Source organism: Loxodonta africana, unplaced genomic scaffold, assembly GCF_030014295.1.
Source record: "Loxodonta africana isolate mLoxAfr1 unplaced genomic scaffold, mLoxAfr1.hap2 scaffold_126, whole genome shotgun sequence".
Taxonomy (NCBI): domain Eukaryota; kingdom Metazoa; phylum Chordata; class Mammalia; order Proboscidea; family Elephantidae; genus Loxodonta; species Loxodonta africana.
Genome location: NW_026974887.1, coordinates 114101 through 220057, shown reverse-complemented (window position 1 = coordinate 220057; position 105957 = coordinate 114101). Strand labels below are relative to the sequence as shown.

The 105957-nt window shown below is 41.6% G+C and overlaps 1 long non-coding RNA gene across 1 annotated transcript; it reads right to left on the bottom strand.

Moving 5' to 3' along the window:
• Positions 1 to 20940: 20940 nt before the first annotated feature.
• On the bottom strand, positions 20941 to 92261 carry LOC135229186 (uncharacterized). The gene is made up of 2 exons (XR_010319960.1): positions 92155 to 92261; positions 20941 to 21922 (listed from the first exon to the last, which is right to left on the bottom strand). It is a non-coding gene; the product is annotated as an uncharacterized LOC135229186 (long non-coding RNA).
• Between the last annotated feature and the right edge of the window lie 13696 nt (positions 92262 to 105957).

Genomic DNA, 105957 nt, shown 5'->3' with positions numbered 1-105957 from the left:
TGTGTTAAAGATCTCCAAACCTTGGTCCTTCTTTAGACCCCGGGGTACCTAGAAAATAAACCAACACCAAATATACCCCTATAAAGAAGTAAGGTTAAAATTTTACCCCAATTTTGTAAGCCGAGAGCTCTGAGTCGGAATTCAGTTTATTTAAAGAAATATCAAGTTTTCTTGCACACATGAATTTGTGCTGATTCACTTACAATTCATATTATTCATTCATCCATGAAGTCAGCAAACATTTACACTATAACAGCTACATGTGAGACCCTATGGCAGTTGCTCTTGATGATGAAATGACTCAGAGAATTTCCCTCAATGCCTGGTGAGAGAAACAGCCAAGTTAACAGTTGTATCAGTCATGTATTGCTGTGTTACAAATGACCCCAAATTGTCGTGTCTTAAAAGAGCGACAATTTACCAGCTCACAATTTTTCAAGTTGTCAGTCTGGAGCTCTTCTGATCTGGGCCAGCCTCAGTGGCTCACAACACGGCTTCCTCATGTGTCTACAATTTGCTTCCAGGTAGCTGGGAGCCAGTTCATAACATCAAGTCAGTGAAACCGCTAGATCCTCCCTCCACTGGTCTTCCATCATCTAGCAGGCTGGCCTGAGGATGTTCCCATGAGTTCTCAGGGTTTAAGAGCAACAAAAGGGAAGTCTCAATGTAAAGTCTTCCAACTCTCTCATTTTATCAGGTTTTCTACCATCCCAATGTCCAAAACAATAATGTCAGCCCCAACTAAGGGATGGAGAAAGACTCCTACTGCTAATGAAAGGCGCTCCAGAGTCTCATAGAAGGCATGGGCACAGAGAGAGAATGAATGTGTAGACATTTCTTACATTAACCACAAAAAGTAAATGCAATTGTGTTTTATGCTGTGGTAAAGGGTTTTGCAGGTACAATGGAGTAGGGAGCAAGAAGTGAAGAAATCTACCAGGAGGATATTTAGGGAAGTGATGTCTGAACCAAGTTGAGAATATGATTGGATAGTTAAGGCGTGACAAAAGGCCCGGGTCCAGGAAGCCCCATGTCTTCTCCAGAGAGAAGTCTGAGGAGACAGGCTGAAGCCACTGAGGCATCTGAAACATTTGTGACCAGATGCAGATCATCTTTTGTTCTACTGTTTTCCAACCACTCGTCCCTATTTATAGTTTGGAGTCATACAAGAGTAGACCTTAGCATTTCCCTGTTGAAACTTTTATTTTCCTCTGAGAAGTCATCAGCACCCCAACGTTCTTAATTGCTTCCTCAAATGCTGTCTCCATTTACCAGCTCCTTTTCTAAATGGGCTCCAGAGTGAAAGCAGAGCCTGGAAGATGCAGAGGTCATGGACTTTCCCCAAGTCAACTCCTAAACCTCCCATTCTGGCTGACCACAAATTCCTGAGTCTTAGCATTTTATGGTGAGCTCATAAGCCCAATCTGTTCCAATGGGGTCAGTTCTCTTAACCACCATGCTTCACCAGAGAGTAGGCCATCAGATGGGATGGGAGAGAAAATCTAGTCACGGGGAAGAGCCTGTGTGAAGCCTCAGAGGCTAAGGAGACCTGAGAGGTGTTCAGAGCGGACATTGTATGACCAGGGCCGGAGAGACATGATTCCAAGAGAGTCAAATGAAAAGTTTTGGACAAATCAACTCCTGGTCACACTGTAACGATTCCCTGTACTCTCTCTCTCCCCACCAAGGGATAGTAACGAATGGAGTGCAGAGAAAAGTTGCAATTCCTTTTTTATATCTAAGCCCCCTTTTCCCAGTCTGGGACTGGCAGTATTCAAGCTCCTACTTGAACTGTTTCATATTTTTGTTTTTGCTGTGTTTCTATTTAAAGTGGGCTCATGGAACTGAGCAATGTCAGGAATGATGTCACACAGGGTTATGGAAGCCATGCCGTTCATGCTGATCTCACCTACTCTTTTGGAGAGGGTGTCGATCTGAGATCCTGTGGGAGAGCACCTGGAACTACTCTATCACAGAAATTCTGGACTAAACCGGGGTCCCCAAGTCATCAAACGGTCATGCATCATGAAGAACTGGGAAAAGGGATAAAGATCCTTCAGAACATCACTATGATTGGACATCTTCACCCAGAGAGGATGAAACAGTGATACACAAGGAAGAGGCCTTTCTCTAAGACTCTAGATAAGGGTGAGAGGAAAAATTGTCCCAGATTGATGTGTGTTACGGAACAAAGGGTCTGGTTTCCACCAGAAAAGAGAGCCGTGATAGGACAAGATGAAGGAATTGGGAATGGATAAGGTCATAAGGAGGAGCGCCCTGAGAAAGCATTTCCTGTCATTTGGTAGGCAATTAACCAAATTCTTATATCAATAAGAAATGTAGGAATAAGTGAGGGATCAAGCTACAGAATTCACTGGGAGTTCGAGAGCTTTCCAGGCACTCTGTTGTTTAGGCTCTGTACCTGGTGGAAAGGAAGGAAGCCAGTGGACAACTAGTGCAGAGAGTATACGATGGGGGAAAGGGTGGTTAGAGAGAAGCGTACTTATTATATTTTCTAATGACATGATATTAATGTACTATGTGAAGAATTAAGAAAATATTTCAGGAGGTTCTGGGAGTGAGAAGTTGAAGGAGCCCAGAGCCCACATCATTGAGGGCAGAAGATGGCTTGCAGACTCCTCCCCTAGATTCAGGAACTCCCCTTCTCCTCCTATGTCTTCTCCCCACATCTCCCGAAGGGCCTAAAAAACCCTCACAGCAAAGAGAGCTAAAGGATAGAATTTTTTTACATTCCTACTTTTCTTAACCTGAATTTTGTCTAGGATCTTTAATTTGCCACTCCTTTCAGGGCAGTTTTGTTGCCCTCTTCACTACCATTATTTTTGCTACCCCCCACCACTACTCTAGCGCTGCCCTCCACTGGCCCTATTTCCTTTTGCTTCCTAGGTTTCTAACTGGCCTCTAAAACCCTCTTGAGAGATCCCCTGCTGCAGCTTCTGTCACGGAGCTTGCACTCCACTCCCAAGATGCTTTCATATCTTTCTTCCTTAACTCGCCAATCCTACCTTCATACTCAGAAAAATACAGACCCTTATGTTGACATATACAACCCACCCACACACACAGTTGATGTGATTGTGTCTTGGCTACTGAGATTTGTACCATCGGACTTTCAAATATGGACATCTCTTTCTGCCTCACACTGAAAGAGTATTTCTCATAATGACATGGTGAGAGCTTTCTGTTCAGGGAAAGGCAATCTTAAAGGAGAAGCTTTAAATTATACATAAATATACAAATTTTGCTCTAAGTATAATTCCTTGAATAACAGGTCTTCCCTTAATGGCCACATAAACCAGAGACGCCATCAGCCTGAAACCAGAAGAACTAGGTGGTGCGCAGCTACAGTCAATAACTGCCCTGACAGAGGATACTTGCAAGTTATAAAAATGATGGTACCCTCAAATACAGCCCTTATACTGAAAGAAAAGACCAATATGAATGTCAGAGATACTCTGAAACTTGCTCTTGAACGTAAAGTAGCTAAAGGAAATGAAAGAAATGATGAAGTAGAAGAGCTGAAGAGAAGATTTACAAAGGGCGGCTCGAGAAGACAAAGTATGATAATGACATGCGCAAAGACTTGGCGTTAGAAAAACAAAAGGGAAGAACATGCTTGGCATCTCTCAAGCTAAAGGAACTGAAGAAAAAATCCAAGCCTCGAGATGCAATAGTGAAGGATTGTACGGGCAAAATATTGAACAACACAGGAAGCATCAAAATAAGATGGAAAGAATACACAGGGTCACTGCACAGACACACACACACAAACACACACACACACACAAAAGCATGGGTCAATGTTCAACCATTTCAGGAGGTAGCATGTCATCAAGAACTGATGGTATTGAAGGAAGAAGTCCAAGCTTCACTGAAGGCATTGGCAAAAAACAAGACTCCAAGAACTGACAGGTACCAGTTGAGATGTTTCAACAAACAGATGCAGCACTGGAGGTGCTCAATCGTCTATGCCGAATAATTTAGCCATCCGATTGGACGAGATCCATGTTTGTGCACATTCCAAAGAAAGTGATTCAACAAAATTCAGAAACTATCAAACAATATCATTAATATCAAAACCCAGTAATATTTTGCTGAAGATCATTAAAAAGAAGTTGCAGTCAATTGGCAAAATAATTCTATTATGAAATCATTCTGCATCCCACTTTGAAATGTGGCGTCTGGGGTCTTAAATGCTAACAAGCGGCCATCTAAGATGCATCAATTGGTCTCAACCCATCTGGAGCAAAGGAAAATGAAGAACACCAAGGCCACACGACAACTAAGAGCCCAAGAGACAGAAAGGGCCACATGAACCAGAGACCTACATCATCCTGAGACCAGAAGAACTAGTTGCTGCCCGGCCACAATCGATGACTGCCCTGACAGGGAGCACAGCAGAGGACCCCTGAGGGAGCAGGAGATCAGTGGGATACAGACCCCAAATTCTCATAAAAAGACCAAACTTAATGGTCTGACTGAGACTGGAGGAATCCCGGCGGCCATGCTCCCCAGACCTTCTGTTGACACAGGACAGGAACCATCCCTGAAGACAACTCATCAGAAATGAAAGGGACTGGTCAGTGGGTGGGAGAGAGACGCTGATGAAGAGTGAGCTAATTATATCAGGTGGACACTTGAGATTGTGTTGGCAACTCTTGTCTGGAGGGGGGATGGGAGGATAGAGAGAGAGGGAAGCAGGCAAAAATTGTCAAGAAAGGAGAGACTGAAAGGGCTGACTCAAGAGGGGGAGAGCAAGTGGGAGTAGGGAGTGAGATGTATGTAAACTTATATGTGACAGACTGATTGGATTTGTAAACGTTCACTTGAAGCTTAATAAAAGTTATTAAAAAAAAAAAAAAGAAGTTGCAACAGAAATTCAAGTCAGATTCAGAAGAGGGTATGGAATGAGGAATATCATTGCTGATGTCTGATGGATCTGGGCTCAAAGCAGAGAATACCAGAATACCAGAAAGATGTTTCCATGTGTTTTATTGACTATGAAATGGCATTATACTGTGTGAATCATAACAAATTATGGATAACTCTTCAAAGAATGGAAATTCTAGAACACTTAAGTTTGCTCATTTGAAACCTGTACATAGACCACGAGGCAGTTTTTCAGAGAGAACAAGGGGCACTATGTGGTTTAAGATCAGGAATAGTTTGTGTCAGGGTTCTATCCTTTCATTACATTTATTCAATCTGTATGCTGAGCAAATAATCCAAAAAGCTGCACTCTATGAAGAAGAACGTGGCATTAGGCTTAGAGGAAGATTCATTAACAACCTACGATATGCAGATAACACAAACTTGGTGAAAGTGAAGAGGACCTGAAGCACTTAGTGGTGAATATCAAAGACTACAACCTTCAGTATGGGTTGCACCTCAACATAAAGAAAACAAAAATCTTCACAACTGGACCAATAAGCAACATCATGATAAACAGAGAAAAGATTGAAGTTATCAAGGATCTCATTTTATTTGGTTCCCCAGTCCACGCTCATGGAAGCAGCAATCAAGGAATCAAATGATGTATTGCAAATCTGCTGCAAAAGAACTCTTTAAGCTGGTGACAAGCACAGATGTCACTCTGAAGGCTAAGGTGTGCCTGACACAAGCCATGACATTTTCAAACGCCTCATACGCATGTGAAAGCTGGACAATGAATAAGGGAAACCGAAGAAGAAATGCTGCCTTTGAATTATGGTGTTGGTGAACAATATTGAATATACCACAGACTGCCAGAAGAACAAACAAATCTGTCTTGGAGGAAGTACAGCCAGAATATTCCTTACAAGCACAGATGGTGAGTGTTTGTCTCACACGCTTTGGACATGTTATCAGCGGTGACCAGGCCCTGGAGAAGGACATTATGCTTGATAAAGTAGACAGTGAAAAAGAGGAAGACCCTCAGTGAGATGGATTGACACAGTGGCTGCAACAATGGGCTCTAGCATAATAACAAGTGTGAGAATGGCACAAGACTGGCCAGTGTTTTGTTCTGCTGTATATAGGGTCACTATAAATTAGAACTGACCTGATGACACCTAACAACAACAATACCCTGTTCGGCTTACTGCCTGTCTCTTAGTTTGCTGTACTGTGGTGGTTTGGATGTTGCTATGATGCTGGAAGCTAGGCCACCAGTATTTTAAACACCAACAGGGTTATCCATGGTGGACAGGTTTCAGTGGAGCTTCAAGACTAAGACACACTAGGAAGAAAGACCTGGAGATTTACTTCTGAAAATTAGCCAATTAAACCCTTACAGATCACAAGAGAATACTGTCCAATTCACTTGCTTTGGACATGTCATCAGGACAGATTAATCAGTCCTAGAGGAGAATATCATGGTTGGTGAAGAAGAAGGCCAACAAGGCCGTAGGAGACCCTTGGTGAGATGGACTGGCACATTAGCCATAATGATGGAATCTAAATTGCTGGCACTTGTGAGGATGACACAGGACCTGGCAAACTTTAGTTCTGTGTTACCTAAGTTCACCATTAGTCGGAGTCACCTCAATGGCAGCTAGCAAAAAATTACTGTTTGAGAGGAGAACTGAGATATGAACTTGATACAATATACCAAATATTAAAATGTTCAAAGATCTCATGTTTGCTATAAAAGAATAGGAATTGAAAATACAAGTTTCAAATCGCTAGAAGGAAAAAGAAAGTAAGAGAAATTTCACCATTCCAATAAAAAAAAAACAGGAAAGGCAGAATAATAATAATAAAAAAAAGAACAGTGAATATGAAGTATAATATTGGAATTATGTCTAAATGTATGAGTAATAGCAAGAAAAAGGGATTAATACCTAAGGAAAAAACATGTACACTCAGCTTAGACTTGCAAATCCAGCCATATCTTATTTATAAAAGTTAAAACATAATGATAGAAACTTTTAAATTATGTAAATGAAGAAATTTCTACTGTCTAATGACCACATGAACAACCCTCTGCCAGATACTGTTGATACAGAAATGATTAAGAAAAGATTCCTTGCAGTCTGGTGAGAGAAACAGCCCAGTTAACAAATCAGTTATCAATTGCTGTATAACAAATGACCCAAAAATGAAGTGCCTTAAAAGAACAAGCAGTTACTTCACTCACAGTTTTGCAGGTTGGCAGTTTGGGGTTCTTCTGGTCTGGGGCAGACTCAGCCGCTCTCGGCTGGGCGCCCTCATGTATCTGGAATCAGCCACCATGTGAGCTGGCGGGCAGAGGGCCTGAAATCTTCTCAGCTGGATTCTCTCTCTAATGGTCTCTTGTCATTTATTAGGGTGGCCTGGGCTGTTCCCATGGGTTCTCAGTGTTTGAAGAGCAGCAAGAGGGCAAGGAGGAGCCCTGGTGGTGCAGTGGTTAAGGGCTCAGTTGCTAAAGGAAAGGTAATCAGTTTGTACCCACCAGCTGCTCTGCAGAAGAAAGACATGGCACTCTCCTTCTGTAAAGATTACAGCCTTGGAAACCCTATGGGGCAGTTCTACTCTGTCCTTCAGGGTCACTATGAGTTAGAATATACTTGAGAGTGATGGGTTTCATTTTTGGTAAGAGAGCAAGTCACGATGTGTCTAATTATATTCGGTCTCAATACTATCTCGTCTTTACACTGTCCCAAAGGCCAAAGGAATCATAGATCAGTCCAAATTCAAGGACTGGAGGAGGAATCTTGCTCTTCAGAAAGGGAGCTGTAGGTCATATAATATGTATGGATACATACATATTAGAACATGTGGCCATTTTTGCTATCCATCACAACATGTAAATGCAATCAAGTTTGTCCCTAGTTGTGGCACAAGCGTTTCTTAAATACAATAGAGTGTGGAGCACGGTTGGGAAATTCTACCAGGTGTAGGGTCGGAAAGGCTCCACCAGGAAGTGATGCTTGACCTAAATTTTGAAATACGAGTGGATGGTTAGGAGATTTTCTTTTTTTATATATTTCCAACCACTTGCCCACATTCTACCATCTGTCGTCACACAAAGCGAGCCCTCTGCTCCCATGTTGACATCTTTCATTTTCCTTCAAATCCTCAGGCTCTCCTCTACCTACCAAGCACAACTTCCCAAACCCTGCCTTAAAATGTTTCAACAATTTGCTTGTTCCTTTTCTAATTGCCCCCTGGACAAAAAAGGAGATCAAGCAGAGGACAGTGGACCTTTCCCCGAGGGCTCTCCTAAGCCTCCCAGGCAGGTTGACCATAGACGTCTGGAGTCTCAGTGCTTTTCTGTGATGATGTAATCCTACCCTTTTTAGTGGCTCCAAGGGAGAAGTGTGTGGACAGGCCAAGAGGCTTCACAGGGTTTAGAGTCAGGAGGTCAAGAGAGAGTGGCCTAGACACCACCACTGAGTGATGGTACCTCCAGGCAACAGACCAAAAACTCCATTGTACATGGATGGCTACGAAGGGTGAGTCTTTTGGAAGAGTTTTCTTTTATTTAATCAATAGATATATATTGGGTATCTCCTATGGGTGGGGTTCTGTCTCACTTTCTGGGACTGCCAAATATGAGGCAGACCTCATCTTTGTCCCCAAGTTATTTACAACACATTTGGAAGACACAAATTGGAAATTGAGCATCTCCTATCACTCAGTGCTATGATGGAGGATTACTAAAAGATTACTAGGTCCTCTGAATACATAAACCAGAAGCACAGACTGGGTACCTTGGAGGAGGAACCAGTCAACAGGAAGGGAGAGAACGTCTACTAGTCAGAGGGAACAGCCTGTGTGAAGCCTAAGTGGCAAAGGGGGCCTGAGAGGTGTTCAGAGTGGACATTGTGTTTCTAGGGCTGGAGAGATTTGATTCAGGGCCAGAGAAGAGGTTTGGGAGAAACAGCGACTCATTATACTCTTCTATTTCCTCAACTCACAGTTTCCTTCCTCTTAGATGTTGACTTCTTTAAGTGAACATTTCAATTCATTTTTAAGATATAATTTCCCTCCTCCCAGCCTCCTAGCCTCTCCCACAACAGTTGCCATATTTTTTCCTAGTGCGCTGTTTAGATTCAAACTGGGCCCTTGGAACTGAGCGATGTCAGCGATGATGTCACACAAGAGTTACTGGAAACCTTGGTGCTCACTCAGATCCCAACTGCTCTTTGGAGAGGTTGTGGGTCCGAGGTCTCCTGTGGGAGAGCGACTTTGGATACCAAATTACAAACGGTTCTGCCTACATCAAGGTCCCCAACTTGTGAGAGTTTGGGACATCATCTCTACGTGGGAGGAGGAGAAACATCTTGCCGGTGACCATCCTTCGTGGTTCATCTTCACCCAGCCAGAATGGAGCGGCAATACGTGAGGAAGAGGCCTTTCTCTAAGGCCCGAGGTAAGGGTGGGAGGAAAATTCAGTCTGTGCGATGGGTGCTGGGCAGCAAGGGGTTTGATTCACCCCGGAAACAAGGACCACAAGGTATCACCGAGGCTTTCACCTGAAAAAACTTCCTGTCCATTAGTAAACAGTAAGAAATTATACTGTGAATAAATAAATGAAGGAATAAATATGTGAGTGAAGTATAGAATTCTACTGTCATCTGAGGGGCTTTCCGTAACAGTAGCAGACAAGTCAGATTTGTGAACTCTCCTGCTTTGTTAGTGGAAAGAACGCAGGTGGGCAACTGGGGCAGTGGGTATAGAACCAGGGAGAAGGGTGGTTACAGAGTCTTGTACTTAATTTTTTCATGAGAATGAATTAATATATCATGCGAATTAAAAAAATATATCAAATTTATCAGGAGGTTTTGGGAGTGGGTGGTGTGATGGAGCACAGTACGACACATTCATTCAAGGTTCCCAGTCAATGTAAGCTGCCACAGTCCTCAGCCTGGACTCAGGCAGAAGAAGGTCCAGGAAGGCCCTGCCCCTCTAGCTCTAGGGATTTCCCTTCTCCAAGGTCTCCTGACCATCTTTACCTAAGGGTTTAACATTTCTTCTAGGTAAAGACAGCTATAGTATAGATCGTTTTTTTTTCTCTTGTAATTGAAAAGTTTTATTTTTTTAAATTGTCTTGAAAATATACATAAAACATAACTGAATAATTTCTAATGTATGAGTCAGTGATACTTATTACATTCTTCAAGTCATATAACCATTCTCAATATCCTTCTCCAAACTTTTCTACAACCATTAACATAACCTCAATGCCCCAGTGGAAAAACTTCCCCTTCCCCCTGCCCACACCTGGCAACGACCAATAATCCTTGCTTTCTATATATTTGCTTATTTCATGTAAGTCAGATCGTACAGTATTTGCCCTATACTTAGGGCAAATACTAACTTATTCCATTTAGCATTATATTTTCAAAGTCTAGCAGGAAAGAATTTTAAAATTCCAACTATAGCTAACCTCAGTTTCTGCTATCATTCTTAGTTATCCATTCTTTCTCCGACTAGTCTGCCCCCCCTTTGTCTTCTTGGTTGCTGCCCCATTCTGCCCTTCAGTGGCTGAGCCCTGCTTTCTGCTCCCTCCTTGATCTCTGTATCCTTCTAACACACTGCTGGCATGTTCCATCTCTGAATCTTGTCTCTCTCTCAGGCTTTCCCTCCATCCAATGCACCCGACCTAGCTCCATCTCTTTCTGCATCCTGAACTCTGCAGTCCTTCCCACAGATTCAGAAACATACACAGACCTTTAGGTTGACACAGACAACCCACTGAGACATACACAGCGGAGGAGGCTGTGTGTTCTCCATCTGAAGTTCTCGCATCAAGGTTCTCAGATATGGCCATCTCTTTCTGCCTCACTTCATCTACTAAGGACTGGGCTTCTATTCTGAGAAAAACAATTTTCATCTTCTACTGTGGCTGGTTAAGAAGGGTGCAAGGAAGAGGTATACATGTAAGAATCATAACTAAATATACACATTCTTCTCTTTACGTATAACTCCTCTATAAAAAGCCTTTCAGTAAAAAGAGGATGAAAAGAGGTGACCATTGCTCTGGAGTGTTTACCCTCCAAATTTACTAAGAATATCACCCGCATACAAAACATCAAGTCACACATTTATTTTGAAGCTTCATGGGAATGAGGTCATTTCTAAGTTCCAAAGGAACAAATTCATTGGAATTCAATAAATGTGGAATTAAAGAAAAATAACTTCTTAAAAAATGAACTACCATAAACAGTGCCACTTTACAATGCAGACTTTGTCTTCCACAGCAGTGCCCCCAAGGGTGGTGGGTCTCTGGGGAAGAAGAAAGAAACCATGGGGTCTGTAGAGGTGGAGGAGGTGGTAATGGAAAGGCCTCCAGGGGTCCCTATGACCAAAGATTTGGGGTCACAGGTGAGAATAAGGACCCTGAAAGCTCAAGTAAATTAACTCTCTATTCTCAGAGGTCTCTATCCAAGAGGAAAATGTGCAACAGTCAACAACATGCCATGAAAAAAGTCGAAGCTCCAGGCCCAGGAAGATTCCAAAACAATCTGAGAACTCTTTTCTGTCATCTTTCACCGAGCAGACCTCTCACTCCTCCAGCTACGGGGCTGCCCCAGGAAAGCGATGGGTCAGGTGTGCATATTTCACCAAGGTGCGCACGGTCAAGGGGGTGGCGGTCTCCTGGCAGACCAAAACCTCCTTTGCCCCCGTGGGCAAGATGCCCCAGGTCTTTGAAGCCGAGCTCTCTGAGGAGAGCACCATCGGCTCTGCCCCCAGTCTGGCCAACACTGAGTCCCTGGTCAGCACCCTGGAGCCCTGGCAGGAGGGGCCCCAGACCTGTACCCAGGAGCCCACCGACCAAGGGGAGGAGCATGGGGAGAGCCCCCGCGCAACCACCCCGGAGTGGCTGGTGACCCGTGAGCGCGGCTTCCGCTGCATGGCCTGCTGCCGCGTGTTCGAGTCCGGGGAAGCCCTCGTGGCCCATGCGGAGCATGGTGTGACTCAGGGCTTCAGCTGCCGGGTCTTCTTTGAAGAGCTGCTGGAGAGGCGGCTGCCAGGCTCAGTGCAGCGCAGGCCCAGACGCTGCCACCAGCTGGCCAGGCGTTGCCTGATGGCGGCCAAGAAGAGGGAGGTGAGGGAGAAGAGAGCGGTCTGCAGACGCCTGGAGGAGCAGCTGGAGAAGCAGAGAGAAGAACTGAAGAGGCTGAGGCACCAGCCGGACAGGCTGAAGAGGCAGGAGACCAGGCTGCAGAAGGAGCAGGCACACCACCGAGGCCAGAGGGGGAAGCGCCTGAAGACGTTCTAGAACCCCAGGAATAGGAGGAGCAGGGCCTTTGGGCTGGAAACGTGGGCCCTTCAGGAGAGACCTCCATTCAGGTTCGTTTAACCCAGCCCCCCTGGAAGATCATACCCTCCTTCCACTGTGACCCCAACCCTCCCAACCTAAGTGCACAGAGAACTCCAGCCCTAAGGGGGATCTGGATGGAAGAAGCCCCAGATAGCTGACCACAGACACCAGGTCCCCTCAGAGGCTCCCCTGACCCAGGAGAGGACAGGACAGGCCTCATCTGGATGGTGAGATCTTGGGACCCTAAGGATGAGCGCAGCATAAATAGGGAAAGGGAAATGGGATTTCAGTGGGACTTGGGAGGATTGGGGGGGGCCCTGCTGAGGTGTGATGGTGAAGGGGGTGTCACTGAGTTCTTTGGAGGAGAAGGAATCAGAGAGATGTCAGGCTGGTGGGAAACATGTCTGCAGGTGAGCAGTGGACATAAAGCCCTAAACAAACAACTCTGGGTCCCTTCCCAGCAGTATAGAGGCAGAGAAAGAGGCAGGGCTTGGTAGGAGGAGAGGAGGGCAGGTTAAAGGAAAATGAACTCACCCCAGCCATGTCTTCTGGTCTCCTACGGTGAATTTGGGTTTATGATTGGGATGCATCCTTTTTGCCACATTAGGGGAATGTAAGTGGGAGGTGGTGTAGAAAAATCCCCCTGGGTGTTAACCGTTTCTGGATAAGAGTTGATCCAGGGCTTGCAGGATATTTCCTGTAGAGCATGTCCTAGGGGAAGGGGTAGAGCTTTGGAACTTTTTCTTCGCCTAAATCAAGCTGTACATTCCGGTTCTTGACATGTCAAACAAACTTGCTAATTTTCTTTTTGTTTTCCTGTGGTCAAATCTGACCTGTCGCGAGGTCAAAGAACTGGAAGAAAAAGGCCCTCTGAGGTGAAAGAACCAAAAGAGAGGACAGGCTTCAAACCCAGGGAGAACAGCGAGAACACAGGTGATCAGAGGTAATGGTGGGAAGGGGCAGATTCAGGGCCAGACTCAACAGTGGACAACAAAGCCCCAGTCTCAGTCGCGACATCAAATCCCAAGTCTGGGGAAGCCCTGGACATGACAGGGGTGTATCCATCTCTCTGGGAAATGAGACCACAAGTATCACAGGGAACCCCCCAGGGGCAGAGGAATGGAGGGCAGGGCCTCTAGGATGGGCACCTCCATCCACAGTCTGTCCTGTGTGTATTCCTCAGAGTGACAGAGACGGCTCCTGCGAGGCAGAGGGTCAGAGGCAGAGAAGAACCAAGGTGTTCAGACCAGGTAAATTCTGCAGTCTCCTAAGGATCCAAAACGAAAAATCAGAGATTCTCAGAGGTATCAGGGTGGGAGGGGTTGGTATTCCCAGGCTGGGGAGAGGATGGCTGGGGAGGTGCTGCTTTCTGAAATCTTTTCATCAACATCTTTCTTCTTAAAAGCTACCTTCCCAGTTGATGTCCTCTATGATCTAGGCTCAGACCTGAATGGGGCCTAGAATGCACAAAGGCGGGTTATCCAGTGGGGCTAGGCAGGGAGGAGGTGGAAGCAGCATATCCGGGAAAGAGAATCTTCTAGAGGTGCATGAGTTACCTAGTGAATTGCACATGGCATCCAGCCTTCTGAATTTAGCTGTAGACGTGTGCTTGCAAGACGTGTTTGAGGGGTAACTCTACTGACTTCCCAAAATTATTTTTGGTCATTTCCAGTTATAGAGACCAGAAGAACTCACTGCCTCCAAGAACAACAAGAAATCCACTGGATCTGATTATTACTCTCTGTGGTGTGCTGTCCTTCCAGTGATTCAAATCTTTTGTCTGTCATTCTGGAGAATTTTCACCTATTTTAAATATCTAACAAAACACGTTAAAATATACATATATCTATGATGTTTATGAATTTCCAAAGCTCTGAAATTGCTTTTTATCACATTTGCAAGATCACAGATTTGTATGACAAAAAAATTTATGTCAGGGTCCCACCCTCATATGTAATTTGGTCCCGCTCCCACAAGGTATCCGATGGTAATAGACACACGTGTATCCTTCCCTACACCTCTCTGCAGGGACGCATACACACAGTCACAGGTACACAAGTACATCTGCTGGGGTGTTTACTTTTATGAAAGCCTGGTCACACTCCACCCACAATGCTCTCGCCCCTTATTTCACTTAATATTCTACCTTGATTCTCTTTAAGTCATTAGATATGGCACTAACACTATATTTTTTGATCTTTTAACTTACATGAATAATTTAAATAGATGATATCAATTCAGTACACTTTATCTGGACTTCTACATGTTGTTGTCAGAAGCTATCAAGTCAGTTCTGACTCACAGTGGCCCTTTGCACCACAGAACAAAACACCACCCGGTCATGTGCAATCCTAATAATCTTTGCTCTATTTGAGCACACTGTTGCAGCCACTGTATCAATCTCATTGAGGGTCTTCCTCTTTTTCACTGGACCTCTGCTTTACCAAGCATGATGTCCTTTTCCAGGGACTGGTCCCTCCCTCTTGATAACATGGCCAAAGCCATCCTTGCTTCTAAGGAACATTCTGGCTTTCTCCCTTTAAGACAGATTTGTTCATCCATACATAACACTACTAAGATGGAAACATTATCATCCATGCTTTTTAAGTCCACTCTTCCTGCGTGTTCTACCTCTCCTCCCTCTGTTCTTTCCTGCAAGTGAATCCAAGATAATTCAGGTTAACAATGTGGTAAGTACTCTCTCTTATCCTTGCTTAAACAAGCACACGGACTTATACACACTCATAAACATAAACAGGTATTCAAGCATATTCAAACAATTGATATTGTTTAACCCAGATGTGATCATTTTATATACACTTCTCTGCATGCACCTTGATTTTTTCAGTAATACTTCAATAATACTTCACAGAGATTTTTCCCACTCAACTACTACAACTCATTTATTGATGATGTAGCTTTACCATAAGTTATCTATCATTCAACTATCAATGTACAGTCAATGTTTGGTCAACACTAATAATAACTATCAGTTGTATACTACAGGATCTGTTTCTGTGGAATAGACTCCATAGAGTGAGATTTCCAGCTCAAAGTATGTTTTTAAAGTACAGAGCCATGGCCATGTCTTTCCCCTAGAGGCTGTCCTAAAGCACCTTTCCAGCCATGTCTCAGGGTATCCTTCTCCCCACAGCCCAGCCAGCCATAGATGGTGTTGATTTTTAAATTGTGCCAGTTTCACTGGGACTTTGATATTTTCTTAACTACCAGTGTTTTTGAGCAACTTGGACTATGTTTATTGGGCATGTGGATTTGCTGTGAACGATCTGTTTGAATTCACTGCTCATTTTTCAAGTGCTTAACTTTTATCCTTCTGTGTAAAATGGAAATTGTTATTAAGTCTTGTCATCTCCATTTCACATGATTTTCCAAATCTATCATTTGTGTATCACATTTTTGCAAGCTTTGTCCCCCAGAACGATCACTTGAGTCAGCACTGTTTATTAAATAAATATAATTTTCTCAAAATACCACCTTTGTATCAATGGTTATTGTGACTTCTTAGCAGATTTTGTTTCATTGGTCGACTTGTCAGTTTCTGTGCTATGTAATATCAATTTGTTCTGTTACCTGAAGAGGTAGACACCTGTCAGTATCCTGCTTTTTCATGTTTTTCTTCTCTATACCTTTTAAAGCAGCCGTAGTGTTGTAGTGATTAAGTGCTCATCTGCTAATCCAAAGAAGGTTTGGCAGGTCGAACCCACCAGGGGGCACTGAGGGGAAAGACCTGTTGTTCTGCTCCCATAATGATCACAGCCTAGAAAACCCTATGGGGCAGTGAAATGGGATCACTATGAGTCAGAAATGGACTCCAAGTCTCCTAACACCAGCAACATCCTCTGCTATCTACTGTACTATTTGTAGCATATGATTACTGTATACAATTCAAAAACAACTATCTTAATATTCCAACTGGAAATACATTCCACTTATATATTAGTTTTAGGGACCTCCATTTGATTGACAAGACTTCTCATTTGAAAATATGGCATATTTTTTGCATATATTCAGGTTTCATTTTATGTATTTTAGTACATTAGTTTTCATCATAGAAGTCCTTTGCTGCTCTGGTCAAAACAATGTTTTCCTAAATATTTTACAGTTTTGAACACAGTTTGATCCAGTCAAGTAGTAGGGGAAAGAGAACGGTCTGCCCTTCTCACCCTTGCCAATTTGAGACCCTCATGTCTATACTGGAGAGAAATCATTGATTGTGATGTATTTGTCTTTTATTCAGGTATGCAATTATATCATCATTCTTTGAAAAATCTCTTATTATACTTATACTAGTTATTTAAATTTTCTAGTTTATTCCTTCACCTTAAAACTGTGTTGAGTGATACCAAAATTTTTGTCTAGTTCCAAATTTATCAGAATGAGTTGAATATTAATTTTCCATTTATCTCACACCTGCTAAGTTTGGGGAGAATCTATTATGCCCCAATAGATAACTACTACTCTGACCTGCTGACCATTATTGGAATCACACACAACTTGTTTCTGACAGTTAAGTACTTCCACCTGGCCTCTGTTGAGCTGGGATCCCATGATTTGCATTGCTACTAGGCAGCCCAGCTCCCACTAACAACCTGAGCCTATAGACGATTGTTGCTGTTAGTTGTCATCAAGTCATTTCTGACTCATGACCACCCCATGTGGGCATAGTAGAACTAACTGTTCAAGAGTGTTTTTAAGGCTTTCATCCTTTAGTAGCAGATGGCCAGGACTGTCTTCCAAGGACCCTCTGAGTACGTTCAAACTGCCAAACTTTCGGATAACAGTCAAGCACTTAACTGTTTGTGGCGTCCAGGGACTCCCTACAAAGTATACATATTGGTAAGCTCTATCTTGCTGGTGCTCCCCTCATCTCCGCATTCCTTATTCTTTTGATGAAATGGGTATCCTTCAGGACCTCCAAGAAATGGTCTTATAGAAGACTAACTCAGACATGCCCACATATTGGAGGCTTTTAATCCCTCTTCCAACATCTGACACAGCAGGTCTGGCATTTCGATTTCAGAGAATATGGGCCATTGCCTTTTCTAAGATTCCAAAAGCAATCCCACAGCATATTAAACCCATTTCCAGAACCCTTGCTACGGCAATAAATCCTTGTCAACAAACTCTCTTTGACCCAACTTTATATTAAACTCCCCTTGACTCAGCACCTTCAGCACCCACTCCTCAGCACACCCCCGTCCTGCTCACACAAGGCAGCCAGGTCTTGCAGCTCCTTCAGTGTACACTCCCTCCCCCGCAACCACAACAGCACTGCCCCCGATGGCTATGCTGGTATCTGACAACTAAGTATCTGGACAAATGCATGGGACACTATCTCAGGACTCTGCAAAGGAAAGTGTTGAAGGTGGATGGGGAAGGGGCGGAACCAGAACATAGAGTATGAACATTCCAGAGGCTGAAATTAAATGAGCCCAAATCTCAGAGCTGCACACCCGTTGTGGACAGAAATAGCTCCAAGAGAAGCCCTCTCTCATATAAATGGGATAGAAGGTCCGTAAAGGAGAGAGACAAGCAGCTGGGCAGGTGGGCAGACGCCTGAAACTCTGGCAGAGGAGAATCCTTTTCTCTGACCAGAGTATGGAAGAACCAAATATTGTAGAGAAAGCTCCATTACATTTTCTCTCTCTCTGCTGTTAACTGGCACCTAGTCAATTCTGCCTCAAAGGGTGAGACTTTTCAAAAGCAGATCACCGGGCTTGTCTTCTGAGGCGCTTCTTGACAGGTTCAAACTGCCAGCCTTTTGGCTGGTTGTCCAGTGCTTTGGCCCCATAGGTAGAACCAGTCACTTATGTGCACAACAGAATGAGGAGATTAAAGCCCCAGCATTTCCACCAGTGGGCCAGGAAAGCACTCCTTCAGAACTCAGAGAGCAGAAGAGAAAGAGAGAGAGGAGGCTGTGCAAGAAAGAGATTCTGCAGACTTGCTATGAACTCCTGATTCACCCCCCAGATGCATATGCATTGCCCTGACCCTAAGACGCATTATCAAATCCTTTAAGAGCCGTACTATGGGTTAGAACGCACTCCTTCAGAACTCAGAGAGGAGAAGAGAAAGACAGAGAGGAGGCTGTGCAAGAAAGAGATTCTGCAGACTTGCTATGAACTCCTGGTTCACCCCCGAGATGCATATGCATTGCCCTGACCCTAAGAAGCATTATAAAATCCTTTAAGAGCCGCACTATGGGTTAGAATGCCATCAAGGTTCCATACTGAGTGGCGCTCACATAGATTAGATCTGAATACAGCTGCAAAGCCTTCAAAAATTGAACTAACATTTGAACCACAGAATACAGAAGATGGGACAGAACTTGGAGCCTGAGCATAACTGGGTCAATTGACTGCTAAAAAAAAAAAATTCTGCATAAAATTTTTGAAGGACTTGTAGTCTCAAAATCATAAGACACAGATTTTAAAATGCTGTTCTAATCATTCTCCAAGAAATAACACAGACACTTTTTAAATAAATGGAAAGATAATAGGTGCTATTTGCAAATGAAAATTTTACATGTTAAAAGTACAATGGTAGAAATAAAAAATTCAGTTGATATTTTCACAATAGCAGAATGGCGATGACAGAGAAAAAACTAAATACTTGAAATAGATCAGTAGAAAATATCCATTCTGCAAACAGAGAGGAAAATATGGAAAAAAATGGACAGTGCCTCAATAACTAGACAAAAAGCTTATTTATTGGAACTCCAGAAGAAGTGGACAAAATGTGTGGTGAAGAAAATAGTATTTGAAAAAATACTGGCTGAACACTTTCCAAATGTGGTGAAAGACATAAACTTACAGATTCAAGAAGTTCAGCAAACCACAGCAAGTTAAAGAATTCTATGCCCCAATACCGTATTTGCACAAAAATATTCTGCGGGTTATGGGTTTTTTGCCAACCCAGTGGGCCTTACCCCACATCCCAAGTATATTTGTAAGTACATTACTCTAATTTTTTTTTTTTTTTAACAGCAGCGTGTAAAAAGAAAAAAACAGTGTACTGTACTTACAGACATACCCGGGAGGGGAAAAACAGTTGACACACATATATATATATAGAACATGGGTTACTTGCATAAAAATACCATACATCATAATCAACTGCAGAATAACAAAGGTCAAGAAAATACTCAGGAAGGAGGTAGAGAGAAAACAACACATTTCACCTGAGAAAAACAATTTGAATGACTCTGTATTCACTATCAGAAGCCATGGAAGCCAAAAAAAAAAAAGATTGTGAAACAACATTTTTTCAACCCTGAAAGATGGAAATACTAACCCAGAATTCTATGTATCATGTATCTATGTATCATTACCTTCAGGAGTAAAGCTCAAATAATGCCATTCTTAGGGGAAGGAAAACTGAGAGAATTCATCACCACCAGACTTCTAAGTGAAACACTAAAGGAAGTACTTCAGGTGGTAGACTTGGAATTTCAGTTGTTATTTAAGGAAAGCAGAAAACGTGGAAACTATGTGGTTAATATACTACGTCAACACTGTAGTTACTGCACAACATGGCGCTGGACAAGCCTCTTTGGAAAGTTTTTCCAGTCTCTTGGAAACGCTTGGAAATACGTCCTGGCAAATCATTATTAGAGAATGGAATTAATTTTGACAATACCTGAGAGATGTCTGCAGTCAAGTCTTATGAATAAACTGGAAAATAAATTTACTGACTGAAACTAAGGTGTGGTAACAAAACATGAGCCTCAGTTCCCGTGTGGCCATGAGCTGGCTCTGAAGGCCAACCTTCCCCAGAAAGGCATCTCAAGCACATTGGGGGCAATGGCTTCCTGTTGTTATTGCTAGGTGCCATCGAGTGGGTTTCTGAGTCATTGTGGCCCAGTGTAAAAGGAGAACTGCCCCGATAGGGTTTCCTGGTTTGTAATCTTAACGGAAGCAGTTCGCCAGGTCTTTACTCCTTAGAGCCTTTTGGTGGGTTCAAAAAACTAACCTTCGGTTAACAGCCGAGTGCTCAAACTTGGCACCACCTGGGATCCTTGGAGCAATGGCAGCACCACAGAATTTGGTAGAAACCTTCCCATAGGCCTTCTCTGAGAGGTAACCCCTTGCTTAAGGACCAAGTTTAGGTTTTATATATACTCATTCTACATAAAGTCTAGATAAGAACTACAGTGCTTCCTTGAGCGGACAATATGTATATGCCCTCCATAAACAAAATGTGTCAAGGGCAAAGTTTAATATTAAACCAAGGCATTTCCCGTCAGTCCTTACCTGAGAAGGTCTTCGTGAGAATTTCCTGAGACTCTTGGAAAAGGACTTAGTAGACACTGCTTTCTTTTTACCTCTTCGCTCCTGAACAGAAACCTCTGCTAAGAGGTCCTGCGTAAAGCTCCAAACGCCTCTTCTTATCCTGAATGTAGGCCGTGTAATAAGACCAGGAACTAGGCATTCAGCTGGGTGAAGAAACCCAGGAGTACTTCCTGTCTTCAACACCTTCCAGTTCCAGCGAAATCCTGTTACAAGTCACTAGATCAGCCCAGGAGCTGGAAGACTGAAATTCCTGGTCCTCTGACAACTGGGAAGGGCAGGGTGGGGTTAGGCAGAGCCTCCTTGACCATCACTTGCCCCAAGAGGCTCTGGAGGCTGCTTCATGTTCTAAGTCAAAGGCCCTTCCAGCCCAGGCACATAAGAGCAGGGGAAGACTTTGTCCATTGAAAGAAAAGATGGGCACAGGAGTGGCAGGTTTTAGGGCACTCAGCATTGGTCAGCTTTGCGACTTCCGGACATCCTGGCCCATGGTCGCCTTCACGACTGGGCCTTTATAGCCTCTTCACCTCTCCGTCCTTCCCAGTTTTCTCCCAGGACCATGAACTGTGGCTTCTGCTAGTTTCAGTGATTTCAGTATTTCAGTAGCTCCTCACCCCACTCAGGGGAGGCAGTTTTGCAGACTGCAGGACACAAATCCACAGTGCTGTTTACGTGTCCTTCAGCAGAAACACTTCCGAGGGTACAAGTTGGCCTCAGAGACTCTGAGACCCAGGCAGAGAGAAGCCCAGGGGGAGGGTCACTGGCTTCAGGAAGTGTCAGCACTCTCAAGGGTCATGTCCCTGGGGTCGTGCCCAACTGCAGGAAAAATGAAGTGGGCTCTGAGGCTCCCTGTGCTGACCGTCCAGTACACTGGCCCTGGAAGCCTTGGAAGGATTCTGTCTTAGTCTAACCCAGCACTGGGGAAATCCTCACAGGGTAACAGCAGTGATATGCCTGGGGATCTTTATTCTAAAAGTCTCAAAGCAGTTGATACAGTCTTGTGAGGTGGGAGATGAGAAAGCTTGGGACCACCGAGAGAGGGTGGCAAAAGAAGGAAAACTTTATCACTCCCTCTGTTCAAGTTTTTTTTTTTTTTAATTCCACCTGGGGCTCCAAACAGGTCTTTGTGTTAAAGTTGTATTTCTCTGTGTTAATTTATGATACTTAACTCAAATCTAGAGTTTCGAGCTCATTTTGATAATTCCTCTTTAGTCTGTGGAGACAGGAGTCTGCCTTCAGCCAGTGGTGAGAGTGGAAGAAATAAAGTCCCTAGTCCAGACTGGGGCAGGCTCTGCTGCTCCGCAAACTAGGGGTGCGGTCTCTGAAGAGCCCTTCTGAGGACAGCACAGGAGGGGCGTCTCGCCTGGAGAAAGAGCAGAGGGGGGTGGGGGATTGTTTGTGTGAGCAGTGTGGCCTCTGTGGCTTCGCCTTCTCCTCCTGGAAGTGCAACCTGTGGCCCTTCACGTGCGGAGCCAGAGTCCTAGGGTGACCACAACTCTCCCACCCTTTCTGGGTCACCCTCTGGACCCAAGTCCCCATACGCCTCCTCTGCCCTCCTATTCCAGCATAAGCACTGTGACTGGGCTCAAGGGTGTACCCTGGGACTTGACATCGGTAGCCTCAGGCTTCCCCTAGTTCTGGTGGGACCTGTGAGCCTAGAGGGTCTGAGTTCAGGGCAAGGCTGGGTGGGCTGGGACTCTCGCGAAAGGCTCCTGCAGCCAGCTCCTTCCTGATGCACGTGAGATTGTGGTGGGGCAGCCTCCGACCTGGCACCTCCCCTGGGCGCCCCTCTCCACACAGCCCTGCCCAGTTCCCTCCCCCACCCCCGCAACCGCCCAACCACCTCCTCCTGCCTCCTAGTTCTAGAGGAGTGCTCTTTTGATGCCCATTTGCAACTGGCACCCCATGGCCCTGCACAGAGTCAATCAAGCTAATGACCTCAACCTGAAGTGCACAACTTTGAAACTGCTAGATACGTGGGAAATGAACAAAAAAAAAAGAGGAGAAACACTTAACAACAGTTACAAAAAAAGTTATATGGGACTGTATTCTCACATCATGGACTCAAAGATGCTGGGTTGTATTTTTGTTTGCCAACAAGTCTTAGATAAGGGAATTGGTGCCAGGAATAGATGTAGAGTCTGACTTTGGAAAAATGAGGGAAAATCTGGGATTGATTAATTGATGTGGATGAGACTGAAAATAGTGATAACAACATAACATTTAAAGAGGAAATCCTAGCAGCCTAGAACATGCAGTGGAAATTTTTCTAAGTAGCACCAGAAAAGACCTTTAATCACTACACAAAATGGGTCAGTAGTTCAAGATCTCCCTAAGAAAACAGGAGGCCGAGACCACTCTCATTCAGGTTGCAGCAAACAGGCAAGAAAAAGAGCATTTTAATCTTGTGCAAAGTCAGAAAAGAAGAGAAAAAGATGAGATGCTCCTCTACTTCATCCCTAAGGCTACTTTAATATTGACACCAAATTAGACAAGGATGACAGAAGAAGAGTTACAAGGCAAGCACACCAAGTAACTGGGATGCAAAAACCTACATAAAATACTGGCAAAGGAAATCCAGCAAAGTATAAACCATGTAACACGCCATCATCAAGGGGGTTTATCGTCAGCATGCAAGCTTGAGTGAACATTAAAGATTTAATAATTTAATTCATCACATGCATAGATGGAAGAAGAAAAGACATGCTCATCTCAAGAGATGGGGACAAAGCAGTGGATAAAATCCAATCACACTGAGAGATAAGGATGCTGAGCAATCATGGACCAGAAAAGGAGTTCCTTAAGTTGGAAAAATACAACTGGCATGATAGTTCATGGTGAAATGCGGGACATTCTCTTTAAAATTAATTAGCATTAAAATAAGGATGCTTTCCCAATTTGAAGAATGGCGTCTGGCATCTTAAACATTAGCAAGCAGCCATCTAAGATGCAACCATTGGTCTCAACCCACCTGGATCAAAGGAGAATGAAGAATACCAAGGACACGAGGTGATTACGAGCCCAAGAGACAGAAAGGGCCACGTGAATCAGCGACTACATCATCCTGAGACCAGAAGGACTAGTCGGTGTCCGGCTATAACCAATGACTGCCCTGACAGGGAACACAATAGAGAAACCCTGAGGGAGCAGGAGAACAGTGGGATGCAGACCCCAAATTCTCAAAAGACCATACTTAATGGTCTTACTGAGCCTGGAAGGATCCCGGTGGTCATGGCTCCCAGACCTTCCGTTGCCCCAGGACAGGAACCATTCCCGAAGCCAACTCTTCAGACATGGATTGGACTGGGCAATGGGTTGGAGAGGGATGCTGGTGAGGATTGAGCTTCTTGGATCAGGTGGACACTTGAGACTGTGTTGGCATCTCCTGCCTGGAAGGGAGATGAGAGGGTGGAGGGGGTTTAGAAGCTGTGAAAAGGACACGAAAAGAGAGAGTGGAGGGAGAGAGCAGGCTGTCTCATTAGGGGGAGAGTAATTGGGAGTGTGTAGCAAGGTGTATACGGGTTTTTGTGTGAGAGACTGACTTGATTTGAAAATTTTCACTTAAAGCACACAAAAAAATCATTAAAAACAGAAGGATGCTTTCTATCATTATTTATATTAAATATTTAACACTGGAGGTCCAAACAAAACGACAACAAAAAGAAGGAAAAGCTGCAACTGCTATTATTCATAGATTACAGAAATGCCTCCACAGAAAAATTTCCAAACCATTGAAATTAATGCTAGTCAATCCTAAATATAAACTAAAAAATAAACTGCATTTCTATACATCGGCAACAAGCCGACTCTGTTGTAGCTCTTAGTGAAAGCAGAGGACACTGATAGGGAAATAGCAGGATTTGGGTGGGCTAGACAATGAGGGGAGAACACTATTTTACACCAGGCTTCATGTATAACCATGGGTATGTGTTAGTCATCTAGGGCTGCCATAAGAAAAAAATAACACAATTGGGTGGCTTTAAAGAACAGATATTTATTTTCTCACAGTTCAGGAGGCTAGAAGTAGGAATTCAGGGCATGGCTCATGTCTACTTCAGCTTCTAGCAGCTTCCAGCCACCCTTTGCGTTCCTGGCCTTGTAGATTATCTTCCCCTTTGTCTGTCTCCCTCTTCCCCTGTTTGTGTCTGTGTCTATTCTGCTATTTTTATAACTCCGAAGGGATTAGGGTTAGGACCCACCCTAAACTGGTATGGTCTCATAAAAATAATTTAAAAAATCCCCTATTTCCAAATCAGGTCACATTTATAGGTACAGTAGTTAGAATTTCAACATACCTTTGGGGTTACACAATTCAGTCCATATAGTACCCTCACAAGATATTCTGGACTGAGAGTACAAACATGAGCAGCTGAGAGTTCTATTTTTTCTATATTAGTTGGCTATAACTTGTCTGATTCCACCCATATAAACTTTGGAGCAACTTATTATGAAGGACCAGGCCAAGCTTTATTAGCCATGTCCATTATACAGAAAAACGCACACATTCCCATCACTGAAGCCCTGAGAAATTCATCGATAAGGGTGGAATGGGGTTGGGACCAAGAATTGTTTCATGGCGTTGATAACATGGCATAGCTGTTAGACATCTACGTAGAGATGTCAGGTAATAATACTGACAGCTAACACTTACTGGTGCCAGGACTCTTGTGAGGGCTTCTCCTCTCTTAAGATACTTTCTCTGCATGATACCCATGTGAGGAATGTATCATTATACGGCACATTTTACAGATGAAGAACTCAGTACAGAGAGTTAGGCTGACATTTGAATATAAGTAGCGAACCAGGAGGAGTTGAAATGGATGGAGGTGTAAACATCGCATCCTCAGATACAGACAGCCACTGATTCACTGAGGCATCCTAGAGAGAGGGTGTCAATAGAGAGAGAGAGGACTAAGCACTGAGCCTGAGGGCACTCTGACATCTACAAGCCAGACAGATGAACGGCAGCCAACAAAGCTCTCTGAAGTCCAGTGTGGTTCCTGGAGCATGGTCTGTCCTTTCTCTGGACTGCATTTTACCAGTCCCCCTCCCACCCACACTGGGTTTCCCCTTTACAATGGCAGGGACAGTGGGTACCTTTCACCACTGTGTCCACATGATGTAGACTATTCCTGGCACATGGAATCTCTCTAAATATTGACTGATTGAAAAAACGAAAGATGAAAATGATGAATGAAATCATAGTTTGCTACCCCCACGTGTCTGTCAGTTTGTCGTACTGTGGGGGCTTGTGTGTTGCTGTGATGCTGGAAGCTATGCCACCGGTATTCAGATACCAGCAGGGTAACCCATGGAGGACAGGTTTCAGTTGAGCTTCCAGTCTAAGAGAGCCCAGGAAGAAGGACCTGGCAGTCTACTTCTGGAGAGCATTAGCCAGTGAAAACCTTATGAATAGCAATGGAACACTGTCTGATATATGGCTGGAAGATGACCTCCCCAGGTTGGAAGGCACTCACAAGATGACTGGGGAAGAGCTGCCTCCTCAAAGGAGAGTCAACCTTAATGACATGGATGGAGTAAAGCTTTTGGGATCTTCATCTGCTAATATGGCACTTCTCAAAATGAGAAGAAACAGCTGCAAACATCGATTTAATAATCGGAACCTGGAATGTACGAAGTATGAATCTTGGAAAATTGGAAATCATTAAAAATGAAATGGAATGCACAAACATCGATATCCGAGGCATTAGTGAATTAGGCAATACCAGCCCATTTTGAATCAGACAATCATCTAGTCTTCTATGCTGGGAATGACAACTCGAGGAGGAATGATGTTCCATTCATCATCAAAAAGAACATTTCAAGATCTATCGTGAAATACAATGCTGTCAATGGTAGGATAATAACCATACTCCTACAAGGAAGACCAGTTAATACGACTATTATTCAAATTTACACACCAACCACCAGGGCCAAAGATGAAGAAATAGAAGATTTTTTTCAGCTGCTGCAGTCCGAAATTGATCGAACGTGCTATCAAGATGCATTGATAATTACTGGCTATTGGAATGCAAAAGTTGGAACCAAAGAAGGATCAGTAGTTGGAAAATACGGCCTTGGGGACAGAAATAATGCCGGAGATCAAATGATAGAATTTTGCAAGACCAATGACTTCTTCATTGCAAATACCTTCTTTCACCAACATAAACGGTGACTATACACATGGACCTCGCCAGACGGAACACACAGAAATCAAACTGACTACATCTGTGGAAAGAGACGATGGAAAAGCTCAATATCATCAGTCACAACACGGCCAGGGGCGGACTGTGGAACAGACCATCAATTGCTCATATTCAAGTGCAAGCTGAAATTGAAGAAAATGAGAGCAAGTCCACGAGAGCAAAAATATCCCACCTGAATTTAGAGACCATCTCAAGAATAAATTTGACACATTGAACACTAGTGACCGAAGACCAGACAAGTTTTCAAATGACATCAAGGACATCATCCATGAAGAAAGCAAGAGGTCACTGAAAAGACAGGAAAGAAAGAAAAAACCAAGGTGGGTGTCAGAGGAGACTCTGAAACTTGCTCTCGAACGTCGAGCAGCTAAAGCAAAAGGAAGAATTGATGAAGTAAAAGAACTGAAGATTTCAAAGGGCCTCTCAAGAAGACAAAGTAAAGTATTATAATGACATGTGCAAAGAGCTGGAGATGGAAAACCAAAAGGGAAGAACATGCTCGGTGTTTCTCAAGCTAAAAGAACTGAAGAAAAAAATCAAGCCTCGCATTGCGAAAGTGAAGGATTGCATGGGGAAAATATTAAACGATGCAGGAAGCATCAAAAGAAGATGGAAGGAATACACAGAATTATTATACCAAAAAGAATTGGTCAATATTCAACCATTTCAAGAGGTGGCCTATGATCAGGAACCAATGGTACTCAAGGAAGAAGTCCAAGCTGCTCTGAAGGCATTGGCGAAAAACAAGGCTCCAGGAATTGATGGAATATCAATTGAGATGTTTCAGCAAACAGATGCAGCGCTGGAGATGCTCACTCGTCTATGCCAGGAAATATGGAAGACAGCTTCCTGGCCAACTGACTGGAAGAGATCCATATTTATGCCTATTCCCAAGAAAGGTGATCCAAACGAATGTGGAAATTATAGAACAATATCATTAATATCACACGCAAGCAAAATTTTGCTGTAGATCTTTCAAAAACGGCTGCAGCAGTATATCGACAGGGTACTGCCAAAAATTCAGGCCGGTTTCAGAAGAGGACATGGAACCAGGGATATCCTTGCTGATGTCAGATGGATCCTGGCTGAAAGCAGAGAATACCAGAAGGATGTTTACCTGTGTTTTATTGACTATGCAAAGGCATTCGACTGTGTGGATCATAACAAACTATGGATAACACTGGGAAGAATGGGAATTCCAGGACACTTAATTGTGCTCATGAGGAACCTTTACATAGATTAAGAGGCAGTTGTTCAGACAGAACAAGGGGATACTGATTGGTTTAAAGTCAGGAAAGGTGTGCGTCAGGGTTGTATTCTTTCAGCATACCGATTTAATCTGTATGCTGAACAAATAATACGAGAATCTGGACTATATGAAGAAGAACGGGGCATCAGGATTGGAGGAAGGCTCATTAACAACCTTCATTATGCAGATGACACAACCCTGTTTGCTGAAAGTGAAGAGGACTTGAAGCACTTACTAATGAAGATCAAAGACCACAGCCTCCAGTATGGATTACACCTCAACACAAAGAAAACAAAAATCCTCACAACTGGACCAACGTGCAACATCATGAGAAATGGAGAAAAGACTGACGTTGTCAAGGATTTCATTTTACTTGGATCCACAATCAACAGCCATGGAAGCAGCAGTCAAGAAATCAAAAGACACATTGCATTGGGCAAATCTGCTGCAAAGGACTTCTTCAAAGCATTGAAGAGCAAAGATCTCACCCTGAAGACTAAGGTGCACCTGGCCCAAGCCATGCTATTTTCAATCACATCATATGCACGTGAAAGCTGGACAATGAATAAGGAAGACGGAAGAAGAGTTGACGCCTTTGAATTGTGGTGTTGACGAAGAATATTGAATATACCATGGACTACCAAAAGAACGAACAAATCTGTTTTGGAAAAAGTGCGGCCAGAAAGCTCCTTAGAGGCAAGGATGGCGAGACTGCGTCTTAACATACTTTGGATATGTTGTCAGGAGGGATCAGTCCCTGGAGAAGGACATCATGCTTGGCAGAGTACAGGGTCAGTGGAAAAGAGGGTGACCCTCAATGAGGTGGATTGACACAGTAGCTGCAACAATGAGCTCAAGCATAACAATGATTGTAAGGATGGCGCAGGATCATGCAGTGTTTCGTTCTGTTGTGCGTAGGGTCCCTATGAGTCAGAACTGACTCGACGGCACCTAACAACAACAAGAACAATCTCTGAATACTTTAAGGGCCTTCGTGTGTAAGAGGGAGAAAATATGATCTGAGTTGATCCTGAGACTATCTCTTAGTGTTAAAGAATGCTGAATAACAATTAGATAAAAAGGTTCAATAGCAAAGATCTTTGTTAAAAGATTTAAGTATAGGTTGAAGATTACTAGAAACATGCACGTTTAATATTTCAACTATAGTCAAATTGCTAAAATGATATACTCCTTGCACACAGCAGAATATAATAAAACAATTTGATGCTGTCTGTAAAATAAACAAAACATGATCATGGAAAAGGCTAATATTGAGTGAAAGGAGCAGGATATAATATTTATGTGAATATACATAAATGTGTGTGACACACATATAAAACCCATTGCCATGGAGTCTATTCTTACTCATGGTGTTCCCATGTGTGTTGGGGTAGTCTCCAAATTTTCAATGACTAGAATATACTCCTATAAGCAGGACAAAATTAAAGGAGTATATTTAAATAATAACTTAACAGATGTGAAAGAATTAAACCTGCAGAGAGGCTGCCCAGGAACCCAAGACTACAATAACATTGGTATGGAAAGCAGAATGATGGTGTCGGGAAGCCTGGTGGTCACATGCTTCCAGCTCTAAAGAGAAGAGCAAATAAACCAGGGGAGAAGACAGTGAGCCAGAAGAGTGGGAGAAATGAAGCATTTCTCGAGTGGCAACTAAGGCTGAGCCTCTGCTGATGGCATGTAGTCCCTCATTTAAACCTTACAAGGATGTAATGGGTGGGATAGACCTTGTTATCCACTTTCATCATGCAACATTTTATTAATTTGAACAGTAGCATATTATAAAAACAAATTAGAAAATAGAGAAAAGTATAATAAAAGAATACGCCTCATCCGTTGAGTACTATTATGCTGCCTCAGCAGCTGCTCATTGTTGTTGTTGTAAACATACCACACAACCTTTGGTGACTGAACAACTGACAGTAATTAGCATTAATTGGCTGTGCAACCCTGCCCTTCATCAATGTGACTTTTCCACCACTCTTAACCAGAACTCAGTCTCCATATGCAGGAACACCACTTTATTTCCTCCCTCCTGCCCCTGGTAACCCCTAATAAACTTTTATGTCTACACATTTGCTTGTTTTTGTAAAAGACGGGTTTTTGAATCTGAAAGTTCATGACAAGCCACAAGGGTAAATTCATGTGGTAGAAGTTATTTGCAATACATATATCCTACTACTGACTTGGTTCTGAAATACATAAAGAACAATCCAAAAAGGAAAAAGGAAAAAGAAAGCAGACAGTTTGATAGAAAAATGAGGAAATACTTGAACACTGTATAAAAGATTTCTATATGGCCAAGAAACATATGAAAAGTGACAAACCTTCACTGGTTATCAGAGAAATTCTAATTAAAAGCCACAATGTGATACTATCCCCTACACGCCAGATTGGCTAAAACGGAAAAGATGGAAAATACCAACTATTGGGTATAACGTGGAGTAACTGGAGCTCTAATCTACCGCTAGTGGAAGTGTAATTTGGTACAACCACTTTAAAAATGTTTTGTCCGTATCTACAAAAGCTGTGAACATACATATATCCTAGGACCCAGCAATTCTACTTCAAGATACATACCCGGTAGAAATGGGTACATATCTTCACCAAAACACATACACTTCTCAGCATCCACTAAGGAATAAACACCTTCCTTAGGAATGTCTAACTTTTAAAGCATTATTCTCTGTCTGTTGTAAGGTGATGTCCATATATGATGATAAGTTTACACAGAAAAGTCTAGAGCTTTATGTGAAATTCAGCAGCAAATCTCTAGAGGCTCATGTTCTCATAGCTTCTGTCGCCTCTGCAGCCCCTGCTTCTGTCTGTCCATCTGCTGGGCTGCACCACATGGAACCAGTTATGAAATTCAAGCCCATCTTACACTCGCCAAGGTCCTATTCACACAAAATTTGTATTAGCTTAAAAGAAAAGATGTGTAGATAAGACACACAAGGGATTTAATTGCAGCAAAACAAACCTTAAAATGAAATGGCTGGGAATGGTGGCCTCCCTTTATAAAAAGGAGTCCTTGTACAGACTACGGGAAAATGCAGTTAAGATATGGGTCATGGGAAAAGGAGCGTTTGTAGCAATCTGGTAATCACTCAGACCACCTGTAAAAATGTTTTCATCCTTTTTCTCATACCTTACACAAAACAAAATTCCAGATGGATAGAATATTTAAAATTAAAATATGCAACCATAAAAATTTTAGAAGTTTTTATTTTCTTTTTATTGATAAAAGAGAAAGACTTTTTAAAAATCCCAAAATATGAAGGCTAAAACTGTTAAGATCTATAGATCTTTGGCATATCAAAAAGTATATGAAGAGAGTAAAAATACAGGCAAAAAGCTGAAAAAAAGTTTGCAGGCTAAGGATTTGAATAGAGATTTCTCGAAAGCAGATACAGAAACTCTCAACAAGCACAGGAAAAGAAGCGTAACCTCATTAGTCATCAGGGAAATGCAAATCTAAACTAAAGTGCACTATTATTTCAAAAGCAGTAAGATGGCTAAACTCAACAGGATGGACAACAAGTGTCGGCGACGATGTGGAGAAGCTGGAATACCGCTGGTGGAAATGTAAAATGATCCAATTGTTTTGGAAAATGGTTTGGCAATTCTGCAGAAAGTTAAACACAGAATTACCACACAACACTGCAATTGCACTCCTAGGTCTGCACCCGGAGAATCAAAAGCATGTTCACATACAAACTCACACAGAGGATTCCTAGTAGTGTTATTCATAACAGCCAAACTGTGGAGAGAACCCACATGTCATGACCTGATAGACAGGATGTGGTATATTCATAGACTGGAATATTACTCAGCCACAAAAAGGCACCAAGTACTGATACATGCCACAACATGGACGAACCTTGAGAACATTACGCTAAATGAAAGAAGCCAAACACAAATGACCGCATCGTGTACGATTCCATTTACATGAAATGTCCAGAACAAACCAACACAGACAGAAGTAGATTAGTCGTTGCTACGGCTTGGAGGAAAGGAGTAATGAGGATGACTGTTAATACGCCTTTATTAACAAGGGCCTTTATTTACGGGGCACTGAAAATATTCTGAAGCTAGACAGTGGTGACTGTTGTGCCAAGTCTGCCCATATACTAAAAGCCACGGTATTGTGCATATTTTCAAAGGCAGTGTTACGGCAGGTGAATTGTATCTCAATAGAAATATTTGTGATTCCTAAAAGACTAACTTTTCAATTAACATATAGAACCTATAAATCAGTAGGGAAAAAACAATCCAATTTTAAAATGTCTCCCTCCAAAGCAAAGGGAAGGGGGTACATTCCATCCGTACAGCTTATTTTTTTATCTCTTCATTATTCAAGTTCTATTCTCATCTTATGTAACTCTAAATTATACAAGTAATTGTCTCCATTTTCCTTATCCCTGTTTTCACTATTTAACTAAAGACAGCAACACAGTGTTTTTTATAAAAACCCACCCACATTCACTCAAATCATTTTTTTAGCACTTCTTAGGTGCCAGGTACCAGGATGCTCTGACAAACACAACAGACAAGTTCCTGCCTGCATGGGCCTTCTATTTTTGTGAAGCAGGCAGATGATAAACCAGCCAACCAGCTCTTAATGTAACCTAACATTAAGGAGGGAAACATGTAATTTTGGAGCTATCTCAAGCTGTGTCTCTCTCACAAAGATTTCTCCAAATCTAGTGAAAAGTAATCACCTCGAAGGAACTCTGTGGGGCCAATAAATGTGAAAAAGCCATTTCATTTCAGTTTTGTTTTGTTGCTTTCACCTGCTACCCTGTCATTATTTTTTAATAACATGATTATGGAGCTGACATCAAACTCTCACCTCCCGCCTGAAAGAAAAAACCAAACCCGTAGCCATCGAGTCAATTCTGACTCAGAGACCCTATACGACAGAGTAGAACTGCCCCATAGGGTTTCCAGGGAGCAGCTGGTGTTAGGACACAATTCCCTCTTATAAGAATCTGAAAGCTGTTCACTGTGGATGTGTGAGGGACTCAGTAACACTTGCAGAGATTTCCACATGGGTGGGGTGCTCTAGTGTGAGCATCGGGGGAGTGGACCCCATGTGCACTTTGCATCCTTCTGCAGATTATGACACAACAAACATTCACTCTTCATTGACCTACATCTTGTAAAAGAACAGAGGGAATTGTTAGACAGGACCCTTCAAAAATGCAGGGCAAGAAATTTTATTGCAACATTAAATGCCAAATAAAATCTTTCTACATTTTTCCCCCTTCCCTACCTCATTTCAAGGAGATAGCTGGATTCACAGTGTTGAAGCTCTGAAACTTCAAGACTCTGAAGAGTCTGTGGTAAAAGCCTCAGCTCACTGAGGTGATCACACTGAGGGAACTGGAGCCCAGGGGAAGAGTGACAGTCAGATAGTAGGGTCCTAGACATTGGGAAGGGGTAGGACCTCCTTCTTGATAATGCCCTGGAATAGGTTACAGCACCTCAAAGGCTGATGCAGGCACATAAGTAGACAAACCCTGTTATGCTGATGACAGCCCCAACAAGGTTCTCATGCTCCAGCTGAGAATGGAAACAGCAGAACGAATGCTTCTAGAGAGATCACCCACATAGGCTGAGGCAATGGGTGTGTTGAAGGTCTTCTCCAAACACTGGTCCTTCATTAGACCCTGGGAATTACTGCATATCTGGATGAGGGAGTACCCTAAAAGTAAGTGAGGTTAAAAACTCCCCTCAATTTTGTAAGCAGGTAGTTCTGAGCCTCAATTCATTTTATTTTTTAAAAAATCATGCTTTTTTTCTATACATGATTTTGTGTAGACTCACACTTACAATTCGTATTACTCATTCATGCATTAAGTCAACAAAGATTTCCTGTATTAATAGCTACATATCAGACCCGAGGCCAGATGCTCTCGGTGATGAAATGACTTAGAGAATTTGCCTCACTGACTGGTGAGAGAAACGGCCAAGTTAACAGGTGTATCAGTCACCTATTGCTGTGTAACAAATGACTCCAATAGGTAGTGTCTTAAAAAAACAACCATTTACTAAGCTCACAATTTTTCAGGTTGTCAATTTGGGGTTCTTCTGATCTGGGCCAGCCACAGTGGCTCGCAGCAGGGCTTATTCATCTGTCTACCATTTGCTTCCAGCTCACCAGCGAGCCAGTTTGCCTAAAATCAACTCAGTGAAACCACTGGATCATCTTTCCAATGGTCCCTCATCATTCAGCAGGCTGGCCTGGGGTCATTCCCACAGGTTCTCAGGGTTTAAGAGCAACAAAAGGGCAAGACTCAATGCAAAATCTTTTCAATTCTCTCCTTGTATCATCTCTGCTACTATGTCAATGGCTGAAGCAACCGTAAGGTCGGCCTTCAACTAACAGGTAGAGGAAGACTCCTACTGCTAATGAAAGGTGCTCTGGAGTCTCATAGAAGGCATGGGCACAGAGAGAGGAAGAATGTGTAGTAAATGCAATTGTGTTTTATGCTGTGGTAAAGGGTTTCCTGGGTACAATGGAGTACAGAGCAAGAAGTGGACTCATCTACCAGGAGAAGATTCAGGGATGACTACAACCAGGAAGTGATGCCTGAACCAAGTTGGGAATATGACTGAATAGTTAAGGGGTGAAAAAAGGCCGAGCATCCAGGAAGCCCCAGGTATTTTCCAGAGGCTTCAGTAAAAGGGGAAGGATGGCTTGATGAGAAAAGCCTGAGGAAACAGGCTGAAAACACTGGGGCATTTGTTGTATTTGTGAACAGGCACAGATTATCTTTTGTTCTATTGTTTCCCTACCATTCCTGCCTCTTCTGTCCTTTGGGGTCACACAAAACAAGCCCCTACCATCCCCATGTTGAAACTTTTATTTTCCTTGGGAGAAGTCTGCTCCTTCCTCATCACCACCCCAATCTTCTTAATTTCTTCCTCAAATGGTCTCCCCATTTGCTGATTTCTCCTCTAAATGGCATCTTAAACAAAGGCAGAGTCTGTCATGGGTTTTCCCCAAGTCAACTCCCAAACCTTCCATTCTGACTGACCACAAAACTCCTGAGTCTTAGGGCTTCTTGGTGAAGTCATGAGCCTAATCTTTCCAGTGGGGTCAGTTTTCTTCACCTTCACGCTTCACCAGGGAGAGTAGGCCAGCAGACGGGAAGGGAGAGAACATCTCCTAGTCAGAGAGCAGAGCCTGTGTGAAGACTCAGAGGCTAAGGAGACCTAAGAGGGGCTCAGAGTGGACATTTCATGCACAGAGCTGGAGAGACATGATTCCAACAGAGTCAAATGAGAGGATTGGGAGAAAGCAGCTGCCCATGATACTGTTATCATTCCCTGTGCTCTCTTTACCCACCAAAGGATAGTAACCCCTTTTACAGGGCACGGAAAAGTTGCAATTCATTTTTAGTATCTAATCTCCTTTTTCCTACATTGGTGCTAGCACTTCTCAAGCGCCTACCTGACAGTTTCATGTTCTTCTGGTTGCCGTGTTTAGCTTCAAACCGGGCCCATGGAACTCAGCAGTGTCAGCAATGATGTCACACAGGATTACAGAAGCCTTGGTGCTAACTCAGATCTCAGCTGCTTTTTGAAAAGAGTGTCGACCTCAGGTCTTGTGGGAGAGAAACTGTAGCTACTGAATCAAGGAAATTCATGAGCAAGCCAGAGTCCCCAGGTTATCAAAGGTTCCTGCTGGGAGAAGGGATAAAGGTCCTTCAGAAGACCATTATGTTCGGACATCTTCACCCAAGCAGGATGAAACAGTGACACACGAGGAAAAGGCCTTTCTCTAAGACTCTAGACAAAGGTGAGGAAAAATTGTCCCAGATTGATGAGTGCTACAGAACAAAAGGTCTGACTTCCACCAGAAAAGAGAGCCATGGTAGGACAAGATGAAGGATTTGGGGTGAATGGATAAGGTCATAAGGAAGATTCTCCTGAGAAAGCACTTTCTGTCATTTAGTAGATAATTAACCAAAGTTTATTTTCTCAATAAGAAATGTAGGAATAAATGAGGGATGAAATGAAAGAATCCAATTGTAAGTTTGAGAGCTTTCCAGAATAGGTGCAGACAAGGCACACTATTGTTCTGGATCTGAACATGATGGAAGGGAAGGAAGCCAGTGGGCAACTGGGGCAGAGAGTATAGGAGGGTGGAAAGGCTGGATAGGAAGAAGCATACATAATTATTATATTTTCTAATTAGATGGAATTAATATACCATGTGAAGAACTAAGGAAATTACTCAGGAGGTTCTGGGAGTGGTAGGTTGAAGAGCCCAGAACCGATATCATTGAGGGCAGAAGAAGGGCTGTAGACTCCTCCCTAGATCCAGGAACTCCCCTTCCCCTCCTGTGTCTCCTGCCCACCTCCCTCAAGAGCCTAACAACCCCTAACCACAAACATGGATATAGGATAGAATTTTTTATTTTCCTACTTTTCTTAACCTGAGCTACATCTAGGATCAGTCATGTATCACTCTTTTCAGGCCAGTTTTGTTGCCCTCCCCACTACTATTACCTCTGCTGTCCTCCTCCACCCAGTGTTGCCCTCCACTGGCCCTGCTTCCTGCTGCTTCCTGCTTTTCTGACTGGTCTCTAATACCCTTTGAGAGATCCCCCACCCCATCTTCTGTCTGTCACTGGAGCTTACACTCCCCTCCCAAACTCCTTCTCTTTCTTCCTTAACTCGCCAATTCTTCCCTCAAACTCAGAAAAATACTGACCCTTATGCTGACATATACAAGCCCTGCCCCCCCCAGGAGGCATGGTTGTGATTCGGCTACTAAAGTTTGTGCCATCAGACTCTCAAATGTGGACATCTGTTTCTGCCTCACCCTGAAGGACATGGTAATGGGCTTGTGTTCAGAGAAAGGCAATTTTAATCTCCTGGTGTAGGCTAGTTAAGGGTACGAGGAGAAGTTTTCAATTATACAGAAAAGTACAAATAACGCTGTCTCTTTAAGTATAATTCCTTCTATAAAAGCCTCCCCTTAAAAGTAGGATGAAAACAAGTTACAAAGAGGAGACCAATTCTCCTGTTTCAATGCTTACACTCTAAATTTACTAAAAAAAATAACTTTCATAGAAAACAGCTCTTAGAGAAACCATGTATTATCATGAAGGTGCAGAGAGAGAATGAGGTAATTTCCATATTCCACAGGAGCAAATTCACTTCCATCCAACAAATGCAAAAAAAAAAAAATTTTTTTTTTTAATGTGGCGATCCTCTGTTTATATTATAAACTATCACTGGATAAACCTTTGGCTGCTAACTAAAAGGTTGGCAGTTGGAATCCACCAGCCGCTCCTTGGAAACCCTGTGGGGAGTTCTACTCTGTCCTACAGAGTTGCTATGAATTGGAATCTACTGAAAGAAAACTGGGAGTTTTTTTTTTTTTTTAAATCAATGTATTATAATTTTTTGAAAAACGATAGACTTTTGCTATAAGGTAGTACCATCACCGAAATTTTCTGGAGGAGACTTTATTGCCCAGAGTAAATTCCCTAAAGTATGGTCGGTGCCTGGGGAAGAAGAAAGAAACCATGGGGACTGTGGAGGTGGAGGATGGTGGTGATGGACAGGTCTCCAGGGATCCCTGAGACCAGAGACTTAGGTCACAGTTGAGAAACCAGAGCCCAGAGGGCTCATGTAAATTAACTCTCCATTATTGCAAGTCTCAACCCAAGAGGAAAGTGTCACTCAGGGTAGAACATGAGAACAAAAAGCCCAGGTTCCAAGCCCAGGAAGATTCCCAAAGTATCAGCGAGGCCTTTTTCATCAGCTTCCACTAGGCAGAATTCTCACTCATCAAATTACTCCAGAGATCCATAGGTCAAGTATGAGTATTTTACTCAAGTGTGTAAGGTCAAGGGGTTAGCCATGGTCTGGCAGACCAGACCAAAACATCTCACACCCCTGTCGGCAAAAGGCCCCTGGTCTTGAGGCCGAGTTTTTGAAGAAAGTGAGTGCCATCAGGTCTGCCCTCAGTCTAACCAACACTGAGTTCCTGGTCAGCATCCTGGAGTCCTGGCAAGAAGAGCCAGGCACCTCCAGGAGCATCTGGAGGAGGAGACAGGGGCTGAAGAGGCTACCACACCTACTGGTGCTGCTACACATGTGGGAGACCTGGCTGCAGAGGGTGCAGGCATGGCCTCAAGGTCAAAGGAGAAAGCACCTGAAGACGTGCTAGGACTCTCAGACTGAGAGAAGCAGGATGTCTGGACTGCAAAATATGCACCCTTCAGGGAAGAACTTCATTCAGGCTTCTTAAACCCACCTCACCTGGAAGATCCATCCTTTTAGCCTTGTGCCCCTTCCACGCCCCCTCTAGTACATGGAGAGATCCAGCCCTATAGCACCAGGGTGGAAGAAGCCCCAGGATAGCTGTCCGAAGACATGAGGTCCACTCAAAAGCCAAGGAGAGAAGAGGACAAGACTCATCTGCAGATGAGGTCTCAGAGCCCTGAGAATGAGCACAATGTTTGTAAGGAAAGAGAAATGGGATTTCAGTGGGACATGGAAGTCTGAGAAAGAGCCTCTGCAAAGATAGCTCTAAGGGAGGTGTGATTGTGAAGGTGGGCTGGTCACTGAGTTCTTTGTAGTACAAGGTACCAGACAGAAGCCAGACTCTGGGGGGAACCTGCCTGCTGGTGAGCAGTGGGCATAAAACCCTAAACCAATGAGAATCGAGTCCCTTCCCAGCAGCATCTGCACAGATCAGTGATGTTTGCTTGGTCTTTCTCTTTTCTGTGGTCTAACCTGATCTGTCCTGAGATCAGAGAATTGGAATAGAAAAGCCTGACTGAGATGAAACGAGCAAAGAGAAGACAAGGCCTCCTAAATCTGGTGAAGACAGGACACAGATAACCAAAGGTGAGGATGTGAAGAAACAGGTTGAGTTCCAAGTCCCATCCACAGTATCCCAGGGCCTGGGAATCCCTGGAAGTGCCAGAGGTGTGTACTCCCTGGGAGATGTGACCCCAAGTGTCAGAGGATGCCCTATGGAGCAAGGAAGGGAGGGCAGGGCCTCTAGGATGGGCACTTCCATACAGGCTGCCCATGTGAATTTCTAAGAGTGACCATGACAGATCCTGAGAGGGACAGTTTGAGACAAAAGAAAGTAAGTTTTCTGAAGAGGGGTGAATTCCACAGTCTCTGATAATGAAACAGAAATCCCGTCCTGCTCAGAGGTACTGAGTAGGAGGGATTGTGAATTCCCATCCTGCACAGAGGTTGGCTGGGAAGTTCGACTGTCTAAAGACAATGTGGCCAAAGTCTTCTTTATCTTTCAAAGATATATCTTTAACTTCCTGCAAATTCAATTCCGGAAAAAGGCCTAGAATATACAAGCGTGGGTTTTTCAGGAGAGCAACAAGGGGAGAAGGTGATAGTGGCATATCAGAGAAGGAGAACAATAGTCTAATGGTCCCCGTGTTACTTAATGAATCACACATGGTGTCCAGCATTCTTCCTTACCTGTAGACATGTAAATGCAGTAGATGTTTTAGCAATAACTGAATTAATCCTCACAGAATTCTTTTTGGCCATTTCGAGGTATAGAGACCAGAAGAAGTCATTAGTTACAAGAGCAAGCAATAATTCGCTGGTCTGAATTTTGTTCAATTTCTGTGTTTGCCCTTCATAGATGGATAAAAGTCTCTGAATCTGGCATTGAAGACAGTGTTTTCTCTATTGTTATGGATTGAATAGTGTCCCCCAAAATGTGTGTCAACCTGGCCAGACCATGATTCCCAGTATTGTGTGGTTGTCCTGTATTTTGTGATCTGATGTGATTACTTATGTGTTGTAAATTCTAACCTCTGTGATGTTAATGAGGCGGGATTAGAGGCAGTTAGGTTAATGAGGGAGGACACAATCTACAGGATTAGGGTGAGTCTTGAGTCAGTCTCTTTTGAGATACAAAGAGAAAAGTGAGCAGAAATGAGAGGGACCTCATACCACCAAGGAAGAAGTGCCTGGAGTGGAGCACGTCTTTTTGACCCAGCGTCCACGCGCTGAGAATTTCCTAGGCCAGGGGAAGATAGATGACAAGGACCTTCCCCCAGAGCCACAAAGAGAGAAAGCTTTCTCCTAGAGCTGGTGCCCTGACTTCAAACTTCTTGCTTCTTAAACTGTGAGAGAATAAGCTTCTGTTTGTTAAAGCCATCCACTTGTGGTATCTCTGCTATAGCCACATTAGATAACTAAAAAACACATATATCAAATAGTCAAAAAAAAAAAAAGTTTCAAATACACACACATACACGTATGATGTTATTAAACTTTAAAAGGTTTTACATTCTTATAACACATTTAACAAGAGATTTGTATACAGAAGTTATAATAAGAGCCATCCCCACATAAGTATATTGTACCTGCTCCCCCAAAGTGTCCAGTGTCCAAAGATACATATGTACCCTTTTACACACTTCTTTTTGCCGGGACACATGTAAGTACATTCATTTGTTTGTTTTTATGGAAATTAGGTCACACTCTACCCATGTTTTTCTCTGAATCACTCTTCACTTGACAATTTCTCATGGTTCCTCTAAATCAGCAGACATGGAAGAAGCACTCTTTTTGGTTCTTCTAATTTTTAACTCCCACCACTCTTCTGTCAGTTTGTTGTACTGTGGTGGCTTGCATGTTGCTGTGATGTTGGAAGCTATGCCACTGGTATTTCAAATACCACCAGGTTCACCCATGGTAGACAGGTTTGAGTGGAGCTCTGGATTTAGACAGACTAGGAAAAAGGACCTAGTGATCTATTTCTAAAAAAAAAACTGGCCAGTGAAATCTTACGAATAGTACTGGAACACTGTCTGATTGAATGACAGAGGATAACCCCTTAGGTTGGAAGGCACTCAAAATACGAGTGGGGAAGAGCTACCTCCTCAAAGTAGATCCCACTTTAATGACATTTGCTGATGGGACACAACTCAAAATGAGAAGAAACTGACACAAATATCCATTAATAACCAGAACGTGGAATGAAGGAATTATGAATCTAGGGAAATTGGAAGTCATCAAAAATGAAATGGAATGCATAAAGGTCAATAATCCTAGGCATTAGTGAGCTGAAATAGCTTGGTTTTGGAGATTTTAAACTAGACAATGGTATGTTCTACTATGCCAGGATTGAGATACTGAAGAGAACGGCATCATATTCATCGATAAAAAGAACATTTCAAGATCTGTTCTGAAGTACAACACTAGAGCAATAGGATAATATCCACAGGCCTACCAGGACGACCAGTTAATAAGACTATTATTCAAATTTACACACGAATCATGAATGTGAAAGATGAAGAAGTTGAAGGTTTTTACCAAGTTCTGCAGTTTGAAACTGATCAAACATGATGCATTGATGAATCAAGATGTACTGATAATTACGTGATTGGAATGCGAAGTTGAAAACAAAGCAAACAAATCAGCAGTTGGAAAATAAGGTATTGATGATAGAAATGACACTGAAGCTTACATGATAGAATTTGGCAAGACCAATGACTTATTCATTGCACATGCCTTTCATCAGGAACATAAACGGTGACTATACTTGTGAACCATTCCAGGCAGAATAGACAGGAATCAAATTTGTGGAAGGTGATGATGGAGAAGGTCAATATCATGAGTCAGAATCAGGCCAGAGGCTGACTGCAGAACAGATGATCAGTTGCTCATATTCACGTTCAAGTTGAAGCTGAAGAAAATTCAAACAAGTCCATGAGTCAAAGTATGCCCTTGAGTATATCAAACCTGAATTTAGAGAGCATCTCAAGAATAGATTTGATGCACTGCACACTAATGATCGAAGACAGATTAGTTGTGGGATGATAGCAAGGACATCATATATGAAAAAAACAAAAAGTCATTAGAAAGACAGGAAAGAAAGCAAAGACCAAAGAGGATGTCACAAGAGACTTTGAATCTTGCTCTTGAATGTACAGTAGCTAAAGAGAATGGAAGGAATAATAAAGTAAAAGAGCTCAATAGAATACCTGAAAGGGAAGCTGGAGAAGACAAAGTATGATAATACAATGTGAACAGATCTGGAGTTAGAAAACCAAAAGGGAAGAAAACACCTGGCATTTCTCAAGCTGAAAGAACTGAGGGAAATATTCAAGCCTCTAGGTGTAATACTCAAGGATTCTATGGGCAAAATATTGAACAACACAGGAAACATCAAAAGAAGACGGAAGGAATACACAGACTCAATACACCAAAAAGAACTGGTCAACATACAACCATTTCAGGAGGTAACATTGGATCAAGAGCTGATGGTACTGAAGGAAGAACTCCAAGCTGCACTGAAGGCATTGGCAAAAATAATGGCTCCAGGAATTGATGGCGTACCAAATGAGATGTTTCAACACAGGGACTCAGTGCTGGAGGCGCTCACTTGTCTATTCCAATATATTTGGAAGACAGCTACCTGACCAAATGACTGGAAAAGATCTATATGTGTGCCCATTCCAAAGAGAGGTGGTCCAACACAATGAGGAAATTATCGCGCAACATCATTAACAACACACACAAGAAAAACTTTGCTGAATATAATTTAAAAACAGTTGCAGCAGTACAGAGACAGGGAACTACCAAAAATTCAAGCTGGATTCAGAGGAAGACATGGAACGTGGGATATCATTTCTGATGTCTGATAGATCTTGGCTGAAAGTAGAGAATATCAGTAAGATGTTTACCTATTTTTGTTTACTATACAAGCACACTCAATGTGTGGCTCATGACAAATTATGGATAGCTTAGCAAAGAATGGGAATTCCAGAACACTTAACTGTATTCATGCGGAATATGTACGTAGACCAAGAGGCAGTTTTGAGTAGAACAAGGGGATGCTGTGTGGTTTAAAATCAGAAAGTTATGTGTCATGGTGGTATCCTTTCACCATACTTACTCAATCTGTATGCTGAGCAAATAATCTGAGAAGCTGGTCTGTAAGAAGAAGAACATGGCATCAGTTTTGGAGAAAGATTCACTAACAACCTATGATATGCAGCTGATACGACCTTGCTTGCTGAAAGTAAAGAGGACTTGAAGCAGTTACTGATGAAGAGCAACCACTACAGCCTTCAGTATGGATTACACCTCAACATAAAGAAAACAAAAATTCTCACAACTGGACCAGTAAGCAACACCATGATAAACAGAGAAAATACTGAAGTCATCGAGCAATTCTTTTTACTTGAATCCATAATCAATGCCCACAGAAGCAGCAGTCAAGAATTCAAACAATGTATTGCATTGGGCAAATCTATTGCAAAAGACCTCCTTAAAGTGTTGTGAAGGAAAGATGTCACTTTGAGGACTAAGGTGTGCCTGAGCAAAGCCATGATATTTTCTATCACCTCACATTCTTGAGAAAGTTAGACAATGAATATGGAAAACCGAAGAACTGATTCATTTAAAATATGGTGTTGGCAAAGAATACTGAATATACCATGGACTGCCAGAAGAATAAACCAATCCATCTTCGAAGAAGTACACCCAGAATGCACCTTAGCAGCAAGGATGGCGAGACTTTGTCTCACGTGCCTTGGACATATTTTCAGGAGGGACCTGTCCCAGGAGAGGGTCATCATGCTTGGAAAAGCTGAGGGTCAGAAAAAAAGAGGAAGGCGCTCAACAACATGAACTGACACAATGGCTGCAAGAATGGGCTCAAACATAGCAATGATTGTGCGGATGGTTCAGGATCAGGCGGTGTTTCATTCTGTTTTACACAGGATCGATGGCATCTACCAGCAACAACAACTAACATATACACGTATGCATATATGTGTGTGTGTGTGTGTGTGTGTGTATACCCATTGCCATCGAGTCGGTTCCAACTCATAGTGACCCTACAGGACAGAGTAGAACTGTCCCACAGAGTTCCCAAGGAGTGCCTGGTGGATTCGAACTGCTAACCTTTTGTTAGCAGCTATAGCTATTAACCATTATGCGAGTAGGGTTTCCATATATATATACACACACACACACACACACACACACATATACACACACTCATATATATGTGTACATATATATATGTTCTCTTCACTAGTTTTGCATCTCTAGAGATCCCAGGCTAAGACATTTGGTACCTACAGTGGTTCTAGAGGAACCAAATCTTAAGGATGAGTTTTCTGAATTGATTCTCAAGTCTGGCTAGTCTTAAAGGCACTGATGACTGTCTCCAGTAGTAAACAGGCTATTGCTAATCCATGGTGGGAGGTGACAATAGAAATACGCAAAATACCACTACCACTGGATCAAATATTTGTGAGAGACAAGGCTCTGCCTGATTACATATTTGATACTTTTCTATAATTTTGTCAGAATAAGAATAATAAGGAAGCTGCTTGGTTGGTCCTGCTTTTGCTAGCCACACTGGTGAATGAAAGAAATGGACTCAAAGCTCAAGCACCACATAAAAGATCTGAAAGCTGCCACTTGTGCCCAGAAAGAAAACCATATTTCTTATAGTAACAAGGCTAATGCTGCCAAAAATAAACTCAGATTCTTATCTTAAGAGTGACTGAATTAAAGTGCCAGTTGAATATCCAGCCTCAAATGGTGTCTGAAGTTAAAGTGAGGGCACTGATTGGGAAGAAATGGGATCCTGAAACTTGGGATGAGGACATATGGGCAGACAGTCAGGAAGCGGGGGACAATGAACCTCCAATTTCTGTTGAATCGCTCTTCCTAACAGAACCAGACCTCTTACTCCCATCTGAAGAGATTCTCTAATTTTGCCTGCTAAGGCACCCTTCCCAGTAAAACAATTATCCCTTCCACCTCCATCTGATGAGATTATCCCAGCTGTGCCTGAAGTGTCTTGTTTGAGTTGTCTCCTGGGGTGGTATCTGGGGCATGGCCTGGGGCATCACCTTAGGCAGATGTCTTATAAGACACGGCTGAACATCCCACTGCCACTGCCCATTTTTGCTTCTAGACCTATACCTAGGCTTCAGTCCCAACAAGCCCCAAAAGCTGAACTATGAAGTGTGACCCAGGAGACGGTATGCTAAACTCCAAAAGAACTGCTTGATTTTTCTAATACATACATACAGAAACCTGGTGAATATGTGTGGGAATGGCTATTATGGGTGTGGGATAATGGTGCAAGCAACATAAAGGTGGAGCAGTCTGAGTTTATTGATATAGACCCAGGAAGCACAGATTCTTCACTCAGTGTTTCAGCTTGAGAGGTTAGGAAAGGATCTCATAGTTTATTTGGCTGGTTTACTGAAGCACGTATTAAGTGGTGGTCTACAATAAATCAAGTGGAAATGGCAGATCTGCCACTGTGTAATGTAGGAGAAGGTATCCAAAGGCTGAGGGAAATTGGCATGTTAGAATGGATTTATTAGGCTGGACCCACAGACCCACACACGGAGTGCCCAGAGGGCTCTCTTTTTACCATAGCGGTGAGGTACAAATTTGTGCAGCAAGCCCCAGCATTATTGAAGACTTCTGTGGTTGCTATTTAATGTAAGTAAGAGTCCACAGTGAGAACTGCCCTAACTGAATGAAGACACCGAACTACAATGCAGCTGACTGGACCCCATGATGGTAGCATCCAAGTGGTGGCACTCAATCAACAAAGACAAGGTGGGTGTGGTTACCATAACAGACAGTAGAGTCAAAGCAGTAATCAGAATAGTCTGCTCACATGGATTTATGGCATTGGCTACTTAGTCATAGTGTCCCTGGGAGTGAAAGAGTTGGGAAATGTACATCTCCTGGTACCTAGTGTCTTAGATATCTAGTGCTCCTGTAACAGAAATACCACAAATGGATGACTTTAACAAAGAAAATTATTCCCTCACAGTCTAGGAGGCTATAAGTCCAAATTCAGGGTGCCAACTCCAGGGGAAGGCTTTTTCTCTCTGTCACTCCTAGGGGAAGGTCTTTGTCACCAATCTTCCCCTGGACAAGAAGGTTCTCAGCACAGGGATCCAAGGTCCAAAGGATGCACTGCTCCTGACACTTCTTTCTTGGTGGTACTGAGGTCCCCCTGTCTCTCTGCTCTTTTCTCTTTTATATCTCAAAAGAGATTGACTTAAAACACAACTTAATCTTGTAGATTGAGCCCTGCCTCCTTAACATAACTGCTTCAAATCTTCGCTCATTAACATCCTAGAGGTAGGATTTACAATACATTGGAAAATCACATCAGCCGACAAAATGGTGGATAATCGCACAATACTGGGAAGCATGGCCTAGTCAAGCTGATATATACATTTTGGGAAGACAGAATTTAATCCGTAACACCTAGTATGCAGCTATCCACCTGTTAATGCCTTTTTTTCCATACCTGTTTCGAAGTATCACCAGAAACAGTGTGCCTTCTCTCTGACCAGAGTATATAAGGACCAAATAATATAGAGAAATCTGTTACGTTTTCTCCATCTTACCATTATTGGCCTCATAGGCAGACCCTATGAGTCTTAATTGCACAGCAGAATGAACAGATTAAAGCCCCAACATTCTTGCCAGTGGACCAGGAAGGTAGCTGCTCAGACATCAGAGAGCCTCAGAGAGACAGAGACCAGGCGGCTCAAGAGAGGGATACCATAAAGTTGTTTTTCATACCCCCCCCACTCCCACAATTGCATATGCTTTGCTCTGACCCTAAGAAGTAGATCAATCCTTTGAGAACTGCATTATGGGTTAGAACACCAACAAGGTCCCAGACTGAGTGACACTCCCATAGATTACATCCAAATGTCACTGCAAAGTCTTCAAAATCTGAACTGACATCTGAGCCACAGCACACAGAAGTTGGGAAAGAACCTGCAGCCTGAACATAACTGGGTCAAGTGATTCCTAAAACAAACAACATCGACATTTTCTGTAAGATTGAAGTAAGACACAGTCTTGGAATCATAGACAAAAACTTTAAAAAGCTACTTTAACCACGCTCAAAGAAGTAACAGGCACACCTTAGAAAAATAGAAAAATACATAGAAACCATTCACAAATGAAAATTTTAGACAGGAAAAATAGAAAAATAGAGATAAAAAATTCACTTGATCAGCTCTACAGCGGAATGCTGTTGACAGACAAAAGGATCAATGAGATGAAAATAGTTCAATTGAAAATATCCAATCTGAAAACAGAGAATATTGAAAAAAAAATGAACAGAGCCTCAAAAAAATCCAAAAATATCTAACATTTATTTATTGGAATTCCATAAGGTGTAGAGAAAATATGTGGTGTAGAAAAAAGTATTTGAAGAAATACTGGCTCAACACTTTCCCAATTTGTTGAAAGACATAAACTTACAGATTCAAGAAGCTATGCAAACTCCAACAAGTTAAACTCACATAATTTTACGCCCAAATGCCTCACTGCCAATTGTGGAATAACAAGGACCAACTCATTTCACACAGGAAAAACAATTGGAATGACTCTGTATTCATCATCAGAAGCCATGGAGGCCAAAAGGCTGTGAAAACATTTTTTCAACACTGAAAGAAAAGAAACATTAACCCAGCTTTCTATACCCTGTTATTTCTTGCATGAGTAAAGGAAAAATACTGACATTTTCAGGTGAAGGAAAGTTAAGAGAATTCATTGCCATCAGACTTGCTGTAAATGAAACGCTAAAGAAGTTCTTCCGGTGGTAGACTTGGAATTTCAGGAATTATGGAAAGGAACAAAGTCGAAAGTACCTTCTTAAGTTCACCCTTCAGCCAAAGATTAGACAGGTCTGTAAAACAAACAATAACACACGTGAGGTAAGTGTGTCTTAGTTCAATCATGTGTATGAGACCAAAAGTGCAAAACCTGCCCAAAAGCACAGAAAAGAGGGCAGGATGGAACAGGAATCATGGCAGATGGAAATGGGGAACTGGAGCATAGGAGAGTGTTGACACATCATGAGGATTGCAACCAATGTCACAAAACAATTGTGTATAAATGGTTGAACGAGAAACTAACTTGCTCTGTAAAGTTTCAAGTAAAGCACAACAACAAAAAAAAGGGGTAGGTATCTGGGTAAACATATTATGCCATCCCTACTATCACTGCACAACACGGCACAGGAGTCTCCTCTTTGGAAAGATTTTCTAGCCTGTTGGGAACACTTTGGAATACACTCTTGGTGGCAAATTAGTATTAGAGAATGGGGTTAATTTTGAAAATACCTGAGATGTCTGTACTCAATATGGTGAATAAACTGGATAGTAATGTTTTCAAAGCTAAATGAGGTGTTCTAACAACAAAAAAAAATAGGCCTGAATTCCTATGTGGGCCATGAGCCTGCTCCAAAGGCCTTCTGCAGAGAGGCATTTCAGGCATGTCTAGAGAAGCAGGAGCACAGGGGAATGCATGTATCAACCTCCTCCAGGGCCTTCTCTGAGGGGGAAGTACCTGATTTAGTACTAAAGCTTAGTGGTTCATAAATAGTCATTCTGCATAAGGTCTTCAGGTTCAAGTCTGTAATCCAGCTGGGATTCTGTGTGTGCTACACCTCTGCATCAAAAGAACAAGCTTCTAGAAGCAGAATGCCAGGAGAGAGGCAGTTGGGCAGCTGGGGGCGGGGGGTGCTGTGCAGACAGGGGTGCCCGAGGGAGGCACAATATAGTCATTCTGCACGGGGTCTAGTCATTCTGCATAAGAATTAGAATGCTTCCATCAGTGCACAATATTTTACATGCAGGACATAAACAAAGTGACTCAAGGACAAAGTCGAACAGTAAACCAATCCATTCCCTGTCAGTCCTTACCTGAGAGGGTCGTCATGAGGATTTCCGGGGATGGAGAAGGACACAGTAAACGTTGAATTATTTTACCTCTTCCTTCCTCAAGAAATAGGTCTCAAGCCCCAAACTCCTCTTCTGGTCTGTATTTAAGCTGTATAATAAAACTGGGAACCAGGCAATCAGCCCTGAGCAGACAGACCCAGAAGTATTTCCAGTACCCCACACCTTTGAGTTCCAGTGAGATCCTGTTCCTAGTCACTAGATTAGCAGAGGAGCTAAAAGACTGAAATTCCTTGCTTTCAGGCAACTTGGGCTTGAACCAGGCACTTATTGCTAAAGTCGTATTTCTTTGTGTTAATTTATGATCCTAAACAAATCTGGAGTTTGGAGCTCATTTTGATAACTCCTCATTAGTCTGCACAGACTAGAGTCTGCTCACAGTCAGTGATGACAATGGAGGAAACAAAGTCCCTAGCCCAGAGGAAGGACTGCTCCCCAAATTTGGGGCAGTGCCCCTGGGGAGCATCGGTGAGGTGCACTGTGGCCTCTGTGGCTTTGCCTTGTGCTCCTGGAATTGCACCCTGGGGGCCTCCATATGCGGACCCAGAGTCCATGGGTGACCACAACTCCCGCCCTTCTGGGTCATCGTCCGGACGCACGTTGCGATACGCTTCCTGCCCTCCTTTCCAGCATAAGTGCTGAGATCACGCGTGGCAGAACCATTTCCCAAGTCCAGACCCTAGGCTTTACCATCCATGGCCTTAGGCTTCCCCTAGTCCTGGGGGAACCCACAAGCCTGGTGCGTGCGAGGTTAGCACCTGGCTGGGCGGGCTTGGGCCTGTCTCAGAAGGCTCATGGTGCAGGCGGGTTCCCCCTCCTTGGAGCCCGCGGGCTTGCGGCGGGCAGCCCAGCATCTCCTGCCTCCCTCGGGCGCCTCTCTGAGCAGCAGCTCCCCTCCCCCCCGCCCCACCAACCACCCAACAGTCGCACTGCCTGCTTTCTGCTTCTAGAAGCCTGTTCTTCTGATGCACAGATGCAGCACACACAGAATCCCAGCTGGATTACAGACTTGAACCTGAAACGCACAACTTTAAAACTACTAGATTGGGGGGGTGGGGGGTTGGCAATGAAAAAAGGAAAAAAATTTAAGAAAAGAACAATTACAAAAAAAGTATTAGAAGACTGTATCCTCACATTTTGGACTCAAGAAGGCTGCGGATACACAACTGTTTAGAGAGCATACTGTTGTATCTTTCTTTGCAAATAAGTCTTAGATGGGGGAATTGGTACCAGGAATAGTTGCAGAGCCTGACTTTGGGGAAATCTGGAATTGATGAATTGCCCTGCATGAGGCTACCAGCCCTGATAATCAATATTTAAAGATGAGATTTGAGCAACCTAGAACATGAATCAGAATTTTTTCTAAGTAAATTAGCACTAGAAGATGCCTTTAACCACTAAATAAAATGGGTCAGTAGTTCAAGCTCTCCCTACAAAGAAAATGGCAGACCTAGATCGTTTCCAGTCAGGTTCCAGCAAACATGCAAGAAACAGTCATTTTAATCTTGTACATAGTCAACAGAGATTAGAAAACCATGAGATACTCCCCTAACTTGATCCTTAAGGCTAGTTTAAAAATGATAACAAATTAGAGAAGGCAGGTAGAAGAAGAGTTAGAGGACAAGCACACTCAGTAACTGAGATGCAAAACCCTACGTAAGATGCCAGCAAAGGAAATCCAGCAAAGTATAAACCACATAACATGCCATGATCAAGGCGGTTTATTGTAGGCATACAAATTTTAGTAATTTCATTCACCACATGCATAGGTGAAAGAAGAGAAGACATATGTTCACCTCAAGAGATGGGGGCAAAGCAGGTTGATAAAATCCAATCACACGGAGAGATAAGGACTAGGAGTAAACATGGAACAGAAAAGGAGTTCCCGAACGTGGAAAACTACAACTAGCATGATAGTTCATGGTGACGGGTGGGACATTCTCTTTAATATTAATAAACAATAAAATAAGGATGCTTCTATCATTTTTATTAAACATTTCACACTGGAAGTGTAAGCTAGTACAAAAAGAGAAAAAGTATAACTGCTATTCACAGATTATAGGACTGTCTCCATTGAAAACTGTAGAAAATATTGGAGTTAATAGTAATCATAAATAAAAAATAAATTGAAATTTCAATGCATCAGCATCAAGCAGACTCTGTCATAACTCTTAGGTGAAAGCAAAGGACACTGATAGGGAAAGAGCAGGTTCGGGTCGGCTAGACCAAGGAGGGAAGAAAATTATTCTGCACTGTGCTGAACTTATAAGCGCAGGTATGTGTTAGTTACCTAGTCCCTCCATAACAAAAAATAACACAACTGGATGGCTTTAAAGAACAGAAATTTATTTTCTCACAGTTTAGCAGGCAGTACTTCGAATTCAGGGCATGGCTGTAGTGGGAGGTCCTTCCTTGTCTACCTCAGCTTCTAGTAGACGCCAGCAATCATTTGTGTTCCTGGCCTTGTGGATGCATCTGTCTTCTTTGTCTGTCTTCCTCTTCCCCTGTTTGTGCCTGTGTGTATTCTGCTCCTTTTATAACTAAGAAGAGTTAGGCTTAGGACCCACCCTACATTGGTATGACCTCGTTCACATAATTAAAGGAGGCCCCCTATTTCCAAACAAGGTCAGATTTACAGCTACACGGGTTAGGATTTCCACATACATTTTGGAGGGACACAATTCAATCCCTAACAGTCGACTTACCAGATATTCTGGATTGAGAGTACTCGCATGAACAGCTGAGAGTGGTTCCAATTCTTTGCTACATTCGTTGGCTGAAACTTGTCTCAATGGTCACCCAAAGGAATGCTGGAGCAATTTATTGTGTAGGACCTAGACAACCATTCCTAATCACGTTCATTGTGTGGAAAAACACACACTCCCATCACTGAAGCCTTGAGGAATTCATCGATAAGAACAGAATGGTGGTTGGAACCAAGCATTGTTTCATAGCCTAGATAACATGGTGTAGCTGTTAGATATTCACATGGAGATGTCAGGTAATAAAACTTCACCCCACATGGGGATGTCAAGAATAATACCAACAGCTAATGTTCATTGAGTACCTACACTGGTGCCAGGCACTCCCGTGCTTTTTTTTTTCATGTTTGCTTTCATGATGGCCATATGAGGAATGTATCATTATAATACATAAAGAGGTCAATACCGAGAGTTAAGCTGACATTTGAATATATGAGTCTGGACCCAGGAGGAGTTTGAATGGATGGAGGTATAAACCTCACGTCCTTAGCTACAAATAGACAGCAGTGAACTCACTGAGGCATCCTAGAGGGAGGGTGTCAATAGAGAGAGGAGCAGGCACCAAGCCCAAGGGTACTCGGGTATCTAGAAGCCTGCCAGGTGAACAGCAGCCAACAAGCCTCTCTGAAGTCCAGTGTGGTTCCTGGAGGGTTGTCTGTCCTTGCTCTCAGCTGCATTTCCCCAGTGCTCCTCCCACCTGCACTGGGTTGTCCCCTTCATGACGACAGGGACAGTGTGTACCTTTCACCACTGTATCTGCATAACATAGACTACTTCTGGCCCATGGAATATACTGACTGAATGAAAAATAAACAAACGATAAGTACGTAAAATCCTTCGTAGTTGATACCTTGGAATACATTAAGGGGCTTCATGAGTAAGAGGGAGAAAAACTGATCAGGGCTGCTTCTGAGACCATCTCTTAGGCGTAAAGAGTGTTAAACAATAATTAAACAAAGAGATTTAATGGCAGAGATGTATGTTAAAAAGATGTTTAAGTATAGGTTGAAGTTACTAGAAACATGCACATTTATTATTGCAACTATAGTCAAATCGTTAAAAAAACATATACTACATGCACACAGAATATTATGAATTTAATGCCCTCATTAAAAAAAAATTTTATGAGCAAAGACTAATGTTGAATGAAAATATCAGGATATAATATCCGTGTTAATATACATAAATGTGTGTGCTAATACACACATAAAATCAGTTGCCACTGAGTCAGTTCTGATTCATGATGACACCAGCGTGCCAGAGTAGAACTGTACTCCATAGGGGTTTCAGTGGCTGAGTTTTCGGAAGTAGACTGCCAGACCTCTCTTTCACAGCAATTCTGGGTGGACCTGAACTCCAACTTTCTGTCAGCAGCTCAAGATATTAACCATTTTGCACCAACCAGAGACTCTAATACACGTACATGCCAATATAAGTAAGATAACAGACATATCGGAACGTTAATAATTTATTCTATGCATTATGTATGTTTTCTTGTTATTTATTGCATACTTTCCCATTGCTTCCAAGTTTTTGAGGAATAGAATGTACTTCTGGAAAAATTCATGAGAGATTTTTAAGTAATGAAATAATTAACAGAAACAGAATGAGTAAATCTGTGGCAAAGCAGCCCATGAACCCAAGATTATAGTAACACTGGTATGAAAAGGAGAATTGTGGAGTCCTGTAGCTCAGTGGTCCCATGCATCCATCAGGAAAGAGGGAAGAGCAAATAAACAAGGAGAAAATACAGTGAGCCAGAGGAGTGGGAGCCCTCTGTTGTGGGCACAGTTTTCTCATGAAACTTTAGATGGGCACAATGGGTGGGATTATCCACTTCCATCATACAAACATTTTTATTACCCTTGATTTTAACGGAACTATGTTATAAAAACAAATGATAAAATAAAGTATAATAAAAGAATAAATCTCATCAGTGGACTACTATCATTTTCCCCGGCCACTGATTCTTTTACCGAGGAGGGCAGGAGACACATATGGGAAAGAAGATGGAGCAGTGTGAAGACTCATGCTAAGTGAGGACGGGAGTGTTTCTGAGACAGGCCTTAGCTGCTACCACCTAGGGTGCACGACCAGCTGTGCATGACCAACTGGAAGAAATGGCACATTATTTCTGAGACCTACTCTAGCTCATAACAAATTATGCATAACATGGGGAAGAATGAGAATTGCAGGACACTTAACTGTTCTCATGAGAAACCTATACATAGAACAAGAGGCAGTCATCTAAACGGAACAAGGAATATAGCATGGTTTAAAGTCAAGAAAGGTGTACATCAGCGTTGTATCCTTTCACCATATGTATTCAATCTGTATGCGGAGCAAATAATCCGAGAAGCTGGACTGTATGAGAAGAATAAGGCATCAGGATTGGAGGAAGACTCATTAATAACCTCAGATATGCAGATGATACAATCTTGCTTGCTGGGAGTGAAGAGGCCTTAAAGCATTTACTGATGAAGATCAAAGACTACAGACCAACAGCCTAACAACTGGACCAATAAGCAACATCATGATAAACAGAGAAAATGTTGACGTCATTAAGGGCCTCATTTTACTCTGATCCGCAATAAACACCCACGGAAGCAGCAGTCAAGAAATCAAACGACACACTGCACTGGACAAATCTGCTGCAAGAGACCTCTTTAAAGTGTTCAAAAGCACAGATGTCACCTTGAAAACTAATGTGCGCCTGACTCAAGCCATGGTGTTTTCAGTCGCCTCATACGCACATGAAAGGTGGGCAATGAATAAGGAAGACTAAAGAAAAACTGAAGGCAATGAATTAAGGGGTTGGCAAAGAATATTGAATATACCACGGACTGCCAAAAGAATGAACAAATCTGTCTTGAAAGAAGTACAGCCAGAATATTCCTGAGAAGCAAGAATGGCAAGGCTTCATCTCACATGTTTTGGACATGTTGTCAGGAGAGATCAGTCCCTGGAGAAGCAGGTCATACTTGGTAACAAGTGGCCACAACAATTGGCTCATACATAACAACGACCCTGAAGGTGACAATAGGTAGTTTAACATACAATTTGACCCATATGAATTAAAATTTAAACAATTATTTCATGCCTTTTTGTAGCAGCTTTAGAATATACAATTAAAATAAATGTAAATAATTATTAGAAAAAATCTCTGAACATAAAATTTAATTTTTTTAAGTCATTGCTCCATACCCCAAATCTAAATGGCTTGATATAAAGCACTGGTCTTTGTGATTCACAAAAAGCAGGTACCAATTCCTGAACAAGAACTGAAGTGACAGGAGAAACTCCTCATGCTGTTATAGCCCTGAGTATGGGCCCTAATCCAATAATCTGTCCTCATTAATTCCTTTTCATTTCATCTCTGTGAAAGAGGGGAGGGAGAAGGTGAGAGAGGGTTACATGTGCCTATTCTGTTCTTTAGCATCTAGTTCACTGCCAGGAACAAGTATTCAAAGAGTCTAAAAAACATTAAAGTACAAATAAGGAGGAAAACCTCCTAGTATATATATGTATTAGGTGGCACAAAGAGTTAAGTGCTCAGCTACTAACTGAAAGGTTGGCAGTTTAAATCCACTCAGAGTTGCCTTGGAAGAAAGGCCTGGCAATCCAGCTCCAAATGGTCACAGCTATTGAAAAACGTATGGAGGGCAGTCCTACTCTGAAAACTCATGGGGTCGTCATGAGTGAAAATCTACTCAATGGCAACTGGATTGGTAATCTATATATGGCATAAATGTTCAGAAAATTAGTTTCTGAACATATACACGGCATATAGAATACACTGTACATTTAGTATCATGTGCCAAAACCCACTGTCATCAAGTCGATTCTAACTCATAGTGACCCCAAAGGACAGAGTAAAACTGCCCCATAGGGTTTCCAAGGCTGTAAGTCTTCACTGAAGCAGACTGCCACATCTGTCTCCTGCAGAGAGGCTGGTGGGTTCGAACCACTGACCTTTCAGTTAGCAGCCAAGTGCTTTAACCACAGAGCCACTAGGGCTCACTGCTGTCATGTACAGTGATTACATAAGCAAATTCTGAAACAAACTGCCTGGGTTTAAATCCTAACTCAGTTTATCAGCTGGGTGATCTGGGCACGTTACTTTACCTCTCACTGCCTCAGTTTCCCATTTCTAAAATGGATCTTATTCAAAAGGTTGTTACGCAGGTTAAATAAAACACACAAGGCACTTAGGAAAAGGCCTTACACACAGAATGAACACAATAAATGTTAGCTTTCATAATTATTAAGGGAATACAAACAAACAGCTTAGTTGAAGAAACTTCCATTGAGAAATAGTTGCGTTCCAAAATTCATGTGTAAAGTCATTTACATCAACTGTTAAAGTTGTATGTTTAGATTCAAGTGATTACTGAGGTATGTTATGATCTTGAACAGAGTTCTGGGGACTATACAGGCTGACTCTGCATGCCCTTCTCCTGCACATCCATTCCATCTCCCTTGGAGCCCAGACATCATGTTATCAATTAAACCCCTCCCACACTGGTGGTGTACTGTTTAAAAGCTATGGCTGCTAACCAAAAGGTTATCAGTTCAAATCCACCAGGCGCTCCGTGGAAAGTCTATGGCACAGTTCCGCTCTGCCCTATTGGGCCGCTACGAGTTGGAATAGACTCAGTGGCAATGGGTTTTTAATGGGTATGAGTTAACTGTTCAGTGCTTAAGGACATACCAAAAGCAACCACTAACACAAAAGTATAGTAAAAGTTCTTATTTAAGAATAGCAAAACCTTTTTCTAACACAGTGGTGAATTAGGGTGGACTGTGGATCAAGAGGAGCTCTGGTGGCATAGTGGTTAAGAGCTCAGCTGCTAATCAAAAGGTCAGCAGTTCGAATCCATCAACTAGTCCTTGGAAACTCTATGGGGTAGTTCTACTCTATGCTATAGGGTCTCTCTGAGTTCAAATCAACTAGGGTCTCTACGAGTTGGAATCAACTTGATGGTGACAAGTTTGGTTTGGTGGGTGTCATGGATTGAATTATGACCCTAAAAAACGTGTGTTTCAACTTGGTTAGGCCATGATTCCCACTATTGTGTAGTTGACCTCCATTTTGTGATTGTAATTTTACTTTAAGAGGATTAGGGTGGGATTGTAACACCACCCTCACTCAGGCACCTTTCCCTGTGGTGTGGCCTGCACCACCTTTTATCTCTCCAGAGATAAAAGGAAAGGGAAGCAAGCGGAGAGTTGGGGGCCTCAGACTATCAAGAAAGCAGCACCAGGAGCAGAGCATGCCCTCTGGACCCAGGGTCCCTGCACCTGAGAAGCTCCTTGACCATGCGAAGGCTAAGGACAAGGACCTTCTTCCAGAGCCGAAAGAGAGAGAAAGCTTTCCCCTAGAGCTGATGCCTTGAATGTGGACTATTAGCCTACTTTAATGTGAGGTATTAAATTTCTCTCGGTTAAAGCCATCCACTCATGGTATTTCTGTTATGGCAGCACTAGATGATGAAGACAGTGGGTAAAGGTGGAAGGGGTGGATGAAGGACAAAAAAAGAAAAATGGACAACAAGAGAAATATAAGAATTCAGAGAACTGTGAAAAATTAATTCCTGAATATACTTTCTTTCTCCTCCCTATAACTGGAAGGACTTTTCTCATATACAGCATATATAAGTAAATCCTTGCAATATTTAAAACACTTAGATTTTTGTAAAACTCATTCTCTGAAAACTCATGGTGGCCCCATGAATTGGTGGCTTAAAAACAACTCAGAACTAAAAAGAAGCATAAATAAATAAATAAAGGCACTGCTGTCATTTGCGGGCGATGTTCTTTTCCTGCTATCCACAACCCACACACTCGGGTTAATTTTCCAGGGTCAGTGTTCATAGACCATCCTCTTTCTCTTACCACCACCCCACCACCCTTAATTATTTAGAAAAGGCAGGGCCAGTCAGTGCTCCAAACATCAAGTTTTCTCTCCAAAATGCCAACTCGCACTTGGGGAGCAGGCTACATTCTCAGCTATCAGCACTTCCACTAGCCCCTGCACATAAGGAATGTGTCTCCACTGAACTGTTCATTGTAATTAAAAAAGTAAAAAAAACTGTTTCTTAAAAAAAAAAAAACCAGGCATTTCCCTATTACCCACCCACCCCACTCTCCCACACCGAGTGCTCCCCTCACCACACACACACTCAAATATTTCCTACCAAGGGTGTGTCCCAAGCACGGGGTCTGGCTCCGCTCTTCTTTTACACCCCTTGGAGGCCTCTGGAGAAACCATACCTTTGGTTGGCAATTCCCTGAACCCTGCCTATTCAAGCTGGCACTTATTCAAAAAGGCAGGTGAGTCTTCAAGTCAGGTTTTTAAAAGGAGTTTAAGAGGAGCCAGGTGATATGCCTACTCACCCTCAAGTTTCTCAAAGGTAATAATTTCTTGAGATGTTTACAATGTCTCAACTATGGGTTAATTAAATCCCTTAGGATGGTGGGCATAGGAAAATCCTCCATCTCAATGCCCCCCACTTTGAAAAAAAAGAGGGGGAATCTCCAAAATCACAAATTTGAATTTCTACATACTTGATTGAACTAAGGAGTAAGTTCCTCATCTGTGTTATTCTTGGTTTGAGCCTGGTGGTGCAGTGGTTAAGAGCTCAGCTGCTAACCAAAAGGTCTGCTGTTTGAATCCAACAGCTGCTCCTTAGAAACCGTACGGGGTAGTTCTACTCTGTCCTATAGGGTTGCTAAGAGTCAGAATTCACTGGATGGCAATTGGTTTGTTTGTTTTTCAATCTTTGGCTGAAAGGTAGACTTTGTTATCAATTTATTAAATCAACTGGTAATTTGCTGGATATTTCTCATACAGGAACTTATGATGTCTTCAAATCCAGCCAATCAGGTTTAGGAAGAGAGAAACTTCTCTACCTTAGCCTCCCTGCCACTCCCACACCTTTTTCATTGATTTCCATGCCCTGTTTAAGTAACATCATTCATCACTTCTCACTGTCTAGGTAATCTGAGCCAATTCATGGCAGTCAATTCCACCTGAGCCCTAGGATACCCTCATTTACATACTCTGCCCTGTTGTTCCTTCACCCATGGCTGACCTCACATCTCCCCTTGAATGTCTACTAGGCATCTGAAACTTAATGTGGTTCAAATAAAATTCTTCGTCCAAGTGTCTTATCTACCTCCCAGTCTTCCTTATCTCAGCAAATGTTCTCACTATCCTCTGGGTTGTTCAGGACAAAAACCTAGAAATCATCCTTGATTTCTCTCCTTTATTCAAATCTTGCATCCAATCCATTGACACATATTCTGGACTCTTGGCGCTACCTTAAAATAAATCCTGACTCTATCCACTTCTCACTACCTCCACCTTACAGCCACCATCATCTCTTGGTTAAAACTGGACTCCGTGCCACCGATCTTCCCTCTTACAGTCTACATAACAGCATCACCTTAGTGGCTTCTCATGGCAATTAGGAAAAATTCCCAAATGCTTCCCATGGTCTTTCATGATGCGGGGCTTGCCCACCACACTAACCTCATTTCCTAACAGTCTTCCCTCGGTTCACTCCACACTAGCCATGACTTATTTCCTGAGCTTCCTCAAAACATGCCAGAACACTTGGTTATTTAAGGGCCTCAGAAACAACTCTTTCCTTTATTGGCAATATCCTCCCTCCAGAACTTCATACAGCTATTCTCTCCTCCTCAAATATCCTGATCCCATAAGCTTTTACTATTAATCTAAAACAGCTCACCCCACTCATTCCCTCACATGCAACTCTGTCTTATTTTCAAAATATTTAGCTCTCCTTGACATTTTTTGTTAATTATTACCTGTAAATGTATTTTTTGTGGTTGAGAATGTATGCAGCAAAACATACACCAACTCAACAGTTTCTACCTGTACAATTTAATGACATCGGTTACATTCAAGTTGTGCAACCATTCTTACCCTCCTTTTCTGAGTAGTTCCTCTATCATTAGCATAAACCCACTGCTCCTTAAGGTTCCTATCTAATCTTTTCAGTAGCTGTTGTCAATTTGATGCCATATAGACAGTCCTTAAAAGAGCATATGCTCAAGGTAGACCATTTTTATTAGTTAAGTAGCTAATGTTCTGGAGCCCTCGTGGCACAGTGGTTAAGTGATACGGTAGCCAAGCAAAAGAAGAGCAGTTTGAATCCACCACCTGCACCTTGGAAACTCTATGGGGCAGTGCTATTTTGTCCTACAGGGTCTCTGAGTCGGAATCAACTCAACAGCAACAGTATGGTGTTTTCTTTTTTATACTTCAGTTTTAAGATGATTCAAGGGAATGCTTTTGGTGTAATGTTTAAAGATTATCTCACGGCAATAGTTTCAGGAGTTCATTCACCCTCAATGGCTCCAAAAAGTCTAGGGTTCATGAGAATTTGAAATTCTGTTCTGCATTTTCCCCCTTTTGATCAGGGCTTTGCTATGGACTCTTTGATCAAAATGTTCAGCGACAGTAGCCGGGAACCTTCTGGTTCTTCTGGTCTCATGGCATGCTAGATGTTCTTTTAAAAAACATGAGTGGATGCTGAAGGTTATCAAATACTTATTTTATTACACCTATTAATGTAATCACATTTATTTTTCCTGTACATATGGCAAATTATACTGATTCATTTTTGAATGTTAAACTAACCTTGAATTCTTGGGATAGACCCAACTTGGTCATAATATATTCTTCTTTAGAGTATTGCTGGATTTGTTTTGCCTATTTATTTTCATATTTTGCATCTATGTTCATCAGTGACATTGGCCTGTAATTTTCCCATCTTGTGCTGCTCTTGTCAGGTTTTGGTATCAATATTCATTCTACAAGCTTTATAAAATGAGTTTGGGTATATATTTCATTTTATATTGAAGAATTTGTGAAATATTTCTTGAATATTTGGCAGAATTTGCAGGAAAAGCCATCTGACATGAAGTTTTCTTTTTGAGAATAGTTTGAGCTCCAATTCAATTCTATTAACAACTGTGGAATTACTTTTGCTTCCTGTTTCTTCTTGAATCATTGTTATTAACTTACATGGTATGATACGTTTGCCTACTTTACCTAAATTTGCAAATTTATTAGCTAATATGGTTCATAACATTCTCACATTATCTTTAAGTTCTGCAAGATCTGCAGTCATTTTCTTTCTAATTCCTGATATGCGTTATTTATACCTTCATTCTTTTTCACTTGATCAATCTTGCCTAAAGTTTGTCAATTTTACCAGCATTTTCTAAGAATCAACTTTAGTCTTCGTTGATCGTCTGTTCCATGTATCCAATCATTAATAGAAACAAAAATTCCTATGAATGTTTGTTTCTGTTTTTTTCCCAACATTTTGAATGGACGTTTAACTCACTTATTTTTCAAAATTTGTTCTTTCCAATTATATTTTTAAAGCTATAATTTTCCTATATTATATTGTCTGTACTGCACCAATTTTTATATGCACTATGTTCATAATTGTTCACTTCAAAATATATTCTAATTTTCATTATGATGTCTTTTTTAATGCATAGTATTTTAAAATATCCAAGCACATGGAGATTTTGTATTTTCTTTTTCTAAGATGGTTTTTTTTTTTAATTATGCTGTACTTACACAGTATCCTCTATATTATTGCAGACTCTTGAAATTTGTTGAGACTTGCTTTATAACACAGTATACAGTCAATTTTTATAAACACTATGTATGTGCATGAGATGAATGTATATTCTTTAGTGGTTAGATAATGCACACACATACGCATATATCAATTTGGTATTTTTATACATGTTAAATCTTCTGTACCCTTGACAATTTATGGACTTCTATGTTTCTGAGGGGTGTGTTAAAAATCTATTATGATGCATGATGTCAAAAGGAGCCCCAGTAGTGCAGTGGTTAAGCACTCAGCTGTTAAACCTTTTGATTTGATCCACCAACTATTCCACAGGAGAAAGATATGACAGTTTCCTTCCATAAATGTTACAGCCTTAGAAACCCTTTGGAGAAGTTCTACTCCATCCTATAGTCACTATGAGTCAGAATTGACTCAACAGCACATAAGAAAAAATGTATGATGTGATGGAAACTGAGCAGTACGAAGGTATAATTGGTCCTACCTCCAGGGTCAAAGGATGAAGGACAGAGAAAACAGCAGAGACATCCAAAAGCTTGGAAAAAAGGGGGCTGAGAGGACAATGGTTGGTGGTTTAAGGGCTTTGAAGGGCTACCACATATACTGAAGAATCTGAAGTGCAATATTCTTGCCTAAGGATGAAGATATGCTCATAAATATCCTGACAAAGCTTTAGGCTTGCACCTCTGGCTGATCTTTGGGCCCCAGGGGGGCAGGAAGTGAAGGCTAAGGCAGAGTTTTAGACGCTCTTGCTTAGCACTGAAAGAACACCCCAGTTCAGAGCCAATCTGCAAAGACTGGGATAATGTTACTTTTTCTTTTTGGCTACAAGCATTTAAAGAAATCACTGTCAGATCATGAACTGACTGCTGACATAACAGAACAGAACTTCAGTGTCCACACATGAGAAGACATACAATCTTTGCAGAAATAGTTTGGAAACATCACTAAGCAAATGGATGACTGGCCCTCAACAATTAAAAAAAAAAGAGCAAACCCTAATGACTGGAGGGACTCTGATTTCCAGAGTTACATCATAATATTTAGGATAACCAGTTTTCAACACACTATTTTAAGTCATAAAAGGAAAAAGAAAAGGATGGTTCATTTGTTAAGAAGAAAGAAAGAAGAGAATGAACACAAAGCATCCCTAAGGAAACACAGATATTGGGATTACTAGACAAAGATTTTAAACCAATTGTCTTAAATTTCCTCAAAGAGCTAAAGAAACCATAGACAAAAAAAAAAAAAAGGAAACCAAGAGAAGAATGTATGAACAAGTAGAAAATATTAATAAAGAAATATTATACAAAAGAACCAAATAGAAATTATAGAGCTGAAAAGTAGAATAGCTGAAATAAAATTTTCATTAGAGGAGCTCAACAGCAGATTTGAGCAAGAAAGCAGGAAAATGTAAACTTGAAAAAGCACAACTGAAATTGTTCTAACTGAGGAGCGTAAAGGAAAAAGAATGAAGAAAATGAACAGAGCCTAAGGGACCTGCGGGACAACATCAAGCATACCAATATACTCATTAAGGAGTCCCAGAAAGGAAAGAAAGATGAAAGGACAGAAAGAATATTTGAAAACGTAATGACTGGAAGTCTCCCAAATGTCATCTAGATATCCAAGAAGCTCAATAAACTCAAAGGACAATAAATACATAGATATCCACAGAGAGACATAATCAAAATGTCAAAAGACGAAGACAGAAACTTGAAAGTAGCAAGAGATAAGTGACCCCTAATGTACAAGAAGAGAGTCTCAACAAGTTTAACTGTTGATTTTTCATCAGAAACCATTGAGATGAGAAAATAGTGGGATGATGTATTTAAGATACTGGAAAAAAAATACAGAAACAAAACTATGAACCAAGATGTCAATATCTAGCAAAACTATCTTTCAAAAATGAAGGGGAAATTAAGACATGCCCAGATACACAAAACCTGAGGGAGTATGTTAGCAGCAGAACTGCCTTATGAGAAATGCTACAGGGAATCTTCTGGCTGGCATGGAAGGACACTAGACAGTAACTGGAAGCCATAAAAAGAAACAAAGACTCCGTAAAGGTAACTACTTAGATAAAACAAAGTCAGTAATATTTTTATATCACGCCTCTCTTTTTTTCATATATGATTTAAAGCACGAATGCATAAAAATACTTACACATCTCTCTTAATGGACACACAATGTATAAAGATGCAATTTTTGTACCAGCAACGTAAGTAGGGGAGGTAACTGAGCTGAATAAAAGCAGAACTTTGTATACTGTTGAAGCTAAATTTGTATTAATTAAAAGAAGATTGTTATAAATATAAGATATTAATTGTAATCCTCATGCTCACCACTAAGAAGTTAAAAAATATAAGGAAAGGAAACAAGGAGAGGATCAAAATTGTACTCTTGAAAAAAAATCAGTCAAACACAAAAGTGGACAGTAGTGAAGAAAATGAGAAACAAAATACGTATATGACCTACTATTACAAAGTAGAAGATATAAGTCCTTCCTTATCATTAATCGCTTTAAATATAAATAGATTAAATTCACAATTGGGATCATTAAAGTTGTGTGTTAACTTTGTTGGACCATGATTCTCAGTGCTTTGGCAGTTATGATGTAGTTTAGCAGTCGTAAAACGATGCAATCACTTCCATGATGAGATGTGATATAACGTGATTACCTCCATGATGGGATCTGCTGTGAGTAGCCAATCAGATGTAAGGGAGTTTCCTCAGGGGTGTGGACTGCATCCAATATAGGTGGACTTTCTGGCAAGGCTCTTGAGCTTTTGCTCACTCTGAATCCTGCAGCTGGCTCCTCTTCATCTGATCTCAAGTTTTTGGGACTCGAACTCTCAGCTTACCTTCCAATTTTGGGATTCATCAGCCTCCGCAGTCTGTGAGCCACGGGCTGCCAGCTTACCTGCCGATCTTGAGATTTGTCAGCCTTTGCAGCCTGTGAGCCACAGACCTGTTGTATGACCTGCAGATCTTCAGTTCTGCAGTCCCTGCATCTATGCGAGTCAGGAGAAGCCACCAGGCTGACCCATGGACTTGAGACTTACCAGCCTCTACAGCCTCGGGAGCCATTTCCTTGATATAAATCTATTTATATATAAATACATACATATATATACATCACTGGTTTTGCTTCTCTAGAGAACCCAGCCTAAGATACCAATTAAAAGACAAACACTGGCAGAATGAATAAAAAAATCATTCAATTGCTATCAAGCTGATCTGACTCATGGTGACCCCTCGCCCCATGTGTGTCAGAGTAGTAGTGACACACAAGTGTGTCAGTTCAACGGCTAATTTTTCAAAAGTAGATCGCCAAGCCTTTCTTCCGAAGTGTCTCTGGGTGGACTCAAACCTTCAACATTTTGGTTAGCAGCTGAATGCATTAACCGTTTGCACCTCCCAAGGACTCTATGTTTATTTCTGTATTACTTGTCTTTATACTATATACATACACACACACATAGACATCCATGAGTGGTTCATACAGATGCTTTGGACTTCGACTAGCAGGGCTCTATTAATTATTGATAGAAAAGTACTGATACCAATTACAAATGCGTATTTGTCCATTTCCCCTTTCAGATTTATTAGTTTTTGTATTTTGGAGCCCTGTTGTTAAATATGTACACATTTAGGATGGTTGTATCTTTTTGGAGAAGTGATCCTTTATTATGTTATGTCCCTACCTATTCCCAATAATACTCCTTTTTCTGAAGTATAATTTGTCTGATATTAATATAGTACTGCAGTAGAACTGGATAATATTCAACCATTTCAAGAGGTAGCATAAGATCAAGAACTGATGGTATAAAAGGAAGAAATCGAAGCTGCATTGAAGGCATTGGTGAAAAAACTATCCTCTCTCCACCATCTTCACTAACTCTGACACCAACTGTCCCTCACACAGCACTCCCTACTTCTCTGCTGGGTTCAATAATTCATTGCAACGGCCACACAGAGCTCACAGTCCATATTCATGATTATGGGGTTTATTAGGGAAGTAACAGTTACAACTCAGGCTCAAAGACACTCAGAATACAGTTCTTCTATCAGGACAGCCTCTTCCCTCCTGTGCTCATAGGCGTGCCTCTGCCTGGCCTTGGGCCTCTCTCCAAAGGCACTCAGCTTTCCTTCTCCATGGGCCAGCATCTCCTATAGCCGGGTCCCTGTTGCTTGGTCTCTCCTGCCATGGCATCTTACCGTCTTCAGGGTTACAGCTTCCTCTCTCTATCTCAGTCTCCTGCTTCTAGGAGCTTCTCAGTGCAGGGATCTCAGGTCCATAATATATGCTCAGCTCCTGGCTGTTCTTCCTTGATGGGAGTTGAATCCTCCTCTTTGCTCTGGAACTGGATCTCTTTGAAGGGAGAACTAAACAATCCCCTTGGTGAGCCACAATTACCCTATCACACAGTCCTGCCCAAGCACCAGGGTGGATGATATAAGACCATGGCTAGAAAGGCCACACAAAGTAAACAATCACATCACAGTACCTTGGACTCATTTTTCAAGTGAAGTATCAAAAATCCCATACGAACAGATTGGTAAAGAACATAATCAATAGCAAGAACATTTTCATAATTATGTTTTCTGTATTTGGAAGAAATCTATAGCACTATTCTTATTTTGCCAATTCACAGGGATCACAGAGATTAGTGGTAGATATTGCAGTACCGGAAAACTCTCTGGTGAAACAGTCTGTGAGCAGTCTTACAAACGTGGATATTCCACCAGAGTCAAAAGAATGACGTTACATTAATCATCAAAGAGAACATTTCAAGATCTAGCCTGAAGTACAATGTTGTCACTGATAGGCTAAAATCCATACACTTACAAGGAAGACCAGTTTATATGACTCTTCAAATTTATGCACCAACCACCAATGCCAAAGACAAAGAAATTGAAGATTTTAAACAACTTCTGCAGCCTGAGATTGATCAAACATGCAATCAAGATGCATTGATAATTACTGGTCATTAGAATGTTAAAGTTGAAAACAAAGAAGGAAAAGTAGTTGGGAAATACAGCATCGCTGATAGAAATGATGCCAGAAATCTCATGAAAGAATTTTGCAAGACCAGTGACTCATCCACTGCAAATATTTTTTTTTGCCAACGTAAACGGCAGCTATACACGTGGACTTTACCAGATGGAATACACAGGAATCAAACTGACTACACCTGTGGAAAGAGAAGATGGGAAAACTCATATCATCAGTCAGAACAAGGCCAGGGATCGATTGTGAAACAGACTGTCAATTGCTCATATGGGAGTTCAAGTTGAAACGGAAGAAAATTAGAATAAGTCAAAAAGGGCCAAAGTACGACCTTGAGTATATCTCACCTGTATTTAGAGACCACCTCAAGAATACATTTTATGTGGTAAACACTAATGACTGAAGACCAGGTGAGTTGTGGAATGACATCAAGGACATCACACATGAAGAAAGCAAGAGGTCCTTTAACAGACAGGAAAGAAAGAAAAGACCATAATGGATGTCGGAAGAGACTCTGAACCTTGCTCTTGAATGTCGAGTAGCTAAAGGGAAAGGAAGAAATGACGAAGTAATAGAGCTGAACAGAAGATTTCAAAGGGTGGCTTGAGAAGAAAAAGTATTATAATGACATGTGTAAAGATCTGGAGATGGATAACCAAAACGGAAGAACACACTCAGCATTTCTCAAGCTGAAAGAACTGAAGAAAAAATTCAACCCTTGAGTTGCAATACTGAAAGATTCTACGGGTATAATATTAAATGACGCAGGAAGCATCAAAAGAAGATGAAAGTAATACCCACAGTTACTATGCCAAAAAGGATTGGTCGACCTTCAACCATTTCAGGAAGTAGCATATGATCAGAAACCGATGGTACTGAAGGAAGAAGTCCATGCTGCACTGAAGGAATTGGTGAGAAAAAAAAGCCTCCGAGAATTGACGGAATACCAACTGAGATGTTTCACCAAATGGATGCAGCACTGGAATCGCTCACTTGTCTAATCCCAAGAAATTTGGAATACAGCTACCTGGCCTATGAACTGGAAAGGATCCATATTTACACCTATTCCTAAGAAAGGTGATCCAACCAAATGTGGAAATTGTCAAACAATATCATTAATATCACATGCAAGTAATATTCTGCTAAAAATCATTCAAAAGCAGCTGCAGCAGTACATTGACAGGGAACTGCCAGAAATTTAAGCAGGATTCAGAAGAGACATGGAAGGAGGGATATCACAGCTGATGTCATATCGATTCTGGCTGAAAGCAGAGAATACCAGAAAGATGTTTAAACCTGTGTTTTATTGACTATGTAAAGGCCTTTGACTGCTTGGATCATAACAAATTATGGATAACATTGCGAAGAGTGAGAATTCCAGAACACTTCATTGTGCTGATGAGGAACCTGATCAAGAGGTAGACGTTCAAACAGAAAAAAGTGATACTGCGTGGTTTAAAGTCAGGAAAGGTGTGTGTCAGGGTTGTATCCTTTCACAATACTTACTTAATCTGCAAATAATCTGAGAAGCTGGACTATACAAAGAACACGACATCAGGATTGGAGGAAGACTCATTAACAACCTGCATTTTGCAGATGACAACCCTGCTTGCTAAAAGATAAGAGGACTTGAAGCACTTACTGATGAAGATCAAAGACCGCGGCCTTCAGTAGAGATTGCACCTCAACATAAAGAAAACAAAAATCCTCACAACTGGATCAATGAGCAACATCATGATTAACGGAGAAAAGATTGAAGTTGTCAAGGATTTCATTTTATTTGCATCCACAATCGACACCCATGGAAACAGCAGTGAAGAAATCAAAAGATGCACTGCCATCAGGCAAATCGGCGCAAAAGACCTCCAAAGTGTTGAAAAGCAAAGACATCACCTTGAAAACTAAGATGCAACTGATCCAAGCCAAGGTGTTTTCAGTGGCCTCGTATGTGTGGGAAAGCTGGCTGATGAATAAGGAAGACTGTAGAAGAATTGATGCCTTTTAATTGTGTTGGTGAAGAATTCTGAATATAACATGAACTGCCAAAAGAACGAAAAAATCTATCCTGAAAGAAGTATAACCAGAATGTACCCTAGCCTAGAAACAAAGATGGCTGGCTAGACTACATCCTACATACTTTGGACCTGTTTTCAGAAGGAATTAGTCCATGGAGAAGGATATCATGTACTATTTCTTTGGGCTATCTAAGACCTCAAGAACAAAATCTCATGGTCCAAATTAACATTTTTACTTACTAATTTTCAAATGTAGCCCTGGTGGAACAGTGGTTAAGAGCCTGGCTGAAACTAAAAGGTTTCAACCAGCCTCTCCTTAGAAACCCTGCTGTGCAGTTCTATTCTGTCCAATAGGGTCACTGTTAGTTAAAATTTAATCCACAGCAATGAGTTATTTAATTTTCAAATATAAATTTTTTTGTGTTAATGTCTAAATTCTAAAGTAAATTTTATTTTATAAACTTCTGGTTTTATAAATTTATTTTCTATTATTCAAATTTATTGTTATGGCAGAATCAAATTTAAAAAGTGACATAATTTTCAATCCAGGCAAAATGAAACGGCCATAACTAAGTGCAGTGCAAAAATGGAAGCCTGCAGAAGATAAAAAGAAAATGATTTGTGAATCCCTAAAGACTATTCCAAAATTCGTTTTTAGAACGTAATAAATCAGCAGAGACTTCTTCCATTAAAGGTACGTGCTTAATGGGTGGGAATCATCCTACTAGTACCACTAGTGCTGAAATTAACGATGGCAATACAAATATAACAGAATTTGTTCCAAATTCTGCAACTATTTCTTGCTGTAGTAAAAAAAAAAAGAAATTAGTAATGATCTAGAAAGTGAAACTAAGAATATTAAATTGTCACGTCTGCAGACCCCATAAATAACAGAAATGCAGATCCTGCCTTGTGCAATAATTTTCTTCCAATGAAGTAAATTAGTGGATCAAAAGAGGCCCAAGTGATTGTCAACATCACAGTTGTCCACTTGTAAATTTGTGTTGAAAATTCCTGGACGGTAAACAAAGTTCTGTAGCCAGAATTTTTTCTAGAGTGCAAAGTTAATGATGAAAATTATAAGAGGGAGTGGCTACTGCAATCTCCATCAGTCAGCTCCCTGTATTGTTTTGTTTGCAAACCTACTAACCAAACAAACAAACCCGTCATCCTCATTTAATTCTCGAATTGTTACAGATGAATTTAGCAACTGGTGCAAATTGAATAGGATCGGTAAACATGAAAATAGTTCAATTCACAGAGATCATGTTATCATATTTAAACCAAACACATTGTTCTGGCTTAATTTATGAACTGGAATCACAAATTAATGAACATCAGTATTGAAAAGCCATTTTGTAATGTGTCTTTGTTGTCCTAACAATCACTGAATGTGGACTATCTTCGTGAAAAAGAAATGAAGTCTTTGGGTCCCCACGAAATGGAAAATTTTAAAGTTGGCTTCAACTTGCTGCTCATTTGATCTATTTTTAGCAAGTCACATCTCAAAATATGGTAACACAGGAAAGGGCAATCCATCCCATAATTCTAAAATAATGTGTAAAAAATTTATAATCTTGATAAGTGATGAAGTTCAATCAACTACTGTCAGTGAAATAAGTATAGCTCGATATTTCATTTTGTCTGTGGATTCCACTTCTGAGCCTTCTCATACAGGCCAGCTAAGTATTGTTTAAAGATCCGTATCTCCAACAGACAGAAAACCTCTGTGGTGATTTATCACATTTACTAGCTTAAAAAATCTAAAAAATCATACTGGTAAAGACATTGCAAAGCAAGTGTTTCACTAATTACGTGAAGTTTGCAAAATTGATTTTTCTAAGTGCAGAGACCAATCCTATGACAATGCTGCCATTACGTCACTGCATTATAAAGGCATACAACAGAAAATTCTGGAATGAAATTAATATGCCCTTTTCATACCAAGGTGTTGCACATTCACTTAATTTTGTAGGATGTATCACAATAGATTTTTTTTTGTCCAAAAGCAATTGATGTTTTTTCTAATATTCAGTTACTTTACAAATTTTTTGCCACCTCTACTCACTGATGAGCTGTTCTTAAAACATATTCAGGCAATGATTGAGCATTAAAATGTCTAATACACATTGGGAAGCACATGCTATAGCAACAAGTACAATTCTAGGCGCCACACAGAATATTGCTGAAGACCAGATACAAAAAGGAAACACCAAAACAGAAGCTAAAATCATCGCTGCCTTAGTCATCTAGTGCTGCCATAACAGATACCATAAGTGGATGGCGTTAACAAAGAGAAATTTATTTTCTCACAGTCTAGTAGGTTACAAGTCCAAATTCAGGACGTCAGCTCCAGGGGAATTCTCTCTCTGTTGATTCTGGAAGAAGGTCCTTGTCCTCCATCTTCCCATGGTCAAGGAGCTTCTCAGGCGCAGGGACCCCGGGTCCAAAGGACATGCTCTGCTCTTGGTAGTATGAGGTCCCCAACTCTCTTTCCTTTCATCTCCTGAGAGATAAAAGGTGGTGCAGGCCACACCCTAGGGAAACTCCCTGTATCTCGGATCAGGGAGGTGTTAAAATCCCACCCTAATCCTCTCAACATAAAATTAACATCACAAAATGGAGGACAACCTCACATGGCCTATCCAAGTTGATACACACATTTTGGGGGGACATAATTCAATCCATGACATTCTACCCTTTGATCCCACCAAAATCACATTCTTGCAAATGGAAAACATATTCATCCCATCACAAACCAAAACCAAACCCACTGCCATGCAGTCGATTCTGACTCATAGCGACCCTATAGGACAGAGTAGAACTTCCCCATAGAGTTTCCAAGGAGTGCCTGGCAGATTCGAACTGCCGACCTTTCAGTTAGCAGCCATAGCACTTAACCACTATGCCACCAGGGTTTCCTCATCCCATCATAGCATAGAAAAAGTCTTAAATCAAGTCCAAGTCCAAAATTCAAAAACCCCTCTTCATCTGCGAAATCTAGGACACAAGTTATCTGCTTCCAAAGGTACAATGGCATAAAAGGAACAAGCTAGACATTTCCATTACAAACTGAAGAAACTTGAGAGAAAGAAGGCATAATATGCACCAAGCGAGTCAGGAGAACACATCGCATTAGCCCTCAAAGACATTGCAAACCAAGTGTTTCACTAATTAGATGAAGCTTGCAAAATTGATTTTTCTAAGTGCAGAGACCAATCCTATGACAATGCTGGGAAATGTCACTGCATTATAAAGGCATGCAACAGAAAATTCTGGAATGTAATGAATATGCCATTTTCATACCAAGGTGCTGCATATTCACTTAATTTTGCAGGATGTATCACAATGGATTTTTGTCAAAAAAAAAAAGATTTTTTTCTTCTATTCAGATATTTTACAAATTTTTTGCCATCTCTATTCACCGATGAGCTGTTCATAGGCAATGATCAGCATTAAAATGTCTTTTTAATACCCACTGGGAAGCACATGCTAGAGCAACGAGCTCAATCCTGGACTCACACACTCAGATTCTAGGTGCCATAGAGAATATTGCTGAAGACCGGTCACAAAAAGGAGATATCAGAACAGAAGCTTAAAACGTCGCCAACAAAATGGAAACACAGACCATGTATTTATGTTTGTTATGTATAATAATATATTGCATCATTTTCATTTGATGAGTCAATTCTTCGAGATTCAGAAGTAAATTTATAGACATGCATAGATCTCTACCAGCTATTAACAAGATATTTACATAAGAGACTATTTTGAAAACACAATAAAACAAATACTGCCAAATACTGATTATCAAGCAGTTTATTGTTGCAGAAGCATTAGAAGAAACAAGTAAATGACAGAAATGCTCCAGAAGTATTGAGTGCCAGGAATCAATTTTACATAACCACCATCACTGACACACTTGAATCTTGCATGAAATGAAGGGTAAGGATGTATGAAGTTCCTTCTGATATTTTTTTCCTTCTTAATGTGAATATAACTGATGAAGAATTCCTGAAGGTATCCAATAAATTAGCACAGGCTTATCCTGATGAGGAAACCCTGGTGGCATAGTGGGTAAGTGCTACGACTGCTAACCAAGAGAACGGCAGTTCAAATCCACCAGGCGCTCCTTGGAAACTCTATCGGGCAGTTCTACTCTGTCCTATAGGGTCGGGATGAGTCAGAATCGACTCGACGGTCGGGATGAGTCAGAATCGACTCGACGGCAGTGGGTTTGGATTTATCCTGATGACTTAAGACAAACCTTTACGGAGAAGTGCTGCAATATCATTCTTATGTTAGAATTAAGTTTAGAGATTCAAGTCAAATTTTACTCATGCAGGCATGTAAATCAAAAAACCAAACCCATTGCTGGTGAATTGATTTCAACACACAGCAACGCTATAGGACAGAGTAGAATTGCCCCCATAGGGTTTCCATGGAGCAGCTAATGTATTCGAACTGCCAAGCTTTTGGTTAGCAGCTGAGTTCTTAACCACTGCACCACCAGTGCTCCAAATATACTCTGGCCCAGTAGTTCAAATGCAACAGCTGCTCCTTGAAAACCCTATGAGGCAGTTCTACTCTGACCTATAGGGTCATTATGCATCAGAATTGACTCCAACCCAACGGGTTTGTTCTGCCTAGTGCCTCATCCCTATTTCATTTTCTCAAAGATAAGTTTCTGTGATAGTGTCAGATTCAGGAATGTGATGAAAAATGACTCTTGTAGGGGGTGGGGCCAAGATGGCAGAGTAGTCAGATGCTTTATGTAGCCCCTCTTATAACAAAGACCCAGAGAAGTAAATCGATTATATATGACAATCTAGGAGCCCTGAACATCAAAGGTGAAGTTACAGAATCGGATTTAGTGGCAGGGGGAGGGGAATATGGTTCAGAAGCAGTGAGAGTTTGACAGACCTGACCTGGCAGAAACCAGCACCCTGCAGGCTGGATTGGATGGCATGTGCGGTGACACAAGCAGTGACGCTCGGGACATGTTTTCCACATCTGAAGAGACCGAGTGGTGGAAAGCCTACACAAGCCTCCATAAGCAGTGAAAAGCAGTGCTAAGTTGGCAAAAGATAAGTACATGCATTTAAAATGCCACACAAATCAAAAATCATCCCCTTTGGGAAGAACATCTCTCCCATTTACCTGCTTCCTCCCTCTCTGTTTTTAGTCTTGGACCAGCTTCAGCTATTTCTGGGTCCCCTGGGCCAGAAGTAGGAACTATTACATGCCCTGGAGCAGGAACAAACAACAAAAAATAATCTGCCAGCTTCCCTAAGCCAGGAACTCTGGGAAGGCACAGACATAAGGGGTCCAAGGACTCTGAATGCCTTTCACCCTTGCATAGATCTGTGTGGGCCTATTTCGACAGCATAGGCTCTCATTAGCACACTACGACAGGGTATATACCTGAAGCCTATTTTCAACTGTATCAGCTATAAAATGGAGGGGCAGATTTCTGATATTTGACAACGTTCTGCCAATTAAGCAGGGTCCTCACCTACCCACATCAGTGACCTGAGGGTTGGTGGCTCCACCCATGCCACCTAGCCACCCAATTCAGGAGTCCAAGAGTTAAGTGGTGAATCCCAGTCCTTACAACCAACAGCATTGGGTGCCCACGGTCTGGCTGCAAAACCCACCCACCTATGTGCTCTAGGGAACAGGGACATGCTTTCCTCCCAGACACTCAAGGGCAGTCATTCCCCCCACAGTAGCCAGACACCTGTACCTACACCAATCAACCCTGTCTATGTAGGAGTGTAGGTAAAAGCCTACACCACACATTTGGTGACCGACTACCTGGACACCTGAGCTGAATCCATACAAGAATGTAAAAGGGCTCCTAGGCTCACATACCTAGTAACAGCTCTGATCACCTGGTGACAGGACGTAAGAGCTTCAAAAGGTGCCAATAATCAAACTAGCTCACCCAAGCAGCCTATTTGGGCATATCAAAATAAAACAAGAAGCTATGACACAGTACACCAAAAAAAGAAAAACAAAAACCAAGCCCAGTGCCGTCAAGTAGATTCCGACTCAGCAAGCAAACATAAAATAAATGAATATAATAACTCACTGATGGCTCAGAGACAAGTGTAAATATCAAATAACATAAAGAGGCAGAACATGATGGATTCAGGAAGTTCCCAAAACAACAAATCAAGAAATCTTCCAAATGAAGAGAAATTCCAGGAATTGCCGGAGGTAGAATTTAAAAGATTAAGAGACCGAGCTCTTCAAGAGATCCAGGAGGAGATCAGGCAAAACGAAGAACAAGCCAAGGAACACACAGATAAAACAATAGAGGAACTTAAGAAGGTTATGCAAGAGTATAATGACAAATGTAACAGGCTGCAAGAATCCATAGAAAGATAGCAAGCAAATCCAAAAGAGTAACAATAAAATTTCAGAATTAGACAACTCAATAGAAAACGAGAGGAGCAGAATTGAGGCACTGGAAGTCAGAATTAGTGAGACTGAAGATAAAGCAATTGACGCCAAGTTATTTGAGGAAAAATCAGATAAAATAATTTTTTAAAATTGAAGAAACTCTAAGAATTATGCGGGACTCTATCAAGAGTGATTGGAACACCAGAATCGGGGTGGGGGGTGGAGGATAACAGAAAACACAGTGAGAATTGTTGAAGACTTCCTGGCTAAAATCTTCACTGACCTTGTGAAAGATAAGAAGATATCTATCCAAGATGCTTACTGAACCCCACACAAGGTAGATGCCAAGATGAAGTCACCAGGACATATTATAATCTTGCTTGTCAAAACCAAATATAAAGAGAGAATTTTAAGAGTAGCTAGGGATAAACAAAAAGTCACCTATAAAGAAGGGTCAGTAAGACTAAGCTCGGACTGCTCAGCAGAAACCATGCAGGCAAGAAGGACATATACAAAGCCCTGAAGGAAAAAAAAAAATTGCCTGCCAAGAATTATATATCCAGCAAAACTGTCTCTCAAATATGATGGTGAAATTAGGACATTTCCAGACAAGCAGAAGTTTAAGGAATTTTTAAAAACCTAACCAATATGACAAGAAATAATAAAGGGAATTCTCCAGTTAGAAAATCAATAACATCAGCTAACAACCCAAGACTAGAACACGGGACAGAACTACCAGATATCAACCCACATAGGGACGTCACAAATAAATGAAAGCTAAAACTCTGAAAATATAGAAACAAAGACATTGATCTGCAAAAGATGACAACATTAACACAAAAAAGAGGGACTAAATAATGTAGTCATAGATTTTTCATATGGAGAGGAAGTGAAGACGATATAAAGAAATAAAAGATTGGTTTAAATTTAGAAAAACAGAGGTAAATGTTAAGGTAACCCAAAGGAAACTAACAATCCTACACATTAAAATTTAAAAAAACATAAATTTTCAGCATACAAAAGCAACAACAAGGAAGAAGATGAAAGACTAAAAAGAAAAACGATTCAGCACAGAAAAAAATAAATTAGCAGTAAATACAAAGGCAACAAAAATGAAGAGGATGGAAAGAAAATGCACAAAGAAAAACGACTTAACAGAGAAAATTAAATGGAATAAGGAAAATGCCAACAAGACATACACAAAAAAGATGAAAATGACAGCACTAAACTCATAAAAAAACTCGTTAACTATGAATAATTACGATAAATGTAAATGGTTTAATTGCACCCATAAGGAGACAGAGAGTAGCAGAATGGATTAGAAAACATGATCCGTCTGTATGCAGACTGCAAGAGACACACCATAGACTCAAAGACATAAACAAACTAAATCTCAAAGAATGAAAAAAATAATATATATATATATATACATACATGAAGCAGACAACAATAAAAAATAAGAGTGGCAATATTAATCTCTGATAAAACAGGCTTTAAAGTAAAATACACCACAAAGGAAAAGGAAATACACTATATAATGATTAAAGGGTCAATATACCAGGAGGTCAAAATCATAATCAATACTTATACACCCAATGACAGGGCTCCAAAATACATAAAACAAACTCAAACAGCATTGAAAAGAGAAATAGCTCCGCAATAACAGTAGAAGACTTCAACATACCACTTCTGATGACAGACAGGATATCCATAAAGAAGCTCAATAAAGACACGGAAGATCTAAATACCACAATCAGGCAACTTGATCTCATAGACTTAAACATAACACTTCACCCAACGGTAGTCAAGTAAACTTTCTTTTCTAACGCTCGTGGAGCATTCTTGAGAATAGACCACGTATTAGGCCACAAAACAAGCATTAACAGAATCCAAAACATCAAAATATTACACAACATGTTTCCTGACCATAAAGCCATAAAAGTCAAAACGCTGTAGTTATCATACATTCTAATTTCTTACATATTTTAAACCCAATAAAGTCTATTCTTATTATGTTATGCAGTCAGTAATCCTCTATTTTTACCCATTTCATTAACTTTCATTCCTTCTTGCATCTTAAGCCTTTCTCCTTATTTTCTTTCTGCTTGAAGAATACCTTTGGAATTTTCTTTAATGTGGGCATGCTGATGTTAACTTATCCACGTTTTGTTTGTCTGAAAACAAAAGGTCTTTGCTCATTCATGATGTTTTTCCTCAGCATAGAGTTCTGGGTTGCCATGTATTTTCTCTCTATAATTTAAATATACCATCTTATTGTGTTAGGGTTGTCACTATTTCTGTAGAGAAGTCATCAGTCAGTTTTTTTGTTTGTCCTTTAAAGATAATCTCTTCCATTCTTTAAGTAGTTTTAAATTATTTGTTTTTTGTGGGGTTTTTTGTCTTTAGCTTCAGCAGTTCTACTATGATGTACCTAGATACGAATTTCTTTGTATTTACCCTACATGGGTCTTATAAGGAAACCCTGGTGGTGCAGCGGTTAAGTGTTATGGCTGCTAAGCAAAACGTCAGCAGTTCGAATCCACCAGGCGCTCCTTGGAAACTCTACGGAGCAGTTCTACTCTGTCCTGTAGGGTCGCTTTAAGTCAGAATCGACTCGACGGCAGTGGGTTTTTTGTTTTTTTTTTGGTTTGGGTTTTGTAAGTCTTCTAGGATCTGTGACTTGATATCATTAATCATTTGAAGAAAATTCTCAGCCATAATCTCAGTTTTTTGCCTCATTCTTTTTCTTCCTTCTTAATCTTATGCTAGATATTCTCATTGTATTCTCTATATCTTATTCCTTTTTATATTTTTTCTTTTGTCTATGCCTTTATTTTCTTCCAACATATCTTCCAGTTCACTAAATCTCTCTTCAGCATTTTTAATCTGCTGTTATATACATGCATTAAGATTTTAACTTCAGCTATAGTTTTCAGTTGACTTTCTAAGTTGATCTTTTTCTTAGTTTCTAGTTTTTTGCCAAATTTCTAAGTCTTGCCTTTATTTCTTTGAACATAATAGAGTTATTTCAGTGTCTTTGTCTGATAGCTCCAATATCTAGTTTTTCTGTGGATCTCATTCTGTTATTTGTTGTTTCTACAGGTTTCACTCTTTTTTTTCTTTTTAAAAAAAATTGTTGATTATATTAGAGAGGCGAGGCCAAGATGGCAGAGTAGTGAGACGCCGCCAGTCATCCCTCTTACAAAAAAGACCCGAAAAAACAAGCGAAGCAAGTATATTTATGACAAGCTAGGAGCCCTGAGCATCAAAGGCAAAGTTAGAAAACGGACTCAGTGGCAGGGGGAGGGAGAGACTATTCAGAAGTGGAGAGGAGTTACTGGACCTGAACAGCCAGGAACCCTCAGGCACCGTTCCCTGGAGCGACTGCAGTGGGCCTGGCAGTAGCATTCCAGAGGCGCTTCGCTCAGGGAAAGACAGCAAGTTGCACAGACTACTCACACCTCCAGAACAAGAGAAGAACGGCACTCTCGGCAAAAGCTAATTACTTGTGTTTATTTTACCACACCCCTAGCCCCCAAGCCGGCTTCAGTGGCTGTCAACTTCCCTGGGCCTGAGATAGGCCCTGGTACCACTCTGAGCCATTTTTCCATCCTTGAAGAAGGTATAAGTTCACAACTGGGGGAAAGATAATCTGCCAGCTCAATTAAGCTGGGGAGCTCAGGACAGAAGTAGCTCTTGTTCAGGCACAAATGGTCCATGGGCTTTGAATACCTTTCACCCCAGCATGGACCTGTGTGGGCCCATTTCAGGAGAATAGGCCCTTGTTGCCAGACTGCAACTGTTTCAGCTGGACAGTGGAAAGATGGGTGTTTGATGTTTGACACCGCTTTGCCTATTAAACAGGGTCTTCACCTACCCACATCAGGGGCCTAAGGACTGGTGGCTCCACCCACAATACCTGGCCACCTGTGACAGGGCTCCAAGGATAAGTAGTACCGCCCAGAACTTACAACCAAAAGCATTGGGTACCCACCCGTGTGCTCTACAGAACAGGGATGCACTTTCCTCACAGACACTCAGAGCACAGCTGTCAGACCCCTGCCTTGATCAGACTCTGACCCCCTACTGCAGCCAGATACTTCTGCCTACACCAATAACCCCTGCCCCTCTAAGACTGTAGGACAGAGTCTGTACCTTACACTTTATGACCAACTACCTGGGCACCTGAGTTGAATCCATACAAGAAAAGTAAATGAACTCCTAGGCTCATATACCTGGTAACAGTGCTAGCCATCTGGTGATAGTACATTAGAGCTTCAAAGGTGAAAATAATCAACCTAGCGCACTCAAGCAGCTTATTTGGGAATACCAAAACTAAACGAAGGAAGAAGCTAGGATACAAAAAGCAAGCATAAAATAAACTAATACAATAACTTATAGATTGCTCAGAGACAACAGTCAATATCAGATCACATAAAGAGGCAGACACGGGGGCAGGACCAAGATGGCTGACTAGGTAGAAGCTTCCGCTTATCCTTCTTGAAACAAAGACTTGAAAAAACAAGTGAACTGATTACATAAAGGACAATCTACAAACCCTGACCATCAAACACAGAACTAAGGAGTTGACCTGAGTGACGGGGGAGCGAAAGCCACGCTGCAGCAGGGACCGCTTCCAGAGCCAGTGTCCCACGCCGCAGCCTTGAGCCCTACCGGTTTCCTGGTGTCAGAGTGGTGGGGCTGATTGTGGTTTACTGAGACAGGGAAGAACAGATATAGGCCTAACCCTCAGGACCAACCTCAGAGGGGACCCAGGCAGCACACGCAGGCTCCACACAGATGCGGCTGACAGGGAAACGAAAAACTATAGGGAAGCAGCGACTGGTTTTGGAGCCTGGAGTGCAGCGTCCCAGAAAGGAAACCTTGGTGCTGGGTGTTGGACTAAGTGTGGGGGAGCCGATTGTGGCTTCCTGAGACGGTGTGAGCATGGATGCAGCCCTAACCCTCTGGGACAGTCTCAGCAGGGATCCAGCCAGCACACACGAGCAACACAATGCTCTGGAATCTCAGAAAAAACAGTTCTCACCAAACAACATAAGTAACTTTGTATATTTTGCCAGGCTACTCTCTTCTATATATCTGATTCCACCCCTCATTGCCCCACCCAGCTTCATTAACATTGGAATCCTCTGTGCCAGAGAGTGAAGTGCACTGCTGAATTTTTTTTTTTTCTTTCTTTTCTAACCCATTCTCCTGGCCTGAGAAAAGCAGCATTTAACCATCAAAGAAAAAATCCTTCCCTGACTTCCCTAAACTGAAATAACAGTACAGAATCAGCTCCATCCAGGCATTAACAGACCCATAGTCTTTGGCTTTCACCCTACAGGTAACTAGGTGGCTATTACAATGCAAAGGCAATTCTGATAGAGATCTGACCATAATTGTTTTAGCTCAGCAGTGGAAAGGCAAGTTTTGGAGGTCAGATACCTCTCTACCTATTAAACAGAGCCCTCGCTGATCCGCACCAGCGAACTGAGGGCTGAGACTCCACCCACATCACCTAGCCACCTGCTAGAGGGGTCTGAGAATAGTGACGCCTACCCAAGCATTGGGTGCCTAAGATACAGCTGCAAAGCCCACCCACCAGAGTGCTCTAGAGAATAGAGCCACACCTACCTCACTGACACTTGAAGGAAGGCTGTCAGCATCCTGCCCTCCTCGAAATGTGACCCCATGCCACTAATAGAAACTGGTGCATACAACCATCACCACTACTCCTCTAAGATAATAGGTGAGAGCCTACACCACACACTAGGTGACCAGCTATCAGAACACCTGAGCTGATTCTATTCAAGAATAGTGAATGGACTCATACACTTATATACCTGGTAACAGCTCAGGGAAGCTGGTAACAGGACGTAAGTGATTCAAAAGCTACATCAATCACGATACCACAATCTAGTAGCCCATCTGGGTGTATTGTAACAAAACAAAATAAGAAGATAAGACTCAGTGAGCAAATATAAAAGAAAATATTACAATATCTTATAGATGGCTCAGAGACAGCAGTCGACATCAAATCACATGAAGAAGCAGACCATGATTCCTTCTACAAACCCCCAAATCAAAGAATCAAAATCATTCCCAGATGTAGATACATTCCTAGAATTGCCAAATGTAGAATATAAAAAAATTTTATACAGAATCCTTCAAGACATCAGGAATGACCTCACAAATGAAATAAGGCAATCTACAGAAAACACCAAGGAATACGCGGATAAAGCAGTTGAAGATATCCAAAAGATTATTCAACAACATAGTGAAAAAATTAATAAGCTGTAAGAATCCATAGAGAGACAGCATTCAGAAATCCAAAAGATTAACAATAAAGTCACAGATTCAGACAACTCAATAGGAAGTCACAGGAGCAGAATCGAGGAACTGGAATGCAGAGTGGGGGAGCTGGAGGATAAGGCAATGGACACAAATATAGCTGAAGAAAAATCAAATAGAATTTAAAACTATGAAGAAACCCTAAGAATCACGGGGGACTCTATCAAGAATAATTTGCGTGTGATTCGAGTTCCAGAACAGGGAGGGATAACAGAAAATACAGAGAGAACAGTGGAAGATCTGATGGCAGAAAAATTCCCTGGCATTGTGAAAGATGAAAAGATATCTACCCAAGATGCTCATCGAACCTCATACAAAATAGATCCCAAAAGAAAATCACCAAGACATATCATCAAACCTGCCAAAACCAAAGATAAAGAGAAATTTCAAAAGCACCCAAGGATAAACGAAAAGTTACCTACAAAGGAGAATCAATAAGTTTGCACTACTCAGCAGAAACCATGCAGGCAAGAAGACAATGGGATAACATATATAGAGCACTGAAAGAGGAAAAACTGTCAGCGAACAATCATATATCCAGCAAAATTCTAAAACATGAAGGTGAAATTAAGATATTTACAGATAAACGCAAGCTTAGAGAATTTGCAAAAACCAAACCAAAACTGCAAGAATTACTGAAGGAAATTCTTTGGTCAGAAAATCAATAATATCAGATACCAACACAACACAAGGTCACAGAATAAAACATCCTGATATCAACCCAGATAGGGAAATCACAAAAACAAAATAAGATTAATTAAAAAATTGCTCAAAACAGGGAATCATTGATGTGATTATATAAAAGATTACGATAGTGAAAAAAGAGGGACTAAATACAGGAGGCTTAGAAATTACATATGGAGAGGAAACCAAGGCGATACAGGGCGAAACAACTTAGGTTTTTACTTAGTCAAACCAGGGTAAATATTAAGGTAACCACAACAAGGTCTAACAATTCCATACTTCAAAATAAAAACCAAGATAAACATAACGACTCACCAAAATAAATTCAACTACTATAAAAAGGAGGAACACACATTCTACAAAGAAAAACTCAGCACAAAAAAGTAAATGGAAAATGAAATTGTCAAAAACAGGCATCAAAATGACAGCACTAAACTCATACTTGTCTATAATTACACTTAATGTAAATGGACTAAATTCACCAATAAAGAGACAGAAACTTGCAGACTGGATAAAAAAACACGATCAGCCTGTATGCTTCCTAAAAGAGACAGGCTTTAGAGTTAAGAGACACAAATAAACCAAAACTGAAAGGATGGATAAAAATATATCAAGCAAACAACAATCAAAAAAGAGCAGGAGAGGCAATATTAATTTCCAACAAAATAGAGTTTCAAATTAAATCCACCACAAAGGATAAAGAAGGACACTACATAAAGATTAAAGGGACAATTTACCAGGTACATATAACCGTATTAAATATTTATGCACCCAACGATAGGGCCGCAACATTCATAAAACAAATGTTAACAGAATTAAAAAGTGAGATAGACACCTCCACAATTATAGCAGGAGACTTCAACACAACACTCTCGGTGAAGGATAGGAAATGCAGTAAGAAGCTCAATAGAGACACGGAAGATCTAAGTGCTACAATTAAACAACTTCACTTCATAGACTTATACAGAACACTCCACACAACAGCTGCAAACTATAATTTCTTTTCTAGTGCACATGAAACATTCTCTAGAATAGATCACATATTAGGTCATAAAACAAGCCTTTGCAGAACCCAAAACATTGAAATATTACAAAACATCTTCTCTGAATGAAAGACCATAAAAGTAAAAATCAATAACAGAAAAACCAGGGAAAAGAAATCAAATGCTTGGAAACTGCACAATACCCTGCTCAAAAAAGACTGGGTTATGGAAGACCTTAAGGAGGGAATAAAGAAATTCACAGAATTCAACAAGACTGAAAACACTTCCTATGAAAACCTTTGGGACACGGTGAAAGCAGTGCTCAGAGGTCAATTTATATCAATAAAGGCACACATATTAAAGAAGAGCCAAAATGAAAGAACTCTCCCTACAACTTGAACAAACAGAAAGAGAGCAACAAAAGGAACTGTCAGGCACCAAAAGAAAGCAAAAAATAAAAACTACAGCAAAATTAAATGAATTAGAGAATAGAAAAACAATTGAAAGAGTTAACAAGGCCAAAAACTGCTTCTTTGAAAAAATTAACAAAATTGATAAACCATTGGCCAGACTGACTACAGAAATACAGGAAAAGAAACCAATAATCCGAATAAGAAATGGGATGGGCCATATCACAACAGATCCAACTGAAATTAAAACAATCATATCAGATTACTACAAAAAATTGTATTCTAACAAATTTGAAAACCTAGAAAAAATGGATGAATTCCTAGAAACACACTACCTACCTAAACTAACACAAACTGAAGTACAACAACTAAATAGACCCATAACAAAAAAAGAGATTGAAAAGGTAATCAAAACACTCCCAACAAAAAAAAGCCCTGGCCCTGATGGCTTCTCTGCAAAGTTCTACCAAACTTTCAGGGAAGACTTACCACTACTACTGAAGGTATTTCAAAGCATAGAAAAGGACAGAATATGACCTAACTCCTTCTATGAAGCCAGCATAACCCTGATACCAAAACCAGCTAAAGACAACACAAAAAAAGAAAATTACAGACCTATATCCCTCATGAACATAGATGCAAAAATCCTCAACAAAATTCGAGCCAGTAGAATTCAACAACATATCAAAAAAATAATCCACCATAACCAAGTAGGATTTATACCAGGTATACAAGGTTGGTTCAATATTAGAAAAACAATTAATGTAATCCACCACATAAAAAAAGGACAAGAACCACATAATTTTATCAATTGATACAGAAAAGGCATTTGACAAAGTCCAACACCCACTCATGATAAAAACTCTCAGCAAAATAGGAATAGAAGGAAAATTCCTCAACATAATAAAGGGTATTGATACAAAGCCAATACCCAGCATCATCCTAAATGGAGAGAGCCTGAAAGCATTTCCCTTGAGAACGGGAAACAGACAAGGATCCCCTTTATCACTGCTCTTATTCAGCATTGTGCTAGAGGTCCTAGCCAGAGCAACTGGGCTAGACAAAGAAATAAAGGGCATCCAGATTGGTAAGGAAGAAATAAAATTATCTCTATTTCCAAAGACATTATCTTATACACAGAAAACCCTGAGGAATCCTCAAGAAAACTAATAGAAGGGTTCAGCAAAGTTTCAGATTACAATACAAACACACAAAATCAGTTGGATTCCTCTATATCAACAAAAAGAACATTGAAGAGGAAATCATCAAATGAATACCATTCACAGCAGCCCCCAAGAAGATAAAATACTTAGGAATAAACCTTACCAAAAATGTAAAAGAGCTATACCAAGAAAACTACAAGGTACTACTGCAAAAAAAACAAAAGGGACCTACGTAATTGGAAAAACATATCTTGCTCGTGGATAGGAAGACAACATTGTAAAATTGTCCATTCTATCAAAAGCCATCTATAGATACAATGCACTTCCGATCCAAATTCCAATGACACTTTTTAAACAGATGGAGAAACAAATCACCAACTTCATATGGAAGGGAAAGAAGTCGCGGAGAAGTAAAGCATTACTAAAAAAGAACAAAGTGGGAGGACTCACTCTGCCTGATATTAGAACAAATTATACTGTCACAGTAGTCAAAACAGCCTGGTACTGGTACAGCAACAGACACATAGACCAATGGAACAATATTGAGAATCCAGATATAAATCCATCCACATATGAGCAGCTGATATTTGCCAAAGGCCCAGTGTCAGTTAATTGGGGAGAAGATAGTCTTTTTAACAAAAGGTGCTGGCGTAACTGTATAGCCACCTCCAAAAAATGAAACAGGACCCCTACCACACACCATGCACAAAAACTAACTCCAAATGGATCAAAGACCTAAACATAAAATCTAAAACGATAAAGATCATGGAAGAAAAAATAGGGACATTAGGAGACCTAATACATGGCATAAACAGAATACAAAACATTACCAAAAATGATGAAGAGAAACCAGATAACTGGGAGCTCCTAAAAATCAAACACCTATGCTCATCTAAAGACTTCACCAAAAGAGTAAAAAGACCACCTACAGACTGGGAAAAAGTTTTCAGCTAAGACATCTCTACCCGGTGCCTGATCTCTAAAACCTACATGACTCTGCTAAAATTCAACCACAAAAAGACAAACACCCCAATTAAAAAATGGGCAAAGGATATGAACAGACACTTCACTAAAGAAGACATTCAGGCAGCTAACAGATACATAAGGAAATGCTCTCGATCATTAGCCATTAGAGAAATGCAAATCAAAACTACAATGAGATTCCATCTCACTCCAACAAGGCTGGCATTAATCCAAAACACACAAAATAATAAATGTTGGAGAGGCTGTGGAGAGACTGGAACACTTATACTCTGCTGGTGGGAATGTAAAATGGTATACAACCACGTTGGAAATCAATTTGGTGCTTCCTTAAAAAGCTAGAAATAGAACTACCATACAACCCAGCAATCCCACTCCTCGGAATATATCCTAGAGAAATAAGAGCCTTTACACAAATAGATATATGCACATCTATGTTTACTGCAGCACTGTTTACAACAGCAAAAAGATGGAACCAACCAAGGTGCCCATCAATGGATGAATGGATAAATAAATTATGGTATATTCACACAATGGAACACTGCACATCAACAAAGAACAGTGACGAATCTGTGAAACACTTCATAACATGGAGAAACCTGGAAGGCATTATGCTGAGTGAAATTAGTAGCAAAAGGTCAAATATTGTATAAGACCACTATTATAAGATCTTGAGAAATAGTTTAAACTGAGAAGAACATATTCCTTTGTTGTTATGAGCGGAGAAGGGAGGGAGGGTAGGAGAGGGGTATTTACTAAAGAGATAGACAAGAACTACTTTCGGTGAATGGAAGAACAACACTCAACACAGTGGAGGTCAGCACAACTGGACTAAACCAAAGCAAAGAAGTTTCCTGAATAAACTGAATGCTTTGAAGGTCAGCAAAGCAGGTGCAGGGGTTTGGGGACCATGGTTTTAGGGGACATTTAAGTCAACTGGCATAATAAAATCTATTAAGAAAACATTCCGCATCCCACTTTGAAGAGTGGCATCTGGGATCTTAAATGCTAGCAAGCAGCCATCTCAGATGCATCAATGATTCTCAACCCACCTGGATCAAGGGAGAATGCAGAACACCAAGAACATAAGATAATAACGAGCCCAAGAGACAGAAAGGACTACATGAACTAGAGACTACATCATCCTGAGATCAGAAGAACTAGACAGTGCCGGGCCACAACCAATGACTGCCCTGACGGGGAACATAACAGAGATCCCTTGAGGGAGCAGAACAGTGGGATGCAGACCCCAAATTCTCATAAAAAGACCAGACTTAATGGTCTGACTGAGACTGGAAGGACCCCAGTGATCATGGCCCCCACACCTTCCGTTTACCCAGTACGGGAACCATCCCCAAAGCCAGTTCATCAGACATGGGTTGGACTAGACAATGGGTTGGAGAGGGATGCTGGTGAGGCGTGAGCTACTTGGTTTGGGTGGACACTTGAGACTATGTTGGCATCTCCTGCCTGGAAGGGAGGTGGGTGGGTAGAGGGGCTTAGAAACTGGCAAAATGGTCACGGAAAGAAAGAGTGGAAGGAGGGAGTGGGCTGTCCCATTGGGGGGAAAGTAATTGGGAATATGTAACAAGTTGTGTATAAGTTTTTATGTGAGAGACTGGCTTGATTTGTAAACTTTCACTTAAAACACAATAAAAATTATTAAAATAAAAAAAAAAGAAGGTGACCCATGATTGCTTCAACAAGCTCTCAGAACTAAGACTCAAGGAATCTTCTCGATGAAGGTGCAATTCTGGAATTACCGGATACAGAATACAAAAGATTAATATACAGAACTCTCAAAGATATCAGGAAGGAAATGAGGCAAAATACAGAACAAGCCAAGGAACACAAAGATAAAGCAGCTGAAGAAATTAAAAAGGTTACTCAAGCACATAATTAAAAATTTAATAAGCTGCAAGAAACCATAGAGACTGCAATCAGAAATTCAGAAGATTAACAATAAAATTACAGAGTTAGAAAACTCGATAGAAAGTAAGAAGAGCACAATTGAAGAACTGGAAGGCAGAATTACTGAGATAGAAGATAAAACTCTTGGGACCAATATATTTGAAAAGAAACCAGATAAAAGAATTTTAAATGAAGAAATCCAAAGAATCATGTGGGACTTTATCAAGAGAAATAACTATGAGTGATTGCAGTACCAGAACAGGGAGGCTTAACAGAAAATACACAGGGAACTGTTGAAGATTTGTTGGCAGAAAACTTCCCTGATATCATGAAAGATGCTCATCAAATTCCACATAAGGTGATCTCAAAAGAAAGTGACCGAGACATATAATAATCAAACTTGCCAAAATCAAACATAAAGAGAATTTTAAGAGAGGCTAGGGATAAAGGAAGTCACCAAAAAAGGAGAGTAAATAATAATAAACTTGGACTACTCAGCAGAAATCATGGAGGCAAGAAGGCAATGGGATGACTTACACAAAATATTGAAGGAAAAAAATTGCCAACCAGGAATCAAACCATAACCCTGGCCCTCTGGCCTTAGCCCTCTAACTCTAGCCCCTAAGCCCTAAGTCCCAAAGCCCCTAAGACCCTAAGCCCTTAGGTCCTAACTCCCAAGGCCCTAAACTCTAACCCTAACCCAAACTCTAACCCCTATACCCTAAACCCTAAACCCTAACACCTAACTCCTAACCACCCTAACCTTAACGACCCTAACCCTAACCCTAACACTCGAACCCTAACCCTCTAACGCTAACCTGAAACCCTAACCCTCTAACTCTAACCCTCTAACCCTAGCCCTCTATTCCTAGCCCTAAACCTAACCCCAACCCCCAAACCCAACGCCAAACCCTAAACCTCAAATCCCTAGCCCTAAACCTAAGAATGAGTCTAAGCCTAACCCTAAACTGTAAACCCTAACACTTAAAACCCTAACACACAAAACCCTAACACCCTTAGCCCTAACACATTCAACCCTAACACCCTAAATGCCAAAACCCTAAACACTAACACCCTTAACCCCAACCCCTAAACCCTAAACTTAAACGCTAAACCATCTAACCCTCTAACCCTAATACCCTAACACTAAACCCTAAACCCTAACCCCAGCCCCCAGCCCTAACCCTCACTTTAAGCCTTAAACCCTAAACCTTAAGTCCTAAACCCTAGGCTCTAAGCCCTAAGCCCTAAACCCTAAGTCCTAAAACCCTAAACTCTAAGCCTTAAGCCCTAAACATAACCCTCTAACCCTAAACCCTAAAACCTTACCCCAGACCCATCCCACACCCCTAAACCTGAACCCCTAAACCCTAGCCCTAACCCCTAACCCTAAACCTCTAAACCATACCCCTAATCTTCTAACCCTAAACCTCCAACCCTAACCCTCTAACCCTAACTCTCTAACCCTAACCACAACACCAACCCCAACCTCTGAACTCTGAAACCCTAACCCCCTAACCCTAAGCCTCTGAACCCTAAGCCTAAACCCTCTAACCCTAAACCCTAACCTTCACCCCCTCACACCCTCACCTTCTCACTCCCTCACTCTATAATCTTCTCAACCTCTAACCCCTTCACCCTCTAACCCCTCTCTCTCTAACTCCCTCAATCTCTAACCCCCAAACCTCTAACACCCACCCTCTTACCCCAAACCATATATCCCAAACAAACCCAACACCAACTCCAACCCTAAACCTAAATCCTGACCCCTAAAACCTAACCCAAACCCTAATGACTAAACCCCAAAACCATAAACCCCCAAAACTGTAAACCCCAAACTGCAACCCCTAACACCTAACCTGTAAATCCAAACTCTAACCTCAAACCCTAAACCTAAGCCTAACACCTAACCCCAACAGAAAAACCCTAACCCAAACCCTAACAACCCTAACCCTAACATCCCTAACCCCAAAACCCTAACCCCAACCCCTAACCCCAAACCCTAACAACCAGAACTCTAACAACCCTAACCCTAACATCCCGAACCTCAAACCCTAACCCTTTTTGTTAGCAGCCGTAGCACTTAACCACTAGCCACCAGGGTTTCCATGAGCAGTCACAGGAATAGACATATGCACACCCGTGTTCACTGCGACATTATTCACAGTAGCAAAAAGATGGAAACAACCTAAGTGCTCGTCCACAGAGGAATGGATAAACAAACTACGGTACATACACACAGTGGAACACTACACGACAATGAAGACCAATGATGAATCTCCGAAACATCTCACACCATGGATGAATCTGGAGCGCATCATGCTGACTAAGTTAATCACAAAACGACATATACACTAAGAGACCACTATCATAAAAACTCATGAAAACATTTACACACAGAAACAATCCTTGATGTTCACCAGGCAGACGGAGAGTGGGTAGAGAAAAGCTAACTAAACAATAACCAAAAAAAACAAACCCACCGCCGTCGAGTCGACTCCAGCTCATAGAGACCCTATAGGACAGATTAGAACTGCCCCATAGAGTTTCCAAGGAGCGCTTGGTGGATTCGAACTGCAGACCTTTGGTTAGCACTGGTGGGTCTTAACCACTATGCCATCAGGGTTTCCAACCAAACGACAGATATGTGGTAACTCTGGTGAAGGAAGAGACGGTACACAAGACTGGGAATCAACCTCAGCCTCACTCTAACCCTAACCATAACCCTAAACCACTTGTGCCCTAGCCTAGTAACCCCAGCCCTAACCCCAGCCCCCAGCCACCTAAAACCTATACCCCTAAACCTAACTCCCAAACCTCTAACCCCCCAACCTGAACCCCTAACACCAAACCCTAACCCCTAATCCTCTAACCCTTCTGCATCTCTGGGCCTCTCGACTCTCCGTCTATTTTCTCCCTCCAAATCCTACTAACACTCAGTGGAATTTTGAAGTTTCAGCTGTGCTTTGCTTCTTGTTGTCTCCACCGGTCCCATCAAGGCACTGCATCATTTATTTGCTCTGCTTCACTATTGAGTTCCAAAACCATGGCTTAGAATCACCTGACACTGAACCTCAGCGATTCAGCGCAAGGCCGCGAGAGGGCGTGCGCACCGCCGGTTCTGTTCTGCCCACCAGACCCTCCGAGCATGGGAACCTCCTGGACCTAAGACGGGACGAACTGGGTACCCCTCCAGTGGCGACAGCAGAAGCTTTTCTTCCCGAGGGACCCAACGCCCCAGGGCGCTCTCTCAATACTCCCATTAATGCTATGATTATCCTAACCCACTCCTTCTGCGAGACCTAGTGGGTCCTCGACCAGGCCCAGCCTTCAGGACCCGCACCCCCCTGCTGTGGTCATGTACAGGAACCTGCAGGGCCGCGCCCTCCCCGCCCAAGCTCTGCCCCTCCACACCCTGATGCCCTGCAGGCCTCTACTAGGTCCCCGCCCAGGGGAGAGTTGTCGCCCCGCACGGGGGGGGGGGGCACGAGGAAACATTCGGAAACCACCCCCCAGGCACGAAGCCGACTGCCCGTATTGAGACCGTGTGAGCAGGGCTGCCCCGCCGACTGGAGCCTGCAGGGCATCACTCACGTTTGTCAGCTTCTCACTGCCCTCTGGGCTCAGGGTCCCAGAACAGCCAATCCCCTCCCCGGGGCGGGGGGGCGGTCCGTCCGCAGGGGCTGGAAGATCGGGTTGGTGCCCATGGCCGGAGCACTTAAAACCCTTAGAAACCCTCATAAACCGTCAGCTCCAGACCTTCAAATGTCAGCCCGAGAGACACCTAATCTCCAACCTAAAAAAAAAACCACACCTGTTGCCATCGAGTCAATTCTGACTCATAGGGACCCTATACGACAGAGTAGAACTGCCCCACAGAGTTTCCAAGGAGCGCCTGGTGGATTCAAACTGCCGACCTTTTGGCTAGCAGCCTTAGCATGTAACCACTACGCCACCAGGGTAACCCACTGAACCCACTGCCACCAGGGTAGAGGCTCCAAATCCCACCAGTTTGAGGAACCCTCAAATCCCCTCAGCACCAGAGACCGCGTCCACAGCTACCGCTACACAGCGCCGCACAAACGTTTAAGTTAACAAACAATATGGGCGCTCAGGACCCCTTCCTGCTACCCCCACCCCCGCCACCCAGAGGGGGAGCGGGACCCGGCATCCACACTGTTAACAGACACTGAATCGCTGCTGCTTCCACAAGGAGTAGGATCCCCGCGCTGCTCCACAGATTCCCAGGACCCCTTCCTTTGCAGATGGGGCCGGGGCCGCGCCGACGCCCCAGCCCCGAGAGTAGACCAGCCGGGCGTGCGTGCGGGCGCGGGGTGCCTCAGCCTCCCAGGCACAGCGCCCAAAACAGTAAGGGGCAGCGGGGCCTTGGGCGGGGGATCCCTCTCTCCCCGCCCCTGGCACCCTACGGAGTCTGGTGGGGGTGGGACGACGAACGGGGGCGAGTGCCCCGTCCTCAGTCTGGAGTCTCACCCCCCCCGGGCGAACTCTGGGCCTTGGTTTCCCCCCCTGGCAGAGGGAGCAGGTGGGGGGCGGGGGGGCAGGCGCCCATCACCCAGCTTGGCCCGCAAACCCGCCCCGGGCAGAGGAGGGACCTGGGCGCAGCCCTGGACACGGCCTTTCTCCCCAGGCCCTTCAAGCCCCCAGGCCCGAGGGCACTCCGCAGCTGGATCCCGCGGCTAGACCCCGCCCCCGCAAATCCATGGGGATGCAAATTTCGGAGACCAGCTGCGTCTCCCGGGCCAGAGGCTCCCTCTCGCAGCCCTTAGAGTGGCTGCGTCCGCCCGCCCCCGCGCCGCGTCCGCCCCAGGGGATCACTCGGGACGGGGTACGCCGGAGGGGGCGATGCCAGCTGCTAACCCAACGTCCGGACTCTCCAACCTCTGGAGCCCACGGGGTGCTGGGACTGGGACCCGCCCTCCTGGCGCCTTCCCTCCACACCTTCGAGGGGCCGGGCTTCTTCAGTCTGGGAGCGGGTCCCTCCACCCACCTGCCGGAGTTTCCTACCTTTCAGAAACCACGGCACGGAAAGCAGCACGAACACCGTCCGCTCTAAGGCGCGCCATTCCGCCCGGGCCCCTCACCACCCGTCCCGGCGCTTCCGGGAGTAACTGGCTGGACGGTGAGGAACATGGCTGCCGGCCCCGCCCAGCGGCCCGGGTGTGGGGCGGGCGTGGGGGGGTTGGGCCTCCAGAGGGGAGGGTGGGGTCTAGAAGCAAGGACAATGCCAAGGTGTGTGGGGTGAGGAGACGGGAGAGGTCAGGAGAGGGCCCTCTTGCGTGCAGAGTTAAGTATTGGAGGTGCAACGGTTAAGTGCTTGGCTAACTGAAAGGTGGGCCGTTGGAACCCCCAGCTCAGGGGTTGAAAAGATCTGAAGATGGGCTCCCGTAAAGATTCTAACCAAACAAAATCCGAACCAGTTGCTATTGAATCAATTCCGACTCATAGTGACCCTATAGGGCAGAGTAGAACTGCCCCATAGGGTTTCTAAGACTATAAGTCTTTACAGAAGCAGACTGCCATGTCTTTCTGCAAATAACTAACTGGTGGATTCGAACTGCCCACCCTTTGGTTAGCAGCCGAGCTCTTAACCACGGTGCCACCAGGGCTGCGCCATAAAGACTGCAACCTAGGAAACCTTGTGAGGCAGTTCTAAGTTGTCATACAGGGTTGATATGAGTCAGAATCTCCTGATGGCACACAACCATGATTGTACTAAGAAAAATTCCTCCAAGCATCTGCCTACATGACCCCTGAAGCACATATGCATGCACGCTATCAAAGCAGTGCGGCCAAAGACAGGAAATTGGGATAGAGACATTATAGAGTGGACAGTGAAAAGTGATTTCTGAGGGGCGTGCAGCTCAAGCGGAGGAGGTAGCATACAACTAAATGCCCTTCTCCTTCTATTGTTCAATGGTCTTCAGAAAGAATGTGTCCCAGGAATTAACTGTAGCCCAGGAGAACTTGAAGACAGCAAATACAGAGGACCAGTCAGGATGCTTCTGCAGTGGTCAGGGTGAGCAGTGATGGTGGTAGTGCAGCTGGGAACAGTGGGCAGGCTTGAGGTGTACTTTGGAGCTTGAGCTGCCAAGAATTGCTGGTCAATCAGACGTATGGGATGAGGGGAATGGAGAATCAAAGGAGACTTCTAGCATTCAGGCTACCATGAGCCCATGGTCACCAGAGCCATTCTCTACCATGTGGAAAACCATGGAGGAACAAGCTTGAGAAAATGACCAAAAGATTTTTTTCTGTACATGTTAGATTTGGATGTCTGAGGTCATCCAAGTGTGGAGAACAGTTCCCAGCTGTGGATACCACTCTGAGGTAGAGTAGTTTTCTGGGTTCTAAGAATTTGAAGATCATCAGCCTATAGCTGATTTGAAAGCCACTGGTGGTGCAGTGGTTATGCATTTGGCTGCTACCAAAAGGTCTGCAGTTTGAATCTACCAGTCGCTCCTTGGAAACCCTGTGGGGAAGCTCTACTCTGTCCTATAGGGTCCCTATGAGTGAGAATCCACTCAATAGCGACTTTTGTTTTGTTTTGTTTTAATACTAAGCTCAGAAAAGTTGTGTGTCAGGGTTGTATTTTTTCACAATACTTATTCAAGCAGTTCGAATCTACCAGCCACTCCTTGGAAACCCTATGGGTCAATTCTACTCTGTCGTTTAGGGTCGCTATGAGATAGAACTGACCCAACAGCAATGGACTTAGAACTTGGACTTAGAGGAGCCCTTTCTTTGTCAAAGCTGAAAGTTTTACTTCATACTTTTTAAAAACTGCCATGTTTCATGCTACGTGGCTACACTTACAGGAGCATTTTTGGTGCTAACTTGACTTGTTCTTGGTGAAGGGCTCTGTATTCATTTTCTAGGGCTGCCATAGTAAATTACCAAAAACTCAGTGTCTTTAAAAAAACATATAATCCATACAGTCCAAGAAGCTGGATCATATGAAGTAGAAGGGGCACGAGGATTGGAGGAAGACTCATTAACAGCCTAGACATGCAGATGACACAACCTTGCTTACTGAAAGTGAAGAGGACTTGAAGCACTTACTGATGAGGATCAAAGACTTCAGCCTTCAGTATGGATTACACTTCAACATAAAGAAAACAAAAATCCTCACAACTGGAACAATAAAAAAATCACAAGAAAGAGAGAAAATACTGAAGTCACCAAGGATTTCATTTTACTTAGATCCACAATCAACACCCATGGAAGCAGACTTTGAGAAATCAAATGACATATTTTATTGGGCAAATCTGCTACAAAAGACCTCAAAGTGTTAAAAATCGAAGATGTCACTTTGAGGACTAAGGTGTGCCTGAACCAAGCCATGATATTTTCAGTCGCCTCATGTGCAGCTAAAGCTGGACAATGAATAAAGGAGACAAAAGAACTGAAACTTGAATTATGTTGTTGGTGAAGAATAATGAATATACCAAGGACTGCTAGAAGAATGAACACACCTGTCTTGGAAGAAGTACAGCCAGAATGCTCCTTAGAAAGGTGGGTGGCAAGACTTGGTCTCACGTCCTCTGGACATATTATCAGGAGGAATCAGTCCCTGGAAAAAGACATCGTGCTTGGTAAAGTAGAGGGTCAGTGAAAAAGACAAAGATCCTCAATGAGACAGATTGAGACAGTGGCTGCACCAGTGGGCTCAGACATAGCAATGAGAAAGGCCCAGGGCTGGGCACTGTTCCGTTCTGTTGTACACAGGGTCGCTATGAGTTGGAACTGACCCAACAGCACCTAACAACAACATCATAAACTCACTAGATCTCCTGGGGATAGAATGTCACATTCACTGTAGAATAGATAGAGTTTCTTTGTTTGTTTGTTTACCATATTTACTAATACTATGATTTACATTTGATAACTTCCACAATCAGTTGGATCGCTTTTCTTTGGAATGGACACAAACATGCATCTCTTGCAGTCTGTTGGCCAGGTACCTAGCTTACAAATTTCTTTGCATAGTGGAGTCGGCATGTACAGGGCTGCATCTGTTTGTTGAAACAACTCAGTGAGTATTCTGTCAGCTCCTGGAGCCTTGTTTTTCGCCAGTGTCTTCAGTGTAGCTTGGACTTCTTGCTTCACTACTACCAGTTCTTCATCATGTGCCACCTCATGAAACGACTGAAAGTTGACCATTTCTTTTGGTACTGTGACTCTGTGTATTCTTTGCATCTTTTGTGTGTGTGCTTTAAGTGAAACTTTACAAATCAAGTCAATCTCTCATACAAAAATTTGTATACAGCTTGCTATGTGCTCCTAGTTCCTCTCCCACTAATGAGACAGCACACTCCTTCTCTCAGCCCTGTATTCCCCGTGTCCATTCAGCCACTTTCTGTCCCTCTCTTCCTTCTCATCTCCCCTCCAAACGGGAGCTGCCCACATAGTCTTATGTGTCCACTTGAGACCAGAAGGTCACTCCTCACCACTATCATTTTCTATCCTATAATCCAGTCCAATCCCTGTCTGAAGAGTTGGCTTTGGGAATGGTTCCAGTCTTGGGCCAACAGAAGGTCTGGGGACCATGACCTCCAGGGTTCCTCTAGTCTCAGTCAGATCATTAAGTCTGATTTTTTTATGAGACTTTGAGGTCTGCATCTCACTGTTCTCGTGCTCCGTCAGGGATGCTCTGTTTCGTTCCCTGTCGGGGCAGTCTTCGGTTGTAGACGGGCACCATCTAGTTCTTCCGGTCTCAGGCTGATGTAGTCTTGGATTTACGTGGCCATTTCTGTCTTTTGGACTCATAATTACCTTGTATCTTTGGTGTTCTTCATTCTCCTTTGCTCCAGGTAGGTTGAGACCAATTGATGCATCTTAGATGGCCGCTTGATAGTGTTTTTAAGACTGCAGATGCCACTCACCAAAGTGGGATGCAGAATGTTTTCTTAATAGATTTTATTATGCCAATTGACCTAGATGTCCCCTGAAAACATGGTCCCCCAACTGCTGCCCCTGCTACTCTGGCCTTTGGAGCATTTGGTTTATTCAGGAAACTGCTTTTGGTTTAGTCCAGTTATGCTGACCTCTCCTTTATTGTATGTTGTCTTTCGCTTCACCTAAAATAGTTCTTGTCTACTATCTAATTTGCAAATATCCTTCTCCCTCCCTTTCTCCCCACCCTCATAACCATCAAAGAATATTTTCTTCTCTGTTTAAACTATTTCTTGAGTTCTTATAATAGTGGTCTCATACAATATTCGTCCTTTTGCAACTGACTAATTTCACTTAGCATAATGCCCTCCAGATTCCTCCAAGCTATGAAATATTTCACGGATTCATCATTGTTCTTGATCTGTGTGAAGTATTCCATCGTGTGAATGTACCACAATTTATTTATCCATTCATCTGTTGATGGGCACCTTGGTTACTTCCATCTTTCTGCTATTGTAAACAGTGCTGCAATGAACATGGTTTTGCATATATCTGTTCATATAAAGGCTCTTATTTCTCTAAGATATATTCCAAGGAGTGGGATTGCCATATCCTATGGTAGTTCTATTTCTACCTTTTTAAGGAAGTGCCAGATTGATTTTCAAAGTGGCTGCACCATTTTAAATTCCCACCAGCAGTGAATAAGTGTTCCAGTCTCTCCACAACCTCTCCAACATTTATTATTTTGTGATTTGGGATTAATGGCAGCCTTGTTGGAGTGAGATGGTATCTCATTGTAGTTTTGATTTACATTTCTCTAACGGCTAATGATTATGAGCATTTCCTCATGTATCTGTTACCTGCCTGAATGTCTTCTTCGTTGAAGCACCTGTTCCTATCCTTTGCCCATTTTTAAAATGGATTATTTGTCTTTTTGTTATTGAGTTTTTGCAATATCATGTAGATTTTAGAGATCAGATGCTGATCGGAAATGTTATAGCTAAAAACTGTTTCCCAGTCTGTAGGTAATCAGTTTACTCTTCTGGTGAAGACTTTGGATGAGCATAAGTGTTTGACTTTTAGGAGTTATCTAATTTCTCTTTGGGTACTTGTACATTGTTAGTAATGTTTTTGTTACAATCCCACCCTAATCCTCTTTAACATAAAATTACAATCACAAAATGGAGGACAGCTACAGAACACTGGGAATCAGGGCCTAACCAACTTGGTACACACATTTTGGGGGGGACATAATACAATCCATGACATCCACCTTTTAGTATATTTTGGGGACTGGCTCTTTTAGTCAGAAATAGGTTGAATAAAAGTGCTTACTTACCAGCAGTTTCCCAACAGTGTTGGTGACGGATCCCCAGTTGGATACACACAATCACACTGACGTCATTTGCGGTGCCTCAGCAAGTCCCACTTGCCTTCATAACACTGATCTCTAGAACAAAACACAGCTCTGTAAGCAAGTCAGTTAAAAATAAAGGCATTGGATATTGAACATCACTAAAGACATAAGTGCATATTGGTTCTGTGTTGGTTGCCGGAATCTAATTCTCTTGATTAATTCATATTTTTTGTAGATATTTTTCTTGCTCCATATACCCAGAGCTCTGTGTACATATAATGAACATTCTACACGTAGGTTTCTCACAAATATTACCCAATATCATTCATTTTTTTGACCATTCACTCAATGTTCAAGAATAAATTGAAGTATAGGAAATATTCTTACGGTTATTTAACTCTAAGGATGAAGAAATTGCATAGCGGGTCTTGGCTCCCTTTAGAAATTCTCTACCTGATGCAGTTCCACACAGCAACACGGGCCTTCATCTCAGCACAGGAAGAAAGACAGCTTTGTCTCAATATTTGCCACTGCTCTTCACCTTCTACTAAGGTAAAAACTCTTCAGCCTACCAAGAGCATTGTTCAAGAATTGGCTCCAAATCTCTCCTTGAAAATTACAGTGAAAAATCTTATAAAAATGTTAAGTTTTATTATTAGGCAAACCACTATTTCATCAAATCATCGTCTCTATATAAATTTTTCACCACTATGTTTTTTTTTTATGTGGCTTAAGACAACAATCAGGTGTGTAATAATGTGTATATCATTACATTTCAAATTATAAAGTGATGTTCCAATGGTTTAAAGAGTTGGAGGGACTATTGTGGCTAGGGAATACTGAATCAAAAAATATTTTGACATGAAAGTTTCAACAACAAATATGTTCCATAACTATAGGTGTACTTGTAGGTAAATGTTTAATGTAATAATTCAGATGGTTAAAAAAGACAAAAACAAATAAAAACACATTAAACAGCAGAATAAGTCGATAGATATCTATTGTCATGACAGATACAAACAGAAAACAAAGAATAAAAAATAAGTGCAGCAGAGGTTACCAGCGTTATGTAAAAGAGAGGAGCGTCTTGACACCGAAATAAAATAGCTAGATGCTTCAAAATGTGCATCCAGCAGCTTTTCCCTTTAGCAGGTGTTGCAATTTCTGATTTATTGGAATTAAACTAGTTGTCCATGTCATTCAAGTATTATTTTAATGCAATAAATCATTTTACAAGTCCCATGCTGTAGAAAAAATGCTTAAATCATTACATAAACATAGCTTTGCTCACAACTCTTCCCATTCTGAATGCATTACTTTTCCCTTTACCACTTCCTAAATAGCTGTGAAAATCTTCACAGTGCTGTAAACCCAAGTTCTAGTCCCACCACCATTTTATGTGATACTGATCACTGTGTGTCCCTGTGAAGTCTTTTTTTTTTTTAACATCCTATATATATATATATTTTTTATAGCACTATGGTCACTATTGTCGATTCAACATGTTTACTGCCTTATTGCGCTCTTTACCTGTTGTTGAAGCCTTGTTATTTACTTTTAAATGTCTTTCTTATTTCTCTACCTTAACACTTAAAACAGTGTTTCATTTTATTTGCTGTTGTTTTTTTCTTTTATTATATTCTCGTCCACTCAGAGTTCAGGCATGATTAAAAAGTAATTACATTTTTGTGGAGACAGAATGGGATTTAGAATCAAGTTTCAATTACCTGGGTTTTACTTCCTTCATTGACTAGCTGTATATCGGCAATACTTACTGACTATAAAACTTAATTTCAACATTTGTAAAACAGGTTACAATCTATCTATGCTTTTTTTAGATATATACATTTCTTTTTAATTTCAAAATATAAATTCACCAAAAATGATGTTAACATTTAGATTTTTCTTGTGTTAAAAAAAACTAAACCAAACCTGTTGTCATCAAGTTGATTCCAACTCATACCGACTCTATAGGACAGAGGAGAGCTGCCCCATAAGGGCTTCCAAGGAGTGGCTGGTGGATTTGAACTGTAGGCCTTTTGGTTAGCAGCCAGGTTGGAATCCGCTACATCACCAGGATTCCTTTCTTGTAATAAGTAAGATAAATTGATAAGCTTATATTCCAGCTATGTATTTAGTGCATGAAATATGTCAAAGAGAATTATGTAATGTTTAAAATTTTAAATGTAAATTGATCAAAAATTATAATAAATTCCAAATAAGTAAGATAAAATGATTAGCTCCAGTTCTCAGTAGGGGTTTAAATGCCTTTGAGACCAGTTGGTTCTCCTGTTTTCACCCATTCTCAATGGCACAAACTCAGCATCAGTCTCTGAATAGTGATTATGATACTAACACAGTAGACAGTCAGGAGTGGTTGGGCTACTATTTTCACATGTTTTGCTTGCTAATAGATTTAAATTATCTTTACTGTCTAATATTTCTTATCTTTTACTTTTGGAGAACGAAGTCAATTGTTCATGTCGTATTATGTATGGTACAGCCCAGAGTGTTTGTAGTGTTCAATACTTTAAATTTCTCACCACTTTCATCATTACTTTTTTGTATAGGAAACTCAGGAATCAAATAGGTATTTTATACTGTCCAGCAATGCTTACATTGTAAGTATAAAGTGGGAGCCATTATAACGTTAAGGGAAATATCATTGATACAATGTTGGCTTTTTAATTACGCAGATTTGTATTTGTAATCCCACTCTGCCCTTAATTGGCTGATGACTTTAAGTATGCTTCTTTACTTTCCATAGCCTTGATTTACTCACCCACAAAATGGGATGATGACCCTCATCTGGAAAGAATATACATATATATATATATACACACACATACGTATGAAACTTACTTCTGACAATGGATGAAACAAAGCCAATACTAACAAATATTGCTATTTCTTCTATCTGCCTTCTTTACTCACTCCAAGCTTCTAGACAGTTTGCTCAGATACATTTCCTTCCTTCCCGTCTTCTTTCTTTCTATGCTACCTCTTTTTGTTTCCCTTTCAGTTTCATTGTGAATTCACAAAAACTACGTTGAATTTCAGTGTTTATATGCTATTGGGGGTATGCATCTAAGTAAGCAATTTACCTTCCTGAAATTAAAATATAGATAATTCCTGCACTGCCTGCCTCACATGGCATGCGAAAGTTATTTAAAATACTAAGAAAATATAAATATGTTACTTATTATCTATTGAATCCATACATCAGGCTAGATAATTTAACTGTCATGTTGAAGTGATAAATTTATAAATATAGATATTAATATTTTGTTATTAATGTAAGAAGAGTAAGTTAGAAACCTAATATGAAGAGCAGGTGAGGATTTCAAAAGGATTGGTTCTCAGAAGGGTAGGACTAGAACAGTAATAATCAAACAAAATGTAAAATATGTTCATAGCAGGAACATACAGAAGGTTGCTTCTACAATGGTGTTTAAAATAGAATAATGTATATTTGATTAGACAATCATTTATGGGAATAAAAAGATTAAGAAAATTTATCCTTACCTGCAAAATCTTAGAACCAAAAAACCAAACCAAACCCAGTGCCGTCGAGGTGATTCCTACTCATGGCGACCCTATAGGACAGAGTAGAACTGCCCCATAGAGTTTCCAAGGAGCGCCTGGCAGATTCAAACTGCTGACCCTTTGGTTAGCAGCCGTAGCACTTAACCACTATGTCACCAGAGTTTCCACAAAATCTTAGAAGCAACAACATATTCATCATATTTCATCCAGAACATTCCTGATGTCCTGCAGTCATGCATTTGAACTCATTTGTGCAGAAACATTCATTTTTATAGCTACTTACCTTCCTGGTGGTTACATCATTGGCTCCTAAAGACCAGAAAAAGAACCAAATGCAATCTGGCTGTCTTGACTGGGTCCCAAAGAAGACTCTTAAAGTTAAACAAATGAACAGAAATATCTTAAACAAGCAATATCTTCTAGGTGCAACTGCTTGTGTGTGGCACGAGGAAAATAAACACTAATCAAGGTAACTTAATTCTCAGTGAAATGAAATCTCATATGGAAACATGGGAATTTTACTCTTCCTTGATAATTATATCATCTAGAATCATCTCATGTGAGATTTTTATCATAAAGGAAGGGTTCATGGAAAGGAGATGCCTGACTGGAGCCAGCTGTGGATTATTCTTAATTGCCTCTCCACTCTCACATTCCCAAAAGGAAGGAGGATATCAGGGCTTAATATGACTCAAGTAAAGCATGAGAAAATGGAATATGTTTACAAATGTCAACACAACTATTTGTAAAATAATTCGATATTTATTAAATCTTTTTGTGAGAAATGAAGTGGCTCTAATCAGACTTAAATAAATGGGTTGACTAATTTTTTTTTTGTTAATATTTGAATGTACCATGCAACTAGGTTGATGGAAGTTGTATATAAAAGTTATCCAAATCACTCAGTAGGATGATTTCGAAGAATCTGAAAAAAGTTAGGAAAATAAATTTGAAATACTGTGGCACTATGAGTCAACCAGAATTACAGAGCGTTCAGTAAATTGGAGTAAAAAAGAACTGAAGGTATCATTTTCAAATTGATTGTTGTTGTTAGGTGCCATCAAGTCTGTTCTGACTCATAGCCAACCTATGTATCACAGAACAAAACACTGCCTGGTCCTGTACCATTCTTAAAATCGTTACTATCCTGGAGCCCATTGTCGCACCCACTGTGTCAATCTCTCTCTTTGAGGGTCTTCCTTTTTTTCCGCTGATCCTGTACTTTACCAAGCATGATGTCCTTCTCCAGGAACTGATCTTTCCTGACAACATGTCCAAAGTATGTAAGACACAGTCTCGCCATCCTTGCTTCTAAGGAGCATTCTGGTTGTACTTCTTCCAAGACAGATTTGTTCCTTCTCTTGGCAGTGCATTCAATATTCCTTGCCAACGCCACGATTCAAAGGTGTCAATTCTTTTTTGGTCTTCCTTATTCATTGTCCAGTTTTCACATGCATATTGGGCGATTGAAAACACAATGCCTTGGGTCAGGCACACCTTAGTCTTCAAGGTGACATATTTGCTTTTCAACACTTTAAAGAAGTCCTTTGCAGCAGATTTGCCCAATGCAATGCGTCTTTTGATTTCTTTCTTTTTTTTTTTTTAATTTTTGTTGTGCTTTAAGCGAAAGTTTACAAATCAAGTCAGTCTCTCACACAAAAACTTATATACACCTTGTTACATACTCCCAATTGCTCTTCCCCTAATGAGACAGCCTACTCCCTCCCTCCACTCTCTCTTTTCATGTCCATTCCTCCAGCTTCTAACCCTCTCTACCCTCTCCTCTTCCCTCCAGACAGGAGATGCCAACACAGTCTCAAGTGTCCACCTGATCCAAGAAGCTCACTCCTCACCAGCATCCCTCTCCAACCTATTGTCCAGTCCAATCCCTGTCTGAAGAGTTGGTTCCTGTCCTGGGCCAACAGAAGGTCTGGGGGCCATGACCACCAGGGTCCTTCTAGTCTCAGTCAGACCATTAAGTCTGGTCTTTATACGAGAATTTGGAGTCTGCATCCCACTGCTCTCCTGCTCCCTCAGGGGTTCTCTGTGTTCCCTGTCAGGGCAGTCATCAGTTGTAGCTGGGCACCATCTAGTTCTTCTGGTCTCAGGCTGATGTAGTCTCTGGTTTATGTGGCCCTTTCTGTCTCTTGGGCTCTTAATGACCTTGTGTCCTTGGTGTTCTACATTCTCCTTTGATCCAGGTGGACTGAGACCAATTGATGCATCTTAGATGGCCGCTTGCTAGGGCCGAAGACTCCAGATGCCAGTCTCCGAAGTGGGATGCAGAATGTTTTCTTAATAGATTTTATTATGCCTATTGACTTAGATGTCCCTTGAAACCATGGTCCCCAAACCCCTGCCCCGGCTACTCTGGCTTTCGAAGCGTTCAGTTTATTCAGGAAACTTCTTTGCTTTTGGTTTAGTCCAGTTGTGCTGACCTCCCCTGTATTGTGTGCTGACCTCCCCTGTATTGTGTGTTGTCTTTCCCATCACCTAAAGTAGTTCTTATCTACTACCTAATTAGTGAATATCCCTCTCCTTCCCTCCCTCCCTCCTTCCCTCCCTCCCATCTCTCTTAACCATCAAAGAATATTTTCTTCTCTGTTTAAACTATTTCTTAGTTCTTATAGTAGTGGTCTTATACAATACTTATTCTGTTGTAACTAATTTCACTCAACATAATGCCTTCCAGGTTCCTCCATGTTATGAAATGTTTCACAGATTCATCACTGTTCTTTATCAATGCGCAGTATTCTGTCATGTGAATATACCATAGTTTATTTATTCATTCATTCATTGATGGGCACCTTGGTTGCTTCCATCTTTTTGCTATTCTAAACAGTGCTGCAATGAACATAAGGGTGCATATATCTGTTCCTGTAAAAGTTCTTATTTCTCTAGGATATATTCCAAGGAGTGGGATTGCTGGATCTTATGGTAGTTCTATTTGTAGCTTTTTAAGGAAGCGCCAAATTTATTTCAAAAGTGGTTGTACCATTTTACATTCCCACCAACTGTGTGTAAGTGTTCCAATCTCTCCACAACTTCCCCAACATTTCTTGTTTTGTGTTTTTTGGATTAATGCCAGCCTTGATGGAGTGAGATGAAATGTCATTGTAGTTTTGATCTGCATTTCTCTAATGGCTAACGACCATGGATATTTCCTCATGTATCTGTTAGCTACCTGAATGTCTTCTTTAGTGAGGTGTCTGTTCATATCTTTTGACAATTTTTTAATTGTGTTATTTGTCTTTTTGTAGTTGAATTTTTGCAGTATCATGTAGATTCTAGGGATCAGGCACTGATTGGAAATGTCATACCTAAAAACTTTTCCTCAGTCTAGGTAATCTTTTAACTCTTTTGGTGAAGTCTTTGGATGAGCATAGGTGTTTGATTTTTAGGAGCTCCCAGTTACCTGGTTTTTCTTCTGCATTATTAATAATGTTTCATATACTCTTTATGCCATGTATTAGGGCTCCGAACAGTGTCCCTATTTTTTCTTCCATGATCTTTATCATTTTAGATTTTATATTTAGGTCTTTGATCCATTTTGAGTTTGTTTTTGTGCATGGGGTGAGGTATGGGTCTTGTTTGATTTTTTTGCAGATGGATATCCAGTTATGCCAGCATCATTTGTTAAAAAAAAACTGTCTTTTCCCTATTTAACTGTTTTGGTGCCTTAGTCAAATATCAACTGCTCATATGTGGATGGATTTATGTCTGGATTCTCAAATCTGTTCCAGTGGTCTATGAATCTGTTGTTGTAGGAGTACCAGGCTGTTTTGACTACTGTGGCAGTATAATATGTTCTAAAATCAGGTAGAGTGAGGCCTCCCACTTTATTCTTCTTTTCCAGTAATGCTTTACTTATCATTAAAAAATGTCATTGGACTCATTAGACATGGATTGGACGGGACAATGGATTGGAGAGAGAGATGATGAGGAGTGAGCTACTTGTATCAGGTGGACACCTGAGACTATGTTGGCATCTCCTGTTTGGAGGGAAGATGGGACGGTTAGAAGCTTACAAAATGGTCACCAAAAAAGAGACTGGAAGGAGGGAGCGGGCTGTCTCATTGTGTAGTAAGGCGTATATTATAAGTTTATATGTGAGAGACTGACTTGATTTGTAAACTTTCACTTAAAGCACAATACAAATTATTTTTAAAAAGTTGGAATTTGGCTCGGAATTGCATTAAATCTATAGATTGCCTTTGGTAGAATAGACATTTTTATAATGTTAAGTCTTCCTATCCATGAGCAACGTATGTTTTTCCACATAGGTAGGTCTCTTTGGGTTTCTTGCAGTAGTGTCTTCTAGTTTTCTATGTTTAGGTATTTTACATCTCTGGTAAGATGTATTCCTAAGTATTTTATCTTCTTCGGGGCTATTGTAAATGGTATTGATTTGGTGATTTCCTCTTCGATGTTCTTTTTGTTGGTGTAGAGGAATCCAACTGATTTTTGTATGTTTGTCTTGTATCCTGATACTCTGCTGAACTCTTCTATTAGTTTCAGTAGTTTTCTGGAGGATTCCTTAGGGTTTTCTGTGTATAAGATCATGTCATCTGCAAATAGAGATACTTTTACTTTTTCCTTGCCAATCTGGATGCCCTTTATGTCTTTATCTAGCCTAATTGCTATGGGTAGGACCTCCAGCACAGTGTTCAATAAGAGTGGTGATAAAGGGCATCCTTGTCTGGTTCCCTATCTCAAGGGGAATACTTTCAGGCTCTCTCCATTTAGGATGATGTTGGCTATCGGTTTTGTATCAATGCCCTTTATTATGTTGAGGAATTTTCCTTGTATTCCTATTTTGCTGAGAGTTTTGTCATGAATGGTGTTGAACTTTGTCAAATGCCTTTTCTGCATCAATTGATGAAATCATGTGATTCTTGTCTTTTGTTTTATTTATATGATGGATTACATTAATGGTTTTTCTAATGTTGAAACATTCCTGTATACGTGGTATGAATCCCACTTGGTCATGGTGAATTTTTTTTTTTTGATAT